This window comes from Oncorhynchus kisutch, linkage group LG27 (genome assembly GCF_002021735.2).
Source record: "Oncorhynchus kisutch isolate 150728-3 linkage group LG27, Okis_V2, whole genome shotgun sequence".
NCBI classification, from domain to species: domain Eukaryota; kingdom Metazoa; phylum Chordata; class Actinopteri; order Salmoniformes; family Salmonidae; genus Oncorhynchus; species Oncorhynchus kisutch.
The window spans coordinates 25,779,113-25,886,945 of NC_034200.2; the positions used below are offsets into that span (position 1 = coordinate 25,779,113).

At 43.3% G+C, this 107,833-nt stretch overlaps 4 protein-coding genes across 8 annotated transcripts; 1 reads left to right on the top strand and 3 right to left on the bottom strand.

Moving 5' to 3' along the window:
• Positions 1–41,783: 41,783 nt before the first annotated feature.
• LOC109871573 (frizzled-8) lies at positions 41,784–44,336 on the top strand. Its single transcript, XM_020462472.2, has one exon. The coding sequence runs from the start codon at positions 42,135–42,137 to the stop codon at positions 43,884–43,886; it is 1,752 nt and encodes a 583-aa protein (XP_020318061.1). The 5' UTR covers positions 41,784–42,134; the 3' UTR covers positions 43,887–44,336.
• Positions 44,337–51,520: 7,184 nt separating this feature from the next.
• On the bottom strand, positions 51,521–54,511 carry LOC109872312 (gap junction delta-4 protein-like). The gene is made up of 2 exons (XM_020463504.2): positions 53,937–54,511; positions 51,521–53,653 (listed from the first exon to the last, which is right to left on the bottom strand). Exons 1-2 carry the CDS (start codon positions 53,998–54,000, stop codon positions 52,467–52,469), a joined length of 1,251 nt encoding a protein of 416 aa, XP_020319093.1. The 5' UTR covers positions 54,001–54,511; the 3' UTR covers positions 51,521–52,466.
• Positions 54,512–55,000: 489 nt separating this feature from the next.
• On the bottom strand, positions 55,001–87,683 carry LOC109872316 (cyclin-Y). 4 transcript variants are annotated; one of them, XM_020463507.2, is made up of 13 exons: positions 87,467–87,676; positions 87,100–87,283; positions 62,981–63,055; positions 62,204–62,224; positions 61,420–61,454; positions 61,268–61,291; positions 60,812–60,906; positions 60,673–60,708; positions 60,499–60,556; positions 60,235–60,354; positions 58,748–58,914; positions 58,288–58,450; positions 56,489–57,956 (listed from the first exon to the last, which is right to left on the bottom strand). In XM_020463507.2, the coding sequence occupies exons 2-13, from the start codon at positions 87,251–87,253 to the stop codon at positions 57,840–57,842; spliced, it is 1,065 nt and encodes a 354-aa protein (XP_020319096.1). In that variant the 5' UTR covers positions 87,254–87,283; positions 87,467–87,676; the 3' UTR covers positions 56,489–57,839. The 4 variants fall into 4 exon arrangements, with proteins under 4 accessions (XP_020319099.1, XP_020319100.1, XP_020319096.1 ...); XM_020463510.2 differs by lacking the exon at positions 61,268–61,291 and having other exon boundaries at positions 55,001–57,956; positions 87,467–87,683; XM_020463511.2 differs by lacking the exons at positions 61,268–61,291; positions 62,204–62,224 and having other exon boundaries at positions 55,001–57,956; positions 87,467–87,683.
• Positions 87,684–95,326: 7,643 nt separating this feature from the next.
• LOC109871884 (cAMP-responsive element modulator) lies at positions 95,327–107,594 on the bottom strand. Of its 2 annotated transcripts, XM_020462901.2 has the most exons (8): positions 107,437–107,594; positions 105,695–105,815; positions 105,321–105,452; positions 104,552–104,643; positions 104,261–104,403; positions 100,847–101,026; positions 97,613–97,778; positions 95,327–97,255 (listed from the first exon to the last, which is right to left on the bottom strand). In XM_020462901.2, the coding sequence occupies exons 2-8, from the start codon at positions 105,809–105,811 to the stop codon at positions 97,111–97,113; spliced, it is 975 nt and encodes a 324-aa protein (XP_020318490.1). In that variant the 5' UTR covers positions 105,812–105,815; positions 107,437–107,594; the 3' UTR covers positions 95,327–97,110. The 2 variants fall into 2 exon arrangements, with proteins under 2 accessions (XP_020318490.1, XP_020318491.1); XM_020462902.2 differs by lacking the exons at positions 100,847–101,026; positions 104,261–104,403; positions 104,552–104,643; ... (1 more) ...; positions 105,695–105,815; positions 107,437–107,594 and adding an exon at positions 99,932–100,148.
• Positions 107,595–107,833: the final 239 nt, after the last annotated feature.

A 107,833-nucleotide genomic window follows, 5' to 3' on the forward strand; every position in this document is an offset into this window, starting at 1 on the left:
TCCATTTCCCATTTCACCAGCAGTGTGATTAGGGAGAGGGGGTGGGCATGTAGCCAAGGGTTACCAGTTTCACAGCAGACAGACAGAGGCTGGAATACAGCTGCTCTGCAATACGGTAGGTGAGAAAAGTGCCAAAGCAGTTTCACTGAGGAGCCGTCTCAAATGGCACCCTAATGCCTATGTATAGTGCACTACATTTGACGTTGCCAAGTATTTATCCAGGGATTATTGGAGGCTGTTGTATTAAATTAATTCAGTATTCAATCTTTATTTTGCATGCAGGCAGGTGTTGTATGCACGTGGATTTTTCTTATGGCAGTGTGTTAGGGAAAGGGGGATACCTAGTCAGTTGTACAACTGAATGATTCAACTGAAATCTGTCTTCCGCATTTAACCCAACCCCTCTGCCTTAATCGACATACACGTCACATGCCCGGGGAACAGTGGGTTAACTGCCTTGCTCAGGGGCAGAATGACAGATTTGTACCTTGTCAGCTCGGGGATTCAAACCAGCAACCTTTTGGTTACTAGCCCAACGCTCCTAACTGCAAGGCTACCTGCCGCCCCTGTTAGTAGTCTGACTGCCGTTTGGGTTTGTACATGCATTAAATACACATGAAATGATGTGAATATTATCTAGTTAGTGCTCATGTTGATGTTTGGGCTTTACCGTGGATACTCTCTCAACAATTATTAGGTCAGCGATGGACTGGGAATACAGATGTGCATATGTTAGTCACAGACGCCTTAAAAAAACAAGTAGGGGCATGGATCAGAAAACCAGTCAGTATATGGTGTGACGACCATTTGCCTCATGCAGCGCGACACATCTCCTTCGCATAGAGTTGATCACGCTCTTGATTGTGTCTTGTGGAATGGTGTCCCACTCCTCTTCAATGGATGTGTGAAGTTGCTAGATATTTGCGGGAACTGTCATACACTTTGATCCAGAGCATCCCAAACATGCTCAATGGGTGACATGTTTCGTGAGTATGCAGGCCATGGAAGAACTAGGACATTTTCAGCTTCCAGGAATTGTTACAGATCCTTGCGACATGGTGCTGTGCATTATCATGCTGAAACATGAGGTGATGGTGGAGAATGAATGGCACAACAATGGGCTTCAGGATCTTGTCACAGTATCTCTGTACATTCAAATTGCCATCGATAAAATGTAATTGTGTTCGTTGTTCATAGCTTATGCCCGCCCATACCATAACCCCACCGCCACCACGAGGCACTCCATTCACAACGTTGACATCAGCAAACTGCTCAACAACATGACTGCCATCTGTCCAGGTACAGTTGAAACCGGGATTCATCCGTGAAGAGCACACTTCTCCAGTGGCCATCGAAGGTGAGAATTTGCCCACTGAAGTCGGTTACGATGCCGAGGATGCAGGTGAGCTTCCCTGAGATGGTTTCCGACAGTTTGTGTAGAAATTCTTTGCTTGTACAAACCCACAGTTTCATCAGATGTCTGGGTGGCTGGTCTCAGATGATCCCGCAGGTGAAGAAGCCGGATGTTGAGGTCCTGGGCTGTCGTGGTTACACCTGGTCTGCGGTTGTGAGGCCGGTTGGACGTACTGCCAAGTTCTCTAAAACGATGTTGGCTGTGGCTTATGGTGGAGAAATTCTCTGGAAAAAGCTCTGTGGACATTCCTGTAGTTAGCATGCCAATTGCAACTCCCTCAAAACTTGAGACATCTGTGGAATTGTGTTGTGTGACAAAACTACACATTTTAGAGTGGACTGTTATTGTCCCCTGCACAAGGTGTATGTGTGTAATAATGATCATGCTGTTTAACCTCTACGGGACGGGTGTCCACCCCACGGGACTGTAGAGCGAATGTGCGCTAATGTGATTAGCATGAGGTTGTAAGTAACAAGAACATTTCCCAGGACATAGACATATCTGATATGGGCAAAAAGCTTAAATTCTTGTTAATCTAACTGCCTTGTCCAATTTACAGTAGTTTTTACAGTGAAAGAATACCATGCTATTGTTTGAGGAGAGTTCACAGTTATGCACTTTAAAATGTATTAATAAACCAATTAGGCACTTTTGGGCAGTCTTGATACAACATTTTGAACAGAAATACAATGGTTCATTGGATCAGTCTAAAACTTTGCCCATACACTGCTGCCATCTAGTGGCCAAAATCTAAATTGTGAGTAAACTGGAATAATACACTGCCAACTTTCTCCTGCATTTCAAAGATGATTAAAAATAATCTTTAGAAATGTATGTTTTATCTTTGTATTATCTTTTACCAGATCTAATGTGTTATATTCTCCTACATTAATTTCACATTTCAACAAACTTCAAAGTGTTTCCTTTCAAATTGTATCAATAATATGCATATCCTTGCTTCAGGTACTGAGCTACAGGCAGTTAGATTTGGATATGTCATTTTAGGACAAAAATGTAAAAAAGGGTCTGATCCTTAAAAGGTTTTAATAAGCTTCTTGATATGCCACACCTGTCAGGTGGATGGATTATCTTGCTAAATGAAAAATGTTCACTAACAGGGATGTAAACGCATTTGTGCATCAAATTTGAGAGCAATAATATATTTGTGAGTATTGGAACATTTCTGGGATCTTTTATTTCAGAAACATGGGACCAACACTTTATATGTTGCGTTTATATTTTTGTTAAGTGTATTTTTGTGATTCACTCAAGTAGGACACACCAAACTCGATAGCATGGCAATGGCAACTGAAAAAGAAAGTCCCGAATATGGAAGGATGGAGGGTGAGATGGACTTGACGAACAGACTGGAGACTTCACATAAACCATTTCCCCAGCAGTTCTCAGTTAACTCTCACATAAGCCTTTCCTCCAGCAGTTCTCAGTTAACTTTCATCCTTTCTTTCTTTTCAGATGCTTTTACAGTGACGCTGTGAAAGCAGTCTTTGTTGCCACGGTCTGCAGCATATGAAAGGAGCTCGAACAAAACCCCAAGTGTACAGAGCCCCCAAGACTGGACCTGAATTAAATTCTCTGCTCAGCCACACAATGAGAAAACACTTATTTTTTTGTCAGCTTACACTAATGGATAAGACAATATTTTCCAGGAAGGTGGGGTGGGACATGGGCAGGAGTTCACACTCATTTGCATTTAGGCAGTGTGAATCTATTTGTTTCCAAAAATACACAAAAACAAAAGAAACCTTCAGTTGCACCTCAAGTGTTGGCATGTTTTATTTTCCATTCCATTCTAAATGTGTTCTCTCTTCTCTATTCAATCAATTCTCAGATTACTTAAGCTCGGTCAGACTGAGAAAACTAGAGCTATTTGAAGATACATATCTCAATATCAGTGCCATGCAGGTGCACTCTTCAGATGGAAGACAAATTGTGTTTTATACAAGTGCACCAGGTGTTGTTTACTTCATGCAACATTTGTTTGATGGAATTGTTTATGTCTTGCAGCTACTGATAGTATACAACATGGCCTCCTGTGTGGCCTTATCCCATTTCACCATAAAAAAAGTAAAACTAGTCTCTCAACTAGGACCCTTCACAGCTGCCATGTCAAGACACATTTTTTTAATTTACCAAAATAATCTAAAACTTTTTCACTTTCAGGAAAAGCCTCAGGCTAAAATTCCTCTTGTCATGAGTGAGATCAATGCTCAGCTGCTTTAATGGAAAGAGCTTGGACTGAAAAGGGATCGAGATGGTGTTGGTGGAGGCCATCCCCATACAGAGTGATAAACATCAAATCTAGTATAGACATCTTTCCACAATATCATTTTCTTAAATTGGATGTTATAGGTTCCTAATAACACTCTGATAATTATCAGGGTGCTGCTTATAAATGTAGCCATATGTATGGATCGTCACCATAGAAATCACTTCAAATGCAAATCTGTCATGACTGAACTGCAGACTTGTATGCATAGTCAATGCATCAAATGAACTAAACATGAAAGCTGCAGATAACGGTATTAAAATGAATAGAAGCTGTTGCTAGTCGAAAGTGTATTCACCTTCTAATGCTAAAGAGTGAGTGGAGCACTACTTTTTGTCATTGTGTTTTAGATGATGATCGGGACAATGATTATTATTAGTAACACATTTTCCAAGGTGGTAGCTGCTGTTTTTGTCATTGATTAAAAAAATGTCTGATACTCAGTATGTACCTGCTTTTAATGGAAGAGATGAAGCATGTTTCTTCATGTGTGGATATGTATGATATAGACATTCTTCAAGAATCTGTGTGTATGTATGTATATGTGTGTGTGTGTGTGTGTGTGTGTGTGTGTGTGTGTGTGTGTGTGCAGTTGTTCATTACAGCAACTACATCTATCCCATCTGTATCTGTATCTCCAGTCGGTTGCTCAAACCCTCCCGTAATAGTTTATCACTGGAAAATTCATAAATAAATAATTTTGCAGCTTAGCTCAAGTTCCCATTTGAAAAGAGCAACCAGTCAGTCATATTTTCAAATAGATGATGAGAGGAGAACATCTCTGGAAAAAAATGAGTCAAACCTGAGCCTTGCAACCCTGGAAAACACATTCACCCACAGAGAAAAAAGTTACTTTTAGTACAAGTAGCTATGTACATCTCTGCTGCATATCCACTCCCCTGCCATTTCACTGTACTTAAAATTACAGAAGCTTGCAGAATATAAACTTAACTGAATGGAATGTTCTGTCTGTTCTCTATGTTCAGAACCACGCTGATGTGTCTATATATTTCAATGCTCTGTGTGTTGTTGTGTTGCCCTGTGTGTTTTGCCTATAGATACTGGAAAGTGGGAAGTGAAATATCATTCTTATCTGACATTTTCACAGAACTCTATGTCACGAGTCCGACCGAGGGTGGCTCCCCTTCCCAGTCGGGTGGAGCTCGGCGGTCGTTGTCGTCGGCCTATTAGCTGCCACTGATTGTCTTTCCTCCCCCTCCTTGTATGTTTATTGGTAGCACCTGTTAGGGAATCATTAGTTGGGATTTATTAGACAGCCTGTTTCTTTGTGCGGGATTAATTATTGTGACCTTCGGTTAGGTAGTAGAGGAACGTGTTCGTTCCTGGTCGTGTATTCTGCTGCACAATTTTAGTCCCCCGTGTTTGGGGCATTTTGGTTTTGAGCACCCAGTGTTGCGTTAGTGCATTAAAGAGCACAGTATTGCACTCTCTGTTTCCTGCGTCTGACTCCACACCCACGACACCCGGAGCGTTACACTCTAACTGTCCAGGATCTCTGGGGTCAAGACTCAAAAGCTTAGATAATCAGCAATGTAAAGACACTGTTCCCTAGAAAGGGGGGGGGGAATCTAGAAATTACATGGTCTATGCATTTTCATCATTATATACTGGAGCAGCAGGTTGCCTAGTAGTTAAGTATCGGGACAGTAACCGAAAGGTTGCTATATCGAATCCTCGAGCTGACAAGGTAAAAATCTGTCGTTCTGCCCCTGAACATGGCAGTTAACCCACTGTTCCCTGGTAGGCCATATTTGTAAATAGAATTTGTTCTGAACTGACTTGCCTAGTTAAATAAATAAATAACTATACATGGTTTGAACCTGAGAGATTATGCCTACTGTGTTGGCTTTTCATTGTCTCCCAATGTATACCATGATAACTATCAATGTATAAAAATTAAGAGCTAAATTCTAGTCTCTGTGGTTGTCAATGACTAGAAGACGATGCCTTTAATTTTCTGATAAAGTAATGGTACATGACATGTAACAAAAGATACAGACCTCAAAACACCAGTCATACACAGAGACAGACAGAAGCCTAGTTTGTGTAGTGTGTATTTGCTTTCAGAACAATACCACAAACACACACACACGCTTTACATGTCACTCCTTTAATTACGTAATGGTTTGTTTGACTCTGTAATTGAGGAGGACTTTGGGTGGTCTAGTCTGTGTGACTCTCTGCATCATAATCATAGTCTGCTTCTCAAATTGCATCCAATTCCCTATATAGTGCACTTATTTTGACCCTGGGCCCTGGTCAAAAGTAGTGCACTACATAGGGAATAGGGTGCCATTTGGGACACATACATAATCACCCAGAACAGAGACCTGGGACGTGAGTCACTCCAGTTAACATTCCTATCTAAAGAGCAAGTATCTGTACTCTATAATGAAGAACAAACGTGTCACCTGCAAAACCTCTCCTATGATCATTGACACATTAGACAAATTCAAATCTTTCAAATAAAATGTCTTTATATATAGTATATGATTGGAGACCTATGGGCATCTTTGTCCATTTCAGTGAGGTTACACATGTTACAATTAATAGTAATGGGCCATGTCCAATACTCGTAGGCATACTTGCATTATAAATAGTAGGCATTTTGGGTATACAAAAATAGAATGTTGCATTTATATTTTTGTTCAGTATAGTACACTATACAGTCGAAGTCAGAAGTTTACATACACTTAGGTAAACTTCTGACCCACTGGGAATGTAATGAAATAAATAAAAGCTGAAATAAATCATACTCACCACTATTATTCTGACATTTCACATTCTTAAAATAAAGTGGTGATCCTAACTGACCTAAGACAGGGAATTATTACTCGGATTAAAAAACTGAGTTTTAATGTATTTGGCTAAGGAGTATGTAAAACTCCGACTTCAACTGTATGTACAAAAGTATATAGTTACCCCTTCAAATGAGTGGATTCGGCTATTCCACCCTCACCCTTTGCTGACAGGTGTATAAAATCGAGCACACTGCCATGCACTCTCCATAGACAAACATTGGCAATAGAATGGCCTTACTGAAGAGCTCAGTGACTTTCAACGTGGCATCATCATAGGATGGCACTTTTCCAACAAGTCAGATCGTCAAATTTCTGCCCTGCTAGAGCTGCCCCGGTCACTTGTAAGTGCTGTTATTGTGAAGTGAAATGTCTAGGAGCAACAACGGCTCATCCACAAAGTGGTAGGCCACACAAGCTCACAGAACGGTACCGCCGTCTGTCCTTGCTTGCAACACTCACTGCTGAGATCCAAACTACCTCTGTAAGCAATGTCAGCACAATAACTGTTTGTCGGGAACCAAATGAAATGGGTTTCCATGGCCGAGCAGCCGCACACAAGCCTAAGATCACCATGCACATTGCAAGCGTCGGCTGAAGTGGTGTAAAGCTCGCCGTGGTGTAAACCTCACTAATGCTCATGCTCGTGGCTGAATGGAAGCAAATCCCTGCAGTAATGTTCTAACATCTAGAAGAAATCCTTCCCTGAAGAGTGGAGGCTGTTATAGCAGGAATGTTATTGCCAATGATTTTGGAATGAGATGTTCAACGAGCAGGTGTCTTTTGGTCACCTAGTGTATGTAGTATGATCAGTTCATACACACCATGTCATTTTAGTAAGAAGTAGTCAAGACATATTTCAGACACAGCTAATTTTGTTTAGGTTACAGGGAGAAAGAGCTAGTGAGTGGAGGTCACAGAACTAGGTGGACAAAACCCTGGTGGACAGATAAACTTCATTACCTGCATTTTCCACTGATACCAAATATTTATTCAAAGTGATACGACATGATGTCAAAACGATTTCACCCCTGGTCTATCAGACAAGCATGCCAAATAACCAACCAGCACCTTTCCCATCGGCTCCAGATATCAGGCCACTGTCAAACCAGACATTCCCTTCCCTCTCTTCTTGTGTAGGAGATTGAGCCAGCGGAACCAGTCACAGTGAATGAATGTTAGCGTCACCACTACACTACGCAACCCTAGAGTCCTTCTCTGAGGGAGAGAGGTGGCTCCCCTCCCCTCACTCCTCTGGTGCTTTGACTCCTGCCTGACTCTAGGCTGGCTAGTGTGGTGCAACATTCCTGGGCCTGCCTGCATCAAGACAGGCAGACAGAAGTCTTCCTCTTCTACACACACACACACACACATGCATGCACGCACACACACACACACGCGTAGACACAGATACCACACACACACACACACACACTCCTCTATACAGCCTCACATCTGATTGGTCTTGCACAGGCCAGATAGTCAGACTACATGCCCTGGAGGGAAGTGGCAGGTGATACCACTCACCACGCCTCACTGGCATTCTGCTCATGGACTGAATACTGATTTATATGTAACAGGGGTGATATTAGAAAGTATATATGTTCTATCTAACCAATGGCTTTCTGTAGGTCACCAAAATATAATGTGTCAACCATGACTTGGTTGGTTGGCCGGTAGTAGTTGTTGTTCATGTTGTTTGTCAGTAGGGGATGCTATACACTTCTTAACACAATATTCTTCAAACGAACAGCACAATATCCTTCAAACGAACATCACACACATTTTGACATAACGTTAAATTTCAGCTATCCTTCCAGCTGTTGAAAGACGCATCACATTTACCAGGATTGTATTCATCAACAGTGGTGATTTTAGCATGTATCTCTTGGTGGTACAAAACAAATAATGTTAGATGCTAGTAAAGACACTACACAACACTAAACAATACATTCATTGCACTATAATGGTGACAAACGGTGCCCACAAATTGTTAGGGCCCACATAAAGCTGTCCCAACAGCAGAGCTTTCTTTTCAGCACCACTGCTACACCTGGCTATCAGCAGAGCCTTGTCTGGCGGCAAAACAGATTAAACAAATTTGTTTTTTACTGACAGTTGAGATGTACAAACTATGGCATAAGGGGATGACAAGCGGATAAGAGGCAATCCGTAATTTCGATAAAGACATTAATGAGCGAGCGAGGATGGACGTAGTCAATGTAACTATTTGTTCAGCACTTTTGAAATGTGCAGCGACAGAATTCAGAACATGGACCGTTCTTACAGTATGCTCCCTGTACAAGTCAGAACCATAGGATAAATAAAGGGGGCATATAAGCAGACAATGAAAGCTCTTACAATATTTGATTATGACATTTCTCTAAAACATGCTATAGGCTACATTTGCACCACCAAGTCAGAACAGTAGGCTAAGTTATGAGATGGAAGGGGACCAAATTATTAGGGTGAGGCACATGGCCTACTAACAGCTTACTACACAACATACAGTTAATATTACTTTCTTAGCTAGAGTATACATATCTCCGGGGCATATTACATAATTTATGTAGCAGCATACAATATATTTTTGGACTCACCTTGTTGTGCTGTGCTCACTTGAACAGGAAGGTGGCGTGGCGTTCCTTCTTGTGGGTAAACTTTGTCATCAAAGTCTGGCATTCTCTGGATTTATTGTGCTTTCAAGACAACTGGGAACTCCGAAAAACACAAGATCGAATCATGATGTCAGTGATCTTCAAGTCGGAGCTCTAGAAAGAGGCCAGAGTTCCCGACTTGGAATTCCCAGTTGGATGACCGTTCAAAACATATTTTCCCAGTCGGAGCTCATTTTTCTTCAGGTTCCCAGTTGTCTTGAACTCACTGAAGTCTGATATTTCCCAGTTCAGAGTTTCCAGTTGTTTTGAACTCAGCAGAAGTTATGCTGGATTGACAGCATGGCCAATGCATTCAATATATTTCTGGCCCATGGTGTTGCATGTGAATCTTTATCCTTTTAAGCTTGGGAAAGAGACCCCTAAACCCAGACTTGGACCACACACCCACCCCACTGAACAGCAGGCTAGTGATTGCTTTACAATGCTTGCAGTTAGCTACTGATTCCTTCCAAACCACTCATTGTTGAATTTGCGATTTCCAACTTGTTGTGTAATGTTTACGATGAGCACTGATACATTCAATCTATATTTTCTATTCATATGACAAGGATTGAAAAGGATTTGCCAGTAGATTGTCGACTTGATTGATGATGATGAGTGCTTGGATTTTGACAGTATGATGTTGACATGATCAGTACATTCAAAGCTACGATAGATATGACGTGATTTGACGTCATTTTATCTGTTGCCAATGGCCTTGAGCCTTCATGGATGGGCACTTCTAATGTACAGTGCATTCGGAAAGTACTCAGACCCCTTGACTTTTTCCATATTTTGTTACGTTACAGCCTTGTTCTAAAATGTATAAAATATTTTTTTCTTCTCATCAATCTACACACAATACCCCATAATGACAAAGTGAACACAGGTTTTTAGAAATGTTTTCAAATTTATTAAAAATAAAAAACAGAAAAGTATTCAGATGAAATAGCGCCAGAGAAGAACGCAAACGTTTTACATGCCCCCAACCGATTGTGTTTTTTAGTTTTTTTATTTCCGTTGCTTGTAACTTGTTTTGTACATAATGTTGCTGCTACCATCTCTTATGGCCGAAAATAACTTCTGGACATCGGGATTGTGTTTACTCACCACTGACTGGTAGAATCCTTTTTTTCCTTGAATGAGTCTGACGAGCCTGACGCAAACGTAATACTGCTTTCTCGGGAACAGGCCCAGATCCCCGTGATTTGCGTGAAGAGGAGGTGGAGAAAAAGGGGCCGGAGGATGGGCTGCATTCTGAGAATTCGTGGGCGATCGAATAAACCCCCACTTAATTCCATTCTGCCAGCAAATGTGCAATCTTTAGATAATAAAATACATGACCAACGTGGAAGATTAAACTACCAACAGGACATTAAAAACTGTAATATCTTATGCTTCACGGAGTCGTGGCTGAATGATGACACTATCAACATACAGCTGTCTGGTTATACGCTGCACCGACAGGATAGAACAGCGGGAAGACAAGGGGGAAGACAAGGGGCGCCGGACTACGTATTTTTGTAAATAACAGCTGGTTCACGATATCAAAGAGATCTTCTGTTGAATCTGACAATTAATCTTAATGGTTGTACAGTCTTCTCAAATAAAACTGTGAAGGACCTCAGCGTTACTCTGGACCCTGATCTCTCTTTTGAAGAACATATCAAGACTGTTTCAAGGACAGCTTTTTTCCATCTACATAACATTGCAAAAATCAGAAACTTTCCGTCCAAAAACGATGCAGAAAAATGCTTGCTTTTGTCACTTCTAGGTTAGACTACTGCAATGTTCTACTTTCCGGCTACCCAGATAAAGCACTAAATAAACTTCAGTTAGTGCTAAATACGGCTGCTAGAATCCTGACTTAGAACCCCAAAATTTGGTCATATTACTCCAGTGCTAGCCTCCCTACACTTGCTTCCTGTCAAGGCAAGGGCTGATTTCAAGGTTTTACTGCTAACCTACAAAGCATTACATGGGCTTGCTCCTACCTATCTCTCTGATTTGGTCCTGCCATACATACCTACACGTACGCTACGGTCACAAGACGCAGGCCTCCTAATTGTCCCTAGAATTTCTAAGCAAACAGCTGGAGGCAGGGCTTTCTCCTATAGAGCTAAATTTTTATGGAATGGTCTACCTACCCATGTGAGAGACGCAAACTCGGCCTCAACCTTTAAGTCTTTACTGAAGACTCATCTCTTCACACTGCCCTTTCCCATCTGGACAAAAGGAACACCTATGTGAGAATGCTACTCATTGACTACAGCTCAGCGTTCAACACCATAGTGACCTCAAAGCTCATCAATAAACTAAGGACCCTGGGACTAAACACCTCCCTCTGCAACTGGATCCTGGACTTCCTGATGGGCCGCCCCCAGGTGGTAAGGGAAGGGTACAACACACCCGCCACGCTGATCCTCAACACAGGGGCCCCTCAGGGATGCGTGCTCAGTCCCTTCTTGTACTCCCTGTTCCATCAGACTGCACGGCCAGCACGACTCCAACATCATTAAGTTTGTCGATGACACAACAATTGTAGGCCTGATCACCAACAACGACGAGACAGCCTATAGGGAAGAGGTCAGAGACCTGGCTCTGTGGTGCCAGGACAACAACCTCTCTCTCAACGTGATCAAGACAAAGGAGATGATTGTGGACAACAGGAAAAAGAGGACCGAGCACGCCCCCATTCTCATCGACGGGGCTGCAGTGGAGCAGGTTGAGAGCTTCAAGTTCCTTTGTGTCCACATCACAAACAAACTAAGCACACCAAGACAGTCGTGAAGAGGGCACAACAAAATCTATTCCCCCTCAGGAGACTGAAAAGATTTGGCATGGGTCCTCAGATCCTCAAAAGGTTCTAAAGCTGTACCATCGAGAGCAACCATCTGGTTGCATCACTGTCTGGTATGGCAACCGCTCAGCCCACAAGCCATAAGACTCCTGAACACCTAATCTTATGGCTATCAGACTATTTGCATTGCCCCCCCCCCTTTTTTTACACCACTGCTACTCTCTGTAGTTATCATCTACGCATAGTCACTTTAATAACTCTGCCTTCATGTACATATTACCTCAACTAACCGATGCCCCCGCACATTGACTCTGTACCAGTAGCTCCCTGTATATAGTCTCACTATTGTTATTTTACTGCTGCTCTGAATTTACTAAGGAGTGGCTCGGTAAGAAGCATCTAAAGGTCCTGGAGTGGCCTAGCTAGTCTCCAGACCTGAACCCAGAAGAAAGTCTTTGGAGGGAGCTGAACGTCCGTATTGTCCAGCGACAGCCCCAAAACCTGAAGGATCTGGAGAAGGTCTGTATGGAGGAGTGGGCCAAAATCCCTGCTGCAGTGTGGGCAAGCATGGTCAAGAACTACAGGAAACGTATGATCTCTGTAATTGCAAGCAAAGGTTTCTGTACCAAATATTAAGTTCTGCTTTTCTGATGTATCAAATACTTATGTCATGCAATAAAATGCAAATTAATGACTTAAAAATCATACAATATGACTTTCTGGATTTTTGTTTTAGATTCCGTCTCTCACAGTTGAAGTGTAAACAATGCTACCTTATATAATGTTACTTACCCTTACATTATTCATCTCATATGCATATATACTGTACTCTATATCATCGACTGCATCCTTAGATGCTTGTTGTTAACAAGAAATTTGTGGAGTGGTTGAAAAATGAGTTTTATTGACTCCAACCTAAGTGTATGTAAACTTCCGACTTCAACTGTATATTATTACCCCACCTGCCCTGAATGACGGGTCGCCACTGTTCATTAGGCACCCAATGGAAGAAAACAGACTGAAACTGGGAGGGACTACCTGAGCTCCAATAAGAAACACTTGTTTTTCATATTCCATTGCAAGACATATTGATTACGGTTTGCAGAGACTACATACAGTAACTAAGGCAATACATAACACATTTTAAGAAATATGTTTGGCTCTGTTCCATCACATGTAATCACATTTTCAATAATATCACTAAGCAATATAATGGCAATATAACCAAACTGTTTGTTTCCTTTACAATCTCTATAATGTAATTGAATACAGCGGCTTTAAGCGGGGGGAGTTGGAGCTTCCTTAAGTTTGCCTATTTGTTCAGGGGCTTGGAGGAATAGTATTCAGTGTGAATGGGAAGTCAGAGAGAATCTGCTTGCATTGGGGTCAATTAACAAGACAATGGGGAGGATTGTAATGAATCAATGAGGCTATTTGTCAGCACACATCTGATTTGTGTAAATTAGCTCCCAAACTATAATTATCACCTACAATTAGTGGGAGGAAATGTATGTTTAGATTGTTGACAAAACCAATTAACTGGTGAATTCTCCTCCAGTGCCACCCAAAGACTAACCGCTCTGTCTCCTGCAGCAAAGACCTAGCCTGTGTTCACAATGGAACCCTATTCCCTATATCAGGGCTCTCCAGCCCTGTTCCTGTAGGTTATCTAGCGCACCTGATTCTAATAATTAGCTGTTTGATAAGCTGAATCAGGTTAGTGACAACAGGGGTTGGAGCGGAAACCTACAGAAAAGGTAACAGGGTTGGAGCGCCTTACCCTATAAAGTACACTACTTTTTCTCAAAAGAAGGGAATAGGATGCCAATTGGGACACAGCGCAAGAGTAGTCATTACTGCAATACACAGCCAGCATTAAAGACTGCAGTAATACAGTGCCAACTCTTCGATTCAATTCAAAAACACATGAGGACGAAAGGAAGAGCTGTAATGTCATATCGAATAGGTTACAATACGTCATGCAATTATGCTCTACAATAATATACAGTTGAAGTCGGAAGTTTACATACACTTAGGTTGGAGTCATTAAAATTCGTTTTTCAACCACTCCACAAATTTCATGTTAACAATCTATAGTTTTGGCAAGTCATTTGGGACATCTACTTTGTGCATGACACAAGTTATTTTTCCAACAATTGTTTACAGACAGATTATTTCACTTATTATTCACTGTATCACAATTCCAGTGGGTCAACACTGGAATTGCAAGTTTACATACACTAAGTTGACTGTGCCTTTAAACATCTTGGAAAATGACAGAAAATGATGTCATGCTTTAGAAGCTTCTGATAGGCTAATTGACATCATTTGAGTCAATTGGAGGTCTACCTGTGGATGTATTTCAAGGCCTACCTTCAAACTCAGTGCCTCTGCTTGACATCATGCAAAATCAAAAGAAATCTGCCAAGACTGGTTCATCCTTGGGAGCATTTTCCAAACGCCTGAAGGTACCACGTTCCTCTGTACAAACAATGGTACGCAAGTATAAACAACATGGGACCACGCGGCTGTCATACCGCTCAGGAAGGAGACTCGTTCTGTCTCCTAGACATGAACGTACTTTAGTGCGAAAAGTGCAAACCAATCCCAGAACAACAGCAAAGGACCTTGTGAAGATGCTAGAGGAAACAGGTACAAAAGTATCTATATCCACAGTAAAACGAGTCTTATCAACATGAAAGGCCGCACAGCAGGGAAGAAGCCACTGCTCCAAAACTGCAATAAAAATGCCAGACTACGGTTTGCAACTGCACATTGGGGACAAAGATCGCACTTTTTGGAGAAATGTCCTCTGGTCTGATGAAACAAAAACAGAACTGTTTGGCCATAACACCATAGTACCCTCCAAACTCGTCATCAAGCTCGAGACCCTGGGTCTGACGGGCCGCCCCCAGGTGGTGAGGGTAGGTAACAACATCTCCACCCCACTGATCCTCAACACTGAGGCCCCACAAGGGTGCGTTCTGAGCCCTCTCCTGTACTCACTGTTCACCCACGACTGCGTGGCCACGCACGCCTCCAACTCAATCATCAAGTTTGCGGACGACACAACAGTGGTAGGCTTGATTACCAACAACGACGAGACGGCCTACAGGGAGGAGGTGAGGGCCCTCGGAGTGTGGTGTCAGGAAAATAACCTCACACTCAACGTCAACAAAGCTAAGGAGATGATTGTGGACTTCAGGAAACAGCAGAGGGAACACCCCCCTATCCACATAGATGGAACAGTAGTGGAGAGGGTAGTAAGTTTTAAGTTCCTCGGCGTACACATCACAGACAAACTGAATTGGTCCACCCACACAGACAGCATCGTGAAGAAGGTGCAGCAGCGCCTCTTCAACCTCAGGAGGCTGAAGAAATTCAGCTTGTCACCAAAAGCACTCACAAACTTCTACAGATGCACAATCGAGAGCATCCTGTCGGGCTGTATCACCGCCTGGTACGGCAACTGCTCCGCCCACAACCGTAAGGCTCTCCAGAGGGTAGTGAGGTCTGCACAACGCATCACCGGGGGCAAACTACCTGCCCTCCAGGACTCCACTGACTCAACTCCAGCCAATTTAATAATGGGAATTGATGGGAATTGATGTAAAATATATCACTAGCCACTTTAAACAATGCTACTTAATATGTTTACATACCCTCCATTATTTATCTCATATGTATACGTATATACTGTACTCTATATCATCTACTGCATCTTTATGTAATACATGTATCACTAGCCACTTTAAACTATGCCACTTTGTTTACATACTCATCTCATATGTATATACTGTACTCGATACCATCTACTGCATCTTGCCTATGCCGCTCTGTACCATCACTCATTCATATATCTTTATGTACATATTCTTTATCCCTTTACACTTATGTGTATAAGGTAGTAGTTTTGGAATTGTTAGCTAGATTACTCGTTGGTTATTACTGCATTGTCGGAACTAGAAGCACAAGCATTTCGCTACACTCGCATTAACATCTGCTAACCAGATTTGATTGAAAATTTGATTTGATTATAATGACCATAATTCTGTTTGGAGGAAAAAGGGGGATGCTTGCAAGCCGAAGAACACCATCCTAACCGTGAAGCACGGAGGTGGAAGCATCGTGTTGTGGGGGTGCTATGCTGCATATGAGGGACTGGTGCACTTCACAAAATTGATGGCATCATGAGGCAGGAAAATTATAGGGGTATATTGAAGCAACATCTCAAGACATTAGTCAGGAAGATAAAGCTTGGTCGCAAATGGGTCTTCCAAAGGGACAATGACCCCAAGCATACTTCCAAAGTTGTGGCAAAATGGCTTAAGGACAACAAAGTCAAGGTATTGGAGTGGCCATCACAAAGCCCTGACCTCAAACCTATTGAAATTTGTGGGCAGAACTGAAAAAGTGTGTGCGAGCAAGGAGGCCTACAAACCTGACTCAATTACACCAGCTCTGTCAGGAGGAATGGGCCAAAATTCACCCAATTTATTGTGGGAATCTTGTGGAAGCCTACCCGAAACGTTTGACCCAAGTTAAACGATTTAAATGCAATGCAACCAAATACTAATTGAGTGTATGTAAACGTCTGATCCACTGGGAATGTGATGAAAGAAATAAAAGCTGAAATAAATCATTCCCTCTATTATTCTTCATTTCACATTCTTAAAATAAAGTGGTGATCCTAACTGACCTAAAATAGGGAATTTTACTGGGATTAAATGTCAGGAATTGTGAAAAACTGAGTTTAAATGTATTTGGCTAAGGTGTATGTAAACTTCCCACTTCAACTGTACATCGGTAGTTGGCTGACGACAAGAGAAATCAAGAGGAAAAACTCTAAAATTAGATAAACTTTGCTGAAATCATCATAAGCCTTTTCATGCACTGAAACAAAGTCAATTCCAGTGGTTACCCAAACCTAAGAGTGGACTAAAGAAACCCCAGGGCTAGTCAATGGCTCACAGGCTGTGTACCAAATGGCACCCTATTCCCTATATAGTGCATTACTTTTGACCAGAGCCCTATGGGCCATATGGTCAAAAGTAATGCACTACATATAGAATAGGGTGCCATTTGAGATTGAAGCACAGGACTACCTCAAAGCCTCTGCTTTGCAAGTGGGTCTTGGCTCTACTCTCAATATAAACCACTGAGCTCAGCTGGGTAAAAACATGGCAATGAAATGAGAGAGCATGAATACACAACCTTTCCAAGCAGAAGATGGCGATCAAAATATGCTCCAAAATGGCAATGTGGTAAACAGCATGGCAGAGTTGGATAGAGAGGGGAATAGAAAACTGATCTCATTTCACTTATCTTCCCTTTAGTTCCTCTGGTGTATCTTCGCAATATGTCTCAAATTCAGAAATGAAAAACCTTGAAATAAGAAAATATCAACCCACACTGAATGTGAACCCTCCAACAAAGCCAGAATAAACAACTAGCTCTTTGAATGGAATAGTGGAGGGTAAAAGGCTAAATGAATTGGTATTATAACACTGTAGATAGACATTTATAAATACTATGAAACCCAAATAGATGTCTCAATAGAGTAAATTAGATTTGAGTTATTTACAAATGTTGTTAATTCTATGGATTAACACGCTACTGTAAAACAAGCAGATAATGGGAATAATCTATATTTATTTAACACTAAGTTATCATATATTCATAATCATATTTTAGTTTTAATAAATTCCAGGTACTAAATTAACCTAAACCTACTAATTCCAGGGTTTTTCTTTATTTTGACTGTTTTCTACATTGTACAATTATAGTGAAGACATCAAAACTATGAAATAACACATATGGAATCATGTAGTAACCAAATAAGTCAAACCAATCAAATAAATATTTTAGATTTTAGATTCTGCAATGTAGCCACCCTTGGCATTCTCTCAACCAGCTTCATGAGGTAGTCACCTGGAATGCATGTCAAATAACAGGTGTGGCCTTGTTAAAAGTTCATTTGTGGAATTTCTTTCCATCCTAACGCATTTGCGCCAATCAGTTGTGTTGTGACAATGTAGGGGTGGTATACAGAAGACAGCCCTATTTAGTAAAAGACCAAGTGCATATTTGCAGAGTTAAGTGCAGAGTTACCTCTGCTGCAGAGGATAAGTTCATTAGAGTTAACTGCACCTCAAATTGCAGCCCAAATAAATGCTTCAACAGACACATCTCAACATTAACTGTTCAGAGGAGACTGCGTGAGACTGCGTGGCCTTCATGGTCAAATAGCTACAAAGAAACCACTACTAAAGGAAGAAACACGAGTAAAGGACATCAGATTTTTGGTTCCAACCGCCCTGTCTTTGTGAGACGCAGAGTAGGTGAACAGATGATTTCCGCATGTGTGGTTCCCACCGTGAAGCATGGAGGAGGAGGTGTGATGGTGTGGGGGGGCTTTGCTCGTGACACTGTCTATGATTTATTTAGAATTGAAGGCACGCTTAACCATCATGGCTACCACAGCATTCTGCAACTATACGCTATCCCATCTGGTGTGCACTTAGTGGAAATATAATTTGTTTTTCAATAGGACAATGACCCAAAGCACACCTCCTCCAGGCTGTGTTAGGGCTATTTGACCAAGGAGAGTGATGGAGTGCTGCATCAGATAACTTGGTCTCCACAGTCACCAGACCTCAACCCAGTTGAGATGGTTTGGGATGAGTTGGACCACAGAGTGAAGGATAAGCAGCCAACAAGTGCTCAGCATATGTGGAAACTCCTTCAAGTCTGTTCAATGCCTCCCTCATGAAGCTGGTTGAGAGAATGCCAAGAGTGTGCAAAGCTGTCATCAAGCAAAGGGTGGCTGCTTTGAGAATCTCAAATATAAAATATATTTGGATTTGTTTAACACTTTTTTGGTTACTACATGATTCAATGTGTTATTTCATAGTTTTGATGTCTTCACTATTATTGTACAATGTATAAAATCGTAAAAAAAAAAAAACTTGAATGAGTAGGTGTGTCCAAACTTTTGACTGGTATTATATATATATATATATATATATGGGAAGGCATGATTTTATGGATAGGCATAGTGTCACGCCTTGGTCATAGTGTTTTGTGTTTTCGTTATATATTTTGGTCAGGCCAGGGTGTGACATGGGTTTATGTGTTTGGTTTCGTATTGGGGTTTTATAGGATTTATAGGAACATAGTTTGATGGAACAGCTATGCTGATAAAAACAGTAATTTAGCCGGTGAGATAAAATAGACAGATGTTGCAATTAATGAACGTGCCAATATAACAACATATATTGAACAAGGTTAGAAGAGTACACCAAAGACAATCACCAAAATAATGACAAATGAACAAATAACTGATGCACTGAAAAAAATATATAACGCATTGTATTTACCAGCTACTAATGAGGGGGTCTTTGTGAAGACACATTCAAGATACATGTTGTTAAGAAATGGTAGGAAGTTTGACTAAGCTAATGAAGGCTCTTTAAGTCCACATCTCTCCATCTAATGGTTCTTAAATGGAGGCACCCACCACCCAACACCCGTCCCCACCATGTCTCTATACACATTCCTTGTGTTTTCGACAATGGCAACACTTCCTTTTTGGCCTAATGGGCAGGGAGCCCCAGCCATTTTGGCCTGATTAAGCTGGCCCATTCCAGGCTCAGCCTCTCTAATTGCTGTGGCTTTGTGTGGCTCCGCTACTGTAAGAATGAATGAGACACAATTAATCACCCTACAAGTCCTGGGCCTCAGCAAATCCCTGAGTACCCCCATGAAGAGCGGAGAGTGGAGGGAGAGAAATGAGAGGAGGGGAGAGAGAGAGGAGAAAGAGGAGGGCAGACAGGAGAGAGGATGGGAGTTGGGAAGAGAGAGAGGAGGAGAGAGGAGGGGAGAAAAGAGGGGACAGACGAGGGGAGAGAGTAGGAGGGGAGAGAAGAGAAGAGGATATGGGAGAGAGTAGGAGGGGATATGAGGGGAGAGAAGAGAAGAGGGTATGGGAGTGAGTAGGAGAGGAGAGGATGGGAGAGAGGAGGGGAGAGGGGAGGGGGGAAGGGAGAAGCTCAGACCTATTGTCCAAAAAAGGGCTGTGCTGTATTCTTCCTTAGTAATATAGGTGTTTCTACTCAAAGTCGCACAAGAGAGGAAGAGAAAAGGGGGTGAAAGGAGAAGGGGAGGGAGGGATAGGGGTGCTCAATAGGCAATTGCAAAAGGCCTGTAGGTACAAAGGCAAAAGAATGACATGTCAGATGACTGGAGGAGAGAAATGAAGAGAGAGAGTGGTGGAGGAATGAGAGGTAGAGAGGACAGGGAAGAAAGGGGACAAATAGATAGAGAGGTGAAAACACACATCTAGCCAAAAGGAATAAAACCCTGACAGGACCTTTTCCTCTTTCTGAGCCCATTAGGATATGGGAATGCGCTGACATTGAGTGATGTGTATTCTGAGAGTGAAAGAAAGGCTGAAGTAGACAGCATGTTAAAGGGACCTTTGAGAACAGCCCATAGTCTGACTCAAGAGGGAAATGTTCCTGTGTTCTCCATGCAGGAGCACGGTGTGGGAAGCAAGCTAGGCTGGTGCTGAGGAGGAGTTGGAGCATTGCTTCCAAATGGCACTATATTCCCTATTTAGTGCACTACTTTTGACCAGGGCACATAGGGATCTGGTCAAAAGTAGTGTGCTAGGGAATAGAGTGCCATGTAGAACACACTCACATCTTTACAGAGGAGCTCTTGACTAGGACAACTCACAGCATTGTTCCCCTGGCTGAAGTTATAACGTTATTTTTCTCTGTCATTCAAGACTGCCGATTTTGAACAGTTCATGTGTGAAATATACATAGCTCTTCCACTGTCTGGTGGCAGACTGAGACTCCTGAGAATGACACCTGTCCTTGTTAGACTTTCTGTCTATCAAATTGTATGTAAAAATGCCTCTCTGCTTGAAACATATCCAGTGTCACATGCATTCTTAATCTACGTGAACAGCAAATCTAAATAATATATACAGTGGGTATCAGAGGTATTCACCCCCTTGGATTTCTTCTCATTTTATTGTGTTACAAAGTGGGATTAAAATAGATGTAATTATCATTTTTTGTCAACGATCTACACAAAATAATCTAATGTCAAAGTAGAAGAAAAATCTAAATGAAACACTACTATACCTTGATTAGATAACTATTAGCCCCCCTGAGTCAATACATGTTAGGAACAGCTTTGGCAGCTATTATAGCTGTCAATCTTCTTGGGTAAGTCTCTAAGAGCTTTGCACATCTGGATTGTGAAATATTTTCCCATTATTCTTTTCAAAAATGTTCAAGCTCTGTCAAGATGTTGGGGATCATGGCAGGATGGCAATTTTCAAGTCTTGTCAAGAATTTCAAACATATTTAAGTCAAAACTGTAATTTGGCACATCAGGAACATTCACTGTCTTCTTGGTAAGCAAGTCCAGTGTAGATTTGGCCTTGTGTTCTAGGTAATTGTCCTGCTGTCCTGTCTGGAACCAAAAGGACCCTGAACAGCTTCTAACCCCAAGCCATAACACTGCTAAATAGTTAGTTAAACAGTTAACCAATAGCCACCCGGACTATCTGCATTGACCCTTTTTGCATTAACTCTTTTGACTCATCACATACGCTGCTGTTACTGATTATTGTCTATCCTGTTATCTAGTCACTTTATCTCTACCTATATGTACATATCAAACTCAATTACCTCGTAGCCTGCACATAAAGCAGATTGAAGCAGGTTTTCCTCAAGAATTTTCCCTGTGCTTAGCTCCATCTCGTTTCTTTTTATCATGAAAAACTCCCAGGTCTTTGCTGATGTCAAGCATACCCATACCTTGATGCAGCCACCACCATGCTTGAAAATAGGAAGGCATTCACTCAGTGATGTTTTGTGTTGGATTTTCCCAAAACATAAGGCTTTGCATTTAAGACCAAATTTTTTTTTTGTAGTATTAAATCAAATCAAATTTTATTTGTCACATATGCATGGTTAGCAGATGTTAATGCGAGTGCAGCGAAATGCTTGTGCTTCTAGTTCCGACATGCAGTAATATCTAACAAATAATCTAACCTAACAATTTCACAACAACTACCTTATACTCACAAGTGTAAAGGAATGAATAAGAATATGTACATAAAAATATATGAATGAGTGATGGCCGAACAGCATAGGCAAGATGCAGTAGATGGTATTGAGTACAGTATATACATATGAGATGAGTAATGTATGGTATGTAAACATTATATAAAGTGGCATTGTTTAAAGTGGCTAGTGATACATTTATTACATACATTTTTCCATTATTAAAGTGGCTAGAGTCAAGTCAGTATGCTGGCAGCAGCCACTCAATGTTAGTGATGGCTGTTTAACAGTCTGATGGCCTTGAGATAGAAGCTGTTTTTCAGTCTCTAGGTCCCTGCTTTGATGCACCTGTACTGACCTCGCCTTCTGGATGATAGCGGGGTGAACAGGCAGTGGCTCGGGTGGTTGTTGTCCTTGATGATCTTTATGGCCTTCCTGTGACATCGGGTGGTGTAGGTGTCCTGGAGGGCAGGTAGTTTGCCCCCGGTGAGGCGTTGTGCAGACCTCACTACCCTCTGGAGAGCCTTATGGTTGTGGGAGGAGCAGTTGCCGTACTAGGCGGTAGTACAACCCGACAGGATGCTCTCGATTGTGCATCTGTAAAAATGTGTGAGTGTTTTTGGTGACAAGCCAAATTTCTTCAGCCTCCTGAGGTTGAAGAGGCGCTACTGCGCTTTCTTCACCACGCTGTCTGTGTAGGTGGACCATTACGGTTTGTCTGTGATGTGTACGCCGATGAACTTAAAACTTTCCACCCTCTCCACACCTGTCCCATCGATGTGGATAGGGGGCTGCTCCCTCTGCTGTTTCCTGACATCCACGATCATCTCCTTTGTTTTGTTTACATTGAGTGTGAGGTTATTTTCCTGACACCACACTCCGAGGGCCCTCACCTCTTCCCTGTAGGCCGTCTCGTTGTTGTTGGTAATCAAGCCAACCACTGTAGTGTCGTCTGTAAACTTGATTATTGAGTTGGAGGCGTGCATGACCACGTAGTCATGGGTGAACAGGGAGTACAGGAGAGGGCTGAGAACGCACCCTTGTGGGGCCCCAGTGTTGAGGATCAGCGGGGTGGAGATTTTGTTACCTACCCTCACCACCTGGGGTCGGCCCGTCAGGAAGTCCAGGACCCAGTTGCACAGGGCGGGGTCGAGACCCAGGGTCTCAAGCTTGATGACGAGTTTGGAGGGTACTATGGTATTAAATGCTGAGCTGTAGTCGATGAACAGCATTCTTACATAGGTATTCCTCTTGTCCAGATGGGTTAGGGCAGTGTGATTGCAATTGCGTCGTCTGTGGACCTATTGGGGCGGGTAAGCAAATTGGAGTGGGTGTAGGGTGTCAGGTAGGATGGAGGTGATATGGTCCTTGACTAGTCTCTCAAAGCACTTCATGATGACGGAAGTGAGTGCTCCAGGGCGGTAGTCATTTAGCTCAGTTACCTTAGCTTTCTTGGGAACAGGAACAATGGTGGCCCTCTTGAAGCATGTGGGAACAGCAGACTGGAATAAGGATTTTTTTATTTTATTTTACCTTTATTTAACCAGGTAGGCAAGTTGAGAACAAGTTCTCATTTACAATTGCGACCTGGCCAAGATAAAGCAAAGCAGTTCGACAGATAAAACGACACAGAGTTACACATGGAGTAAAAACAAACATACAGTCAATAATGCAGTATAAACAAGTCTATATACAATGTGAGCAAATGATGTGAGAAGGGAGGTAAAGGCAAAAAAGGCCATGATGGCAAAGTAAATACAATATAGCAAGTAAAATACTGGAATGGTAGTTTTGCAATGGAAGAATGTGCAAAGTAGAAATAAAAAATAATGGGGTGCAAAGGAGCAAAATAAATAAATAAATTAAAATTAAATACAGTTGGGAAAGAGGTAGTTGTTTGGGCTAAATTATAGGTGGGCTATGTACAGGTGCAGTAATCTGTGAGCTGCTCTGACAGTTGGTGCTTAAAGCTAGTGAGGGAGATAAGTGTTTCCAGTTTCAGAGATTTTTGTAGTTCGTTCCAGTCATTGGCAGCAGAGAACTGGAAGGAGAGGCGGCCAAAGAAAGAATTGGTTTTGGGGGTGACTAGAGAGATATACCTGCTGGAGCGTGTGCTACAGGTGGGAGATGCTATGGTGACCAGCGAGCTGAGATAAGGGGGGACTTTACCTAGCAGGGTCTTGTAGATGACATGGAGCCAGTGGGTTTGGTGACGAGTATGAAGCGAGGGCCAGCCAACGAGAGCGTACAGGTCGCAATGGTGGGTAGTATATGGGGCTTTGGTGATAAAACGGATTGCACTGTGATAGACTGCATCCAATTTGTTGAGTAGGGTATTGGAGGCTATTTTGTAAATGACATCGCCAAAGTCGAGGATTGGTAGGATGGTCAGTTTTACAAGGGTATGTTTGGCAGCATGAGTGAAGGATGCTTTGTTGCGAAATAGGAAGCCAATTCTAGATTTAACTTTGGATTGGAGATGTTTGATATGGGTCTGGAAGGAGAGTTTACAGTCTAACCAGACACCTAAGTATTTGTAGTTGTCCACGTATTCTAAGTCAGAGCCGTCCAGAGTAGTGATGTTGGACAGGCGGGTAGGTGCAGGTAGCGATCAGTTGAAGAGCATGCATTTAGTTTTACTTGTATTTAAGAGCAATTGGAGGCCACGGAAGGAGAGTTGTATGGTTGAATTTGTCCGTAAACACACCAGCCAGCTGGTCTGCGCATGCTCTGAGGACGCGGCTGGGGATGCCGTCTGGGCATGCAGCATTGCGAGGGTTAACACGTTTAAATGTTTTACTCACTTGGCTGAGGTGAAGGAGAGCCCACAGGTTTTGATAGCGGGCTGTGTCAGTGGCACTGTATTGTCCTCAACGTGAGCAAAGAAGTTGTTTAGTTTGTCTGGGAGCAAGACATTGTGGTCTGCGATGGGGCTGTTTTTTATTTTGTTGTCCGTGATTGACTGCAGACCCTGCCACATACCTCTCGTGTCTGAGCCGTTGAATTGCGAGTCTACTTTGTCTCTATACTGACGCTTAGCTTGTTTGATTGCCTTGCGGAGGGAATAGCTAGACTGTTTGTATTCGGTCATATTTCCGGTCACCTTGCCCTGATTTAAAAGCAGTGGTTCGCGCTTTCAGTTTTGCGCGAATGCTACCATCAATCCACGGTTTCTGGTTGGGGAATGTTTTAAGAGACACTGTGGATACAACATCACCGATTCACTTGCTAATAAACTCGCTCACCGAATCAGCGTATTCATAAATGTTGTTGTTCGGTCCACCAGCCACTGTGGGATGTATACTGAACAAAAATATAAACGCAACATGGCACAATTTCAAAATTTTTACTGAGTTACAGTTCTTATAAGGGAATAAGTCAATTGTACTGTTAAATTCTCTAAAATGATGTTGGAGGTGGCTTATGGTAGAGAAAATGAACATTAAATTATCTGGCAACACCTCTGGTGGACATTCCTGAAGTTAGAATGCCAATTGCACGCTCCCTCAGAACTTGAGGCATCTGTGGCATTGTGTTGTGTGACAAAACTGCACATTTTAGAGTGGCCTTCTACTGTCCCCGGCACAAGGTGCACCTGTGTAATGATCATGATGTTTAATCAGCTTTTTGATATGCCACACCTGTCAGGTGGATGGATTATCTTGTCAAAGGAGAAATGCTTACTAACAGGGATGTAAACAAATAACCTTTTTGGTTATACCACGGCTAAGGGCTGTTCTTATGCATGATGCAACGCCGAGTGCCTGGACACAGCCCTTAGCCGTGGTATATTGGTCATATACCACAAACCCCCAAGGCTACCAACGTAATTAGAGGAGTAAAAATACATGTTTTGTCATACCCGTGGTAAACGGTCTGATATACCACGGCTGTCAGCCAATCAGCATTCAGCATTTCCTTTAACCAAAATATCCGAGAGAAAATGTTCAGCTGCCCCTTTAAGAGTGGGAGGTTACCATGGTAACGGAGCCACTCGGGTCATGTCATGGTGTGTCTGTCTGTGTGAGATTTTGGATCTGACTAGTAGACAGTGTCTCTTCGCTATCAGTTGAAGAAGCAGCAGACTCAAACTAACATTGAAAAACAACAGAACTGTGAACAAAACACGAAGACAAAGTCTCACTGTTGACTTTTGAGTAAATTAGGCCAAACTTTTAAGCCTGTGCGCAGCGCAGATTCCTTGTGATGATGTTCTTTGTTAAGCCAAACGTTACTCCTGAACTAATTTAAGCCTAAACAAAGGGACTTATGCAACAACTATATTTTAGTTAGGTCCCATTTCATTTGATTCATTTTATATATGAAAATAATATTTTCCCTTTGACATTATGTGTAGGCTATTTTGTGTAGGTCAATGACAAAACAATCACAATTAAATATATTTCAATCCCATTTAGTAAAGCAACAGAATGTTTCTAAAAATCCAAGGGGTGTGAATACATATGATACCCACTGTGCCTATATGGGTAATGGGTAATGATGGCAAAATATAGTTATGATGGGTATCAGTATGAAATCCATCCAGATTCTCCTCATAAGCCTCTCCGTTCAACTACTGTCCTTTATTTAATCATGAATTACCACAGGATATATTAGATTAGAACTATTTTAGAATTACTAATGATAACTGAAGTGAGGAGCTGAAGGATTTCAGGGTGGTGGTTTTTTAATAGCTTGGCAATGCAGTAGAGTAGAGTCATTTATTATTTTGTGTGATAATCCCAAACCAAGCAGGAAAGTAATTTCAGTCTTCTGGCTGTTATTTTATCTCAAACCCTCTCAGTCACATCTCTTTCCTTTGGCTGATCGCAACAGCGAACAAGACAACGATCTCAGTGAAAGTTCAGTCTGTCTGCACACTGGTCCCTCACACACCTTTGCGTGCATCCCAAATGGCACCCTATTCCCTATATAGTGCATTACTTTTGACCAGAGCCTGGGGGGCTCTATGGAGCCTTGTCAAAAGTAATGCACTAAATAGGGAATACGGTGCCATTTGAGATGTACCTTAGTGCCTGGCCAAGTTCTTTTAGTGAGTGCTGCCTCTCAACTCCTGACTGAACCCCCTTTGTTTCTCCTGTGACCCTCTTTAGCACAGGTTGCAGCCTGCAGCAATTCCACTTTGGATTTGGACCCTATCATGTATCACATTGCTAAGTAGACCAGGCCTGGGCCTCACTCCATTCAGCCAGCCAGGATGGCCAGTCAGTGCTATTAGTCTGTCCTGTCCTCCCCATACCTGTCCAAACGGAAGGGAACACTACCACTACCTCGCTCTCCAGTCAAGGTGAATTAAATGAGGAGAAAACTGAAGTGAAGAGGAAATTCAGCAACTCTTGGAGGGCAGTGGAAGTGGATAAATGTGTGTCTTTATTGTTAAAGGTTTTAACAATAAAGAAGCTGTTTAATCCACTGCCACTGTTCTCCAAGAGTTGCTGAATCTCCTATTCACTTCACATACCTGTCATCTAATTACTGCTGCCTGCCAACCCTGTCTCCCCTGTCTCCCCTGCCTGCCCTGTCTCCCCTGCCTGCCCTGTCTCCCCTGTCTGCCAGCCTGCCCTGTCTCCCCTGTCTCCCCTGCCTGCCCTGTCTCCCCTGCCTCCCCTGTCTCCCCTGCCTCCCCTGCCTCCCCTGTCTCCCCTGCCTGCCCTGTCTCCCCTGCCTGCCTTGTCTCCCCTGCCTGCCCTGTCTCCCCTGCCTGCCCTGTCTCCCCTGTCTGTCCTGTCTGCCAGCCTGCCCTGTCTCCCCTGCCTGCCCTGTCTCCCCTCCCTCCCCTGTCTCCCCTGCCTGCCCTGTCTCCCCTGCCTGCCCTGTCTCCCCTGCCTGCCCTGTCTCCCCTGCCTGCCTTGTCTCCCCTGCCTGCCCTGTCTCCCCTGCCTGCCCTGTCTCCCCTGTCTGCCCTGTCTGTCCTGTCTGCCAGCCTGCCCTGTCTCCCCTGCCTGCCCTGTCTCCCCTGCCTGCCTTGTCTCCCCTGTCTGCCTTGTCTCCCCTGTCTCCCCTGTCTGCCAGTCTGCCCCGTCTCCCCTGTCTGCCAGTCTGCCCTGTCTTCCTTGTCTCCCCTGTCTGCCCTGTCTCCCCTGTCTGCCTTGTCTCCCCTGTCTGCCAGTCTGCCCTGTCTTCCTTGTCTCCCATGTCTGCCGTCTGCCAGTCTGCCCTGTCTGTCCTGTCTGCCAGCCTGCCCTGTCTCCCCTGTCTCCCTTGTCTCCCCTGCCTGCCCTGTCTCCCCTGTCTCCCCTGCCTGCCCTGTCTCCCCTGCCTGCCTTGTCTCCCTTGTCTGCCAGTCTGCCCTGTCTTCCTTGTCTTCCTTGTCTCCCCTGTCTGCCCTGTCTCCCCTGTCTGCCTTGTCTCCCCTGTCTGCCAGTCTGCCCTGTCTTCCTTGTCTCCCATGTCTGTCCTGTCTGCCAGCCTGCCCTGTCTCCCCTGTCTCCCTTGTCTCCCCTGCCTGCCCTGTCTCCCCTGCCTGCCTTGTCTCCCTTGTCTGCCAGTCTGCCCTGTCTTCCTTGTCTTCCTTGTCTCCCCTGTCTGCCCTGTCTCCCCTGTCTGCCTTGTCTCCCGTCTGCCAGTCTGCCCTGTCTTCCTTGTCTCCCATGTCTGCCGTCTGCCAGTCTGCCCTGTCTGTCCTGTCTGCCAGCCTGCCCTGTCTCCCCTGTCTCCCTTGTCTCCCCTGCCTGCCCTGTCTCCCCTGTCTCCCCTGCCTGCCCTGTCTCCCCTGCCTGCCCTGTCTCCCCTGTCTCCCCTGCCTGCCCTGTCTCCCCTGTCTCCCCTGCCTGCCCTGTCTCCCCTGCCTGCCCTGTCTCCCCTGCCTGCCTTGTCTCCCTTGTCTGTCAGTCTGCCCTGTCTCCCTTGTCTGCCAGCCTGCCCTGTCTCCCTTGTCTGTCCTGTCTCCCCTGTCTGCCAGCCTGCCTGGTCTCCCCTGTCTGCCAGCCTGCCCTGTCTCCCCTGTCTGCCAGCCTGCCCTGTCTCCTCTGTCTCCCCTGTCTCCCCTGTCTGCCTTGTGTCCCCTGTCTCCCCTGTCTGCCAGCCTGCCCTGTCTCCCCTGTCTGCCAGCCTGCCCTGTCTCCCCTGTCTGCCAGACTGCCCTGTCTTCCCTGTCTGCCAGCCTCCCCTGTCTGCCTGCCTGTCCTGTCTCCCCTGTCTGCCAGTCTGCCCTGTCTCCCCTGTCTGCCCTGTCTGCCAGACTGCCCTGTCTTCCCTGTCTGCCCTGTCTCCCCTGTCTGCCAGTCTGCCCTGTCTCCCCTGTCTGCCAGTCTGCCCTGTCTCCCCTGTCTGTCCTGTCTGCAACACATGGCTCTCTGTGTCTCTCGGTGTCCTAGTGAAGGGCCATCAATTTCTCCTAGTTATAATGTTTGAATAGAACTATGTCTTTGCTACAGTTGTGTGTCTCTTTGCATTTATCCTAGTTATATTGTTTGGTTGATACTTATTGCTTTATAGTTGTGTCTTTTTGCATTTCTGCATGGAGGGCAAAGTGTTATTCGTCACATGGTCTCTCCTCTGTTATAGGCAACTATGATACAACAACAGTGTAGTAAATATGGCCATAAAACATGGCTTTTATACGTGTGAAATGATAAGCATGCCACGCTGCATAATGGTGTAACCATTAACTAAAATAACAACCTACTCTGTTGTTCAAGTGCATGGATACGTCATCTGTCACTTTCCCTGGCTGACAATGATGTCACATTTAAAAAGGTGTTAACATTTACTGTTCTGTTGTTGCTTCCTACAAATCAGGACTGCATCCCAAATTGCACCGTATATAGTGCACTACTTTTGACCAGTGCCCTATGAGCTCTGGTGAAAAGTAGTGCACTAAAAAGGGAGCCATTTAGGACGCAAAGCCAGTTGGTGATAAAAATAGTAGATTTACATTATGACGCACATGCATCAGAATCCAGCCACTCTATTGGACACAGAGAGATTTATTGCAGTTTCTGGAATTTTGAATAAAGAATTTCTTCATGGTTTTATCATATCTTTATATCCTTTATGCAAAGTGTTGTAAAGTTTGAAGAGCTCAACGGGTCAATCTCTATAACAAAGTGTATTGTACAAAACCTCCCTCAAAATACCATGTGTTTTCACTGCATGAGTACACATTGTACAGTATGCAAGAAAATATTTTTGCATGTGTCTGACTGCAGGAGATGCCTATCTAGTAAAACATGGACTCTCAACAGAAGCCCGCGTGGACACTTAGCAAGGCAGCCACAGACGGTCATGTGCAGGACTTTTACAGGCGTACCTTCCAGACAGGCCCAGAGGGTCCTCTTTGTGGCTGAACAACATGGGCAATAAGAACGGAGTTGAGTTCTTACTACTGGCTCAAAGGTCCTTCTATAAATGCCAAAAACCAAAATGACATCCACTTAATCACGGCGTGGTGTTGTTTACAATCCCTCAACTGTAAATCTAGATTGAACTATATCACACAATGATAAACCACATTTAGATGTTTTAAAGACATGCTGAAGTGTGACTGCTGAAATCATAATCAGTGTGACACTAAAAATATCTATGACATCTCGCAGAGGACCACAGGGAGTAATTGCATAGTTAATGTATGGTTCAACCACAGGCAGTCCAAGTCAATAGGTGTTTCTATCAGATGCCAGAAAAGGTATTCCCTTTCTCTCTCCCTCCCCCTTCATATCTATTTAGTCCCTTTTGAATTCAGCCTGTATCAACAAAATGTGGAATAAGTCGAGGTGTGTGAATACTTTCTGAATACTATCTGTTGATAGGTTCATGGACAGTGCATTGTGCTACTGAACGTATATAGCCTATGTGGAACCAGCAATAGTACGATCAACATATGACCGAACTGATTCTCTCTCATTCACAATGGGCAACGAGCCTCTGTCACTTTCAGAGTGAACGTCAAACATATGTATCTACTTCCTGGACAGTAAACACCACGTTACATCCTTATGTCAAGGATAAATATAGCACCTACTATAGAATAACAGAAACAATATCTCCATGGTAACGAAACACAGGATAAAAGCATACAGGGCTTCTCTGATTAGTAGGTACAGGCAGTCTGGAATCAGACTGGACTGTGTAACTTTGCAATATAATAGTTGATGGTACAGTACCAGTCAAAAGTTTGGACATGCCTAAATAGTCCAATAAAAAATATATATATTTTCTACATTGTAGAATAATAGTGAAGACATCAAAACTATGAAATAACTAATAAGGAATCATCTAGTAACCAAAAAGGTGTTATATTTGAGATTCTTCAAAGAAGCCACCCTTTTCCTTCAAGTGCAGTCGCAAGTACACACTTAAAAATAATCTGTCGCAATACTCCTGACCTTTGACCTAGTCTTGGGAACACCCTCCTCATACCTTGTCTTAATGCCTGTATTGTAGGCCTACAGCCATCTCCCTCTCTCTTCGTTAGCCTATGACAACACTAATGTTATCTCACTAATGCAGGTTCTGGCATCAGAGGAAACTGCGCCCTTTATTGACACTTTAACACAGCGATAGTAAGGCCTATTCTGTGGTGAGATAGCAAGGCCTATTCTGTGGTGAGATAGCAAGGCCTATTCTGTGGTGAGATAGCAAGGCCTATTCTGTGGTGAGATAGTAAGGCCTATTCTGTGGTGAGATAGTAAGGCCTATTCTGTGGTGAGATAGTAAGGCCTATTCTGTGGTGAGATAGCAAGGCCTATTCTGTGGTGAGATAGCAAGGGCTATTCTGTGGTGAGATAGTAAGGCCTATTCTGTGGTGAGATAGCAAGGCCTATTCTGTGGTGAGATAGCAAGGCCTATTCTGTGGTGAGATAGCAAGGCCTATTCTGTGGTGAGATAGCAAGGCCTATTCTGTGGTGAGATAGCAAGGCCTATTCTGTGGTGAGATAGCAAGGCCTATTCTGTGGTGAGATAGCAAGGCCTATTCTGTGGTGAGATAGCAAGGCCTATTCTGTGGTGAGATAGCAAGGCCTATTCTGTGGTGAGATAGCAAGGCCTATTCTGTGGTGAGATAGCAAGGCCTATTCTGTGGTGAGATAGTAAGGCCTATTCTGTGGTGAGATAGTAAGGCCTATTCTGTGGTGAGATAGCAAGGCCTATTCTGTGGTGAGATAGCAAGGCCTATTCTGTGGTGAGATAGCAAGGCCTATTCTGTGGTGAGATAGTAAGGCCTATTCTGTGGTGAGATAGCAAGGCCTATTCTGTGGTGAGATAGCAAGGCCTATTCTGTGGTGAGATAGTAAGGCCTATTCTGTGGTGAGATAGTAAGGCCTATTCTGTGGTGAGATAGCAAGGCCTATTCTGTGGTGAGATAGCAAGGTCTATTCTGTGGTGAGATAGCAAGGCCTATTCTGTGGTGAGATAGCTTTAACGACTGAGCTAATGAACGCTGGACGTGTACTTAGTCATTCATAGACTGACAGACACCTCTCTCACACACACGGCTCTGTGTTGGTTTTTCTAAAACACAAATTCTGTCACACTGGTTTTCATTTATCCCCTCTCCTCTGCTCCCTCTCTCTCTGTTTATGCTCCTGTTCCAGCCACTAGAGCCTCAGCCGTGCTGTCTCAGGCTGGTTAAGCAGGTATACAGAACTACAACTTCTTCCAGTTTATATTAACACTTTATGATAGGCTTTCCCTCTCTTTCTCTCTCCCCCAGTTCTCCCTCTCTCCCCCAGTCCTCCCTCTCTCCTCATGCTCGTCTGGGGAGGCTGGTTCTGGAGCTCTCGGTTCAATGTGAAGCTGCCAGTGTGTTAGTCCGTGGTTGTGTCCCAAATAACACCCCATTCCCTATATAGTGCACTAAATTTGGTAAATATAGTGCACTCTATAGGGAATAGGGTGCCATTTGGGACTCAACCAGTGTGTCAGGATTATTTCTCCCGTGGACCAAGGGGCTTGGCCCACAGCCGGGGCTGCCCGGTGCCGTCTGGCCTGGTCGGCTTGTCACGGCTGTGTGGAATGTGTCGAGTGGGTTCAACCCATAGATCCCTGCACCGAGTACATGCTGAAGTAGGGCTGCTGTTAGGCTGCTGTTTGGACCCTGACATGGGCAAACATAGCAGGGCATCGCTGAAGGTTAAGCTGGTCGGTCAACACCCTGGACTGCACTACCGGGGTGGGGCGTTTGTGTGCGTGCGTGCGTTCGTTTATGCGCACATTTGTGTCTAGGTCAGGTGTTTTCAACTCTTATCATATGAGCTCCAGAGCCTGCTGGTTTTCTGTTCTACGTGATAATTAATTCTACACACCTGGTGTTCCAGGTATAAATTGTTCCCTGATTAGAGGGAAACAATGAAAAAACTGAATTGGAACTGGCTTCGAGGTCCAGAGTTGGGGTTGAGGGGTCTAGGTGTTCCAAGATAATGAGGAAACATGCCTATTTAAAAGTACAAGAAAATAATATGCTGAGCATTTTGATTTGCAATCTTCTCTCATGGTGTTACATATGATCTGATAACCATCTTGAATGAGTTTTCCAGCCCTGCAGCATTGGAAACCAGGGGCTGCATCCGTAATGGCACACTATTGCCTATTTAGTGCACTACATTTTACGTAGTGCACTAAATAGGGTATTGGGTTTCATTTAGGACTCAGCCCAGAGGTAAAGGGGGCAACAGGTTCACTAGTGGTAAAAACCCACAGTCTACACAGAGGGCATGATGCCAACTCCCCACTTGCCTGAGAGGATGAGGGCAAGGCTTTTTTACTTCTAAAGTGATGGGATGCTACAAATCTCCTCTTTAACCATAAAACAAAATGGCTTCCGGAGTATAAAGAGTATAAGAGAGTATAAAGATTTTCCAATGGCAGTATTTACTAGTACCAACTCCATTTATCAGAAATATGCTGTAATACATCACATTGACTTTAGAGACTGAGGGGGCACATTATCCCAGAGGTCACTACTGTTAAATCAGGACAAGATATACTGTAGCTTAGGATCCCATTATTACTGAGCTCCTAGTCTCTCATGACCATCCTTCCAAGTCTTGCTTCATTGACTCGACAATTTCGAACAGAACGTGAGAAGCCAGGGATTTCCGAGGTAACTGAAATGTAACCCTGCATAGACATTGTGTGACACAACTGTATCATGTCCAGAAGATTTTAGTTCGATTCCAAGCTGGCTGAAATCTCTACCATGCTGGGAAAAGGGAAAAGTTATATTACAAAATGTCTTCCTTTTCCACAGTGGCTTTGTCTAATTACTCAGAGAAATTATCTTGTTGAGCAGTCGGACTGCCTCCAAAATGTGACCCTATTCGCTATATAGTGCACTACTTTTTACCAGAGCCCACCCTATTCACTATATAGTGCACTACTTTTTACCAGAGCCCACCCTATTCACTATATAGTGCACTACTTTTGACCAGGGCTCTGGTGAAAAGTAGTAGTGCACTATATAGTGAAATAGGGTGTGTTTTGGGACTGAGGGCCACTGAGTAGTCTAGCCCAGGCATTCCCCCAGATGAGAGGTTAGCAATAAACCATCATGAATAGCTCAAAGTGCACTAGCTAGTAGGATTCCAGCTTGTCGTCACAGTTCTGATGAATCCCTGGTTGTGTGAAGCCAGAACGGCCCTGTTTCCCTTACTGAGGACGTCATAGCAGCAGAAGAAAGAGTATAATTATAAACATGGCATAAATGTTTCCAGTTGTTCCCTTTAAAATAGCCCCATGCTTCAGGGTTTATTGACGTTTAGAGAAGTGTTCATTTAGAAGGGCACACATGGCACCCTAGGTGTGTTGGGCTCACACGTTACTAAATTAACTATGTAGACTAGGAAGATGTTCTCTATTTTTTTTCTCAGAGATCCATCATTCGCTTTCCAATGGATTTGTTTATTAGCTATTAATGATGTACCTGTTACAGTATGTTTTTCATTATCATGTTTACCAGCCAGGTACTTTCCGAGGCTACATTCACAACAATCCCATCTTTGTAAAGGCAATGCACGCTGGCCAGCTCTCATACTATCCAACTATGTGAGTGAGCGCTAGGCCTAATCAGCAGATTACTGTGTTCACTGACCTGCTCTGCTCTGCTCCTCTCAGCAGCAGACTGATTGGAGGGGTGGGCCTTCTTTGTTAAGGTAACAAGCTGGAGGTATGCTCATTCAATAGATACAACCTTTGTCACCTCAGGGCTACTGGGGAGGGAAGTGTGTGTGTGTGCGTGTAGTTGGGGGCCCAGATACACCTAAAATAAAATACTATTTTATTTGTCACATGGACATGCACCAAATACAATACAGTGAAATGCTTTACTCACAGGCCTTTCCCCAACGAGGCAGAGTTAAAGAAGAAAAATAGAAAACACATGAGAAATCAAACTGATTAGCAGCAAATCTCTGGGTATACAAAACAGACAGGGGTCTGCTACAACTACAGGTTGGGGAGTGAATGAGCCCTTGGAAAGTGTTGGTGTTGGGAGTGTAGGGTGATGTTGACCTTAGACGCTGATCTTGGGTCAGTATAGCATTTTCCCCACTAATGGTTAAGGTTTTGGGGGAGGGAAAGCTGATCCTAGATCTGTACCTAGGAAGAACTTCACCCTGAAGCGAGGTCGGCAGTACTGAGAGGCACAGCTCGGCTATGTTTGTAAATTGGTTATTCATTTGGGTGCTAAGAACTCAGCAACAGGGCAGTATCCCATCAGAGATGAAGGGTGGCATCCTAAAGACTGTGTGTTCAAACTAAAGTAAACATTGTTTTGAGAGAGAGGAGGCCCAATCTCTTCTCAGTCCTAAATGAGATCTAGTTACTGTCAGCCCACTTTCCTAATACACATATGATTCCGCTTTACCTTAGGACCAAAATTACATGTTTATTTACTTTTTCCAGACTTCAAAAGATATTCTGAAACCTGATTTAGTTAGCAAAATAGGCCAGGATGCTCAGTAGAAAAATCCAGAGGAAATGCTAGACTAAGTGCTACAGAAATCAATCGTAAATTGTGTATTTATAAATCATTCGCAACACAACAATCGCAAACAAGTATCATCCTTGTAAAATGGTCCAAATATCCAATATGTTACAAATAACTGTGAGTACGTTTACATGCACAGTAATAATTCAATATAAAACTGATGATGGCCGTGGGCAGATTATGCAATAGTCATGTAAACACAATAGTAAGCATACACCGATTAAAACACCTGACTTCATGAGCAATCTTTCAAATTATTAGGACATGTAAACACCTTCATCTGAGTTCCAGTTGTGTATTTGATCTGCGCTGGTGCTACCACTATCTGAGCGAGCCTCCCTCTTTAGTGCGACTTTGGAACAACTGAATGTATGCGTCTTAGAAGTGGTTTTCGCATAGAAACTTTATATGTCCGAACTCAGAATCAAATACGCTTCCCAAAAAGAACATGTGGTTCAATGTCTATGTGTCTCAAATTAGTCTTATTCCTCTCTCCCCCTCTCTTTCTCTAGTTCTCTCTCTCTCTCCTCCACTTCTCTCTCCCCCTCTCTCTCTGTGTCTCTCCCTCTCCCCCCTCCTCTCTCTCTCCTCCACCCACTCTCTCTCTGTCTCTCCCTCACTCCTCCACCCCCCCCCTCTCCTCCACCCTTCTCTCTATCCCTCTCCCTCCACCCCTTTCTCTCTCTCTCCTCAACCCCCCCTCTCTCTCGTTCCATGTGTGTCTCTCCCTCTCCCCCTCTCTATCCCCCCCCCTCTCTCTCAATTCAATTCAATTCAATTTGCTTTATTGGCATGACTTAACAATGTACATGTTACCAAAGCTTACTTTGGATATTTACAATATTAAGATAATGAGAATCAACATGGTCAATGGGACAACAGTAACAACAATAACAACAATAACAACAATAACAACAATAACAACAGTAACAACAGCAACAACAATAACAACAGCAACAACAATAACAACAATAACAACAGCAACAACAATAACAACAGCAACAACAATAACAACAGTAACAACAATAACAACAGTAACAACAATAACCAAGGGTCAAAATAACCAAACATTGAACAATAACAATAAGCAGACAGTAGAGGACATGTGCAGGTTGATTGGTCTGTCAGACACTGTCCCTCATCTTATGGCAGGCAGCAATGTAGTGCACTGCCAACCAACAGCTCTCTGTGTCCTCCCTCAACAGGACGGGTAGCCTACTCTCATCAGAGAGATCTTTGAAATCTTTGAATAAGGGCTTCAAATTTGGGGAAATGACACTAATTGTTTTATATTTTTTACATTTTGTCAGGAAATGCAGCTCAGTCTCAGGTTCTGCTGTTGTGCAGTGGTTGCACAGGCTTTCCTCTACAGAGAGCCAGGTTTTCCTGTGTCTACCTTTGTCAATGGCAAGGCTGTGCTCACTGAGCCTGTACTTTGTCAAGGTTTTGATCAGCAACCATGGTCAAATAGTTAGCCATGGTGTACTGTCGATTAGGGCCAGATAGCACTGCATTTTGCTTTGTGCTTGTTTTTCCCAATAAGTAATGTAGTTTTGTTTTGACTGTGTTGTAATTTGGTTTATTCTGATTGATTGGATGTTCTGGTCCTGAAGCTTCAGTGTGTTAGTAGAACAGGTTTGTGAACTCAGCCCCAGGACCAGCTGGATGAGGGGACTCTTTTCTTTGCCCTAATTCTGCCCTGCATGCATTGTTTGTAGTTTTCCTCTGGACATGTAGGAGAATCTTACAGAACTCTGCATGCAGGGTTTCAATGGGGTGTATGTCAAAAACATATTTAATGGAGAAGAATGCCCTGCGTGCTTTCTCTCTCAGTTCATTCACGGCATCATTAAGGTGTCCAGTTGAGCTTATTTAAAAAAAGTAACTGTAGTGTGTGCAGTACTCTATATATTTTGTACCAATTGAGAACTTTGGTCTAATTCCCTGAGATCTGGATCTTCTCTGGAAAAATATTTTAGCATTTTTGGGGTTTACTGCCAGGGCCCTCTCGCTCTCTCTCACCCCCCCCCCCCCTCTCTCCCTCCACCTCTCTCTCCCTCTTTCTATGTCTCTCTCTGTCTCTTTCTCTCCCTCCACCTCTCTATCTCTCTGTGTCTCTTTCTCTCGCTATCATTTCTCTCTCTCTCTCTGTCTTCCACCTTTCTCTCTCTCTGTGTCTCTTCCTCTCTCTTTCTCCTCCACCTCTCTCTCTTTCTATGTCTCTCTCTGTCTCTCTGTCTCTCCCTCCACCTCTCTCTCTCTCTTTCTCTCGCTATCATTTCTCTCTATGTCTTCCACCTTTCTCTCTCTCTGTGTCTCTTCCTCTCTCTTTCTCCTCCACCTCTCTCTCTTTCTATGTGTCCCTCCCTCTCCCCCACCCCTCTCTCAATGTGTCTCTCCCTCTCCCCCACCTCTCTCTCTTTCTATGTGTCTCACCCCCCCCCCCTCTCTCTATGTCTCTCCCTCTCCCTCCACCTCTCTCTCCCTCTTTCTGTCTCTCTGTCTCTCTCTCTCTCTGTGTCTCTTCCTCTCTCTTTCTCCTCCACCTCTCTCTCTTTCTATGTCTCTCTCGGTCTCTGTCTCTCCCTCCACCTCTCTCTCTCTTTCTCTCGCTATCATTTCTCTCTCTCTCTATGTCTTCCACCTTTCTCTCTCTCTGTGTCTCTTCCTCTCTCTTTCTCCTCCACCTCTCTCTCTTTCTATGTGTCCCTCCCTCTCCCCCACCCCTCTCTCAATGTGTCTCTCCATCTCCGCCACCTCTCTCTCTTTCTGTGTCTCACCCCCCCCTCTCTCTATGTCTCTCCCTCTCCCTCCACCTCTCTCTCCCTCTTTCTATGTCTCTCTCTGTCTCTGTCTCTTCCTCCACCTCTATCTCTCTGTGTCTCTTCCTCTCTCTTTCTCCTCCACCTCTCTCTCTTTCTATGTCTCTCTCTCTCCCTCCACCTCTCTCGCTATCATTTCTCTCTCTCTCTATGTCTTCCACCTTTCTCTCTCTCTGTGTCTCTTCCTCTCTCTTTCTCCTCCACCTCTCTCTCTTTCTATGTGTCCCTCCCTCTCCTACACCTCTCTCTCTTTCTATGTGTCTCACCCCCCTCTCTCTCTATGTCTCTCCCTCCACCTGTCTCTCCCTCTTTCTATGTCTCTCTGTCTCTTCCTCCACCTCTCTATCTCTCTGTGTCTCTCCCTCTCCCTCCCTCTCTCTCTCCCTCTTTCTATGTATCTCTCTGTCTCTTCCTCTCTCTTTCTCCTCCATCTCTCTCTCTCTTTCTACGTGTCTCTCCCTCTCCCCCACCCCTCTCTCTATGTGTCTCTCCCTCTCTCCCCGCCCCTCTCTCTCTCTCCCCTCCACCTCTCTCTCTCTTTCCCTGGCATCATGAACTGTGAGAGCCCTGGGAGAACAGGCCAGAGAACATAGAGTAGAAATTGAGTTTTAAACAGATGCAGTAATTCAATTTCCACCCTTTTAAATGTGGAATGCAGGGGGCCATATGTAACCCAACACTTGCTATCGCAGTTACAAACAGGGGCAGCGTTTCAACAGTTGGTGGCTGGACTGCACCTCTATCTGTCTTTTAATCAATACAGGGCCCTATGACTCTAATATACACAGGTTGAATCCCAAATAGCACCCTATTCCCTATTTAGTGCTCTACTTTTGGGTGCCATTTGGCATGCAAACACAATCAGGGTAACTGATGCTGATCCTCATCTGATAGTCTCCATTATGTTGGCCTTTGGCCCTGAGACTGGACACCTGTTATGTTCTGCAGCTTTCACCTCCAGTTCACAGCTTGTGTGCATCCTAAATCGCACCCTATTTCCCATATAGTGCACTACTTTTGACCAATGCCCATAGGGCTCTGGTTAAAAGTAGTGCACTATGTAGAGATTTGGGTGCCATTTGGGACCGAACCCTTGTAATGGGGGCAGGAAAGGAGGTGAAACACTCACAGAAATCTATCAAATAATGTCAATGCAGAGTAGCCAGTGGCAGGTCTGCCAGCTTTCCTTGAAACAAAATGCTTGAAGACCACATAAGCGCCATACCTCAATGTTTTAAATGATGTGCCTGTCCTCCTCCATTCTATGATGATCGTAGCCTATTGGAGAATGGTGGTGAAAGAGAGGAAATATGTAGATAAGACCAGGAGACTTGGGCAGTTGGTCACTGTAGTGAAATAACATTATGACTTTGCTTGAGATTACCCTAACCAATTAGTGCACCAACAGAATCACGTTAATGACAGCCGTCACATCTATCAGCCTTGTTCATCTATTTCCCCATAATCCACATACTTAGACTATTGACACATATCCTCAGGAAGTTTGTTGGGCGTTGACAGGCATTTCGGTAATCACCTCCTCAGCATGGGGCCTATACAAGCACTAAATGAAACATTGGCACCACAATTAAGACCTCTTTCTTTAGTTTTGGACAAAGCCCTGGGGACTCCTACATCTCCCACATTAACCCCCACTGTCTCCACACTGCCCCAAAGTGCGATGAAATGTGTTCCTTGGGTCTATACCGAGCACAGTGTTAAAGGTTTCCAGTTAATGTGTTACATTTAAAATCACAGATATGGCCCACGTCATGAATATCTCCATATTTCTCAAATTGCATCCATGATTGACTGAAATGTAAATATCCTTTTGAATGTGTAAAGGCGTCAGCATGCTTCAGTTGGGCTGGCGCCTAGCCGAACCCAGATAGCAGAACCGAACAAGTGTGCTGGCATACTCTCTTAAAAGACATTTGCTAGTTTTTCAAGCGAATGTGTTTTCAGGGAGTATGCGAGCACACTCGTTTGGTTGGGCTAGGCGCCAGCCCAACTGGAGCATGCTGACGCCTTTAGGTGGGCCTTGTGCAGTATGTTTCCCTGATTTGAACATGGGTGTGACAGAGAAACTCTGGGTTATGTCAGTAACATCCAGAGATGTTTCTGATTTCTTCCTACAAATGTGGCTCTATCTTTTGAATGGTTTAAGCTACAAAATAGTATGACCCCATTACTGAAAGATACGACTCTCAGGAATACGTATGTGTCTTTTGTTTTCTTCTACAATGCCCACATTAGAACAGAGTGGACAAGACCAGGCACTAAATGTGACGGGGGAAAATAACACCATCTCAATGATGTTCTTTTAAACACAGAAAATCATACAACATTATTGCCTGATGATCTTGTGAACTTCCCAATACCTTTCTGATGCATTTCAGTCACTTCAAACCATACTTCCTTCAGACTGAAATACTGTCAAAAGTACTGACAGAAGGATTTGCAATCATCATAAAAAACTACATTGACCATTGATTACATCACTTTTTTTTACATGGTGGGTCGGGATTTTTTTTTTTTATACATCAAAATGGTGTCGCGGGTCAAAAGAGTTTCGGAACCCCTGGCCTAGTGCATGATTACACTGTGACCTAATAAGTACCCTGTGAAATAGGCCTTCATTTACCTAACAATTATTGCAATGCAACAAATCAATCAGCAAAAAAAATTATATTTCGGAAGCTTAGGCCTGTGTTAATTTACCCATAACACAAGTTCATGTAAAGGTACAATTCAATTCACTGCATAACGAGAAGAATAAACAAAGACGAAGTCATTAAAACAAATATTATTCTATGGAGGGGAACATGTAAACAAACACCTTTGAGAAACACATGATTGATTTACGCAGGTTCCCCGCCCCCGTCGCTCTGTGATTAGGCGCTCCAATAGAGGGAGTGACTTCGCCTCCCTCCATATATATCCCATTCAATGCATCCGCCAACAACAGAGCATGCAGAGCGATCAAAAACAATGGTGCCATTTACGAACACGGGGAGAAACCGAACGGTATCGGCGCGTAAATCATAGTCTGGCAGTCAATAGCAGACGGAGAAGAGTGGTCGATTTTTACAGAATAACGTCAAATCAATACATAATAAATCGGTGTGCTGTGTGGATTCCCTACCATTTTATCAGACAGACGAGACACCCACAGGCTACTCCCCAAGAACACCGTCTGCGCCAAGGATGAGTTTATCAGCATCTCTTGATTAATCGTACTTCACAACCTACTTGCAAGCGCTAATTCGTTGGCACTTGGAAGCAGACGAATTCAACAGTGAGTGATGATGGAGTGTACCTTGCTGGGTTTGGGATGGTGCATGTTTTTTGCACTCGTTCTACACAGGTCGAGCTGCGCCGCGGCGAAGGAGCTACAATGCCAGGAGATATCCGTGCCCTTATGCAAAGGAATCGGATACAACTACACCTACATGCCCAACCAGTTCAACCACGACACACAGGACGAGGCAGGGCTGGAGGTGCACCAGTTTTGGCCCCTGGTGGAAATCAAGTGTTCTCCGGACCTGAAGTTCTTTCTCTGTAGCATGTACACTCCTATTTGCCTGGAGGACTACAAGAAGCCCCTGCCACCTTGTCGGAGTGTCTGTGAGAGAGCCAAGGCAGGCTGTGCGCCTCTGATGAGACAGTACGGGTTCCCGTGGCCAGACAGAATGAGATGCGATTTATTACCGGTGCAAGGTAACCAAGATACACTATGCATGGACTACAACAGAAGTACGACGACTGTTTCTCCAGTGGTTGCAAAGCCCACACATCGTCCTGTTAAACCAGTAAACCCACGGAAGAAAAATGGACAAGGCCGTTCTAACGATCCCAGTAAACACAAACCTCCGAGTTCTCCATGCGAACCCCAATGTTACTGCCGCGCTCCCATGGTTCCAGTCAGCAACAGTAATCCTCTATATAACAGAGTTAAAACAGGACAGATCCTCAACTGTGCCATGCCTTGCCACAACCCTTACTTCTCCCAAGACGAAAGGACATTTACTGCATTCTGGATAGGACTATGGTCCGTGTTATGTTTTATCTCTACTTTTGCAACAGTGGCAACTTTTTTAATCGATATGGATCGTTTCAAATACCCGGAGCGACCCATTATATTCCTCTCTGCTTGTTACATGTTTGTTTCGGTCGGCTACATTGTCAGACTAATTGCTGGACATGAACAAGTGGCTTGTAACATGGAGCATGATACCGAACACATCCACTACGAGACCACCGGCCCTGCGCTTTGTACCATTGTTTTTCTACTCATCTACTTCTTCGGCATGGCAAGTTCTATTTGGTGGGTCATTCTGTCTCTTACCTGGTTCCTGGCTGCGGGGATGAAGTGGGGGAATGAGGCCATAGCCAGTTACTCCCAATATTTTCACTTAGCTGCCTGGCTGATACCCAGCATGAAATCAATAGCAGTGTTGGCGTTGAGTTCAGTGGATGGTGACCCTGTGGCAGGAATATGCTACGTTGGCAATCAGAATTTGGATAATCTCCGGGGCTTTGTTTTGGCGCCTTTGGTTATCTATCTTTTCATTGGAACTATGTTCCTCCTGGCTGGGTTTGTGTCACTGTTCCGGATCCGGAGTGTTATAAAGCAAGGAGGGACGAAAACCGACAAGTTGGAGAGACTGATGATCAGGATAGGTATTTTTACAGTGCTTTACACTGTCCCAGCCACGATTATAGTAGCATGTTACTTCTATGAGCAGCACAACAGACAGACTTGGGAAATAACCCACAACTGTTCATGCTTGTCGGAGCATGAAATGCAGAAGCCGGACTATGCTGTGTTCATGCTGAAATATTTCATGTGCCTTTTAGTTGGCATCACGTCCGGCGCGTGGGTCTGGTCGGGAAAAACTCTAGAATCCTGGAGGACTTTTTGTACCCGCTGCTGCTGGGGCAGCAAGGCCACGAGCGGGTCAATGTACAGTGACGTTAGCACGGGATTGACGTGGAGGTCCGGTACTGTGAGCTCTGTCTCTTGTCCCAAACAGATGCCATTGTCACGGGTTTGAAAAGGAAGAATGGACCACTAATTGCGTTGGGATTGACCATCAGCGTGTTCCAATTAGCACATTAACGAGCACCTAATGATTTTTCTTGCACAATGAGACCCGCATCAAGTTTAGAACCATATAATCAGAAGAATTAGAGGCTTTGCCTAATTTTTACCTACAAAATGAGCTTTTCACCTGCAAAATGAGCTTTTCAAAGATGATTTGAAGTAGGCTATGCCTTAATGTCATACGGGTTTCGTTGGTGCTTAATGTATTTATATAATTATTGATGTACAAACATTGTAAATTTGTATATACAATTTATACGAGATTGAATATATGTATAATTCACTTTGATAGAAGATCTTTATTTTGGTAATAAAAGTAATTTTATGACATTGTTACCTGTGCGTCTTGATAGTCATTCTGCGCCAAAGCTGCGCACCACTTTCTATATTTTGCAAATGTAATTTTTGCTTTTCTGTCTTTATGCCGTGATACGAGATTTTGGGATAAGTAGAACCCCCTATTCATATTTGTCAAATAGTGATCTAATTATTAATTCATATAAATGTAATAGGCCTACACAACAGTTGGTTGTTGGGTTCTTTTTGGGTAGCATTGTGGAAAAGGTACACTACACATTGTAACGAGCAGTGGTGGTTGGCTGTTGCGTTCCTTTTTGTTATGGTGGGTATCACTGTTAGGTATTCTAGATGCAACCACAAGCAGTGGGGTACGAGGAGGATTCATAAAAACGTTGAAATGGCAGTGAAAGCCCTACATGTGGTCTGTTCAAGTAATCCTCTCTTGAGGGAACCCCTCTGTGCAACAATTATGTTACAAACGCTGCGTAATCTGCCCCCAATTAATACTCATGACCCAGTGAAACATGTCACACACTGACCTGCATATGAATATGAAATCAAAGGGATTCTACTACTATTCCTGTTAAGGTTTGTGTGGGGCAGAGTTCTGGATACTCACCACTCTTACTGTCAAGATGTCATAGGCCTTATAATTAAGATGTCAGACAGTGAGGGAGGGAAGACTGGGCTGAATCCCAAATGATACTATTCCCTATGTAATGCACTACTTTTGACCTGAGCTACATGGGCCCTGGTCAAAAGTAGTGCACTATATGGGGAATAGGGTGCCATTTGTGACTCAACCCACACTCAATAGGTGACCCTATGTTTTCCCAGTCTGGTCTCATAGATTATTGATAGTGCACGTAAATCCGGAACACTCAAAATAGTATAATATGTTACATTTGGTATGGTTTTATTTAACAAGGCAAGTCAGTTAGGAACAAATTCTTAATTAGAATGACAGCCTACCCCAGCCAAACCCTCCCATAACCCGGACGACGCTGGGCCAATTGTGCGCCGCTCTATGGGACTCCCAATCACGGCCGGTTGTGATACAGCCCGGGATTGAACCAAGCTCTATAGTGACACCTCTAGCACTGTGAAATATTGCCTTAGACCCCTGTGCCACTTTTTAGCGATTATGGTTACATAAGACAGATGGTTACTTGTCCGGGTGGTTGGGTAGGTGTATAGCACGAATGTCTAGCAACCATAAGGTTGTGAGTTCAAATCTCATCACGGAAAACTTTTGTATTTTCGCTAAGTAAGAGCTATTCAACTACTTTTTAGCCACTTTGCGACTACTTAGCATGTTAGCAAAAGCTTCCCCTAACCATAACCATAACCCTTTTAGCTAAACTTTACCCTAACCTTAAGCCTTTAACATAACTCTTAACCCTAATGCTTAGCCTAGCTAACTTTAGAATTCATAACATATTATACGTTTTTCACATTTTTAAGATATTGTACATTTTGCTAATATTTCTAATTGGTACAGAATAACACAATGCTCTGGGACCAGGCTGCAGCTCATGGTTAAAAGGTCATTAAGACTCGGTGGGTGGTCGGTTTACTGTGTATCTGACCATAACAGAGCTTAAACAGCTGGATTATCTTCTTAACAAGCATAAAGAAACTATTGCATTTGAAAACTGCAAATAGCACCACTGCTTGGTGCGAACACACTTGTGTTTTAGAGGCCCAAGCCTTCAAAATGAGACCTGTGTTTACTTTATCAAAGTTAAACAGTGTGTTTACTGTTTAGCCAATACCCAGATATATATTAATATGAAATTAAAATGTATTTATGAATAAATTAAAATGTTTTTATCCATTTGGAGATTTAGAAGAGATTTAGAAGACATTTATTTAAAATATAGACTGTATCAACTTGGCTACTGCAGTCAGTGATACCATACTGCCACCCTGTGGACAAAGAATATCCCCATGAGTTACAAGCTTTCAACAAACCTGTAACAAGCACTTAATAAACATTATTTCAAAAATAATAAAAATGTATTAAATATGCACAATATCACATTATCAATTGAATACATTTAATTATTTTGTTTTTTCAATACCTACCTCCTTTAAAATATAAAACAATTGGTAGGCTTATGCTATTTTAACAATATATAGTGGACAAACAGGTGGCTACAACTATGCTTCAGCTCAGAGACAAACTCATATGTTGCTTCCCAAATTGCACCATATTTCCTATATAGTGCACTACTTTTGACCAGCCCTAGTCATTTGGGACGTAACCAGAGATTCTTCCAATCCAATGCAGAGAGGTCAGGGCGTGTGTGTGTGTGTGTGTGTGTGTGTGTGTGTATGTGTGTGTGTGTGCAGGTCAGGCTGTGTACACTCTAGGCTAAAATCAACAGAGGAAATGAAATCATGGAGGTCACGCCAGATCCACCTCCTGCCAAGATAAACAGGAAGTTCACTAGTGGGTACAGGAAGGGACCATCACTTAGAGGCCATCCATAGTGTGTCCCAAATGGCCCAGGTCAAAAGCAGTGCACTTCCTAGGGAATAGGGTGCCATTTATTAATAAGGGCACATTGAATGGTGTCTTTGTCTACTGATTGATTGAGAAACATCTGTTGAAATTTAATACAGAAGTAAGATGGTGCCACAGTTAAAAAGGCCACATAACTGTGACAGAAAATCCAAACGTATACAGAATATTGTACATCAACGTATACAGTACATTGGCTAACATCGAGACAATTCCATAAGGATTCTGCAAGGAAAACATCAAAGCAAGTATTTTATTCAGTTTTAGATGAACTGACTACTGATTTCAGCCAGAGGGACTGCTGGCCACCCCTCGGGTTTTACTAGGATCTGTGTCCCAAATAAAATAAAATTGTATTTGTCACATGTAAGCAACAGGTGTAGACTAAGAGTGAAATGCTTACATACGGGCCCTTCCCAACAATGCAGAGAAAAAAATATATAAGAAAAATAATAACCGAAGTCAAACCGCAGGGGTACGAGGTAATATATGTACATATACAGTACCGAGTCAAACCGCAGGGGTACGAGGTAATTGAGGTAGGCAGATCTATGTGCATATACAGTACCAGTCAAAAGTTTGGACACACCAACAGATTCAAGGGTTTTTCTTAATGTTTTACTATTTTCTAGCTTGTAGAATAATAGCGAAGACATCAAAACTATGAAATAGCACATCTGGAATCATGTAGTAACCAAAAAAGTGTTAAACAAATCAAAACATTTAAAATGGTAGATTCTTCTGTAGGTTTGATGTTGCCTTGATGATAGCTTTGCACACTCTTGGCATTCTCTCAACCAGCTCCATGAGGAATGCTTTTCCAACAGTCTTGAAGGAATTCCCACATATGCTGTGCACTTGTTGGCTGCTTTTCCTTCACTCTGAAGTCCAACTCATCCCAAACCATCTCAATTGGATTGAGGTCAGGTGATTGTGGTCAGGTCATCTGATGCAGCACTCCATCCTTGTGTTATTTCATAGTTTTAATGTTTAAACTATTATTCTACAATGTTGAAAATAGTAAAAAATAAAAAATAAACCTTGAATGAGTAAGTGTGTCCAAACTTTTGACTGGTACTGTAGGTAAGGATAAAGTGACTAGGAAACAGGATAGATTATAAACAGTAACAGCAGCGTATGTGATGAGTCAAAAGAGTTAGTGCAAAGCGGGTCAATGCAGATATTCCAGGTAGCTATTGCGGTGATGCAGCCAGTCAAGATGCTCTCAATGGTGCAGCTGTAGAACTTTGAAGAGGGCCCATCTGAGGGCCCATGTCAAATCTTTTCAGCCTCCTGCGGGGGAAGAGGCATTGTCGTGCCCTCTTCACGACTGTGTTGGTGTGTGTGGACCATGATAATCGTAACACTGAGGATCTTGAAGCTCTCAATCTGCTCTACTACAGCCCCATTAATGTGGATGGGGGCGTGCTCGGCCCTCCGATTCCAGTCTTATCACCATCGTGTCGTCAGCAAACTTAACAATGGTGTTGGAGTCGTGCGCGGCCACGTAGTCATGGGTGAACAGGGTTTACAGGAGGGGACTAAGCACGCACCCTTAATCACACACCCCCGTGTTGAGGGTCAGCGTGTCGAATGTGTTGTTGCCTATCCTCACTGCATGGTACAGTTGAAATCGGGATTCATCCGTGAAGAGCACACTTCTCCAGCATGCCAGTGGCCATCGAAGATGAGCATTTGCCCATTTAAGTCGGTTACGAAACCGAACTACAGTCGGGTCAAGACCCTGGTGAGGACGGAGACGGTTTCTGACAGTTTGTGCAGAAATTCTTCGGGTGTGCAAACCTACAGTTTCATCAGCTACCCAGGTGGCTGGTCTAAGACGATCCCGAAGGTGCTGTACAAATCTTTTTGCCCATGCTGGCGCTGCAGACTGCTATATCGGTCTGCTAATACATGACTATTAAAGGCCCAGTGCACTACCTTTGTGAGAAATATTTTTTCTATTAATATATATATTTTCTTCTAATTTTCCAGGGGGTGCTGCAGATCCCCCTGCACCCATACTTCTCATGGCAATGGCCACACCTGTCAGGTGGATGGATTATGTTGGCAAAGGAGGAATTCTCACCAACAAGGATGTAAACAATTTGTGCACAAAGTTGGAGAAAAATGTTTTTTTGTGCATATGGAACATTTCTGGTAACTTGTATTTCACATAATAAAACATGGGACCAAAACTGTGTTTGTTCAGTGTATGTTCAGTGAAGCAGGCTCTCTAATTCCTTTACCACTATATCTTCAGACAGGGTTGTACATCGTTCATTCATCACTCAAAATTAGACTAGAGGTGAGGGTTGCAAAGGTCAACGGTTATGGCTATATCTGTCAGTCCATGTTCGTGAAAGTGTGTATAAGTGTGTATGTATGAGTTTGTGAGTAAGTCAATGTATGCATGACATTTCCATTTCCATATACAGGAAAAACAACAATTTTGCATATCTATTCTATGTTGCCTCTACTCTGACAGTGTTTTCTAATTCTTCAATACACAGAGAACACTAATAGCCTGTATACTGTCTCTCCACTTATTTCCATTACACAACAGAGTCATATTCACTAGGCCCCAAACAAAGAAAACATACTAAAACAGGAAGGGACTTCCTGACTTTGTCCTGTAAGAAATGCTCGTTTTCGTTTTCTGTTGCAAAACAGTTTGCTACGTTTTGATACGGTTCGCAATAATGAATGCAACCCTGTAGGCTTGCTGGGAATCTTCCATTGTTTGTAGTGATCTCTACATTTACTCTGACATCAACATCCAAGGAGTGAGAATGGATTTTTCTGTCACCAAGGACAACAAACATATAATCCTACTGAATTCTCTTCGCAACATGCAATCTGGTCTCAGAGAAAGACTTATACTATATGTCCTCCAAGATGTATTATAAGTTACATCATCCAATTCGTATGCTTTTTATTGTATGATCAGGTAAAATATATACAACTGCTATTCCATTCATAATGGAACCTAACGTAATGTATCATACTAAATGAAGGAGAACGGAGTTTCTTACCAAATCTTACATTTTTAATTTTTTTTGAGGACAGGTTGATATTTTATATATATTTTTGATGTTCTCTTATGCTCAATGCTGAATTCTCTGCCTAAATTAATCTATCACTAGTTTCTGTCAACCATGAGATCTGAGTACTGTACCAACAGCATATAGGACCAGTGAGGATTGGATCATTTTCAGATGAACATGGCTCTGGTCAAAAATAGTGCACTATTTAGGGATAGGGTGCCATTTGGGATGCATATGAAGAGTGGATCAATAAGGATGAGTAGGAGCTGACTCACTGTTGTGGTTTTCCCATGTGAACACCAAACATCATGCTTGCAAAACAAATTCAGAAAATACAAATGATTTAAAATATAAAATAATTAAGTTACAATTTACAGTTAAGGAAAAATATCTATATACAGTATGTATAGGTATTTTAAAATGGATTAAGAATTTTTCATCTCTGGCAGAGTGGTTCTTTCTTGTATCTGTACTTTCATTTATCTACCAGTGGAGGGCAGTAAAGACAATGGCATACACTTATTCAGATGTTACGCGACCCTGTTGTTTCATGGACTTTTAATTTGTATTTATTTAAATAGTCAAGTCAGAACAAATTCCTATTTACAATGACAGCCTGCCCCGGCCAAACCCTACACAAACAACGCTGGTTCAATTGTGTGCCGCCCTATGGGACTCCCAATCACAGCTGTTGTGATACAGCCCGGAATTGAACCAGGGTCTGTAGTGACGCCTCTAGCACTGAGCTGCACCACTCGGGAGCCCTAAAACAAACAAGGTAATGATTATGGCAGCCCCATGTGTACATAAATGTTTAATAGTCTGTACAATTACTTAAAAAACAAATTATATAAATGCAGAGAACTTGCCTACGAATTGAACAACGAAACAACATCCCTGTCCCAGACAACTATATCTGAATGTAGGCATACATTTAAGATGCATATACCACAACCCCATTCCTTTAATTAACTTTTGACCTACCAGCATCATCACCCAATTACCCGGAGTAAGTTGTTCCAAGAGACCACTTTCTTTGGAAAAGATACACTACTAAAGTATGTGGACGTTCTTTATACCACTCCAGCCGACGCTTGGCATTGTGCATGGTGATCTTAGGCTTGTGTGCGGCTTCTCGGCCATGGAAACCCATTTCATGAAGTTCTCGACAAACAGTTCTTGTGCTGACGTTGCTTCCAGAGGCAGTTTGGAACTCAGTAATGATTGTTGCAACCGAGGACAGATGATTTTTACCTGCTACGCGCCTCTGCATTCGGCGGTCCCATCCTGTGAGCTTACGTGGTCTACCACGTCGCGGCTGAGCCGTTATTGCCGTATTCACAATAACAGCGCTTACTGTTGACTGGCGCAGCTCTAGCAGGGCAGAAATTTGACCAACTGACTTGTTGAAAAGATAGCATCCTTTGTAGCTTAGTTGGTAGAGCATGGTGATTTCAATGCCAGGGTTATGGGTTTGATTCCCACGGGGGACCAGTATGAAAATGTCTTCACTCACTACTTACTGTAAGTTGCCCTGGATAAGAGCATCTGCTAAATGACTAAAATGTCAATCCTATGACAGTGCCATGTTGAAAGTCACTGAGCACTTCAGCCAATCTACTGCCAATGTGTGTCTATAGCGATTGCATGACTGTGTGCTTGATTTTATACAGCAACGGTGTGGCTGAAATAGCCAAATCCAGTCATTTGAAGGGGTCCACATACTTTTGTATATAAAGTGTATGTTTTCAAAACTGTTTTTTAAATTATTTCCAGGGATGCACAACATACTGAAATATATGTAAATATCTTTGTTAGAAAGAAAACTATATTTCCCTTGAAGGGGTGATGCTGAATGTAACAAATGGCTCTCCCCTACACTCAAAACCACACGAAGGCTTCGGCCAGGATTGAATCCAAGGCACGTTGTAGAGCAGCGCATTGTGTTTGACTTTTAAATGTAATTTACACTTGAGCTGACATCCACAGCATTGTTGACAGTAGGTGGGCTTGCATTACCCTCAACTTTTCCATCACTGGCCTCCTGTAAAGCCTCCCCTGACATTTACAATTTATTAATTTAGCAGACACTGTTATTCAGAGTGACATACAGGAGCCATTTGGGTTAAGTGCCTTGCTCAAGGGCACATCAACATATTCTTCACCTAGTCGGCTCAGGGATTTGACCTTTCGGTTCCTGGCCCAATGCTCTTAACCGCTAGGCTTCCTGCCACCCTGGTAGAGGAGTAATGTTTCTTTGTTTCCCTCAGTTCCCCAAGTGGTCTTCTGATGAGTCGGGGCATGTCAGTCTTGTCTGACTGTTGTTTGGGAACCCAATGAAAGACTGTGTGAGCTGAACAACAGCGGAGTGCAGCCATCATTGCTCTTGAAGGTCAACTAACTGGCATTATTTGGATCACCCATTATAATTCTGTTAGCTAACACATACAGTGAACACATTCTGTTTGTAGAGCTGAAAGTGTGAAGTCACAGCAGCAAAATGCAATGTAGCCTATTATTACAATTTGGGGAAAAATGAATTTAAGTGTATGTAATGAGTAAATCATCAGAGTTGTTGAACTAAAAAACACAGCTCTCCCATTGTTGTGTTGCTGCCTTGCATAGAATTACATAGGGTTAAATAAAACAATCTACTTTACTGAGCATCTGATGAGGAAGAAGAATCACTGGAAGAGCTTGAGGAGCCCCTTACTTCCTGCAGGTTGACGTCGTCCAGGAGCCTATCACGGGATTCTGCACTATCATGATGCTGCTCCAGGAGTGTTGCGTCTACCATGGTGGACTGGCCATGCCTCCGACCACTGTACATTTGTGAGGGTGTAAATTGGCGTGACACTACTACTGGGTCTCTCTCTAACTGTCGGGAGAGAGGGACGGAAGATGAACGGGAGATGTGGTTGGGATGAACGAAGTGCCCGCTCCATGGAGCCCCCATAGGAATGGGGTGAAATGGCGGCTCAATCTTTGCATCCCTCCGCGGCAGCCTGCTCCCCTGCAGTGGTTGGGCAGCCACCCTAACGTGAGTCTCATCATTTATTCTGACTCTTCTGTGTGAAAGGTCACCGTTTGGGTTACAGTTCAAGGTTGGTTTGTCCATGTGACTTTGTCCTCTCTTGAGGACAGTTTTGGGGGTCTTGTGGTTCTGGTTGTACAGGACTTCCATGTCCTCCCCAACCCCACCTTTCATCAACCGTCTGCCCTTTCTCCTGGTCCTCTGTTTCACCATCCATTGCACAGAGCACACAAGATCTGCCAAGTTCAGTAGCAGAGACAGGGAGGCAGCCGCCAGCATGAAGTTGAGCATGATGGTCTTCTCTGTGGGGCTGGATATGTAGCACTCCACCATGGACGTACAGGGAAATTCATAACACTGGAAGCTCCTGGGGACAGAGAAGCCATAGAGGTAGTACTGTCCGGCACTGAACGCTGCCTCCAGCAGAATCCGCAGTATCACATCCAGAAGATAGGCACTTACAAAGTTAGGTGTTCCTTTTGGTAGAGCGTGTAGAGGGGTGCACAGAGTGCCTGCTCCGGTCTGACTTCTGCTCCCAGAGAAATAGTTCCCTCTGATACGGAGAGTTGACGATACTTTGTGGATGATATAAGAGATGAACATCAGGTGAGGGAGACAGAGCATGATCAGTTGGAACTGCCAGAAGCGGAAGAGGGAGAGGGGAGCAAAACTGTCAAAGCAGACGTTGGTACAGCCTGGCTGGATGGTGTTGCACACAAAGTGCTCCTGCTCGTCCCGGAAGAGGGGATAGCCAGAGAACAGGAGGATGAGTAACCTCAGGACCACCATCAAGATCAACCATGTCTTCCCTGCAAATCAATTCAATATTCACTCACACACATTTAAACATTTACATTTTGGTCATTTAGCAGATGCTCTTATCCAGAGCAGCTTCCAGTCAGTGCATTCAACTAAGGTAGGTAAGACAACCACATATCACAGTCATTGCAAGTAAAACAAACATTATTTTAGTGTTAGATACTCTTGGAAAAAAGCTTCATGTTAGTAACATGAACTATCCTATACATACAGCATCTACAGGCTCATCTACATACAGTACAGTATGTCCACATGGCGGAAAGGAAAACCTACCCAGAAAAGTGACGTTGTGATTGAAAGTAATGAAGAGTATTTCCATTAGGCCCGTCTTCTCCATGATAAAAACAACAAGCAACTCATCCCATAGAGATCCTGTCTGTATACCTTGATCCAATCCAGATTACTCAGCAAGGGTCCATTGCAGTCCAATCAATCCAGTTCAATTCAACTCAATCAATTCACTTCAATTCAAATCCAAGTACCTCATTTGGTTGTAGAGAAGTGGCTCCAGAGTAAGTTCTCAGTTCCCCAGAGTGTATGTCTACTAGACTATAGATCTCTCTCAAGTGTTATAAACAGCACAGTGATGCCAGGCAGGGTCCTCTCTCTGCTATTATTATCACATCCAAATCATGTTACCATCAAAGCATTGCTAGGATATTTCAACAAAATACACTGAACTAAGACAACTGGACGGGTGTACATAAAAGAAGCATCGTGATTATAGAATGTTATTCGAATTGAGGTGACCAGGTTAAAGGACAATAATGAGAATTGTAGCTTTGTGCCCAAATGGTGGTGATCTTGGCCTCCTGTCCATTAACCTCAATACACAGGCTTCCTCACATTCGTTCGGAAATAGCAGAGTGATTAATGATACTTGGTGTGCATCCCAAATGGCACGCTATTTCCTATATAGTGCACTGCTTTTTACCCGAGCCGTATGGGCCCTAGTCAAAAGTAGTGGACTACATAGGGATTGGGTGCTATTAGGATGCATTTTTGGGGACATGGTAACGCGAGACTACATCTCCATGAAGCCATTTTAATGGTCATGTCAAGACGACAGCTGCTACATGTTGGATATGTAACAGTATGGCTTCTGTCCCTCTTCTAGCACACAGCCAACTAGCTCGCAATTCCACATTGGCTACAAATAGACTGCTAATAGGGGGATTTAATGATTAGCATACACACGTGATCTAACAAGTTCTCCACATATAAACATAAACTAATACAACAGTCAGACAAACGCTTTGGAAATAAGTGTATTTTACACTTTCATGTGTGTTCTAAACTGTACCAATAGTTTTCACCCAAAAATAAATGAATCAACATCAAAATACATTTTCTTTTATTACAAACATGGATCAACGCCTTCATATAAATATTTCTAAATGAAGTTAATGATCGCATCATCACTTTAATACTTGATTATACACTGTATAGTTTTTTTTCAAAATAATTCATACAATTGTAGTGCTTCAGTTGTCAGTAGGGTCTTCTTGACAAATGAAAAAACACAAATAAAAGTTGATCATGAATATAACAATATGAATATATTTATTAATTATTACAAAATCAAACTGTATAACGTTTGGAGGAGCTATGTTATATAGAAGTTGGCTCAGTGTTCAGGTTTATGTTCTTAAACAAATAAAGAAATATTGTAGCTTAAAACATCGAGTTCTAAAACAAAAAACACAAGTCATGCTTCACAGGGTGTATCAAGTATGATAACCCATTTCTATCCTTTCATTGGTCACCTTCTTGTCAATATAACCTACTTTGAATCCTGTGGATGACACATTCACAGTAGCTAAATCACTCACATTGCCAAAAGTATCACTCACATGGCCAAAGGTATGTGGACACATATTTATCATGGGCATTAATGTTGGTCCACGATTTGCTGCTATAACAGCCTCCACTCTTCTTGAATAGGCCTGGCTCTCAGTCGCGTTCCAATTCATCCCAAAGGTGTTCGATGAGGTTGAGGTCAGGGCTCTGTGCAAGCCAGTCAAGTTCTTCCACACTGATCTCGACAAACCATTTCTGTATGGACCTCGCTTTGTACACGGGAGCATTGTTATTCTGAAACAGGAAAGGACCTTCTCCAAACTGTTGCCACAAAGTTAGAAGCACAGAATCGTCTAGAATGTCATTGTATGCTGTAGCGTTAAGATTTCCCTTCACTGGAACTAAGGGGCCTAGCCCGAACCATGAAAAACAGCCCAAGACCATTATTCCTCCTCCACCAAACTTAACAGTTGGCACTATGCATTCGGGCAGGTAGTGTTCTCCTGGCATTCGCCAAACCCAGATTCGTCCGTTGGACTGCCAGATGGTGAAATGTGATTAATTCCTCAGGAGAACACATTTCCACTGCTCCAGAGTCCAATGGCGGTGAGCTTTACACCACTCCAGCCGACGCTTGGCATTGCGCATGGTGATCTTAGGCTTGTTTGCGGCTGTTCGGCCATGGAAACCCATTTCATGAAGCTCCTGACGAGTTCTTGTGCTGACGTTCTTCCAGGGGCAGTTTGGAAATCAGTAGTGAATGTTACAACCGAGGACAGACGATTCTTACGCATTACGCGCTTCAGCACTTAGCGGTCCCTTTCTGTGAGGTTGTGTGGCCTACCACTTTGTGGATGAGCCGTTGTTGCTCCTTGATGTTTCCACTTCACAATAACAGCACTTAAAGTTGCCCAAGGAAGCTCTAACAGGGCAGAAATTTGACGAACTGAATTGTTGGAAAGGTGGCTTCTTATGACGGTGCCACATTGAAAGTCACTGAGCTTTTCAGTAAGGCCATTCTACTGCCAATGTTTGTCTGTGTGCTCAATTCTATACACCTGTCATCCAGAGATGTGTCTGAAATAGCCGAATCCACGAATTTGAAGGGGTGTCCACATACATTTGGCCATGTAGTAAATCATTGGTGAATTTAGCTGCAGATCTGAATATAACATTCTGAGTATTGGGATGTACGGTAACTAGGGAGATATACTAGTGGAAAGGTACCCACTGGGCACAGACGTCAGGTCAACGTCTATTTCTTATTTACATTAAAAGTTTAGGTTAAAAGTTCAGTGAAAAAAATACTTTTTTTCAAATCCAATCAGTTTTCCACATTGATTCAACGTCATCACATTGATTTGTTTTGTTGAAATTATGTGGAAACCATGTTGATTCAACCAGTTTCTGCCCAGTGGGTAGTAAAGTAATATGGTCAACTTGTTTGAACATGAACAAAATAAATGTGTTCATTAAGAACTAAATGTTTCTGGAATTTGAATGTAGATCTCCAGTCGAAACGCCTGCACAGCTAGAATGCTGTTTTACCTGATCAAATTATGTCTGCAGGTACTGGGTTTGGTCGGCTATAGCAGTAGGCAGTGAAAACAACCTTATGAACACAAAATGAATATAAACCCTTTCACCAAAAGTTACAGAACCATCTCCAAAGGCAACCAACTGTCTGTCGTGCCACGCCAGCTTGGACAGTCTAGGACCCATGATCGTATTCATTAGTGCACGCCATAGCAAAACCTTTTCAACGGAAAACAGGTCATCCAACCGTTTCAGTCCTTTTTCTTTCGTTTGGTCCGACCCAGGAAAAGAGGTCAAATGACACTGTTTTCTGACAACTTCTCTGTTGGTTTGCTGCTACAACGCATAAAGCTAATGTTTCCACAGTGATGGTTGGCTGGCTACTTCTGATGGTCTTGATGGTCACCTGGCTGCTTCTGTCCACAGAAAACTGTGATGTCATGAGATCTCTTAACAGTCATCATTATGTTGTATCACAAAGAAGCTTTCATTTTTCTTACTCTTAACAGTCAGTGAACCACCAGTCCTATAGAGAGCTCTTCCCCGTGTTACAGGAGCGGAGGCACTGTGAAGGCATCTATCTGTGACAAGGTCGGTCTGTCTATCCAGGTTCGGGTTGCAGAATTCGGGTAACTTTTCCAAAATTCCCCAGGAATCAAGATTGGATGATTCCCAGAATCAGCAGGAAATCTGGAATCCTCCAATCAGGTATTCTGGAAAACCTGGGAATTTTGGGAATTTTACCATGCTGGCCTCTATCCCAGCCTCAGGCCCAGCCTCAGGCCCAGTCTCAGGCCCAGTCTCAGGCCCAGTCTCAGGTGTGGTCTATGTTCCTGGTTGTTAGGAAAGGATGGCAGGGACCCATCGCACCCCGACCAGATTGTCCACACTCGCTGAGCGCTTCTTGGCAGCTCTCCTGGCATCCTTGTACTTGTCGTCACATAACCTTGAGATCGCCTGCAGGAGCAACAAACATGATGAATCGATAAACAAACTCGCTTGAACAGAATTGTTACTGCCCTTCAGGCATAGACTAAAAGATGTAGTTAAAGTGTTAAACCAAGACTATTCAGAGGATCAGCTGCCATCAACACAAGCCATTTTCAGATCAGCAGTTGACACAAAGTGCTCTATAGTAACCCAGCCAACACTCCACTGCATAACCTCTGCTTCTCTTGAGGTCTTGGCCAGGCTACTGTAAAATCACCTTGTGACAGCTGCTAATGTAAAAAGGGCTTTCTAAATAAATCTAGTTATTGATAAACAGCTAAATTGAGCAGTGGCTCACCTCTAGTCTCTGGGCTTTGTCCCGGCTTAGGGGCTCCAGAGGGAAGCTCAGGTTGTTGGTCTCTGACAGTGAGCGCAGGTCAAAGTAATACTTGGCATAAACACTTGATGGAACGTTGATGTTGAACTGCAAAAGCTCCAGAAACTGACGCTCCAGCTCGTTCCTGTTGAGAAAAAATTTAGAATATATGTTTTTCACAACAATTGATGGCACTCAGCTCACTGTCCTAGAGATCGGCACCAACATATTAGGGGCACATATCCAAAACATCAGTGTAAAAACTAATTGTTGAATGTACAGTACATGGTTTTGATTTCACAATGTGGTCCAGTGTCAGACCTACAGTAAGTCAGTAAAGTCTTAGCTTTCCAGAAACACTGTGTACACACTAAATGTGAGCAGCAAAACAGGGCAGCTGAAATTAGCCAGCAGAAGAGTCCCTGATTTATTTTCTTCTTACATGTCCTCCACGGTGATGTCTTTGAGGATCTGGCAGTAGTCTACGTTCCAAACAGCCTGGTCATCCCAGACCTTAGAGGCCAGCAGAATGGCTCCCAGTACCATACGCTTCCAGTTCTCTGGGCCAATGTCTATCTCTGCATACGTCAGCAGCCTCTCAACGTACACCTGAAAAACACAGTGGGAAAATGAATACTAAAGTCATGAGGTAATTGAGGCAACTAACTTTGTGATATTGGCTGCTTCCCATATAACACCGTATTGCCTAAATAGTATGTTCCTCTCCTGATAATACGTGGCACACGCAGAGCCATATTACAAATCTGACCCGTATCTGAAGCTTGATTCATACAGTAACCTCCTGTGAAATCCCTCTTAACCCACCTCTTCTCACCCGAGGCACACCACCCCCCATCCCTCCTCCATCCCTCACCCCTACTCCCATACAGCCCCCTATCCCTCCCTCCCTCTCCTCACTCCCACATAGCCCCCCTCAGCTCCCCCCTATTCACACACAGCCCGCCCATCCCTCCTCCCTCCCCCCTAATCACACACAGCCCCCGATCCCTCATCCATCCCACTCTCCCTCACCCCTACTCCCACACAGCCCCCCTCAGTCCCCAGGGCCATCCTCCCTTCCTCCCCCTACTCCCCCTCAGCCCCCAGGGCCCTCTCAGGATTACCCCCTGAGAGAAGACAAGGATGTGTGTAAATTTAAGACAAGGCCACAACGTTGATGCATCGAAATGTCACTTGGTGTGTGGAGAATGTGCTTCTGTGATGCTGACATTAGCTCTGCTCTGGCTGCAGACCATCTGTGTGTTCCTCTGGCAGTAGAGTAGTAGACCCAGGCCTTTTACTGTACATTCGTGCAGTAGAGGACACAGTGGCTAACTGGCTTTGGCCCCTGGCGGTTGGCCTAATTTTCCTCCACTGCTGCTCATGTCAGTGAATATCACTGGCTCTGACACTGGCTGACAGCCGCCCACAGACACAGGCTAGTTAGGAGGCTTCTTCTGACAGAATTGGCCTGCATCCCAATTCCCTATATAGGCCTTGGTCAAAAGAAGTGCACTAAATAGGGAAAAGGGTGACATTTGGGAAGCAACCACAGGCTAGTTAACAGCCTCTGACAGACTGACTGACATGATGATCAACCTGAGACAGGAACACTCCAAGCCCGTGTCTGACCAAGGATAGACAGACAGGCAGTAACCAACAAGACACCAGTTGATCAAACATAAAAGGCTGTAGCTAAAGGGGAGAGAATAACTTGGTGGAGAGTTCTGTCTGCCCTGTCTGAGAAGGTGTCAGACGAGTTGAGAATGAACTTTTCTAAAAAATATATAGGTCTAATTTATGACACCTCTGATGAAACAAGTGTCCCATTGGTAAGCTACCTGGTCAAAAGTAGTGCACTATGTAGGGTATAGGGTCAGGTGCCATTTGGGACGCAAACAATGGAGTCAACCAGTCCCCCTCCTTTACCAGTGTAACAATGGCACATTCTGCAGTGAGCTGAGCAGCGCTGAACAGCGTCCGGACGAAGCGGTAGATCTGTTTCTGCTCGGGGTCGTGTTTGTCATAGTCAGACGGCACTTCAGATTTCTGAGAGAGTAGAAGAACATGAAGGCAATACGAACATGGTCACTGTATAACACTAAATGTATAGATTCATACATAAAGGCATACACACACACACACACATAGTGGGTCAATATGAATACAGGAACTGATTGCATTGACCGTTACCGAGAGAGGGTGAAGCTTCTCGTCAAAAATGTCTTGCCGCATTCCTCCATCTGTGTCCCTGAAACAGGTCATGCAGGAACGCTCAAAGGTCAAATGTTGTACTGGGTTGTTACACTAGCTAAGCAAACTCTCCATTCAAGGCATTGCTTGCTCACAGTGATAGAGTATTCTTACCTATTCTTGATATGGTAATATATTGCAAGAGATACACTGTAAAGAAAGAAGGGTAGCTGTTAAAGCATTTGTCACAACCAGTACTTTCTGTCTGTCCCATAGGTCAACCCATGTAAACGGACCTGGGACATACACTCACCATTTAATGGTGAATTTAAGATTGGGCTGACTGACTGTGTTGTCATCCAGGAAGATGGTGGAACAGGAGCTGTGTTTTCTTCTAGTTGATCCATGCTATAATAATGAAATAGAATTACAAATACACATCTCTACATTGCTGCAATTATAGAAGCTGACCATTAGTCGAGGGCATGTTGTTACTAGAGGGCATATTGATACCTTAAAGAAGGTTTCTACTGAGGCTACCTCCTCAAATGTAGCATGCGATGGACATGCGTGGCAAATTAAGACATAATTGTGTATTCACTATTTAAAGATTGCTAATCATTGTCAATAATGCAGAGGGTCCTTCACCCCTAACACGTTACCATGAATGATGCAAGTCAGCTCTAACTATATGAATTTAACATGATGTCACATGAGTAGCAATGAAATGGATCCATGGAGGACACACATAAATAATGTTGTACCTTACCTTTGACTCGTCAATGTGTGTTAACTTGTAAAACAATATAAAGAATTACCATGGGCAATTCATACATTATTATGAATCCGTTATATAACTGTCCAATATAAGGAAATAATATATTAGCCTGAATCTATATTTAATACGTATTTAATACTCACATGATTGATGAAGAGGCTCTTTCTTTTTTCACGCACTAAACAGAGATAAGAAGAGAAAGATTGAGAAAGGCTTTTATCCTTTGTTATCAGCATTGTCCTAGAGCGGGGGTATTCAATGTCGGGGTCACGAACTGCAGTGTGGTCGCCAAAATGTTGATATTTTGTTTTTATAAAAAATTAAGAGTACAGGTTATTTTATGGGACAATATACAAATGTTTTTGAGAAAGATACATTTTGAAAAATAAAATGTTCTTGAGTAAATATATATATTGGTTGATAAGAGATGAAAATGTAATGAGTTTAAGGTTATTTGTTGATGTAAAAATCTAAATGTACAGATTTTAAGGTTTTGTCATTAGATTTGGGATGGGGTGGGTTTGCGAGAAATTCGTGGCCCAAAAAATGGGGTCCCCAGAAATTCTGGTGGAAAAAATGTGGTTCCCGCTGAAAAAGTTACAATACCACTGTCCTAGAGATTGCGTAAGCTATAGAAAAAATCACAATGGTAGATGAGCGTTTCAGCATGTTCAGCAAGACATTCTGCACTGAAACAGCAACGCTTCTATGGACCCTACATGCGTTATTTGCAACATACTGTACAGTGAGAAGCGTATCCAAGTGTGCACAAAGAGGACAAAGTGGTTAATATCACACTATCAGAGATGATTCATTATGGTTAAGGCTGGTGACTGGTTATGAACAGAGAGTATTAGAGGCAGACATTACTCCACAGCTAGGGGGAAACAGCAGCACTCAGTATTACTGTACATATACACTACTCACCACTTTTGCTGGACAAGTCCACTGAAAAACAAACCAAAAGCTATCTACTTAATTTACCAGTTCAACTCAAACACACAACTATCACTGGCTCTCACTTTAATACAATAGTATGTATCAAATGTAGCTTCTATCCTGAACAATCGTGTCACTTAACCTGCTATGCTAATACTGCCTTGTTACAGTATAACATAGCTAAGCATGACTCAAAGTTCCCAGAATCACTGTGTTGTTCTAAAATCCTTCCTAGTAAAATGGAAAGATTTATCTGTGAAAAACAGTGTGATAGGATGAGAATCCCAGAGGCTGTAGATACTGTAATACTTCTAGGGAAACACCCCAGAGCTAGGCATACATTACCACACAGAGCTGAGCTGGCTGTGTTCACTGGAAGCAGTCTTGTGATCTGGGAATATCCTACTTTATAATACAGAGGTTATACTGTATTGCCAGTATCCATTAGTTTTCCCTGATAAACCTGTGTGTTTTCTTGGTCAGGTCACATGGTCAGGAAGAAACCCTGATACGTCCCCAATGGCACCCTGTTCCCTATATAGTGCACTATTTTTGACCAGGGTCCATAGGGCTCTGGTCAAAACTAGTGCACTATGTAGGGAATAGAGTGCCATTTCAATAGAGTGCCATTTGGGACGCAATCCTGGTTTTAGCTAAAGTCCTGAACGTGGAGTACAGGGCCTACCAGTATGTCCAAGTTAAATGCACCCGTTGAGTGACGTCAAAGATTCGTAATTTTTGATTGATTGATTGAGAGCCACTCACCATCCGTCTGAGATTTGCTGAGGAATATTGTGCTGGCCCGAGGATGGTCAGAGGGGTTGTACTCCATGTTCAGCTCTGAGAAAACAAAGACAATCACTCTGTCAGTTACTGAATATAACACCCTATTCCCTTCACTTTAGGGCCCCGGTACAGGGAATAGGGTGCTATTGACAGCTTATTCCCTATTCCATAGTGCACTACTTTTGACCAGAGCCCTGTGTGTTGTTTGTGTTATCTGCTGTCCCCTCTAGTACTCATATATAAATTGTTGTTTGTTTCTCTTCACTCTCACAGAGACATTGAAGAATGATTCATGCTTTGCGATTCAGGGCATTATCTACATCACGGCCTTGGTACAGTGGGGCAAAAAAGTATTTAGTCAGCCACCAATTGTGCAAGTTCTCCCACTTAAAAAGATGAGAGAGGCCTGTAATTTTCATCATAGGTACACATCAACTATGACAGACAAAATGAGAGACTGTTTGAGGTTGTGGACAGGTGTCTTTTATACTGATAACAAGTTCAAACAGGTGACATTAATACAGGTAACGAGTGGAGGACAGAGGGCCTCTTAAAGAAGAAGTTACAGGTCTGTGAGAGTCAGAAATCTGTTTGTAGGTGACCAAATACTTATTTTCCACCATAATTTGCAAATAAATTCATAAAAAATTATACAATGTGATTTTCTGGATTTTTTTCCCTCATTTTGTCTGTCATAGTTGAAGTGTACCTATGATGAAAATTACAGGCCTCTCTCATATTTTTAAGTGGGAGAACTTGCACAATTGGTGGCTGACTAAATACTTTTTTGCCCCACTGTATATGAGCTACGGATGGGCGTTCATGTCTCACATCAAACAAATAGTTACACTCATATGTTATACATATGCTATAGTATGGTAAATTACCCTGATGGAGAAAAAGGTACTGAAGGATACTAATAAGCCACTATAGCTACCATTCATTTGGACTGTATCATAATGAAGTCTCCATGATAATGTCTGCAATGTGTCAAAATATACTTTTGATACCATTGAACGCTACTCTAGCCCTCACAGAGTTACTTTTCCAGAGGCAACAGCACCTCAACAACAACACCACAACAACAACACCTCAACAGCACCACAACACCTCAACAGCACCACAACAACACCTCAATAACAACAACAACACCACCACAACAACACCTCAACAGCACCTTAACAACAACACCACAACAACAACACCACAACAACACCTCAACAGCACCTCAACAACAACACCTCAACAACACCACCACAACAACACCTCAACAACACCACAACAACAACACCACAACACCTCAACAACAACAACAACACAACAACACCAACACAACAACACCATAACAACAACACCTCAACAACAGCTCAACAACAGCTCAATAACACCTCAACAACAACACCTCAACAACACCTCCAGAACACCTCAACAACAACACCTCAACAACACCACCTCAACAGCACCACAACAACACCTCAACAGCACCAGGAAATGGGGGTTTCATGCTCAAACAACAGGACTATTGGTACTACCTTAAATAATTGAATAGAATTAACTCAAACCACAAAGCTAGGCCAACTTCATACTCAAGAGTGAGAAAAGTCCCTTGAAGATAGCCTTGTACTGAAATGGAGTACCTTGAAGAGACATTTGATACCATTGAACGCTACTCCAGCCCTCACAGAGTTACTTTTCCAGAGGCAACAGCACCTCAACAACAACAACACCTCAACACCTCAACAGCACCACAACAACACCTCAACAACAACAACAACAACACCACAACAACACCTCAACAGCACCTTAACAACAACACCACAACAACACCATAACACCTCAACAGCACCTCAACAACAACAACACCACAACAACACCATAACACCTCAACACCACCACAACAACACCTCAACAACACCACCACAACAACACCACAACCTCAACAACACCTCAACAACAACAACACCAACACAACAACACCACCACAACAACACCTCAACAGCACCATAACAACAACACCTCAACAACAGCTCAACAACAACAGCTCAATAACACCTCAACAACAACACCTCAACAACACCTCCAGAACACCTCAACAACACCTCAACAACAACACCTCAACAGCACCACAACAACACCTCAACATCACCAGGAAATGTGGGTTTCATGCTCAAACAACAGGTACTACCTTAGGTATTGGTACTACCTTAAATAATTGAATAGAATTAACTCAAACCACAAAGCTAGGCCAACTTCATACTCAAGAGTGAGAAAAGTCCCTCGAAGATAGCCTTGTACTGAAATGGAGTACCTTGAAGAGCCTTTTTTGGTCAATTCTGAATAAAGAATTGCCAGGAATGCAGGGAGGTCCTCTAACTCCTACAGTGGCCCAAACAGCACCCTATATAGTGCACTATTGGGCCCTGGTTAAAAGTAGTGCACTATAAAGGGAATAGGGTGCCATTTGGTATGCACACAGCTCTACTGTATCCCTTCCCCTGGCAGGCAGACCCAGACGCAGCCAGTAGATTACAGAACAATATACCACAGAACTGAACAGTCAATGACAAGCTGCAAAGGAGTTGCTATGAGTGGTGTTAAAAGGAAAAATATGCTTTCTGCCTTGTGTCATTTATTCATAGTTTTTTCTTATCATCTTGTTTGAATACAACAAATGTCTACTGTGATGGGTGGAGAGACCTGGGGGTGCTGTTGCTGCTGATGAAGAGGTCTGAGGTGTTAGTCAGCAGCAGAGGGATATGACCTGGCGGCAACCCAGACAGAGAGCATGCTGGGCTGGCTGTAGGCCAACTGACCCGGGGTGTGCCAGAGCTGAGAGAGGCCCTTTTGGTTATAATTTTCGTTAGCTAGCTGAGACGTGGGGCAACTCTAAATGGGCTGACAGTGTGGATTAGTCTTGCATAAAACACAGCCATTCCATCAATTTAGCACACTTATGCAACAGGAACCCAGGTTGTGTCTGAAATGGCATCCTATTCACTGTATATTGGACTACTTTTGACCAGGGCTTAACAGGGCTTAGGTCAAAAGTAGTGCACTAAATAGGGAATAGGGTCCCATTTCGGACACAGACCCATAGTATTACACTGAGAGACGTTTCAACACATTCAGAAATTAGAACCAGGAGGTATTCAGAGGCAGAGGTCACTTGAACAAAGTTCTGCACCATGGACAAGGTGGCAGGGTAGCCTAGTGGTTAGAGCGTTGGACTAGTAACCTGAAGGTTGAAAGTTCAAATCCCTGAGCTGACAAGGATTTCTGTCGTTCTGCCCCTGAACAGTTAACCCACTGTTCCTAGGCTGTCATTGAAAATAAGATTTTTTTCTTAACTGACTTGCCTAGATAAATAAAGGTAAAATGAATAAAGGTACCAACATAAGTCTCTTTTCTGTAGAGCAAAACAGTTTTTAAATAGATTCAAGTACACAATACGGTAAATCCATTAACCTTAATCCATTCATTTTATATGTAATCAATCAATTTCAATAAAAGATCGTTCACACTTCATTTTCCCCTTTCACTTTGCAGTACACAGTGGGTTGCATCGCAAATCCCTAGTGCACTACTTTTGACCAGTGCCCTAGGTGCCATTTGGGACACATTCCAGTGTAGATTAATTGGCATCATCCCTGACAGCATGCAGACAGGAAGGATATGAGAGTTTAGCATTTTATTCCATGCCTGTTGATGCCCACTCACAGCACCACCACAGAGTATAGACCCGATCTGGGACTCGAGCGGGTCCGGATCCAGAATTCTAAATAATGTCACAGGTCTGATCTGATCGGATTGTCACGGGTCTCGGGTATGTGTAATTTTAACAGACTTGTCCGGAAGGGACCATACAGATCAGAACGAGACTGCTGCAGTGTGTAAAGAAAGAGATAGTTGATCATTTATGCTGCTCCTCTTGCTTTTCACGAGAGTGGAGCGTGGCGCTTGTAGCTTGTTGTCTGCCAATCATGAGTCATCAAAGTGGCAATAGGCTACGGTCATAGAGCCTCGCTCAGTGTGTGGCAAAAATGAGGAGATATCTAATCAATGGAAGATGGTTAGTCAATGGAGGCTACAATTACCAGGAGCCAACAGGCAGGCTGCTACTTAATATTCTGAATGGAGTTGTTGTTATTTGTAACTGTAGGATGAGAAAGCACATGCACTGCAGCCTCAGTTAGCCTAGTTAGCTAGCTTCTCCCGGTTTGATGCAGTCCAAGACAGGTACTAGGTAAATAGTATTTGATGATAAATAACCTAGCTATGGCAGCGATTAGTCTACTATAGCATCTCACTCCCTCCCCCCCGTGTCACTCACTCACAGTACGGTCCCTCCTTGCCTGCTGGAGCGGCACCTCTCTCCCTCTCGCGGGTCTCTATATTTAAAACATGTATTTATGCATATCTGGTCCAGGTAGGAAAGCCTCAGGTCCATTACGGAACAGATCCAACTTTTTGGACCCATGAAGACCTCTACCACAGAGCACTACAACAGAGCACTACCACAGAGCACTATCACAGAGCACTACCACAGAGCATCACTACAGAGCACTACCACAGAGCACCACTACAGGGCACTACCACAGAGCACCACCACAGAGCACCACTACAGGGCACTACCACAGGGCACCACTACAGAGCACTACCACAGAGCACCACTACAGAGCACTACCACAGAGCACCACCACAGAGCACCACTACAGGGCACTACCACAGAGCACCACTACAGGGCACTACCACAGAGCACCACTACAGGGCACTACCACAGAGCACCACTACAGGGCACTACCACAGAGCACTACCACAGAGCACCACTACAGGGCACTACCACAGGGCACCACTACAGAGCACTACCACAGAGCACCACTACAGAGCACTACCACAGAGCACCACTACAGAGCACTACCACAGAGCACCACTACAGGGCACTACCACAGAGCACTATCACAGAGCACTATCACAGAGCACTACCACAGGGCACCACTACAGAGCACTACCACAGAGCACCACTACAGAGCACTACCACAGAGCACCACTACAGAGCACTACCACAGAGCACCACTACAGGGCACTACCACAGAGCACCACTACAGGGCACTACCACAGAGCACCACTACAGGGCACTACCACAGATCACTACCACAGAGCACCACTACAGGGCACTACCATAGGGCACCACTACAGAGCACTACCGCAGAGCACCACTACAGAGCACTACCACAGAGCACCACTACAGAGCACTACCACAGAGCACCACTACAGAGCACTACCACAGAGCACCACTACAGAGCACTACCACAGAGCACCACTACAGGGCACTACCACAGAGCACTACCATAGAGCACCACTACATGGCACTACCACAGAGCACTACCACAGAGCACCACTACAGAGCACTACCACAGAGCACCACTACAGAGCACCACTACAGGGCACTACCACAGAGCACTACCACAGAGCACCACTACAGAGCACTACCACAGGGCACCACTACAGAGCACTACCACAGAGCACCACTACAGAGCACTACCACAGGGCACAACTACAGGTCACTACCACAGAGCACCACTACAGGGCACTACCACAGAGCACCACTACAGAGCACTACCACAGGGCACCACTACAGAGCACTACCACAGAGCACCACTACAGAGCACTACCACAGGGCACCACTACAGGTCACTACCACAGAGCACTACCACAGAGCACCACTACAGAGCACTACCACAGGGCACCACTACAGGGCACTACCACAGAGCACTACCACAGAGCACTACCACAGGGCACCACTACAGAGCACTACCACAGGGCACCACTACAGAGCACTACCATAGAGCACCACTACAGAGCACTACCATAGAGCACCACTACAGAGCACTACCATAGAGCACCACTACAGGGCACTACCATAGAGCACTACCACAGGGCACCACTACAGAGCACTACCATAGAGCACCACTACAGAGCACTACCATAGAGCACCACTACAGAGCACTACCATAGAGCACCACTACAGGGCACTACCATAGAGCACTACCACAGGGCACCACTACAGAGCACTACCATAGAGCACCACGACAGAGCACTACCATAGAGCACCACTACAGAGCACTACCATAGAGCACCACTACAGGGCACTACCATAGAGCACTACCACAGGGCACCACTACAGAGCACTACCACAGGGCACCACTACAGAGCACTACCACAGAGCACCACTACAGAGCACTACCATAGGGCACCACTACAGGGCACTACCACAGAGCACTACCACAGAGCACTACCACAGAGCACTACCACAGGGCACCACTACAGAGCACTACCATAGAGCACCACTACAGAGCACTACCATAGAGCACCACTACAGAGCACTACCATAGAGCACTACCACAGGGCACCACTACAGAGCACTACAATAGAGCTAGGGGCAGAGAGAGGGGAACAGCAGCCTATGCTATCACAGAGTATGCAGCCATACCCGTTTCTTGGCTCCACGAGAGAGAGTCACCTGAGACATGGCTCAACAACACTGACAACTGAACTGACAGAGAGATAATCAGCATCGTAGGTCTACCTCTTTCCCTCTGTCTCAATCTGACACTGTCCTTCTTTTCTTACTCCGAGTATAATTCTGTTGTCAGACAGCTGGTTGTCAAGCAGTAGGATCTAATGCAGCTGAGACACCATCTGTGGCCAGCCTGCTCCTTCTACAGCAAGGAACTAAAAAAATAATAATAATGACAAGACCTTGCAACCATGGCGAGGTAAATACCTGTCTATTTACTAAAATTACACTAGTTAACACTTTAGTCATATCACTGTTTACTTATTTACTTATGTCGCTACCTACTCCAGATGACTCATTTTTCAAATTATACTTAACAAAAACATAAACCAACAACCAGATTTTACAGTTCATATGAGGAAACCAGTCAATTGAAATACATTCATTAGGCCCTAATCTATTGATTTAATGACAGGGAATAAAGATAGGCAACTGTTGGTTACAGATACCTCTAAAGTAAATGGGCCTCATGATCTCGTTGCGGTATTTTTGTGCATTCAATTGCCAAGCGATAAAATCCAATTGTGTTCGTTGTCCATAGTTTATGCCTGCCCAAACCATAATCCCGAAACCGCTCGCCCACACAACGCCATACACATGGTCTGCGGTTGTGAGGCCGGTTGGACGTACTGCCAAATTCTCTAAAACGACACTGGAGGCGGCTTATGGCCGAGAAATGAACATTCAATTCTCTGCCAACGGCTCTGGTGGACATTCCTGCCCTCAGCATGCCAATTAGACACTCCCTCAACAAGAGACATTTGTAGTATTGTGTTGTGTGACAAAACTTCACATTTTAGAGTGGACTTTTATTGTCCCCAGCACAAGGTGGACCTGTGTAATGATCATGCTGTTTAAATCAGCCACACATGTCAGGTGGATGGATTATCTTGGAAAAGGAGAAATGCTCACTGACAGGGATGTTACAAACAAAACACTTTTTGCGTCTATGTAACATTTCTGGGATCTTTTATTTCAGCTCATGAAACATGAGACCAACACTTGACATGTTAAGTTTATATTTTTGCTCAGTGTATATAAGCAAAACCTATCTGTATTTGGAATGGTTAGCCAGACAAAATTAAATGTGCTTATTTATATAATGATTACAAGTTTGGGGGGATAAAAATGATTAATTGTTAAAGCATTAAACCTCTCACTTAAAGCTTCAGTTATACTAAAGTTATACTTAAACCCAGGGGTGCATGACCCCCTCCCCCACTGTCACGTTTGTCGTAATGAGTAGACCAAGGCGCAGCGTGAGTAGAGGTCCGGACTGCGGACCGTCTCAGGAGGTTCCGGACTGCGGACTGTCTCAGGAGGTTCCGGACTGCGGACCGTCTCAGGAGGTTCCGGACTGCGGACCGTCTCAGGAGGTTCCGGACTGCGGACCGTCTCAGGAGGTTCCGGACTGCGGACCGTCTCAGGAGGTTCCGGACTGCGGACCTTCTCAGGAGGTTCCGGACTGCGGACCGTCTCAGGAGGTTCCTGACTGCGGACCGTCTCAGGAGGTTCCGGACTGGGGACCGTCGCCAGAAGCTCTGGACTGGGAACTGTTCCCGGAAGCTCTGGACTGTGGAGGTGCACTGGAGGCCCGATGCGTGGGACCGGCACAGGTGGCACCGGGCTGATGACACGCACCTCAGGGCAAGTGCGGAGAGGAGGCACAGGACGTACTGGACTGTGGAGGCGCACTGGAGACCTGATGCGTGGGACTGGTACAGGTGGCACCGGGCTGATGACACGCACTTCAGGGCGAGTGCGGAGAGGAGGCAGAGGACGTACTGGACTGTGGAGGCGCACTGGAGACCTGATGCGTGGGACCGGTACAGGTGACACCGGGCTGATGACATGCACCTCAGCACGCCCGCTCTGCAGCGTTCTCAACGCCAGCACCTCTCTCCGGAATCTTGCATCGAGCTCCTCACTCGACTCCCTGACTGCCTCCATGTGCTCCCCCCCAAAAATGATTGGGGTTTCTGTGAGCTTCCACCCCGACGTCATTGCTGTACTCTCATGCTCCTAAGCGACTCCCGCCAAGGAAGGCAATCCTGTACGCCAGGATTTCCTCCCAAGTCCAGGATCCCTTCCCATCCAGGATCTCTTCCCAAGTCCAGGATACTTCCTCCTCCTGGGCACACTGCTTGGTCCTTTGTTGGTGGGATCTTCTGTTACGTTTGTAGTAATGAGTAGACCAAGGCGCAGCGTGAGTAGAGTTCCACATATTTTAATAAACTGAAACTCACCCAAAAAACAAAACAATAAAGCACAAACGAAACATGAAGCTACTGGTGTGCACTCAGGCAACTACATGTAGACAAGATCCCACTAATAACCATGGAGAAATGGCTACCTAAATATGATCCCCAATCAGAGACAACGATAAATAGCTGCCTCTGATTGGGAACCATATCAGGTCACCATAGACATACAAATTCACCTAGATGACCCACCCACGTCACTATCACGCCCCAACCAACACAGAGAATAAACAGCTTACTATGTCAGGGCGTGACACCCACATTCTGGGTAGGCTGTTTTCCGGTGGATTTAGGACCGTACAGTCACCATAGAGCTTGCAGACAGGCTGGCGTATAGTATAGGACCAGCTCGGGAGAGATGAACAGAGGCAGCTGCTGTCTGTGTTGTGCTTTTTCTCTGAGTTGTAAAAGCCAGCAGAGCAGAAAATGGCCATTCTTTAGTTGACTAATCCAGCGGGCAAAGTAAAGACGAAGAAGAAGAAAAAATATTCCTAGTTCTGAGCTAGTAAAGTAAACTCACGTAACCTCGTACATCGCCTTGGTCCGTACAATTGCCCTTATTTTAGCGCCCCAAAAACATAATACTTCCAGATCAACTGTAATGTCAATACCATTGTAAAGCACAATTTCTCCCCTTTCCAACATAATCTATTACATGACCTAAACACGGCCCGTTTCTGCATAATTCAAGCAGGCAATGAGCCCCTTCGGGTCTTTTTAAAAATGGTGGGTGGGGAAGCGAAACTAATGCGTGATAGTGAGAAGGAGTTGTCGTGTGGGAAAATAGCTTTTTTTCACTCGATCTGTCCAACTTATCACCTTATCGCCTCTAATATGTAAATAAAACACTATAAAGAGTTTCTATAATGTGTCATTACATACATATTTGAAGGTTTGTGTTGAATTTGATTCAGGTTTTTAGGGCGGTTCTAAAGTGATCTTAGAAGTAAACAGCGGCTTTGAGAATGATGATCGCATGCAATGATGATGCAAAAAATGACTAGGTATCCCCCTTTACCCCCGTCACTGTCCATTTCTTGTTTTTAAAGGATGAGAGAAGTGCTACACCTGGTGGAGAGAGATTGTAAGACAGAAATAGTTGCTTTATGCGTGCTGTACGTTACATCGTGGCGTGTCATATTGTAACGGAGGGTCCGTTTTTTCAACTTTTCTCCAACACTATAGAGCCATTACCATGTTGATCAATGCTTGAATAGAAACCCAGTTCACACCCCTGATTTTGAAGTCAACACAGTTGCTACAGTCCCATTAGTTTTCTTTGTAGCCTCGTTTGAATGTTGCGGTTGCGCACATTTGTACGGAATGGGGTTGGTCCGTACAATTTTGCATTATATTATAACAATCAGTGAATGGATACTAAGTTCCATCTTGAGTTGATGGGTAGACTACAGTCTGGGATCTGGGAATAATGGTCATTTCAATTGTTGAACCATTGATTCTATTCATGGATAATACAATGTATAAATGTACACCAATGTAATTATTTGTCATGCCTCATCTGAGCAGGATCAGATGGTGACAGGGGTCTCATCGGGGGTCAGGCAGCCAGGGAAGACCAGTCTGACTGAGATGAGGTGAATTTTTGCAGACACAACACTTTTTTCTCTGTGCAGCAAACACTGGACAAGCAAAAATATTGAAAATATTGTAAGACAGTCTGACAAACCTCTAAAGTTGAGGATTGATAAAGGCTTTTCCCGATGACACAAAACATGTAAAACTAAAATGTGAGGAAGACCTGGGAGACGCAATTCATGACGACGAATGAATGTTACGTTATGTTCATATAATCTCAGACATAAATTAGTGCAGTTTAAGACCATCAATAGAGCAACTACAGTTGAAGTGGGAAGTTTACACTTAGGTTGGAGTCATTAAAACATATTTTTCAACCACTCCACAAATTTCTTGTTAACAAACTATAGTTTTGGCAAGTCGGTTAGGACATCTACTTTGTGCATGACACAAGTAATTTTTCCAACAATTGTTTGCAGACAGATTATTTCACTTAGAATTCACTATATAACAATTCCAGTGGGTCAGAAGTTTACATACACTAAGTTGACTGTGCCTTTAAACAGCTTGGAAAATTATAGAAAATTATGTCATAGCTTTAGAAGCTTCTAATAGGCTAATTGACATAATTTGAGTCAATTGGAGGTGTACCTGTGGATGTATTTCAAGGCCTATCTTCAAACTCAGTGCCTCTTTGCTTGACATCATGGGAAAATCAAAAGAAATCAACCAAGACCTCAGAAAAAAACATAGACCTCCACAAGTCTGGTTCATCCTTGGGAGCAATTTCCAAACGCCTGAAGGTACCATGTTCGTCTGTACAAACAATAGTACGTAGGTATAAACACCATGGGACAATACGCAATATAAACACCATGGGACAACGCAGCCGTCATACCGCTCAGGAAGGAGACGCGTTCTGTCTCCTAGAGATGAACGTATTCTGTTGCGAAAAGTGCACATCGATCCCAGAACAACAGAAATATACCTTGTGAAGATGCTGGAGGGAACAGGTACAAAAGTATCTATATCCACAGTAAAACAAGTCCTATATTAACATAACCTGAAAGGCCACTCAGCAAGGAAGAAGCCACTGCTCCAAAACTGCCATAAAAAAAAGCCAGAATATGGTTTGCAACTGCACATGGGGACAAAGATCGTACTTTTTGGAGAAATGTCCTCTGGTCTGATGAAACAAAAATAGAACTGTTTGGCAGCATCATGTTGTGAAGGTGCTTTGCTGCAGGAGGGACTGGTGAAGTTCACAAAATAGATGGCAACACGAGGCAGGAAGATTTTATCTCAGCATGTCTACAGATTTTTCCCAGTTTTTCTTTTGCTTGGAAATGTTGATACTGAGACTGTTATCAGAAGAAACAGTGTAACCTAGCATTTATAGGGGCTATGAAATGCATTGCAATTAATAGAAAGGTTGGCTATCCTCCCACAATGGATGGTAGAAATGTCAAATTATGTATCACTAGATTATATTTATTACAAAGCATTACAGTGCATTTGGAAAGTATTCAGACCCCTTGACGTTTTCCACATTTTGTTACTTTCCAACCGTATTCTAAAATTCATAAATCTACACACAATACTCCATAATGACAAAGCAAAACAGATTTGTAGACATTTTTGCAAATGTATAAAATAAAATAAACGTAAATATCACATTTACATAAGTATTCAGACCCTTTACTCAGTAGTTTGTTGAAGCACCTTTAGCAGTGATTACAGCCTCAAGTCTGATTGGGTATGACGCTACAAGCTTGGCACAGCTGTATTTGGGGAGTAACTCATTCTTCTCTGCATATCCTCTCAAGCGCTGTCAGGTTAGATGGGGAGCGTTGTTGCACAGATATTTTCAGGTCTCTTCAGAGATATTAAATCGGTTTCAAGTCCAGGCTCTGGCTGGACCACTCAAGGACATTCAGAGACATGTCCCAAAGCCACTCCCGTGTTGTCTTGGCTGTGTGCTTTGGGTAGTTGTCCTGTTGGAAGGTGAACTTTCGCCCCAGTCTGAGGTCCTAAGCGCTCTGGAGTAGGTTTTCATCAAGGTGCTCTCTGTACTTTGCACCGTTCATCCTTCCCTCGATCCTGACTAGTCTCCCAGTCCCTGCCGCTGAAAAACATCCTCACAGCATAATGCTGCCACCACCATGCTCACCGTAGGGATGGTGCCAGGTTTCCTCCAGATGTGAAGGTATTCAGGCCAAATCTTGGTTTCATCAGACCAGAGAATGTCTGATAGTCCTTTAGGTGCCTTTTGGCAAACTCGGGCTGTCATGTGCCTTTTACTAAGGAGTGGCTTCTGTCTGGCCACTCTACCATAAAGGCCTGATCGGTGGAGTGTTGCAGATATGGTTATACTTCTGGAAGGTTGTCCGATCTCCACAGAGGAACTCTGGTGCTCTGTCAGAGTGACCATCGGGTTCTTGGTCACCTCCTTGACCAAGGCCCTTCTCCCCCGATTGCTCAGTTTGGCCGGGCGGCCAGCTCTAGGAAGAGTCTTGGTGGTCCAAACTTCTTCCATTTAAGAATGATGGGGGCTACTGTGTTCTTGGGGACCTTCAATGCTCCAGACATTTTTTGGTGCCCTTCCCCAGATCTCTGACTCGACACAATGCTGTTGTGTCAAATCAGGGCTCTAGGGCTCTACGGACAACTCCTTCGACCTCATGGCTTGGTTTTTGCTCTGACGTACTCTGTCAACTGTGGGACCTTATATAGACAGGTGTGTGCCTTTCCAAATCATGTCCAGTCAATTGAATTTACCACAAGTGGACTCCAATAAAGTTGTAGAAACATCTCAATGATGATCAACCAAAATAGGATGCACCTGAGCTCAATTTTGAGTCTCATATCAAAGGGTCTGAACACTTATGTAAATACGGTGAGTGAGCGTGTTCAATGTAAGGACCAGTTGTGAAGTATTTTTGGCAAAGACTGAGATGTGCAATACAATTATTCATTACAGGGCGAACCACTGTAAAAGCTTCATTACATTTCTGCTTTTCTTTCATTGATTTATATGGTAAAATATAAATAGTAGGTCATTGAGTAAATACATTTGACTGTGGAAGAGTAGTATGAATACCAGGAATGTAACGTTTATGGCCCAGGCATTAGTAGAGTATCTGAAAGTAGCTAAACTCCTGACAAAGACTAAGCCTAGTTCTGGACTAAGAAAAACGTTCAATGGAAAATGTATGTCTGGGAAATCAGCCCTGAGAGTGTTGACAATTAGTCCATGTTATTACTCAAAACAAGTATTATGACACAAAGAAAAATTGGTTGGCCTGAATAGTATGGTTCAACTGGTTTCAGTTATATTCTCTTCATGAGATAGAGCGGTGTAAACCAAGGTGCTTTAAGCCAGTCATTTACCCTGTGTTTTCTTTGACATTCCATTCATTCATAAAACACATGTACAGTGATCACAAGCTTACTGTACAGCTTAATGTAAACATGGTGTGTTTAGGTAAATTCATCACCTTGGTTAAAGGTGACACAGATACAGTATATTATAGAACATGTACGTATTTGGGACTTGTGGTGAACTGCAGCACACTTATCGGGAGTCAACTGTGGAACATTAATGGAATTCACAACCAGCACTGCTGGTAAACTTTAACAAAGATTTAGGGGCACCCTATTCCCTTTATAGTGCACTACTTTTGACTAGAGCCCTTATGACCAAGACCCATAGGGCTCTAGTCAAAAGTAGAGCATTATGCAGAGTTTCCACCTGACAATTACCCCAGGTTGACTTTCCTGTTTCTATCTCCACGGACCGGCACACACGGACGGACCGGCACACATGGACCGGCACACACGGACCGGCACACACGGACCGGCACACATGGACCGGCACACACGAACAGGCACACACGGACCGGCACACACGGACCGGCACACACGGACCGGCACACACGGACCGGCACACACGGCCCGGCACACACGGACGGACTGGCACACATGGACCGGCACACACGGACCGGCACACACGGACCGGCACACACGGACCGGCACATACGGACCGGCACACACGGACGGACTGGCACACATGGACCGGCACACACGGACCGGCACACACGGACCGGCACACACGGGCCGGCACACACGGACGGACCGGCACACATGGACCGGCACACACGGACCGGCACACACGGGCCGGCACACACGGGCCGGCACACACGGGCCGGCACACACGGACCGGCACACATGGACCGGCACACATGGACCGGCACACATGTCTCATTGGGTCATGGCCTCAGTGGACCTGCTCTGACTTGGGGGTCAAGCAACTGGATCTGGCAACTGGTACTTTTCAGCTTTCATTTACATAACAATGACTCACTGTGAACATGGGTTAACACCTTTCTAGAACTAAAACATCACAAAGCAACTATCTTTGATGCAGGGGTTGTTTATTCTGCTCTTTGCAAATCGCCAGTAGTTTATTCTTCCCCAAGTCTTTATTGTCCCACTCCTGAGCTAACATTAACATAAACACTGGTGACACACTGGTGCTGGGTAAGTCTCAGGTGGAAAATCACCAAATATTATGTAGTGAATATGGTGCCATTTGGGATGCAGCCCGTGTAAGTGAAGGCTATCGCCTGTAGCGTAGGCCTGCTGTTCTCTGATAGGCTTTATGAATTAAGAATGGGACCGTTAAACAGTGCTGTGAACAGAGAGAGAGAGAGAGAGAGGCAGAGAGAGAGGCAGAAAGAGAGGCAGAGAGAGAGAGAGAGAGAGAGAGAGAGAGAGAGAGGCAGAGAGACAGAGAGAGAGGCTGAAAGCGAGGCAGAGAGAGAGAGGCAGAAAGAGAGGCAGAGAGAGAGGCAGAAAGAGAGGCAGAGAGAGAGAGAGAGAGAGGGAGAGAGAGAGAGAGGCAGAGAGACAGAGAGAGAGGCAGAAAGAGAGGCAGAGAGAGAGAGAGAGAGGCAGAGAGACAGAGAGAGAGGCAGAAAGCGAGGCAGAGAGAGAGAGAGAGGCAGAGAGAGAGAGAGAGAGAGAGAGAGAGAGAGGCAGAAAGCGAGGCATAAAGGAGGAAAGAACAGAGACTGGGGCTACCACAACACAGGCCACATATCACAGTCACATGTTTGTTTGGAAACACTGGATGCCTGCGGGTGACTAGTGACAGGTGACTGGGGCAGGCAGGAGGGAGGGGGCCATTTTTGTTGTTGTTTCTGTTAGAGTTAACAACAGGGATTGAATAGATTTAAGGATTCACTACAGCAACAACACATTTAGATTTGGTCCAAAACAATAGAGTTTTCAGTTTGAGAATATCGGTATGAAGATAATGGGAGAATGATAGAGTAGTCAATAATAAAAAAAGCTGTAAAATACTTCCATATGATTTGCGAAAGGTCTTAAGTGTAAGGCAACGCTAGAAAATCCCTGAAGAAAGAACAACACTTGTTTCTGCTGCTCTCTGTCTCTTGGCATTTGATACTTTACAAGAGGACTCCTCCTAAGGATCTAGTCTGGTGATGTTAACATGAGTATTTACAGTGTTGACCAGATGACTACTGGCTGCCATTCCTTTGTGTGGCTCTCACTACGCTAAAAGGATTCTCTTAATATTACTGACTGATAGTTGCTGCAACTACTTTGCACATAAATGCATCTTTGTGTCAACTGAACAGAATGACACTTCCTTTATAAACTCCTAACCCAAAGCAAAACATGCAAATGTCAGAAGAGAGAGAATGAACAAAAACAGCTACTACTCCCAAACGACTATCTGTATCATCCATCCTGTCACTTAGCAAACACAGCCTGTGTCCAAAATAGCATCTTATCCCTTATATAGTGCACTACCTTTGGCGAGGGCCCATAGGACTCTGGTCAGAAGTAGTGCACTATAAAGGGAGTAGGGCGCCATTTTTGGATGCAGACCCATCAGGCCGTTGTCTAATCTCCCTAATACTGTTCCAACAGACACCCCATTGTTGGGCTACAAAAGTTGACTGTAAGAGTGTAGTGGATGGTGGTGGGTCCAGTTTCGACAAAACGCTGAGCTGCGGAGCTCTGTCTAGGAGAGAAAGGCTCTGTGTCCCAAATGGCACCCTATTCCTTATATAGCGCACTAGTTTTGACCAGAGCCCTATGGGTGAGAAAAGTAGCACTGACAGGGCCAGACTGAGGCCAAAGCACCATTAGTCTTGTCAATCAGATATGTAACTAATTGCTTCAGTCTTCCCCTGAGAAGACTATTTCTCTGCAACTAAAGAATCCAAGAATCTTACTCAACACCAGACAGGGATGTCAAGATTTGTATAATAGCATTATTTGCATAATGGCAAGTGAAAATCAGATTGGCAGTAAATTATTTCCTCTGAGCACGTTATTGAAGGCCAATGACACCAATGCTTCTAAATGGGTTATTCATGTGATGAGATGCTCACTGATGGGAATAAATGACTCTCCTTTTACTGGTCAATAAATCAACTAACCACCTCTCGTACTCCTGCCAAGGCTTAATCTGCTAGAAATGATTCATTAGCAGTAAGTGGGAATTTAACTTCTCTCCTTCCTGCAAACTTTGGACATTTCTTTTTGGACAGACACCTTCAATGGTTTAAGGCACACTAATTCCAGGTATAGAGATGATTGGTTTGTGATTACAGTCAAAATGTTATGTAAAAATGCTTACCTTTTCCTCTCTTCAAAACCACCAGTTTTAACAGAGGGGGGTATTAAAAGGAAATAGGACACCATCTCTACATTTGCATAATTTCAGATGAGGCCGGTGTCTACAGACAGAGAAGTAGGAAGGAGGAGACAGGAGGGGAGGAATAGGGAGCGAGTGATGGAAGAGAAGAAGAAACAGAAATGGAGTTGAAAGTGGTGGAAAATGTATGAAAGAACAGTGAGATTGTCTGTCCCCCGTTTGTCCTACTGTGTCAAACTGTACCATAACAGCAACTTGTACAGTTGAAGTCCAAAGTTTACATACACTTAGGTTGGAGTCATTAAAACTTGTTTTTCAACCACTCCACAAATGTCTTGTTAACCATCTATAGTTTTGGCATGTCGGTTAGGACATCTACTTTGTGCATGACACAAGTCATTTTTCCAACAATTGTTTACAGACAGATTATTTAATTTATAATTCACTACTTAGAATTCACTGTATCACAATTCCAGGGGGTCAGAGATGTACATACACTAATTTGACTGTGCCTTTAAACAGCTAGAAAAATTCCATAAAATGATGTCATGGCTTTAGAAGCTTCTGATAGGCTAATTGACATAATTTGAGTCTATTGGAGGTGTACCTGTGGATGTATTTCAAGTCCTACCTTCAAACTCAGTGCCTCTATGCTTGACATCATGGGAAAATCAAAAGAAATCAGCCAAGAAAAAGCATTGTAGACCTCCACAAGTCTGGTTCATCCTTGGGAGCAATTTCCAAATGCCTGAAGGTACCCCGTCCATCTGTACATACAATAGTATGCAAGTATAAACACCATGGGACCACACAGCCGTCATAACACTCAGGAAGGAGACGCGTTCTGTCTCCTAGAGATGAACGTACTTTGGTACGAAAAGTGCAAATCAATCCCAGAACAACAGCAAAGGACCTTGTGAAGATGCTGTAGGAAACAGGTACAAAAGTATCTTTATCCATGGTAAAATGAGTCCTATATTAACATAACCTGAAAGGCCGCTCAGCAAGGAAGAAGCCACTGCTCCAACACTGCCATAAAAAAAGCCAGAATATGGTTTGCAACTGCACATGGGGACAAAGATTGTACTTTTTGGAGAAATGTCCTCTGGTCTGATGAAACAAAAATAGAACTGTTTGGCCATAATGACCATTGCTATGTTTGGAGGGAAAAGGGGGGGGGTTGCAAGAAGAACACCATCCCAACCGTGAAGCACGGGGGGTGGAAGCATCATGTTGTGGGGGTGCTTTGCTTCAGGAGGGACTGGTGCACTTTACAAAATATATGGCATCATGAGGTAGGAAAATTATGTGGATATATTGAAGCAACATCTCAAGACCTCAGTCAGGAAGTTAAAGCTTGTTTGCAAATGGTTCTTCCAAATGGACAATGACCCCAAGCATACTTCCAAAGTTGTGGCAAAATGGCTTAAGGACAACAAAGTCAAGGTATCGGAGTGGCCATCACAAAGCCCTCACCTCAATCCTATAGAAAATGTGTGAGCACAACTGAAAAAGCATGTGCGAACAAGGAGGCCTACAAACCTGACTCAGGTACACCAGCTCTGTCAGGAGGAATGGGCCAAAATTCACCCATCTTATTGTGGGAAGCTTGTGGAAGGCTACCCAAAACGTTTGACCCAAGTTAAACAATTTAAAGGCAATGCTACCAAATACTAATTGAGAGTATGTAAACTTCTGACCCACTAGGAATGTGATGAAAGAAATGAAAGCTGAAATAAATAATTCTCTCTACTATTATTCTGACATTTAAAATTAAATGTGAAATAAAGTGGTGATCCTAACTGACCTAAGACAGGGAATTATTACTCGGATTAAATGTCAGGAATTGTGAAAAACCTGAGTTTAAATGTATTTGGCTAAGGTGTATGTAAACTCCCGACTTCAGCTGTATATCTCAACAGAGCTGAAGCACACAGAGCTTGTGATACATTACAAGACATTTTCTTCAAGGCATGAGCAGTGAGCACAATCTTATATCTGATAATAAACCAGTCTATTTGACATATGTAGGCAGTGATAAATGTAAGAGAGAATAAAGACAGTTGAGGAAAGGGTTTGTAGTTTTACTTCCTGTTGACTACTCCATGTACAATGCACACGCTGGTCACATGGGGGTAGAGAATAACATGGCAAGGGACTCATGCAGAGTCATAATAATATATAGACCGTTTCTGACCATATAATCAATAAAGGATGTTCCTTCTGCACCAAATAATTAGTGCAATGAATGGTATCTAGCCACTACATTGATAAATACAAAGGAGAGGACATGTTCAGAACACCTCCAGAAGGCTACAGGAGTTCTTCCCCATTACATTCAAGATGATATCACTTATCATCAATTACTTCCAAGTAATGAGCTATAAGTCGACTTCAAAGCACCCAGCATGTTAGGTCAGTGCGTCCCAAATGGCACCCTATTCCCTATATATTGTGCTACATTTGACCAGAGCCCTATGGGGAATAGGGTTCCATTTGGGATGCAAGCTGTGTCTTAGCTCACCCAACCCTGAGAGTCCATTATGGACTTAATAACAAGATACCATTACACAAACCCCACAGAGAGAAGAGAGGAGAGACTCCCTGCATCTATAAACTTAAATAGGAGCGTCAGCTGATGCCTGCCTGGCGCCCTGGTCTGCAGAATGAGCAATCATCTTAAGGCAGGATTCAGGAACACAGTAAGCTTTGTGTGACAGAGAGAACATAAGACTGCGTTGTCGTCCCCCCGCCCCTCCCATCTCACTCTGAGAGTGTCTATTTCTTTGTGACCATCTCTCTCTCTCCCTACCTCTTTCTCTCTCTCTCCCTACCTCTTTCTCTCTCTCTCCCTACCTCTTTCTCTCTCTCTCTCCCTACCTCTTTCTCTCTCTCTTTCTCTACAAAATAAGTTTTCGCTCAAAGATATTATTCAAATTTTAACTAGAGAGAAATGATATTTATTCTAAGATATTTCCTGAATATAGGACACGGGATCGTTGGTATTGAACATGTTGTCTTCTATACTCAGGTAATGAGAAAAAAGGGCCTTGCCAGTCGGCACCATTCTCAACAGAATAATTGTCCCAAATGGCATCCTATTCTCTATACATTGAACTACTTTTGACCAGAGCCCAGACACTTGTGGAAGGTAGTGCACTGTAAGGGGTGCGTACTGGTGGCAGAGAAGTCAGGCGCAGTAGAGCAAAAACTGTGTTACAACGGTGCAGTATAAAAATCACTGTAAACAGAACAATCAATACAATGAGTACAAAACCCGTCGCACACCAGAATAACGTGCACAAGCACTTACAATAAACAATTCCGGACAAGGACATGGGGGGAACAGAGGGTTAAATACACAACATGTAATGATCGAATTGAAACCAGGTGTGTGGGAAGATAAGACAAAACAAATGAAAGGTGGATCGATGATGGCTAGAAGACCGGCGACGCCGACCGCCAAATGCCGCCCGAACAAGGAGAGGAACCAACTTCGGCGGAAGCCTTGACAGCACTATAAAGGGAATGGGGTACCATTTGTCATGTGCATATGTGAGGCAGATCCACCCAGGAGTCATCTCTGGACAAAGTAAGACATGCTCTGAATTTCTTCAAAAGCAGCCTGCCTGCCTGGCCCGTCAGTCTGAAATCTAATCGTAGTATCAGCCAAGAGATCAGTTCATACAGGGCAAGCATGGGGTTTGAAATAGTGTCGTGACCCCTGCTTAAAAACACAGGATGGAGAGAGTCACTTTAGGAAAGGGCCACAAAGCCATAAATGGGATGTGACATAACCCAGGCTGCCCGGGTCAGACATCACATAACCCAGGCTGCCCGGGTCAGACTCAGGCTTCTCATTCAAACAGAACTAGACCCAACCTTATACAAACACAACTGTTATGGCTTGATGAAGTCTTCATAAGTCCTTTATAGACTAATTCTTCAGAAGTTGTAGGGCCGTTTCACGAAGAGTACAAGTGTCTGTGATATTATAAGTAAATATGTGCAGCACCAATATTAAATAAAACAATGATGTTATACTAAATGAAGTTTACTAATAAATAAAAGTTATATTGTCCCTTTTTTTTATTCAACCCCTGGAGATGGGAAAACATGTTTTTTATGAAGTTGTACATGTGCTCATTACATCAGAATGTCATGTTTTTTTACCAAGTTACATGACACAAAATGTACTCTATTCGTGGAACGACCCTGTAGATCTTTTAAAAGAGGGACCCAGAACTATTTTGACAAGAGTATTCTAATAACAAATAGTGAGATTTAGTCCATGAGAGTCTTGGGGTTAACAGTTCATCCTTTCAGAAGTGAATAACCCTCTTTATAGTGTCTCATAAGACTCCCCATCTCTAAATGAAGGCATTAGTTTGTCTCTCTCAGTAGTGATTTGTCCCGCTGGGCATGTCATTTGCATCTACAGGCTTCAGCTGCTGCTGTGGTAAGACAGCTACAGATAACACACACACACACAACTGCTGTGGTAGGACAGCGACAGACAGCCCCCTGATCAGTCTGCTGTTCAGAAGCACATCGCCATCCTGTCTGTGACCTCACTCGCAGACCTCGTCCCAAATAGCACCCTATTCCCTATATAGTGCACTACTTTTGACCAGGGCTCTGGATGCTGTCTGACAGACACCCAACATTGTATAAGCCACCTTAATTTAGCTGGACCCCAGGAAGAAGAGCTGCTGCTTTGGCAGCAGCTAATGGGGATCCATAATAAATACAAACACATTCACCAATACGCTCCTTTCAAATCACGAAATGAGCAGTCCTCAGTATCTCTCTCTGTCAGTCTCTCTTTAATCTCCCTCCCTCTATTTTTTTCCTCACCATCCATATGTGTAGTAGAGGGATACTCTGTGTCACATTGCTCTCGTCGTCAAGCTAAATCTCAAAAGCAGAGGTGTTATTGGTGGTGTTTCTAGGGACTCGCAAGGCTGCTCCAGAATAACATGCTGGGTGCATTAAACCCACACCACCAGATTATGGGTTTGCTGTTCTGTCCATTCCAGCTCTCAGAAGTAAGAGCCAAGGCAGAGTGAGACAGCCTATAATTAAAACTGTACAGACAGTCACAGCTTCTATCCACCACTGTAGGTTCACTGTGGCTTGGACATACCCCGTGTTTGAATTGGACCGGTACACACCGGTACCACCACCTCAAAATATTCTACTGCTTGAGTAACAGAATATCTTATAGAATATTGGATCAAATATTGTGGAGTACTGTCACCTAAATATATACAATACTGGGCTGGACACAAAGTGAGTACCGGCCTATATTTAAATCCACTTTAAGCACTGGACATACCCATAAGAAATACTGATGAATCTTCAGTGGCCTGATGTCATGATAGGGAATGGAGGAAACCCCAATAGCAGTTGATGTCAAATGTGCAGACTTTGCAGTTCATGGATTTTCAGACATGCGTGTTGCAGAGCAGACCTTACAATATTTCACTTCAGAGAATTTAATCTCTACATGAGTCGGTCCAGCTTGAGTAGGTTATACCCATTTACACTTTGAGAGTGAATGTATCCATTTTTAATATATGTTTCAATAAAGAGTGCTATACCATGCCACCATTGGTGTGTCTTTCATGCTCCAAGTGAAAACAAAGAGAAGCATTTATGAACAGGATGTTGTCTGCTCTGGTGCACCAAGGCTGTCCCCCAAATGGCACACTATTCCCTATAGTGCGCCACTTTTGACCAGGACCTATAAAGGCTCAGTCTACGGTCAAAAGTAGTGCTCTTTAATGGGAATAGGGTGCTATTTGGGACAACCCATATTTCAACATGTCACATGGGATTGAGAGGCAGACTGGATGCCCATGCTGCCTGCCCCCATGTATAGAAATACCTATGTAATAACATATGTAACAACATACATTCAGATAATCTGTCTGGCCTAATATATGCATTAAGTCAATCACAGAGATCCATTGCCAGGGGGAGGAGAAAGCCTTGCTGATAGGATTATGCATATATTATAAATGACCAATAAAGGTCCCACACTAGTAAATGTTGCCGACATGCAGCCTGGTCTCATACACTAGATGTAACATAGTAAATATAAATCCTGGATACTAAAATTAGTATGATATGTTACATTTGATATGGTTATATAAGACAGCTGGTTACTTAAGGCAAAATAATTAAATAGGATGATCAGGCATATAACACTAACGTCTAGCAACCCAAAGGTTGCGAGTTCGAATCTCATCAGTCAACTTTAGCATTTTTGCTAATTTTCCAACCTTTCAACTACATACTACTTTTAGCTACTTTGCAACAAGTTAGCTAACCCTTCCCCTAACATGAACCCTTTTAACTAACCCATCATATAACCCTAACCTTAGGGGCGGCAGGGTTAAAGCGTTGGACTAGCAACCGGAAGGTTGTGAGTTCAAACCCCTGAGCTGACAAGGTTAACTGCCTGTTCTGCCCCTGAACAGGCAGTTAACCCACTCTTCCCAGGCCGTCATTGAAAATAAGAATGTGCTCTTAACTGACTTGCCTGGTTAAATAAAGGTAAAATAAATAAAAACCCTTTAGCTAAACCTTCTCCTAACCTAGCTAACGTTAGCCACCTAGCCAGAATTCCTAACATATCATACGAAATGGGTGATGGACATCTACAAATTAATGCATACCATATGAAACTTAAAATACATTAAATGGAGTGTCTTGGTTTCCGTACAGAATAATAGTGTAATGAAACAAGCTGGGAGCAGGTCTCGAGCCCGAGGTCCAACGCGCTATCGACTGTGCCGCAAGGCAGAGTCCATTTCCGCGCTTATAAACCCAGGGTCTTACAATACGAAATACTCTGAGACCAGGTTGCAGCGACATGTTATATTTATAGCCTATTTGGCAAGCCAAACCAATAAAACATTCAGTGTGAACTTCAAAATGTTGAGTCGTGTTTCAAAACACTCACCACCATCACACGAGTACATTAAACATTAATAGGTCTACATTAGGTAATTATTTTATACTTTACCGTCGACATTCTCTCGGTCGCTGATGTGCTGCAGGTTGCAGCCCGTATCCTCCCTACTCAACTCCGGCTCCGTGTTGTACGACTCCAGCCTCGAATGAGCATTTCTTCGGAGCTTCGGACTTGAAGACACACAGCAAGAGGTCGTGCTCCCCATCTTTCCAATGCGTTACAATGTTGCTATTACCTATTGGAAGAATGACACCGGTAGTTCAAATCGCTACTGAAGCGAGGAGGAGGATCAAAGCAACGAGGGTGAAACCACCGCCGCGACCAGCACACTGTCATTGATAAATCCTCCAACAACATCTGCAACTAAGCAGAGAAATGTTTCGCATTTTACACTGTAAACTGTTTTTAGCCAGCCTACCTTCTTCTAAGTAAATCAATTAAGCTTCCACAGTCGGCCAAGACCACGCATTAACCACGCGTTTGAACATGACTAACGTTCATTTTTAAATCATCCATGCTTGATGAGGAGGAGACATCGTCGTTTTTATCAGTTGTGTAAAGGGAATGTAAATGAAGCTCTGCGATACACATGATCGTGAAGGCAACACAGTTGTAGCTTGAAAAGGTTCCGGTTCAAGTGGGTGTTTACAATTTAGCTCAGAACCTCCTGTCGGGATCACATCAGAGACACATATTCCCAGATCACACAGACCCACAGAGAATTCTATAAACTCCCATATCTTTTAGGCGAAATACAGCCATGTGTAATCACAGCAGCAACATTTGTGGCACGTTGCCATGAGAAAAGGGCAATCAATGGAGCACAAACAACATCGTAAATACCACCAATATCTTTCTGTTAATTTAATTCAATTCAAAAGGCTTTATTGCCATGGGAAACATGTTTACATTGCAAAAGCAAGTGAAATAGATCATAAACAAAAGTGAAACCAATAATATAAAAATGAATAGTAAATATACTCAAAAGTTCCAAAGGAATAGACATTTCAAATGTCATATTATATTATACTGTGTTGTAACGATGTGCAATTAGTTCAAGTACAAAAGGCTAAATAAATAAACATAAACATGATTTATCTTTCCCCACTATTCTTACTACAATTATTTACACATTGCTAAAACACTGCACATTGCTGATATTATAAACTGTGTGGTTCAAGCCCTGAATGCTGATTTGCTGACAGCCGTGGTATATCAGACCTTATACCAGGGGTATGGCAAGACATGTATTTTTACTGCTCTAATTATGTTGGTAACCAGTTTATAATAGCAATAAGGCACCCAGGGGGTCTGTGGTGTATGGCCAATATACCATGGCTAAGGGTTGCGTTGTGCATAAGAACAGCCCTTAGCAATGGTATCCTGGCCATATACCACACCCCCTCGTGCCTTATTGCTCAGGACTACCTGGCATGATGACTCCTTGCTGTCCCCAGCCCACCTGGCCGTGCTACTGCTCCAGTTTCAACTGTTCTGCCAGTGATTATTATTATTTGACCATGCTGGTCATTTATGAACATTTGAACATCTTGGCCATGTTCTGTTATAATCTCCACCCAGCACAGCCAGAAGAGGACTGGCCACCCCTCATAGCCTGGTTCCTCTCTAGGTTTCTTCCTAGGTTTTGGCCTTTCTTGTCACGTTCTGACCTTAGTTCCTTTGTTTTGTCTTTTGTTTTAGTATGGTCAGGGCGTGAGTTGGGTGGGTTGTCTCTGTTAGTTTTTCTATGATTTTCTATTTCTGTGTTTGGCCTGATATGGTTCTCAATCAGAGGCAGCTAGCTGTCTATCGTTGTCCCTGATTGAGAACCATATTTAGGTAGCCTGTTTTCCATTGTGTTTTGGTGGGTGGTTATTTTCAGTCTTTGTGTGTCTGCACCAGACAGAACTGTTTCGGTTGTTTCTTTGTTGTTTTTGTTATTCAGTGTTCAGTTTGGATTATTATTAAATAAGATGAACACTAACCACGCTGCGTTTTGGTCCTCTCCGTCTTCCACCAAAGACAGCCGTTACATTTCTAGGGAGTTTTTCCTAGCCACCGTGCTTCTACACCTGCATTGCTTGCTGTTTGGGGTTTTAGGCTGGGTTTCTGTACAGCACTTTGAGATATCAGCTGATGTATGAAGGGCTATATAAATACATTTGATTTGATTGCTTAAATATAACACTTGAAATGTCTGTTTTTAAACTTTTTTGAGTGCAATGTTTACTGTTAATTTCTAATACTTTGTGTGTGTGTGTGCAGGGGCGGACATAGCGATTTGGAGTCCCTAGGCAAATAAAAAAGTACCAAATCAGATGATGTGGCTTTGTGTCACTACAATATAACAACAGTAGTATGGATAACAAATTATTCCAAAAGCCTTATACAGCCTGGAATGGATAGGTGAGGTGAGCATTGGCTCCACAGAAATCTGTCTTGTAAATCATGAACTCACTGCCATGAAGCTCGGGAACTTAAATATACCCATGCACAGATAAGGATTAGACAAAAGGAACCTTATACATTTGCAGTCGGAAGTTCACATACACTTAGGTTGGAGTCATTAAAACTTTTTTTTCAACCACTCCACACATTTCTTGTTAACAAAATATAGTTTTGGCAAGTCGGTTAGGACATCTACTTTGTGCATGACACAAGTAATTTTTCCAACAATTGTTTACAGACAGATTATTTCACTTAGAATTCAATGTATCACAATTCAATTCCAGTGGGTCAGAAGTTTACATACACTAAGTTGACTGTGCCTTTAAACAGCTTAGAAAATTCCAGAACATGATGTCATGGCTTTAGAAGCTTCTGATAGGCTAATTGACATAATTTGAGTCAATTGGAGGTGTACCTGTGGATGTATTTCAAGTCCTACCTTCAAACTCAGTGCCTCTTTGCTTGACATCATGGGAAAATCTAAATAAATCAGCCAAGACCTCAGAAAAAAATGTAGACCTCCACAAGTCTGGTTTATCCTTGAAGGTACCACGTTCATCTGTACAAACAACAGTACGCAAGTATAAACACCAAGGGACCACGCAGTCATCATACCGCTCAGTAAGGAGACGCATTCTGTCTCCTAGAGATGAACGTACTTTGGTGCGAAAAGTGCAAATCAATCCCAGAACAACAGCAAACAACCTTGTGAAGATGCTAGAGGAAACAGGTACAAAAGTATCTATAGCCACAGTAAAACGAGTCCTATATCGACATAACCTGAAAGGCCGCATAGAAAGGAATCAATCAATCAATCAAATGTATTTATAAACCCCTTCTTACATCAGCTGATGTCACAAAGTGCTGGACAGAAACCCAGCCTAAAACCCCAAACAGCAAGCAATGGAGGTGTAGAAGCACGGTGGCTAGGAAAAACTCCCTAGAAAGGCCAGAACCTAGGAAGAAACCTAGAGAGGAGCCAGGCTATGAAGGGTGGCCAGTCCTCTTCTGGCTGTGCCGGGTGGAGATTATAACAGAACATGGCCAAGATGTTCAAATGTTCATAGATGACTAGCAGGGTCAAATAATAATAATCAGAGTGGTTGTCGAGGATGCAACAGGTCAGCACCTCAAGAGTAAATGTCAGTTGGCTTTTCATAGCCGATCATTCAGAGTATCTCTACCGCTCCTGCTGTCTTGGACAGGTAGCACGTACGGTGAACAGGTCAGGGTTCCTTAGCCGCAGGCAGAACAGTTGAAACTGGAGCAACAGCACGGCCAGGTGTACTGGGGACAGCAAGTAGTCATCAGGCCACGTAGTCCTGAGGCATAGTCCTAGGGCTCAGGTCCTCCGAGAGAGAGAGAAAGAAAGAAAGAAAGAGAGAAAGAAAGAAAGAAAGGAGAGAGAATTAGAGAGAGCATACTTAAATTCACACAGGACACCGGACAAGACAAGAGAAATGCTCCAGATATAACAGACTGACCCTAGCTCCCCAACACATAATCTACTGCAGCAAAAATACTGGAGGCTGAGACAGCAAAGCAACCCCACAACATGATGCTGCCACCTCCGTGCTTCACGGTTAGGAAGGAAGAAACCACTGCTCCAAAACCGCCATAAAAAAGCCAGACTATGGTTAGCAACTGCAAATGGTGACAAAGATCGTACTTTTTGGAGAAATGTCCTCTGCTCTGATGAAACAAAAATAGAACTGTTTGGCCATCATGACCATCGTTATGTTTGGAGGAAAAAGGGGTACGCTCATAAGCTGAAGAACACCATCCCAACCGTGAAGCACGGAGGTGGCAGCATCATGTTGTGGGGGTGCTTTGCTGCAGGAGGGACTGGTACACTTCACAAAATAGACGGCATCATGAGGTAGGAAAATGATGTGGGTATATTGAAGCAACATCTCAAGACATCAGTCAGGAAGTTAAAGCTTGTTCGCAAATGGGTCTTCCAAAGGGACAATGACCCCAATCGTACTTCCAAAGTTGTGGCAAAATGGCTTAAGGACAACAAAGTCAAGGTATTGGAGTGGCCATCACAAAGCCCTGACCTCAATTCTCTAGAAAATGTGTGGGCAGAACTGAAAAAGCGTGTGCGAGCAAGGAGGCCTACAAACCTGACTCAGTTACACCAGCTCTGTCAGGAGGAATGGGCCAAAATTCACCCAACTTATTGTGGGAAGCTTGTGGAAGGCTACCCAAAATGTTTGACCCAAGTTTAACAATTTAAAAGCAATGCTACTAAATACTAATTGAGTGTATGTAAACTTCTGACCCACTGGGAATGTGATGAAAGAAATAAAAGCTGAAATAAATCATTCTCTCTACTATTATTCTGACATTTTACATTCTTAAAATAACGTGGTCCTAACTGACCTAAGACAGGGAATTTCTACTAGGATTAAATGTCAGGAATGGTGAAAAACGGAGTTTAAATGTATTTGACTAAGGTGTATGTAAACTTCCGACTTCAATGTACGTTTCAATACGAAAGTACGTGATAGAGAAGTGCAGGTGTTCCCTCATTTACAGACAGAATGTCATTCGAGATGCAATCAAATATAGATGCAATATCTGTTTTAAGTTGTGACATATCTCAACCAGAGATGTTTTATTGTCATGTGTGTTACAGCCCTTGTATGTAGTTTTGACTCAACTACATTTAAGATCTTTAAGATCTTTGATGTAAATAATACTCTCTGTCCACAAGAGGCCAGTGTGGATCAACTATCAGTGAAGGTAGTGGCTTCAGGATTGACCACTGGAGGGCACAATTTCCTGTAGTGGAAATTTCCACTTCAACCACAGTATGAACTTCAGTAAGATGTTGCAATGCTGCTAATAAAATATTAAACATACACCCACCTCAAGTTGTTCAACTTCTCAATGTTGATAGGTCCTATCTGACGGGTGCAATCCTCATACAGTAAGCATTGTAGGCAAGCTGTTAAATATACAGTAGTTGTTGATTTTCCGTATGAGAATGAAACCCTCATCTACGCTCGTACATTCACTCTTCAAATGAGCACTTTCTGTGTATGTGAGAATTGGACATAAATTCTGAGAGAATCTATTCACAAATAATCCTCTCTAAAATAACCAACCTCTTTAAAGTGAACTCTTTGGTAAAAATATAAATGTAAGAACTCAGTTCTCTTTGTATTCACACTGCCCTTGGCGTTGAATGAGGACTCAACTCTTATGCAGGTTCACTTCACCTATTTTGTGGTCGGAGTTCTCTTTGCGTTCACATTGCTATGTTTAGAAAGGAACCAAGATTTTTTTCCAGTAGAATACCTCGTACTGAAGAGCTCAGTGACTTTCAACGTGGCACTGTCATAGGATGCCACCTCTCCGATAAGTCAGTTTGTCAAATTTCTACCCTGCTAGAGCTTCCCCGGTCAACTGTAAGTGCTGTTATTGTGAAGTGGAAATGTCTAGGAGCAACAACGGCTAAGGCGCAAAGTGATAGGTCACACAAGCTCACCGAATGGGACCACCGAGTGCTGAAGCCATAAAAATAGTCTGTCCTCAGTTGCAACACTTACTACTGAGTTCCAAACTGCCTCTGGAAGCAACATCAGCACAAGAACTGTTCGTCGGGAGCTTCATGAAATGGGTTTCCAAGGCCGAATAGCCGCACACAAGCCTAAGATCACCATGCACAATGCCAAGCGTCGGCTGGAGTGGTGTAAAGCTCACTGCCATTGGGGCAATGGAAATGCGTTCTCTGGAGTGATGAATCACGCTTCACCATCTGGCTGTCTGGACAAATCTCTGATTGGTGGATTCCAGGAGAACGCTACCCGCCCCAATGCATAGGGCTGTTTTTCATGGTTCGGGCTAGGGCACTCAGTTCCAGTGTAGAGAAATCTTTACACTACAGCATACAATGACAGTCTAGACAATTCTGTGCTTCCAAGAAACAGTTTCCTGTTTCAGCATGACAATGCCCCATGCACAAAGCGATGTCCCATACAAAAATGGTTTGTCGAGATTGGTGTGGAAGAACTTGACTGGCATGTACAGAGCCCTGACCGTAACCCCATCGAACACCTTTGTGATGAATTGGAACACCGACTGAGAGCCAGGCCTAATCGCCCAACATCCGTGCCCAACCTCACTAATGCTCTTGTGGCTGAATGGAAGCAAGTCCCCGCAGCAATGTTCCAACATCTCGTGGAACGCCTTCCCAGAAGAGTGGAGGCTATTATAGCATCAAAGGGGGGGGACCAACTCCATATTAATGCCCATGATTTTTGGAATGAGATTTTTGACGTGCATGTATCCACATACTTTTGGTCATGTATGTTGTCGTTCTCACACTATTCAAACCCCACAATCATTAAACAGCTTATGAAGCTCTCTTAGCCTATAGATCTGCGCATCCTTGACAATTGCTAATCAATATCCAAAAACAGCACACGTTTTTTTCAGCGAACCTACATGTTCATCTTCTCGTGGCACCAATGTGAGGGGTTATGTCAGGGGAAACGCTGTTGCAGTAGTCTAGTGTGTGGTGCGGAAATAATGACAAGCGAACCTGGGGAGCTTTGTGTTCACATTGCCTTAGAAAAGGGAACCGAACCAAGGATTTCAAGTGAACTGAACTTAGACCACCTCTCGATTTGGTCAGTTCGGTTCGCTTCGGAGGCTCTTTCGAGGGGTCTAAGTTCCTTTGGAGTGTTCACACTGGACAGAAATAAACACACGGAGTTCACAAACATTTGCTGAAAGGGACCAAGTGTGAAAACACATTGTACTAGATAGGCACTTGTACATTGTGTTGACATCACAGAATATAGTAGAGGGTCACAGATTGGCTTTACAACAACAGAACAGTGAGGAAAAACAGAAGTTGTTTTAAGGTTTCATTCCAACGCCGCTCTGTTCACAGGTCCAGCCCATCCCCTCTGCAGTGTCCACAGACCTGAACAGGAGAGAATAATGCACTACACTGTCACACTAATACTTCCAGAGATGAGAAATTCAAGGATTAAAAATAACAAGAAACTTGAGGGCAGTTAGTAGAGAAGAAACAAGGTATAAAACAGTATTGTTTCCTAGCTATACTATAAAGCAATAACCTGTTCTTGTACTTGAGATAGTCTGTATCAAGGCACAAGGCGAGACCCAGATGCAGACACAGGAGGCAGATGGTTAGAGTCTTACGATGTGTAATAATCCAAATGTGTAGGCAAGAGAATGGTCGTGGACAGGCTCAAAGGTCAAAACCAGATCAGAATCCAGGAGGTAGAGTGGCAGACAAGCTCATGGTCAAGGCAGGCAGAATGATCAAGCAGGTGGGTACAGAGTCCAGAAACAGGCAAGGGTCAAAACCGGGAAGACTAGAAAAAAGGAGAACAGCAAAAAAGAATAAGGGAAAAAAACCGCTGGTTGACTTAAATACACTGGGGAAAATAAGCCACACCTGGAGGGGGTGGAGACAATCATAGAAACAGGGGAAACAGATCAGGGTGTGACAGTCTGTGTGATATAATGGTATAACAGTGATATTCCTTTGGGACTCTAGGGGAGAAAATCTATTTCTTATATGCATTTCTGATGCCTGGAGTATCATAATGAATTATGTTAGAGCATCATGAAGATGTAAATTGTCTGGTGTAACACTTCTGTTGTGAAATGTTGTGATGTCAGAGTTAAGGTATCTGAGGTGAAGAGAAATGATGTTGGTTCATCCTTCTGCTTGTTATTTCAGAGGTGAGCCCAAAGGCATTGTGTGGTACAGACTTCAGTCCATATAGTGTGTAGTTTTCTGAATGACGATTAATCTAACAAATCATTTCAGTGTAATTCATACTGTGGTATGGACATTTTTATTAGAAATAGTATATTTTGACAATATTCAAACATAAGAGGGATCAATACACATGAGGTGAACATCTGTTTTTAAGAGCCAACCTGTTTGACATACTTTTCAATGCTATCCAAAACATTTACTGAGATCAAATTTATTTTACATCTCACCTGAATTGTATAACCACTGGCCTGACAACAAACATAAAAAGGACATATACCAAAGGACATATACCAAAGGACATATACCAAAGGACATATACCTGTAAACAGAAAGGTTATCAGGAAATTCAAAGCAAGCGGGAGGCTGCAAAATCACTGCAAGCAGAACTGGTGTGAGGAAAGAAAACAAAGCTACATCATCATCATCATCATAGTCAGGTCTGTGCTCTCATGGACATACCTTTCAAAAAGATCAGTCATGAACTCTATTTTTACATGCCAACTGGCACACTATTACCTATTTACTGCACTAATTTTGACCTGGGCCCATAGAACTCATGTCAAAAGTAGTGCACTATAAAGAAAATAGTGGGCCATTTGGGCCATATCTTATCTGTTATGATCAACTAATTCACATAAAACGTTTATAACGAGTATCAAAATACCCAAACGTCAGCTTATCAGCACTTTCAGTGCTTCTTTTGTACAGTACACTGGCACAGCACAGTACTGTTCCGAGACAGACAGACAAAAGGGACAACGACTGGTGAGAGATTCAGTGAACATCAAATGTAGCAATTTTGTGTGGTAAAGCAGTAGTCATTTCAAGATGGTCTTGATGAGATAAGATTCCTCCAATGGCTAGAAATATATAATTATTTTATATACACTCATCCGAGGGCCACGCCACGTTAATTTGACATTTTAAATTGAACTGTGTTGTTTGAAAAGAGACCAAGTGAAAGGTGTATACTCACATCCTCGACACTGGATTTTACACATTGATTCAGGTAACACGTGAAGTCATTAGACAACACCGATTGACAGTCAAAAGGACAAATATAGAATTTCAAAACTCTAATAATTTCGCAAAGTGTATTTACTCATCACACTGTCCTGAAAGAAGAGGTCCACCTGATTTAACAAAGGTATGTTGACAACAGCCAAGGTGAGCAGAGAAGTACAGTAATATAAGGAGAACAACTGTAGCTAGCAGTGACAAGTAAAGATATATAGGTTTAGCCTGGTCCCAGATCTGGTTGTACTCTTGCCAACTCAAATGCTTTCATTGTCAAGCCAAATGTGATAAAAAAGTAACAAGGAGTTGGCATGACAGCACAAACAGAGTCCGGCTGTGGTAGGTTGGCTTGCTGGTGAGTCTGCGTGCACTCAATGTGAACTTGCTGGCTGATAGTCAGGCTCTTTCGCAGCTTCTGCTTCTCAAATGCGGTGAGCCAGTGGTGGTGAGGCGGTGTGCCTTCAGGAAGCATATCTACTTCCTCTTCCTCTGCAGGCTAGAATCTCATTGGCTGCCTCCCTGCAAACAGCAGAAGCAAACGCGGCTGGGCGTCACTTGTGTATTCACATACAAGCGCAAGGACAGACATGGGTCCTGTCCGGAGCAGGACTTGACTTCAGCCCGGAGAGCACAAGCCTACGGCCACCTAACAACCTCCGGTGCAGCATCAAATTGACTGGGCCCAAACAAGCGGAGTAAACGAGAAACAAAGACAGTGAAAGTAGTTTTCGTCCCAGAGTGTTTTTTTTACAGCAGTCAATCTGTAAACTCCACTCTCTGCATTCTCAGTAGGATCTCTCTCTCTCCTGGCACAAGGCTGAGAGCAGCTACTCATTCTTGTGGCAGTAAATGTCCTTTAGTGCTTTGAGTTCCTCAATGAGGGTCTTGTTTTGGTTTTCCAGCACGGCCACACGGTTCTCCAGACACTTGACATACTCTTTCTTTTTCTTGCGGCACTCCCTTGCAGCCTCCCTAGAGAAGACAGAGTAAAAGAGACAGTGGGAGAAATCCCAGCTCTAAGCACCAATCAAAAACACTTTAGAGACTTCCCATAACATCCAGTCAACCTTTATAGATAATCAATTATCAAAGGGGTGCTTTAAAACCTACAGGAAACTGAGAATGAGGACCATGAATGATTTAGAAATCTGTTCCCCTTTTGCAGTTGTTGACCAAATTCAGAGCAACAGAGTAAAACTAGTATGTGTCCCAAAAGGCACCCGACTCCCTATATAGTTCACTACTTTTGATCAGGGCTTCTGGGAAAAAGTAGTGCACCATAAAAGGGAAGAGGATGCCAATTTGGGACGCAACCTGTGTCTGTCTCACCTGTTCTTCATGAGGCGGACCTCCCTTTTGCGTGTTACCTCCTCAGTGTGCACCGGGGGATTGTGCATGGACAGGGAGCCTGGGGACGCAGCCATCACCAGACCCTGGGGCAGGCCCGACGAGGTGGGCGAACGGAGCTGGTATGCGGGCATATCTCCAGTGGCAGCTAGGGGACACAGACAGAACACCAGGGTTCATTTTAATAGTACTTCTTTTAACCAAGTTTATCACTTGCACAGACAGACAGGACATCAGAATTGGAAGTGATTACGTCATTTATTCAAGCAAGGTGGTCACTGGAGAACAAATTCTCGCTTGCATTGACCACTTACCTATATTTAGCTCACTGGGGCAAAAACTAAGTGCTGTATTTTTTTACTCCAGTCCTTCAATCACACAGATTTCTCATCTTCTAACTACTTAGAGGATAAGCGACCATAAATTAGACAAACGCTGAACACAAATCATGTAGATGGGTTCCATTTCACAACAACAACTGACCCCTTGTTTAATGTTTTTTCTGTTAAAACAACCAGACAAGACCAGATTCCAACAGACCGTGAATTAAGCAAACCAAACCTCATTTAAATGTTATTTTTCTACAGACAGATTTAAGATCGCCGCACAGGTGCCAAATTAGGGAGAGTAGGCCTAAGCACAAATCTAGCTTTGTGTGGTTTGAGTACCCACATGAACAAATACTACAGTTTACTATAGAATAGTACAGTACTTACTAATGAATTCTATAGTATACTGTAGAATACTATACTACACACTAAACTATCCCTTGATCATGTGTAGTACTTTCTATAGAATGTTGTGGTATACTGTCCGGGGGGTTACTACAACTACCTCCTTGACATGTCTTTGTCAGACTATGTTAAGACAATCGTCTTTCTGGTTGCTGGGTGGATAACTGCCATCCAAGTGAAAGAGAAAAGACAGTAGCACTGGCTGTAGCCTACGTTCCAGCCTACAATATTTGGTGATGATTCACTACTGATTCATTCATTTTTGGGTCAAACAAATCTTGTACTTTGAAAAAAATGTCAAAGTACAAAGTAGTCCCAAGCAGCGGTGTGATCCTCCATTCCCCCACTCACTTTCCGTACTGTATCCCTCTTATCCATCTCCCAATCTACATTTCTGACTACTATCGGTCAATAAAAAAACTAGAAGAACACAATAGATGTATAAAAAACCCAGAAGAGAACACATGAAAGTATTTCCAATGTGCTCCTTGGTGTAGGAACGTGGTTCTGATCTGACCACTAGTATGTTGATAAATGTCTCTCTGACATTTCCTGATACTCCAAAGTAAATACAGGAGAAAACTATCATCCTTATATGGCAAGAATAAACACTTATTCAAAACAACTATATTTTCACAACAAAACATTTGACTATTTTTTCCATTTATGAATTTATAATAGCCCAAATGCCACCACTGCACTCGTGTTTTAACGCAAGAGTGAGCAAGTAACAGCTTGCAGATCTAAAGGGATAAACAAGGCTGAATTCTTCTCTCTCCTGTCGTTATCGAAGTGGATGACTAAGCTGGTAGTGCTGAAGCTGTGATCACTGCTCTTTCACTGCTCCCACAGAGGGCTCTGTTCTGTCTGGAATCACAGTATGACTCCCAGCTGACGTCAATGTGAGTCTCACTCGACAGTTAGCATTCTCATTTCCCTGGCCCCATCTGGTTCCAGGAAACCGGAGTGACGTCAACGCCACCCCTCCCCCCTCTCCCAGGCTGCTCCAGAGAAGCGTTCTGTTTGAGTGTTTTAGGGGGCAAGCAGACAGACAGGAACTGGGTTGAGCAAGCTAACTAAACACTTACTGCCATGTTTGGTCAACATAATGTCAAGCTTTTCACTATAGGAATGTTGAATGGTAATTATACAGTACTCTTGTAATGTTTTCAAGTCTCAGAGAGAGAACTGTGGGCAGGATGCCTCTGTAGTAGATATCTATTAACCTGAATTAGTTAGTCAGTGCATGACAGTTTGCTAATACTCTGAAACACAGTTGAGGCTTCCAACTGAGCCAACTGCTATGACTATGGTAGACTACACACACACTTTTGAATACATTTTAAAAGTTCTGTAAAGACACTTAACAATCCAAACCTTCAAGTAATTACTCACAAAAAAAGCATGTATTTAGCCGTCTAAATACAGAAACAATGCAAGTACATCTCTGAATTGAACAACAATGCAGGTATACATTGTTTATCACTACCAACATGATACATTTAACTTGCTATAAAAATAAAACAGAAATACTGAGAAAGGAAAACAGACATAGATAGTGCCATACCTGATTCAGTCTCATCTCCAGTAACAGCCATATCTTCTACTTTCTAACAATCTGGGATCCACAGTATTACACACTTTCTCTCTTTTCATCTAGCTGACTGTGTGTCTTTCTCTCTCCCTGCCTGCTCTCTACATGGAGTGGACACCCATCAACTTCGCACAAAATTACAATTAAGGACACTGACATCACAATGACATCACTGGACCTGCTGAAGTCAATAAGACACTCTGCCTCTAGGCCCCTCCCCTGCTCTGCTCCTGGATCAAATGCTAAAGTGGAGCAACACAATGCAGCAAGATAGGGGAGGGAGGGTTAGCTGGTTATTTTTAGACCCTATGACGCAACTAGGCGATGTAGAACAAACATTAGGATATTGTGCCCAAGTGACAGCAGCCGTACTAATGTGAGCACCCTGATTGAAGCACTCCCAGGGGATACACTTTTAATACTTGTTATTAATATATGATTATTAAGCTTTTCATTCATTTCTCTGAAAAATAAGGTAAATAAGTTCAGCCTAATAAAGAAGTAGCCTAACAGAAAGGTTTTAAAGTAATAAAAAGTGGGAAATGTTCCAGTTGTTGGATTGATAAAAATACTGGCGTTTTACTGAAACCCCTCAGGGGGAAAAAGCATACATTACTCTGGTGGACATTACTCCAACTAACATCATTTGAATCTATTCTACTGTTAAATCATAACACTGGTTCCATAGTAACATTACGGGGTCAACCAGCCAAACTTGACACTTTTTAGAGACAAACTAGTCAAGCTCCAGCCATCTCAAGAGCTTCCTTTAGTTCATTTACCAAATTAATGCAAACCTATAAGTTGATGAATCACACTTCTCCCTACATAGTGCACTACTTTTGACCAGAGTCAAAATGGAGTTCATTTAGGTACAGTTGTTCCTACCTTGTATCACCACCTGGCCACCTTGTACAGAGAAGAACTGCTGTCCTGAGTCCCCTGCCTGGGTTGCATACTGCAGGATCTGGGGTGTACCAGCGTTGGACATGGCCAGAGTCTGTACGCCCTGCAGACCCTCACTGCCTGGACTGGTTATCTGGATGGCTCCCCCCTGGGTGATGGCAACTGAGGAGGGACACACATTTTTAGAAGTGATGGGTTACTCAGAGGTATATTGTGGAAGTTTGTGTGAATCTTATTAAAACTTTACTGACCAAAATATAGATAGTAAATGTGCAGAGCTAAAATGGAGTGTGCATTTCTGACCACTGCTACAAATAGCTGATTATCAGCTGCTTCTATGCAAGATGTTTTGGTCCATTAGATTAGATGTTTTTCTTGAAATAAAGGAAAGTACTGTACTTTATGGAAGGTCACTGGCTTATTGATGCACAACTGTAACCTGGAGAATTTGGCCTCCACAATGAATCTTCCGTTTAAGATCTCTTACACAATAACACAAACTGGATATAGAAATGAATGTCAGGGTTCTCCCCAGGATCATTTCAGAAGTTGGTGCTGTGGAGTACGGCACGGGGGAGGCCCCGAAAAGGGCCAGTGTCCCGCTTTGGACTCAAATGTATGTGGACACCCCTTCAAATGAGTGGATTTGGCTATTTCAGCCACACCTGTTTCTCTAAGAACGGGATCGGCTAGTGCTGAAAAATCGTCTGTTCTCGGTTGCAACACTCCGAGTTCCAACGTCAGCACAAGAACTGCTCGTTGGGAGCTTCATGAAATGTGTTTCCATGGCCGAGCAGTCTCACACAAGCCTAAGATCCCTATGCGCAATGCCAAGCGTCGGCTGGAGTGGTGTAAAGCTCGCCACTGGACTCTGGAGCAGTGGAAACGCATTCTCTGGAGTGATGAATCACGCTTCACCAACTGGCAGTCCGACAGACAAATCTGAGTTTGGCAGATGCCAGGAGAACACTACCTGCCTGAATGCATAGTGACAACTGTGAAGTTTGGTGCAGGAAGAATAATGGTCTGGGGCTGTTTATGGTTTGGGCTAGGCCACTTAGTTCCAGTGAAGGGAAATATTAACACTACAGCATACAATGACATTCTAGACAATTTTGTGCTTCCAACTTTGTGGCAACAGTTTGGGGAAAGCCCCTTCCTGTTTCAGCATGACAATGATCTCATGCACAAAGTGAAGTCCATAGAGAAATGGTTTGTCGAGATCGGTGTGGAACAACATGACTGGCCTGCACAGAGCCCTGACCTCAACACCTTTGGGATGAATTGGAATGCCGACAGCGAGCCAGGCATAATCGTCCATCATCAGTGCCCGACCTCACTAATGTTCTTGTGGCTGAATGGAAGCAAGGCCCCGCAGCAATGTTCCAACATGTCGTGGAAAGCCTTCCCAGAAGAGTGGAGACTGTTATAGCAGCAAAAGGGGGGGGACCAACTCCATATTAATGCCCATGATTTTGGAATGAGATGTTTGACGAGCATCACATAGTGTATATACACTACCGTTCAAAAGTTTGGGGTCACTTAGAAATGTCCTTGTTTTTGAAAGAAAAGCACATGTTTTGTCCATTAAAATAACATCAAATTGATCAGAAATACGGTGTAGACATTGTTAATGTCGTAAATGACTATTGTAGCTGGAAACAGCAGATTTTTATGGAATATCTACATAGGCGTACAGAGGCCCGTCATCAGCAACCATCACTCCTGTGTTCCAATGGCACATTGTGTTAGCTAATCCAAGTTTATCATTTTAAAAGGCTAATTGATCATTAGAAAACCCTTTTGCAATTATGTTAGCACAGCTGAAAACTGTTGTTCTAATTAAAGAAGCAATAAAACTAGCCTTCTTTAGACTAGTTGAGTATCTGCAGCCTCAGCATTTGTGGGTTCGATTACAGGCTCAAAATGTCCAGAAACAAATAACTTTCTTCTGGAACTCGTCAGTCTATACTTCGTCTGAGAAATGAAGGCTATTCCATGCGAGAAATTGCCAAGAAACTGAAGATTTCGTACAACGCTGTGTACTACTCCCTTCACAGAACAATGCAAACTGTCTCTAACCAGAATAGAAAGAGGAGTGGGAGGCCCCGGTGCACAACTGAGCAAGAGGACAAGTACATTAGAGTGTCCAGTTTGAGAAACAGATGCCTCACAAGTCCTCAAAGGGCAGCTTCCTTAAATAGTACCCGCAAAACACCAGTCTCAACGTCAACAGTGAAGAGGCAACTCCGGGATGCTGGCCTTCAAGGCAGAGTTCCTCTGTCCAGTGCCTGTGTTCTTTTGCCCATCTTAATCTTTTCTTTTTATTGGCCAGTCTGAGATATGGCTTTTTCCTTGCAACTCTGCCTAGAAGGCCAGCATCCCGGAGTTGCCTCTTCGCTGTTGACGTTGAGACTGGTGTTTTGTGGTTACTATTTAATGAAGCTGCCAGTTGAGGACTTGTGAGGTGTCTTGTCTATAATTAGATACATGCATTAGCATTCTCTCAAGATGCTGAAAGAAAGAAATCCTATTTTTTCACTCCTGTTTCCAAGTCAACATTAGCCTCCATTTGGTTTATAATTTTACTGCAAGAAATGCTTATTTCTGCAGGAATTATTATAAAGGCTATGTGAGAGGTTATAGACCTACAGTCAGTGTCCAGATTTCAGATTCCATTCAACCCATCTAAACAGTAGGTTACAGTTCCCTTGATGTGCTATATGCCTATTTGAAGTCCTGTCTTGTGACTATCGAATTTGTAAAGCGCCTCACAATCATCACACATAACATAGCCTGCTATCATCCTCTTTTACCACTTCACCTCATCTTTCCCAAACATGACTTTTCTGGTCCTCCCTTCTCTTAATGTTCAACTCTTCATTTTGCTGCTTTTCTCTTATTTAATTAAATGTCAATATTGTCCTATTTGCATCTGTGGATCGGCGTTAACATTTTCTGCAACGGTAACGTTTTCTGCCCGTTCCTAAAAGCATTAGGTGATAGGCGTGCAGTCTATTTGGTATGAGGCCAGTTTGGCCCTAAAGGTTAGGCTTATGCACTACTACCAGATAGCCTAAAATAATTTAAGAAAACCCTAAATTTAGCCTATAGATATCATTTGCACACACATTATACATTTATGTACTTTTTAAGGTATTGTTTTCACTTTATTCAACCACACAATATTTAATAACCCTAAACCCGCCCACCCCTCAGATATAACTGCGGTTATGAGTCAACCCGTGCATCACCAACTCTTACATTATTTGGGGAGAACCCCTAATGTCACAATAGTGAGTGCAAGTCAACATTTTGACCATAGTTGCGTCCTAACTATGGCAGCCTATTCCCTGTATGGTGCACTAATTTTGACAAGAGCCTAATAAAACTCACTGTATTGGCCGCTGCTGGTCTGATAGATTGAAGTTGGCACTTGAACTGCAGGCACACTGGAGGATGGAACCTCATCTTCGGGTTTCTCTTCCTCGATTCTTGGAATTGAGGAGGAATCTGATGATAGCTCATTGAGGATTTTTCTGAAAGAAAGAGGAAAGCACGTAATAAACTACTCTGCTTCGATTGCTTTGAAATGTCATTGCTTGTTTATCAAATTACATCTTGCTCCCTTTATAGTGCACTACTTTTTGTTTGTTTGATATTTGCAACGTTTTTATGTCTACCAACCGATAAGATGGGCGTCTTGAGAGAATCTCTCTTCTTTTCTGTGTGTCTGCGGCTGTTGACTCCCCATCTTCAAGCCCAGCTATGGAGGTTATCTGGAGCAAAGAAAAACACTATGAAGTCTGAAAGTAATGCATAGATATCATCCCTGTGTACGGTCACCTCCCTGCATTTAAAATACCTTACTGAACACTGAAAAATAAAAGTCATTCCCTATGCTGAAAACAAATTTGGACAATAGTAGAAATCTCAGGGTGTTTCCGAAATGACACACTATTCCCCCACAGGGCTCTGGTCAAAAGTAGTACACTATATAGGGAATAGAATGCCATTTGGGACAGATTCTCTGTAAGTTAGAGAATAAAGGACAACTAGGGTGACATCACGTGCTGATTTGTCTAATGAAAGCAGACAGTGTGTTGTCTTAGAGACAGTCAGACACAATACAACATTCTGTGCACATGAAGGTTAAACTTTGTGCTTTTGCTAACTTCAATGGTGTCATTGTCAAGCCAAGCATGTTTGACAAGAACTTTGCATGATGGGACAAACAGACTGGCACTCAGGCTAAGAAACTATATCTACAAGTACGCAAAACCATTCTTTGGTTTTTCTATGGGGAAAAATAACTACTCTGTAAAATAATGCAGATTTGACTGAATTTAGCCAAGAAGACTATAGTGACAAGAGTCTGTATCCCAAATGGCACATATTCCCTATATAGAGCACTGGTCAAAAGCAATGCACTATATAGGAATAGGGAAGGAGCTACCTGTACATTCTGCATCTGTGGTGACTGGATGACAGAGGCCTGAGGAGCCTGGATGACACCCTGAACATGAAGTGTCTGCCCACTAGGTAACTGCACCACTGTCATGCCAGCGGAGTCTCCTGTTCCTGAAACCTAGAAGAAGATGAGAGATGTTCAATTATTTTACAAGCAATTTAAACAATATTTGAGAAATATTTGAGGAAATGCAAACGCCTTGTCATTTATTGTCATATTTGGCTTGACAATGAGTAATGGGAGTTGGCAAAAACATAAACAGATCTGGGACCAGGCTATTTAGACCCCGATACACATCTGAATTATAAGAGTGATGATGAGTGACATTGGCCACAACACACACTTCACAAAGTATCTACCTGAGTGATTACTGCAGTGGGTGAGTTGGATTCACTCTGACTTGGATCCTCATCAGACAGAGAGTCATCAAAACGTCCCTCCTGCTTTGACGACGCAACCTCTGTGTCCATGGTCATCGGACTGGAAATGTCAGGAAATTAGGCAAAGTACAATTAAAGTCTAATTAGCTTGTTTTTTTTTTAAGTTTAAAGGTTATTTTAAAATCCAAAATTATGGGGACAAGTGGCAATTTAGTTATTTTTTACTCTGTGCTCCAGCACTTTGGATTTGAAATTATACAATGAATATGAGGTTAAAAGTCAGCTTTAATTATTTGAGGATATTTTCATCCATATCGGGTGAACAGTTTAGAAGTTACAGCACTTTTGGTACATAGTCCCAACATTTTAGAAGACAAAAAGTATTGGGACAAATTCACTTATTTTTTTATTAAACTAGGCAAAGAACAAATTCTTATTTACAATGACGGCCTACCTCGGGCCAATTGTGCGCTGCCCTATGGTACTCCCAATCACGGCCGGATGTGATACAGCCTGGATTCGAACCAGGGACTGTAGTGACACCTCTTGCACTGAGATGCAGTGGCTCAGACCTCTGCGCCACTCAGGCGCCTGACTTATATGTGTAAAGTAGTCTAGTACTTGGTCCCAAAGTTAGGTCTTCTCCTGTGCTGTAACCATACTAATTAAACAGGGATACAAGTGTTTTAAATAGATGCAAGGAATGCTTTTGTGTCTTCACTTGTTGGAATACTTATGCCACAGAGGAGGCTGGTGGGAGGACCTATAGGAGGACGGGCTCATTATAATGGTTGAAATGGAACAGAATCAAATGTGGTTTCCATTTATTTGATACTGTTCCATAGAATCCATTCCCGCCATTACAATAACCCTGTCCTCCTATAGCTCCTCCCCCCCAGCCTCCTCTGATATGCCATCAAAGTTCCAAGAGCTCTTCATAAAGTTGAAGTCAAGTGGCCTTCAAGTCAAGCATTACAAGAACACAGTTCAACCAAAAGGTTGATGTGATTGTGAATCAAATTAATGTATTCAATGCAATGTAGTGTTACATATGACAGTTGCTATTGCTTGGACCTTGGTTCATATTTTCACTTAACTTTCCCCCCATGGAGCAAACATGCGCCTGTCTGAATTCGAAATGGGAGGAGTCTTGTTTCTAAACTGGTTAGTTTGTACCTGTAGCGAGGTTGTTACATATGAAACTTTCTGCTACATCTGTAGCCATATTCAGCACCTAAAGAATATACATTTGGTACATTTATTAAAAGGTATTGCTGACAACCACAATGTATTTTCTTCAGTAGCTGGCTAACGTTAGCTTTTCAAAAAGAGAACGCGGATGGAGTTGCGTCGTTTAGCTATGCAGCTGTTCTATAGAAATTGCGACTCGCACCGAAAAGCATTGAGGGTGGTAACGTTAGCTTTAGATAATGTAACTAGCAGCTAACTAGTAGCAGGGAGTTACAAAAAAAAGTTAAGTAATAATATACGGTCACTGGTTGGAAAGCCAATTGTCACTGTATACGATGTCAGCTAGCAAGCCAAACACTATTGCATTTGTTTCTGTGCATGAAGTTGTTCAGCTGGCTAGCAAGCAGGAAGTAGATTCGACTGCGAATCGAAAGTTTGTCCATGCGTCATTGTAAACCGTGAACGTTCTGTCTTGTCGCTCCTTTTTTTCTGGGCTTGTGCCGCGAGTAGGCTACAGTGTAATAACTTACCAAAGTTATAAATTACGTAGTCAGACTCGTCACTAATTATGGTAGGAGTGGATGGCTCGAGCCACGTAGTCCCCACGTCAGTCCTGATGATGCAGCGCTAAAATGTAGACCAAGCACTCGTCCCCTCCAACTGAACACTACAGAAAAACACTACACGTGGGAGGAGCTTCACAGATTACTGTACTCTGCTACTGTAGCTAGACTGAGGGCAAATCATTCTGTTCATGTTTAACGTTAGACAACAATGCACTGGATACACTAATAATAATATTACAATTAACCTTTGACACTGTATATTACGAGCAATACTGTGAGTTAAAAATAGTATACTAGTGTTTAGACCTACTCTTTGAAGTTTAAAGAGTTAGCCTAAACATTGTCATTATAGTTTCCTTCT

Coding starts and splice junctions, on each gene's coding strand:
- LOC109872316 (XM_020463507.2), bottom strand. CDS start 87,253: ATGGGGAGCACGACCTCTTGCTGTGTGTCTTCAAGTCCGAAGCTCCGA. Junction 62,225..62,980: donor CAGCAAATCTCAGACGGATG/GTGAGTGGCTCT, acceptor TTTGTTTTTCAG/TGGACTTGTCCAGCAAAAGT. Junction 61,455..62,203: donor GGACTTGTCCAGCAAAAGTG/GTGAGTAGTGTA, acceptor ATCTCTGTTTAG/TGCGTGAAAAAAGAAAGAGC.
- LOC109871573 (XM_020462472.2), top strand. CDS start 42,135: ATGATGGAGTGTACCTTGCTGGGTTTGGGATGGTGCATGTTTTTTGCA.
- LOC109871884 (XM_020462901.2), bottom strand. CDS start 105,811: ATGACCATGGACACAGAGGTTGCGTCGTCAAAGCAGGAGGGACGTTTT. Junction 101,027..104,260: donor GACCAGCAGCGGCCAATACA/GTGAGTTTTATT, acceptor GTCCCTCCTCAG/TTGCCATCACCCAGGGGGGA. Junction 97,779..100,846: donor TGGCCAGGTGGTGATACAAG/GTAGGAACAACT, acceptor TGTGTCCCCTAG/CTGCCACTGGAGATATGCCC.
- LOC109872312 (XM_020463504.2), bottom strand. CDS start 54,000: ATGGAGAAGACGGGCCTAATGGAAATACTCTTCATTACTTTCAATCAC. Junction 53,654..53,936: donor TCACAACGTCACTTTTCTGG/GTAGGTTTTCCT, acceptor ATTGATTTGCAG/GGAAGACATGGTTGATCTTG.